Genomic DNA, 144,179 nt, shown 5'->3' with positions numbered 1-144,179 from the left:
GGATGTACCCCATATACAAGCCACACTAGCTATTAGTTCATATAAGCTGACAACTTACCCAAATAAACATTACTTCCTAATTATATATATATATATATATATATATATATATATATATATATATATATATATATATATATATATATATATATATATATATATATATATATATATATATATATATATATATATATATATATATTATGTAAATTATGATGCAGGATAGGATCACTATTAAGAACTTAATTATAAACCACAATATGTTTATATATATATCCTACTCACACTCATCCTAGCACAGTAATTTATTGTGCAACCCATACCCATCCTGTTACCAATAGTTTGTGCAACCCATGCTCATCCTGTTACCTTTAGTTTATTGTGAAACCCATACTCATCCTATGAATGGTAATTTATTATGCACCTCATACTCATCCTGTGAGTCATAGGACATTGTGGAACCCTTTCTCATCGTGTGAATCTTTGTTTACTTTGCTTTCCATACTCTGCTCTCCGATAGTTTCTTGTGCAACCCATACCCATGATGTGAGTGGTAGTTTATTGTGTACCCTATACTCATCCTGTGAGTATAGGGTACAAAATGAGTTCATTTGTACTCCATACTCATCAAGAAGTGTATTTTACCAGCATTGTAATATAAATTAAGAATAAAGGCATAATCTTATTATGTACCCATAATAAAAATAAGAGCCATCACACTATAATTTTCATGACAAACGGCCTAGACTCCACTTCCGCCTTCGACAAGCTGCTGCCGGAGGTGGGTATAGTTTATTGTACACTCCCGCACCCCCAGTCCTGGGAAGAGGGGCATTCGAATGTGGACATATGAACCATTACCCCCAACCCTTCCCTCTTAATAATAATTGAAACACTACACTACACACTATATGTTCATTTAATATTTCAAGTATAAGACTCAAGATATATTTAGGATTTAACGATTTAACATTGTCTCAATCATACCTTTATTGCACTTTATCATCATTATTTACAGAAAGAAATTAACATAAAAATGTAGTTAATTTTAACATACAAAACCGAATTTGAACATTGTTAATTTTGATGCAGGATCACTATTAATAAGAACTTAATTATAAACCACAATATGTTGTATATCATCAGAAATTTGGAAACATAATATATATATATATATATATATATATGTCGTACCTAGTAGCCAGAACTCACTTTTTGGCCTACTATTCAAGGCCCGATTTGCCTAATAAGCCAAGTTTTCCTGAATTAATATATTTTCTCTAATTTTTTTCTTATGAAATGATAAAGCTACCCATTTCATTATGTATAAGGTTAATTTTTTTTTATTTTAGTTAAAATTAACGTAGATATATGACCGAACCTAACCAACCCTACCTAACCTAACCTATCTTTATAGGTTAGGTTAGGTTAGGTAGCCGAAAAAGTTAGGTTAGGTTAGGTTAGGTAGGTTAGGTAGTCGAAAAACAATTAATTCATGAAAACTTGGCTTATTAGGCAAATCGGGCCTTGCATAGTAGGCTGAGAAGTGAGTTCTGGCTATTAGGTACGACATATATATATATATATATATATATATATATATATATATATATATATATATATATATATATATATATATATATATATATATATAAATGTATATATATATATATATATATATATATATACATATATATATATATATATATAAATATATATATATATATATATATATATATATATATATATATATATATATATATATATATATATAAATGGAAATTTAGCACATTTAAATAATGTTATTAAGCTTAAGAATAAATTACATAAAATTAACATAGTAAAATTACTGGGATACAGATGGATCAGTAATCACATTACAAGTCCAATTATTTCCTAACTGAAGTCTGTAACGCACTATCATGTCATATTTCATAATACAAATTAGGTAAGAGATATGCAATATCTCCGGGAGGGAGGCTCCCTGGATATCTGTGGAGGTGCGTGGAGGTCCCCCTGGAGGCCCAAAAGGCCTCCTGGTCGTCCCTAAAGGCCCATGGAGGCCACCCGAATGTTCCTGGAGGAATTACCGTTTGTCCTGGCGCCATCTATGTTTTGACAGCAGTACTACTAATGTTCCCACGTTATATGATGATCTCTATACGGGTGTTACGGTCAGTTGCTCTTCTATGTTTATGGACAACGCAGGTGATTTGAGGCAATTTGCGGAACGAGTGAAATAGTATCGACGCGGTGAGTGATGGAGGAGGATATATACTGCTGTGTACTCGACCAGCGGGTGAGAGGTAAGTTATATCGAACAACTATGGGGAATAGATGGGTTATTTTAAGCGTAGAATGTCAGGTAACCGGTAACTACACAGATGGGGTAGTGTTTTTTTAAGTGTTTATTTACTAAAGTGGAACATTACATTATGCCTTTAGCTGAACAAGTCTACTGGTGGGGGAAGTAGACGGGTTTTATGAAAGTATTTTACCTAAATATTTGTATTTGGTTAACTAGTTCAGCCGTTACCAGGGAGGGTGTTCCTTTAATCTAATCTAAAAATTCTAGCCGGACAAAGTGATTAAATAAAGAAATTGAATAGAACGAAGTGGTTTGCCAAGGTGCTTAACATTTAGTTTAGTTCACTTACTACTTGCTTAAAGAATGCAAGTTTATCATATTGAATTTACCGTAGTTTTACTGCATTTAATATACAGTTTTTACCCTATTTAATTATGTCTGGTAAAGGCCGGTCGTGGAAAGTTCCTAATATAGCAAGTTTTAAAGGAAAAGTTTGAGTTAACTTTAACGCTTAAGTTAGTGACCAATTAGCTTAGTCTATTGTGAGAAAGTTACTAGAATCTAACATGGCAAGTGCCATTTCTCTACTTTTTGAGAAACATGACTAGATACATGAATCGCATAGTTTTATTACTAAATGTTCATGGATTAGGTTGCATAGTTGAGGAAATGGTGATAAGGTTTGTGATTTTGTGTACCTTGACTTCATCAGAGATTTTGATAGTGGCGCAAAATTGATAGGGGCTCGGATCATTGGGAATGCTGACTGAAGTTGATTAGGTCATGGCTATACCAAAGGAAATTAGTATAAATGGGGTTAAGTTGGAGGAAGTGTTGTAAGTAGTGCCTAAAAGCTCTCCTTGGACCTCGGTTATTCGCAAGATTATGGTTTAGACTGCAATAGTTGCCGAATTGGCAAATAAAAAATACCGATGCCCTATATAGTTTTGAAATGGTTAAGACTACCAGATGCAGTTTAATGCTGACAAATGTAAGGTTTGGAGGCTAGGTAAAGATGAGATAGATGTTGTAGATTGTTAAGAGTATTAAATTTTTTGCAGGTGGTAAATTCTCCCCGAGGTGGCACTGCTCTCCAGCCTGGGATGTTGATTGGTTAGTCTTCAACTGCCTCCCAACATGGTAGTGAGGTCCTGAGCTGACATGCAGTGAGGAACGTGGAAAGCTTCCTGAATTGGCACATGGTATGCCTCCCCTACCAGCAGCTGGCACAAATGTTCCAGCTAAGTGGATGAAGCCCACACTAAAATGTAAGTGGTACAGTAAATGGACACCCCCCCCTCCCTTTTGACACTGAACAGTTGGAAAGGGGGGGGGGGAGAAAATTACTAAATTTAGTAAAATCACATTGTCTTGGTAGTATAGTTGGGTTAATTATGAATTTTCAGACTAAAAAGCTTGGTACATAATTCAACAGAATAAATTTGTCCTAGTAGTAAGCAGTGGTTGCAAAAGAATAAATTGTATATATGTTTTGTATTGCTTTTATTCAAATGTTATACATGGTTCTTAAATTAAAGTTTGTTTGCAATGTTCCAGAAAAATGTTCATGACTAAAGTTGTTGGAAAATAAAATTTGTATAGGATGTTGACTTGAAATGACTATAGCTTTGTTTGTAATTAAGATGGGACAAAAAGATACTTAGTGTGCCATTTAAAACAGCAACTGTTAAACTGGTGGTTCAGGTATGAACAAAATAACATCGCTATGCATATAACTTTTTAGTAATATTTACTGTTCACATGACAGGTTGTGGAAGGTCCTGGCAACAAAGAGCTGCAGGAAAATACTTGCAGATCTACAGTAAGTAGTGTTGTGTACATTGGAATTAGAGGGTAGAAGTTAATTGCTAAAAACCTATTAAATATTAGGGTATGGAAGTCTAGGCTTAGGCTAGTGGGTACAATATGTGCAAGTTTAGTCCTTTCAGGAATGTATTTAATAGAATGGTATGTTGAAATTGTGAAAATTGCAATGTGGGGCATTAGATCTTAAACAGCATAGTTGAGGGTGTTTTATTAATAATTTTAATGAAATATAAATCTTGTTTAGTTAACATTAAATGTTTGTTAAATACGCTTTAATCTATAAATGTATAACACTGTTAAGGGTAATCATGAGTCAAAGTTAATGGCAGGAAAAGTTTTGTTCTAAGTGATGGTATTTTTCCCTTGAAAGTAAAAAAAAATATTCAATGTTTACTTTAGCTTGGTTTTAAATTTATATAGTTTTCCAGAATGTGGTTTGGAAAGTCCAGAAGTCCCTCTGTCAGTTGGAAGAGTTAAACAGAATCAGGTGAGTTGTAGTAAAGGTTAATCTGAATAGATTTGCATAAGAACATAAGAACATAAGAACAAAGGTAACTGCAGAAGGCCTATTGGCCCATACGAGGCAGCTCCTATTCTATAACCACCCAATCCCACTCATATACTTGTCCAACCCGTGCTTGAAACAATCGAGGGACCCCACCTCCACAATGTTACGCGGCAATTGGTTCCACAAATCAACAACCCTGTTACTGAACCAGTATTTACCCAAGTCTTTCCTAAATCTAAACTTATCCAATTTATACCCATTGTTTCGTGTTCTGTCCTGTGTTGATACTTTTAATACCCTACTAATATCCCCCCGGTTATGTCCATTCATGCACTTGTAAACCTCTATCATGTCACCCCTAACTCTTCGCCTTTCCAGTGAATGCAACTTAAGCTTTGTTAATCTTTCTTCATATGAAAGATTTCTAATTTGGGGAATTAACTTAGTCATCCTACGCTGGACACGTTCAAGTGAATTTATATCCATTCTATAATATGGCGACCAAAACTGAACTGCATAATCTAAATGGGGCCTAACTAGAGCAAGATATAGCTTGAGAACCACACCAGGTGTCTTGTTACTAACGCTGCGATTAATAAATCAAAGTGTCCGATTTGCCTTATTACGAACATTTATGCATTGATCCTTTTGTTTTAAATTCTTACTAATCATAACTCCCAGATCCCTTTCGCAATCCGACTTCGCAATCACAACACCATCTAGCTCGTATCTTGTAACTCTATCATCATTACCTAACCTCAGAACTTTACATTTATCAGCATTAAACTGCATCTGCCAATCCTTTGACCATTTCAAAACCCTATCTAGATCAACTTGAAGTGATAGTGAGTCCTCCTCCGAATTAATTTCCCTACCGATTTTCGTATCGTCGGCAAATTTGCAAATGTTGCTACTCGAACCTGAATCTAAATCATTTATATAAATTATAAACAACAGAGGTCCCAGGACAGAGCCTTGAGGCACTCCACTTACAACATTTTCCCACTCTGACTTGATTCCATTTATACTAACTCTGTTTCCTCTGTACACCTGTTGATTGACGGTTGAGAGGTGGAACTAAAGAGCCAGAGCTCAACCCCAGCAAGCACAATTAGGCGAGTATATGAATGAATGCACATGTACACTTTCAAATGAATTAAGATACCTTGAGATACACAATGACTTAGTTTAAATAGTTTAAACACATTATGGTACTGATTTTGACATGCTGATGTCTGGAAGGGAGAGGGGGTGTGGGGGGTTATTGTCTGAGGTGGAGGACCAGAGGAGGGGGTCAGTGGAAGGATGGTGGCTGGAGGGATGCCATTGTTCTAATGGTTATGAAAACAATTATTGATGGCAGGAATTCAGTGGGTGTGTACTTCACCCGCACCATCACCATACTGTGCCCTGCTACAACCCCCCCCCCCACTCCACCCATGCTGTGTGCGGCGTATTACACATTATGGGATAACCGACTGTCTGTCCATTCCTGTCTGCTCGTTATGCTGCCCTTCCTTTTGAAAATTGTCTGCTTTATCGACTTCCTTCAAGACCACACATTAGCCTCTTATCACGCCCTCTTACCACTCTCAGGGAGCCGGCTCTTCTATACAATAGTTACCACTCAGTCCCCAAGGTGAAAGTGTGTCCGGGCATATGACTTGTTACGTGTACTTATTTGCGATTCGTTTGGGCTGTCATGTGTGGTGATTAGTGTTGGGTAAGGCTAGGCCAGGTCAGGTCAGACTAGGCCAGGTCAGACTAGGCTAGGTAAGGCTAGGTCAGGTCAGACTAGGCCAGGTCAGACTAGGCTAGGCCAGGTCAGGTCTGGTTAGGCCAGGTCAGGCCAGGCCAGGCTTGGCAGGGTGAGAGAAGTAAAGCGGCAGGTACTTACGTTTCCGAGAAAGTAGCGGCGGTAGTATATTGTTGATTTAGATTCGACGACATCCTGAAGCTAGTTAGTGGCGGCCTCATCGCTCTCGAACTTCTTGTTGTTGTAGGGGATACGAGGCACACCCAATATCCCCCTTACATTGATCACATCGCACACTAATATTTTTACTATTTCCGACACCAGATTTGTCTGTTTCGTATATGTATAATTGTTCAATATTAAAACCACAATAGAATGCTCTAAGTACTTTCGTATATTAATACATCTTCAGAAGGAATGGTTCGCTCTGAAGATGTATTAATATAAGAAAGTACTAAAGGAAATTCCTGTTTCAATTCTTCCTTCGTGGTCTGACACTCTTATTATATATTGTATATACTGAATTATATATACTATGCTTATATAATATATACTGAAATATTGTTCAAGTTCAAGTTCAAGTATGTTTATTGAGATAAGCAATAAATACATCTCAAAGGGATAGAGTAGCTTAGGCTATTTCTACCCCCCTCTACTTCAAGTCCCTCAAGGGGCGCACAAATTCAGTGAGTACAAATAGACATATAACAGTACAAGAATCCCATTTAACATTGCATACAGCAAGTACAGCATATAATTGTTACATTCTTGGGGCAAAATTCTTGTAGCTCCTAAGTATACTGTCTATTATACCATTATCACACATCCAAACAATTTGATGTGGTACACTATTTATTTCCTTATTTCTATATTTTTCAATAAGGTGACACTCTAATACATAATGTTCTAAGGTGTGGGCGTACGGCATACTACATAATTTACACTCCTTATCTTTTTCACTGACATCAACACCGTATTGCCAGATATATTTATATCCTAATCGTAATCTCATGTAAATTGAATCCTTCCAAGTAGACTTTCCTTTACCATAAGTGAAGGACGAATTTGTATTTATTATTGAATAATTCTTAAGTGTGTTACTACTGTCCACCATTGCCATTCTCTTTATCATTTCTTCACCCTCCTGAATCACCTTGAGTCTAGTTTTTATTTGTTTCAAGGTTAACTGACATACAACATCAACAAGAGTTTTTTCAGTGGCTCTCTTCGCTATGTCATCAACTACCTCATTCAACAGTATTCCCACATGTGAAGGGATCCACATGAATCTTACTTTATACCCAGTTTTTTCAAGTCTCTTAACATTCTCTCTACACTCTATCACAATATTCTGGTATACTGGGCGTCTGCTATTTAAAGACTCTAACGCTCCTCTGCTGTCAATAAAGAAGCAAGCATTTTTACCACATTTGACTACTTCCTGTAATCCTGCTAATACTCCTTGGAGTTCAGCCTGCGTTGAAGAGACATTGTCAGTTAAGCGGCGTCCAATAACAGTATCTACAGTGCCGATGTCAGTGTACTCCCTGATCAAGACTCCACATCCTGCCTTCCCATCCCTAGCTACTGACCCATCACAATATACATGTAGAGTGTTTTCCGTAGGCAGTTTCCTAATTATACAATCATATGTTGCCCTCAGCTCTCCTATTTCATACATACTTTTTTTCTTATGCAAGGGAGTAATTACTACATCTACATTACAATCCTCCCATGGTGGTGTAAATTTTCTCTTGGGCACAGCAATACACTCTGTAATAACATCATACTTTATAACATTATGACATAATTTATTCATATATACTCTCTTCTTCATCATACACTGTTCACTACTTCCCACCTTTTGAACCGAGAGGATTAATTCATTAGCTCCCCCACCTCTCATTAATCTAATGGCAGAGGCTACATTTATCTCTGAAATTCTATCCCCAATACTCTGCAGATTCAACTCCATCCTCATTATCTCAATCATAGCATTTCTTGGGCATCCTAAGATAATTCTCATTGCTTCATTTTGTACCTTCTCCAACTTGCCCATCCTACCTTTACCAAAACAAGAAATGACAGGTGCAGCATAATCAATAAGAGATCTTACAGTACTCAAGTATAACATTCGTAGCACAGGGACTCCCACTCCCTTTCCACAGCATGCCAAAGCCTTCAGAGGTTGTAATCTCTTCCGACATTGACCCAACAGTCTATTCATCTCAGCTTCCAAACTCTCATGGGTATATCCAACATATATGCCTAAATATTTATATATATTAACTCTCTCTATATTTTTATCGTTTATTTTCAAAACAATGGGGCTCCGACTTCTACATTCAAACTTAGTTTTGTTTTCATTAACCACCAATCCCATATGGTGACACAGGTTTCCGAAATTGTCCAACACTGTTTGAACCTTTGAAATATCTTTGCCCTGAAACAAAATATCATCGGCATATATGATCGGAGTTACCCCATTTGAGTATCTCTCAGATGCTATCTTATTCATTAGTACATTAAACAGGGTGGGACTCAACACTCCTCCCTGAGGTGTGCCGAGTTCAAAAGACCTCACACCTGACATACAACCTTGATACCACACCTGAGCCTTCCTTTCGTAAAGATAATCCCCTATCCAGCGCAATAATTTCCCTTTAACACCAAGACTAGCTAATTCATATAAAATAACCTCTTTGTTGGCTTTATCAAAAGCTCCCTGTAAATCAATGAAAAGTCTATAATAATCATTTTCATTAGCTAGACATTTAATAATACAATCAGAGGTACTTTTTCCTTTGAGGAACCCGAACAAATTACTAGACAGCTGATCACCTATTATATATAAAAGTCTATTTAAAATGATCCTCTCCATCATTTTACAAAAACACGAGGTTAAAGACACAGGTCTATATTCTCCATTGGCTTTAGGGATAGGGATGATCATAGCTTTTTTCCATTTACTGGGAATACTGCCCTCTTTATAACTAATATTAAAGAGGTCTAAAAGTGGGCTTTTCGTCATAGTGGCAAGTTCATTAAGTATTTCATAAGTTACTCCATCCTCCCCAGGTGCGGTAGATTTCCCAACTTTAATCGCCATTATTAGTTCTTCTCTGGTAATACCTGTGCAAGTGACATCACCACTGTTACCTGCTATAAGTATAAAATCCTTTCTTAGATCTTTCCAAGAATCTAATGACTCTCTCGTTACAGCAGGTAATGAACTAAGTTTGGCAGCTTCCGCCCATTTATTTACGAGCCCATTTGCAATTCCTTGCGGGTCTGGATGTGCAACAAAATTGTGTTTTTTACCCCTTATTTTATTTACGTCTTGCCAGATTTCCTTCAAGTTTCTGTTACTCCCAACTTTCTCTGCAAATTCCTGCCAATACTTGCTCCTAATTTCCTTTCTCTTCTCCCCACACAGCCTAGCAACTGCCAGTAAAGCATTCTTCCCTTCCTCAGTCCTACCATTCCTATTCCAATCCCTGTGAGCTCTCCTCATTGTTAATGTCCACCCCTTAAGCATCTTGTCATGTGTATAATTTTCTTTTCTGGGGGGATGCCTTTTTATACTAGATGGTTTCCGGTTCAATGCTGCATTAAATACATCTACCTCCTTAATTAAATCTTCATAAAATGTTTCTGCCGAAACCGGCTTATAAGTATCATACCAAGACTTAATATGGCCAACAAGACCCCTTAATTCTCCCTCATTAAACTTTAACCTTTTCCTCTGAAGGCAGGCATGCTTTTTATCTAGTTTAAGCTGTATTTGTAATGCAAAATGATCACTTAGCATTTCATCCACAGTAAGACAATTCCCCTCTATGCCCTCAGCATTTATTAAACAAGCATAATCTAATCTCCCTCCCCTCAAATGAGTAGGAGAGGGCTCGCCCAGCAGTTGAACATCTTCATGTTCCTGCAAAAACTGGTACCATCTGCAACCATTCCTATTTGCTTTACCCCTTGATCCTAAAGCTGGATGTCTGGCATTAAAATCCCCTACCACAAGTGTATCTTCAGAAAAGAAGGAATCTGGCAAGTATCGTAAATCAAGGGAGCTATCAGAGATGTATAGATTAATGAAATTTAACTCTCGGTCCTTTAATTGTATCCGCAAGCTAATACTTTCAATACCTCTATATCTCTGAGGGATTCCAGTTATCTCGGCAGGTATGGTACTTTTGACATAACATGAGACCCCCCTAGTTCCTCCATCAGCATATAAATGAAAACCTCTATAGCCATTTAGCCTCAGTATGCTACCATCCCTATCCCCAGTTTCCTGGAGTGCAACTATGTCAATATCCTCTCTAAGAGTATAATAGTGTACATCCGCCGCTCTAGTTTTTAATCCATTAATGTTCCAAGATAATATTCTCAATTTACTTTCATCCATGATTAATAATAAAACTACCTTTGCCCTGTCCGTCACATTCCATGAGATACAAGAGTACCTTAGAAACTTCCTTCCAACACCGTAACATTTTTTCTTTCTCCTCACTTTCACAACTACTACTAACATCGAAGGTAATATTTTTCATATCTATTTTCTTTGTAATTTCTGTAACCCGTTTTACTTTAACCGTTCTTTCACCATTTGTCACAACAGGAGGTTGAACACCGCTAACACTACTAGAAAGTGTATTCTCCTGACTATCCTCTATCATCGTTACCTCATGCACATCATTACTTTCTTCTACGCACGTTTCACTTTCCATTTCACGTCTCGTTTTACTTTCAATTACACGTCCTGTTTCACCACCATCTTCACCCCGTCTACCTTCCATAGCCAATTTTTCCAATGCCTCAATCCTCTTATCTAGTTTTTTTAGATACTCCAATATTTGATTACCAACCTCAGAGGTGACCATATTGTCCTGAACCTTGTCGTCACAAGGTTTCAGTTTTTCCACTGCATGATGTACTTTCCCTAAGCTCGCCTTTACTTTCTCCGTCCCTTTTTCCCACACATTGATCATAGGGGCTGCCGTTGACTTCCAACTGTTTCCTCCATGTTCCTCTTGCACAATTTTTCCTTGCTGCGAGGATACATCTATCCTGCTTGTAGGACCCGTTCTAGTCTCTTTCAGATGAGGCTTCATGGGGCATAGAGAGGAACCAGCATTGTGGCTGCCTCGACAGTTGCAACAAAATGGGATGATTTTTTCACTTCTTTCAATCTTGACTCTACACTCTCGCGAGTCGTGATTTTTCCCACAATACCGACACCTGGGGTCAAACTGGCATTTCCATGCCATATGTCCCCAACGTGAACACTTCATGCACAGTATGGGCTCCTCAACGTATTTTGCAACGTTCCTATAGCCTAGTCCTTGCACAAAAATTTTCTCCGGCGCCTCACCCTTTACCAAGGCAACAACCTGGCTTCGTTTGTCACCACGAACACTGTTTCTCTTCGCCCAGACAACATTATCATTGTTAAGAAGAAGACAGTCAGGATCCAAATAAGTTGGAAACTTGAAAACTATGATCTTTGTGTGCAACATACCTTCTTCTGGAGGAACCATCACTACATTCTCAAAACCAACCGTCGTGAGGCGTTCCACGGCCTGTTCAGTCCCAACTGTTATGTAGGGCCGGTGAAGACCCTCCTTGAAAAGTGGTTCGTATTCCAAACATTGTTTAGCTAGACGTACCGTCCACTCTAGCTTTTGGTGGAAATTCAATTGGCATGATGTAGGGAACAACAGCCTCTTCCTTCTTGTCTTGTCTTGAGTCTTGCTGAGTAGGGTCTCATTCTTTGGTCTCTTTGCAATCTCATCGTCACTCTCACTGTCTCGCTGTCTGTTATTATTTCTCCGTGAAATATTGTTACATTTAACGGATGAAACAAAGTATATATCTGTATTTTTAATAAAATATAAAACATTAATATTTATCAACGTATCTCTGTGAATTACATAATTTATCAGTACTGTACAGCCTGTGATCTCCACCTGGCTGGCCACTGATACTTTATTTATTTATTTATTTATGCATTTACAAGAAGGTACATTGGGATTGTGAGGATACAAATATGGTAATTACAGTCTTGTAAAGCCACTAGCACGCGCAGCGTTTCGGACAGGTCCTTAATCTAAGAAAATTTTATTTATTTATTTATTTATTTATTTATGCATATACAAGAATGTACATAAGGAATGTGAGGATACAATTATGGTAATTACAGTCTTGTAAAGCCACTAGCACGCGCAGCGTTTCGGGCAGGTCCTTAATCTAAGAAAATTTTAAGGAGGTAAATACTTGCAAAATTTATAGACAAAAAAATGATAACAGATTAATTACATGGAATGAAAAAAAAAAGATGAGAGAAAATTATAGGTACAGTATAATATATTAAAGCACATAGGTAGCTAAGATTGATTGCAATGACAGCTTAAAATGGTAGTTGACAAAAATTGGTAGTCACAATACAGCATATGGCTAGCACATAAAAGAAGACAGCAATGAACACAATGATAAGGTTGTTTGATATTACATAAAAATTAGGGGGTCCATAGAATTACCCCAATCATCCCAAATCAGGCCAAAACTACCCAAAACGTATTAGCATTACGTAAGTAATGAAGAAATATGGTATATTTACTTACTATAATGTTGGTGCTACACGTAGAACATGATCAAACCTATTTTTTCTCTGAAATAATCTAATTTCATAACGAAATGAGACGTAAATATGTGAGAGGTGACGCCATAGGAAGTCGACGGTCCAAGCGACAATTGTGTGGAGCGACTTATCCAAGATATATGGTCGCCTGGAGAGTGTTTGCTGCCATAACAGCCTCCTGTACACAGTGATCCAGTCGTCGTATTTCATGGCTCAAATTGTCGCAAATTTAATTGGTAATATTAACAAGTAGAATGTGTATTTATAATAATATTTTTCATAAACAGCCACAAAATATTTAATATTTATTAAAAAAAAGTGTCTGGAAGTTAAATCAATTCCACATGACAATAAATTTGTTATATAGATACTAGCGTTATTCGTTGGTATGCGTTCGCTATTTAAACTACTCCAGTCCTTTTCGTTCATAGAACACCGAACCCTACACGCTCTCTGATATATTGCTTAATTAACAAATATTCACAAATAAAGATTATATTTATATATGTTATCAGAAAGGCAGATATAAAATAGTTTGTGTTAATGCATCACAGAGATTATACCTTATTAGAGAGGAAAAATATTCATATTTTAAACAAGGCTTCTTGGCCGACGCTCTCCCTTTCGATGGGAACTATGACCTTTTGAAAATCAATGTTAATTGAATCTATATATTATAAAAAACGAAGTTTTTTATGTCATCAGAAAGACATATAAGCTGCATGTTAATACTTTGGTATAAATATAACTGAAGTGAAAGTGAAGATATATGCCTTTTTATAGTTACTTGATGGCTCGCTCAGGGAGTGTGAAGCGGTCCATAGAATTACCCAAATCGACCCAAATCAGCCCAAAACTACCCAAATCGTCTTAGCATTACGTAAGTAATGAAGAAATATGGTATATTTACTTACTATAATGTTGGTGCTACACATAGAACATGATCAAACCTATTTTTACTCTGAAATAATCTAATTTCATAACGAAATTAGACGTAAATATGTGAGAGGTGACGCCATAGGAAGTCGACGGTCCAAGCGACAATTGTGTGGAGCGACTTATCCAAGATATATGGTCGCCAGGAGAGTGTTTGCTGCCATATCAGCCTCCTGTACACAGTGATCCAGTCCTTTTCGTTCATTGAACACCGAACCCTACACGCCCTCTGATATATTGCTTAATTAAGAAATATTCACAAATAAAGATTATATTTGTATATGTTATCAGAAAGGCAGATATAAAATAGTTTTTGTGAATCCATCACAGAGATTATACCTTATTAGAGAGGAAAAATATTCATACTTTAAACAAGGCTTCATGGCCGACGCTCTCCTTACCGATATGGGAACTATGACCTTCCGAAGATCAATGTTAATTTAATCTAGATATTGTAATAAACGAAGTTTTCTATGTCATCATAAAGACATAAATATAAGCTGCATGTTAATAATTTGGCATAAATATAACTGAATTGAAAGTTAAGATATATGCCTTTTTATAGTTACTTGATGGCTCGCTCAGGGAGTGTGAAGGCCTCCACACAAGCCAATCAATTTTATAATTACTTTGCATATATGCAAAGTAACGCCATAGGTCTTTATGTCAGAATAAAGCCATGTAGACGATAATGTAACTACATTTCAAGGAAAACATGTCTTAATATAATTATTAAATGAATGCAAAGTTATGGTTAAATAAATAGCCAATACCACACAATCGCCGGTGTTCGGACACATGAATAGTCGCATTAGGTGAAAGGAAATGTACCCAACCATTTCCATTTACCCAACCAGTTTGTGCACCCTATACTCATCCTCTGTGCGGTAATTTATTGTGCACCACATACTCATCTTGTTACCAGTAGTTTGTGCAACCCATACTCATCCTGTGACCCGTAATTTATTGTGCATCCCATACTCATCCTGTTACCGGTAGTTTGTGCAGCCCATACCCATCCTGTGACCTGTAATTTATTGTGCAACCCATACTTATCCTGTGACCTGTAGTTTATTGTGCAGCTAATACTCATTCTGTGAGTCATAGGACATTGCGCAACCCTTTCTCATCGTGTGAATCTTTGTTTACTTTGCTCTCCATATTCATCCTCTGCGCGATAGTTTCTTGTGCAACCCATACCCATGATGTGAGTGGTAGTTTATTGTGTACCCTATATTCATCCTGTGAGTATAGGGTACACAATTCTTGTTTGGATTCTTGTAATGTTATTTGTCTATTTGTAGTCACAGTATTTGTGCACCCCTTGAGGGACTTGAATTAGAGGGGGGTTGAAATAGCCTAAGCTACTCTATCCCTTTGAGATGTATTTATTGCTTATCTCAATAAACACACTTGAACTTGAACTTGGGTACACAATGAGTTCATTTGTACTCCATACTCATCATCAAGAAGTGTATTTTACCAGCATTGTAATATAAATTAAGAATAAAAGCTTAGCTGGATTACGGACCCATAATCAAAATAAGAGTCATCACTAATTATCATGACAAATAGTCTAGGCTACACTTCCGCCTTCGACAAGCTGCCGCCGGATGTGGGTATAGTTTATTGTACACCCCCGCACCCCCAGTCCTGGAAGGGCGGGCATTGGGATGTGGACATGTGTACCATTATACCCCCCCCCCCCCCCACACACACACACACTCCTCTCCTGTTAATAATAATACTAATAATAATAAAAATTCAAAATAATAACGTTAATAAATATTATAATTAAAACACTTACTGTAATACCCTAGTGCTTGAATGAAAGTGAAGGAAAGACCCAATAAATGTGTAAGTGTATTAAAAACCAAATTTTCGTTGGGTGAGCTGGCAGGTGAGCACCACCTGCCAGCTCACCCAGTAATGAACATCACCTGCCAGCTCACCCAGTAATGAACATCACCTGCCAGCTCACCCAGTAATGAACATCACCTGCACACTGCACCGAACCACTTGCCAGCAGGTGCAGAAGTACGATGGAAAGAGCAAAGTATACAATATTTCAAGTATAATATTAAAGATATATTTAGCATTTAATGTTTTCCTATAAAGTTTCAATAATACCTTTATTTGATTTTTTGTATTATTTTCTACCACAGACGTGGCCACACATTAACAATGCTAACCAGCATATATACATTTTCTTCAGTCCGCCATGGACTCTAACCCTTTCCACTACCGCCCACAAGATGGGTATAGGGTGCATAATATAAGAACTAAACTAACTAACTCCATTGATAGGGTTAGAGATTTGTTAAACATATAGGTCAGGGATTTATTGAACAATTAACCACATAAGGTGATTGTAGTGTTTTTAAAATGCTAGGCTAAGCTACATACGTAAATACATAAATACACAGATTTACGTATGCCCTACATAAAGTGTTCGATGTGTCTTTTACATAGTGTCATTAACGTGCATTTACAAAGGTGAAATTGAATTCTGACCAGCTTCCACATATACTTTATACACATACATATACACACACAGACGTATGCGTACATATACATATATATATACATACATATATACACACATACATACACATATATTTGTCTCTTTTACTCTGACAAGGTGAGATAACTGATAGAGAAACTAGTGTGCAATTAAGCACTTAATCACTGAAGGTGATTAAGGTGCTTTCACAAGCTCAGGTTATAGAGTTACATCACATACATTCATTGTATAATTGATACGTTACATGGTCAATCTAGGGTACAAGTTCAATATATCATCAAGTGTTCCAGTACTCAAATAGTAATTACACAGTTCAGCATACCTTAGCCCAGGAGGGCGAAAGTCAGTCAGTATGGGACATTCTACAATATAATGTTCAAGGGAGTGCATATTTTCTCTTTTACAAAGTTGACACATTGTGTACTCGACATTTGGGTTTTGAGAAAGCTGCCAGATACGTCTATATCCCAAGCGTATTATGGCCACTATAACATCACATTGGGTTCTTGTTCCATTAATCCTGTATGTGAATGTCTCCGCACGATATCTATCATAATATTTAATGCTACAATTTTCAGGTCTTTGTGAATTTGTTAGGTCGGTGAGATTTTCATTAGATGTTTGCTTAAGTATTCTCTTTGTCACTGCTAATGAAACACCCATATAAATTTCTACCACTGGTTTTCTACAGGCTGTCTTTGCAAGCATATCAACAGTGTCATGCCTTGAGATGCCAACATGTGATGGTATCCATAGGAATTTAATTTCAAATCTCTTTTCTTTGGCAGCTAAAATATTCATTCGAATATCACTGACTATTTTCTGGGTGTCACTACTATGTGCGTTCAATACCAGGAGTGCACTCTGCGAATCACAGTATATAAGTCGACTGCCTTTGTGTTTTAAAAATTCAGTGGCAAGGTATATGAATGCAAGTTCGGTTTGAGTTGTACTTGCCCAATCATTGACGCGCTTCATTCATGTATGTACGAGAGAAGATTGTTCAAATATATTACATGCACATCCGGTACATCATCCACCTTCTTCTACAGAACCGTCGGTATAGCACTGATACACATCGTTACCCATACTCTGAGTACTTTCAGTGATGCTTCACAGTGTTAACTGTTTTAATAATGTAGAGTGTACATTATCTTTCTTGGGTGCATTTACAAAATCAACTGCTAGATCCAAGTTATCCCATGGAGTAATTGGTTGATTAATCGTTAATTGAGTTGGGTACATATTTAATATTTTGATGGAGTTGGCTACCTTGTAGAACCAAAATGCATTCACGCCGAAAACTGTGCTAATAGACAAAATTATGTTAGAGATATGGGTCTATAATTATCTGAGTGTGCTTTGGGGATGGGAACAATGACACTGTCCAATCATCAGGTAATACTCCTTCACTTAAACTCATTCTGTACAACACTAAAAGTGGATTACCTGGTACTTGTGAGACTAATCTCAGTAAACTGTAAGTAATACCGTCCTCTTCAGGAGCAGTAGACTTATTTTATTGTGCTACACAGCCTTCCCGGCTTGGTGCCTTCTTTGGTAATTACTTATCAAAGGCAGCTCCATACGAGGAGCTGCCTCGTATGGGCCAATAAGTCTTTTGCAGTTACCTTCATTCTTATGTTCTTACTTACATTTATTGAACTTTATCATCATCATCATTTACAGAAATAAATTAACATAAAAAGTAGTCATTTTAATACACAAAACAGAAGTAGATATTATGTAAATTATGATGCAGGATAGGATCACTATTAAGAACTTAATTATAAACCACAATATGTTTAATATCGTCAGAAATTCGGAAACATACCATATATTTTCAAATATTTACAATTAAAGTATTTATTTAGGAAATAAGTATTTTAGTTACCCTAGTTAGCTCTGAGAACACACATTCTTGCAGCAAGAATTTCTTCCCACTAATCTGAGAGATGCTAATGAGACCAGTCTCGACCCACTGGACAGGTCATGAACAACAATCAACTACAGCACCATCTATGTCAGAAGATATTCAAAATATTCTTGATATCATTCAAATTGTCAATACGAGAACAGAATACATAAGTTGAGTGATGTCAAAGGAATCATATTGACTGACCGAGCCCCATTGTAAATATCCGTGGCTTCCTGACCATAAAGGTACCGACGCGGTCGAGGGTAAGAGACCGGATGTACCCATATACCTATGAGGCCATCAAAAATAGTGAGTCACGCCAAACAAAAAGAAGTACTGGTAAACAGGTCAGACACAACCAGTACTATGATGATGCTAAACTGAAAGAGCTTAAATCAATTGCTAGACAGACAGGTAAAGCATATAAGAGCCTTAGAACTCCTCAAATGTTAAAACTGTTTCAGGCCGCGCTTGCAGCGGCAAGGGAGAGAATGACTGAACTGAGACAAAATGAATGGGAGGGTTTTGTTAGTGGACTTAACCTGCATACTCCCCTGGGCAAAGCCTGGAAAGGCATAAACAAAATTATTGGTAAAAATAGTAGACAAGTTTCACACCCAAACCCACTACAGAAAGCCAATCAGTTAATTGCAAAATGGGCTCAGGTTTCCAGCCTTGGAATGCTACCAGCTAGCACTAGGGAGAAATTGCAGGCGAGGTCCACAGACAGAAATTCTCTCATAAATTTCATGTTGAGCAAGCAACATGATGAATGTGATGTTCCATATACAGATTATGAATTGGATGCAGCCCTCTCCAGGGGCAGTAGCACTGCTCCTGGTGAGGACGGTATCACCTATGATATTCTAAGACTCCTACATCGTGTACCCGGTAACCCATTATTAGAATTGTTTAATGCCAGCTATGTCTTTGGGCAGTTGCCTGTATCATGGACCACCAGTCTTACAGTACCTGTACCAAAGCCTGGCCAACCTGATGCTTTCCGTCCCATCTCACTGACCAGTTGCATGTGCAAAACCTTTGAGAGAATGGTGCTTAATAGATTATTGTATAGAGTTAAAGAGCACATGTCACCTGATATCAATGGTTTCACACATGGTAAAAGTGTACACAACTGTATCACAACCTTTCTTACTGTTCATGGAGATAAAAGGCACAAGTACACAACATTTCTTGATTTAAAAAATGCCTTTGATATTGCTAATAGGGAAGTGATTATGTATGAATTAGCGAGAATGGATATAGGGGGACATTTATTACAGTGGATACGAGGCTATCTTACCAACCGGAAGTCCTCTGCGCTGTTCCAAGGCTACAAGAGTGAAACTAAAGTAGTGCAACTAGGCACCCCACATGGAAGAGTACTTAGTCCTACCTTGTTTAATGTTCTAATTAATGCTTTACTAAAATCAATCCCAACTAGTCCGGCAAACATCACTATCAGCTATGCAGATGACATCCTTGTGCATACTAAAACCCACCGCAAAATGCAAACAGTCTTAAATTGTATACATACAGCTTGTGAGAGCCTTGGTCTTGTAATCAACGCTGCTAAAACTAAGGTATTTAACAGACAAATTGGCAACCGCAAAAGTGGACCACGAAAACTTAAGATAGACAACATACCAATAGACTATGTCTCTTTTTTCAAATACCTTGGTGTCTCTGTCCCTTGTACCTCAACTGCAGTCAATAAGTTACATCAACAATGTAGAGACAGACTCAAGGCTTTCAGAACTGTAGTGGGGTACAGCCCGAAATATGGTGTTAATATTAGAATAGCAAGAATGATGTATTTAGCGTATATAAGGTCTCTGATAGACTATCATGCACCAGCTTTGGTCCTGCAGAATGGCAAAAGTATTGATAGACTGGAAAAAATGCAAAATGAAGCACTCAGAATTATACTTGGCTGTCCTATAACTACCAAAGTTCTCAACATGCGGAAAGAATTAAATATACTTAGCATTAGAGATAGAATATTTGAAATTAATCTTATGATGGGACTAAAGCTGCTGCGTGATAACAAAAACAACATTGTGTCAGTTGCACTGTTAGAACACATACGAAATGGAACTAGCGAGTCTAAATGGATTCAAAGAACTGCCACTCATATTAAAATGATGGCACTGCACGATGTATATACAGATGAAAGAGTACAGCACTTCCTTCCACCCTGGTAGATAGTACCTTTTGACATCCCGACCCCTGCATACCACACCAAGAAACTAATCACAAGCAACCCTCATGCTCAGCTTGCTGCTAAATTAAGCACCATAGAACACATTCACAATATACAAGCTGAAAACAACATTGCACAGACCATATACACTGACGGATCACTCAATACAGCTACAGGGAGGGCAGGAAGTGCTGTTATTGCTCATCAGCCCGATGGCAGCACAATTCAAAGAAATATCCGAATTAGTAACTGGACGTCCACAATGCAAGCCGAGTTGGTAGCGATACTGGTAGCACTCGAAATTATTGACAACACTGAAGTAGACAGCTTAATTATTTCTGACTCCCTATCCTCACTACGAGCAATAAACAGTTTGCAATCAAGTAATAACGTGCTTGTCTTGGAAGCTAGACGTAGATATATAAGAATACTTTGCAAGAGGGTAAATATAAAAATGTTGTGGATTCCTTCTCACACTGGCATGCAGGAACATGACAAAGTTGACGCCCTTGCTAAGGCTGCAGTAAATAAAGACAGTATTGAATGGAATCTTGAGTTATCAAATAGGTCCCTTAAAAGTGTCATTAGACGAGAACTCCTGGATGGATTTGAAGAAAGTAGAACAGTGCAAACTGGAACTAGCAGGTCCATCGTTCATCACAATGAAATGTGTGAAATAAAACATGTGTATGGGGCAAGTAACAAAGTCGAGCATGTCTGAGGAAAAACTGTCCTTACTCTGAATACCGCAACGTCTGTGCTTATATGAATATATGTCACATACACATATTTTATAGCACACATTTAATTTGTATCTAGTTCTTTATTGTTAACTTACATAATCAAAGAACCTTGCAACATCTACATTCGAGGAAGGATTCCAGAAGCAGTTAACAACTGCCATTTCTTGTTTCTGGAATTCTTCTTTATGCTGTAGGTAAAGTAGTTAATAGAACTACAGTCTCCTGCTCCTGGGGTTAGTGGTTCGAGACTACTTGTGCCCAGGGTGAATGTGGAGGTCAGTAGTTCGACCTTGGAGGTGGACCTCGATATACACCTAACGAATAGACATGCACAAGCTGCCTGTCCTCAGTGTATATTTTACACACACACACACACACACACACACACACACACACACACACACACACACACACACACACACACACACACACACACACACACACACAAACACACACACGTGAGTGTGTGATTATGCGAGACTGGTTAACATCAGAACAGCCTTCAGGAACCTGTGTAAGGAATCATTCAGAACCTTCTATACCACATATGTAAGACCAATCCTGGAGTATGTGGCCCCAGCATGGAGTCCGTACCTTGTCAAGCACAAGGCGAAGCTTGAAAAAGTTCAGAGATATGGCACTAGGCTAGTCCCAGAACTAAGAGGCATGAGCTACGGAGAAAGGCTGCGAGAAAAGCACCTCACGACACTAGAAGGCAGAAGAGTATGGGAGACATGATCACTACCTACAAAATTCTCAGAGGAATTGACAAGGTAGATAAAGATAAACTGTTTAACACGGGTGGTACGCAAACAAGGGGACACAGGTGGAAACTGAGTACCCAAATGAGCCAGAGGGACGTTAGAAAGAACTTTTTCAGTGTCAAAATAGTTAACAGATGTAATGCATTAGGCAGTAATGTGGTGGAGGCTGACTCCATACACAGTTTCAAATGTAGATATGATAGAGTCCAGTAGGCTCAGGAATCTGTACATCAGTTGATTGACAGTTGAGAGGCGGGACCAAAGAGCCAGAGCTCAACCCCCCAAGCACAATTAGGTGAGTACACACACACTCACTCTCTCCCTCTCATAAGGGAGGTGGTGGCCGAGTGGACAGCGCTCTAGACTCGTGGACCTAGGGAGTAAATGTTACTCCTACTGCTATGTAACAAGATTTTGTTGGTACATTTTCATGTAAATTCACAACTCTTCGCGCCGGAAACAAGTCATGAGAGAGCCACACAATAATTTTCGGATCTAACCTTCATTCTTTCTCAATGTGTTGTATACAATGAAATGATTATACATTGCTCTGTTGTGAACATTGTATACAGTACCTCAAGATATACATCCCACAACAGTTAACTAGCTCCCAGATACCTAATTAATTCTCTACTCTCTGTAAATGTTAATGTGATGTCACCGAGCAGTAAATAGGTACCTGGAAATTAGACAGTTGCTACGGGTTGCTTCCTGGTGTGTGTGTACTCACCTATTTGTGCTTGCGGGGGTTGAGCTTTGGCTTTTTGGTCCCGCCTCTCAACTGTCAATCAACTGGTGTACAGATTCCTGAGCCTACTGGGCTCTATCACATCTACATTTAAAACTGTGTATGGAGTTAGCCTCCACCACATCACTGCCTAATGCATTCTATCCGTTAACTACTCTGACACTGAAAAAGTTCCTTTTAACGTCTCTGTGGCTCATGTGGGTACTCAGTTTCCCACCAGTGTTGAATAGTTTATCCTTGTTTACCCGGTCGATTGTTTGTGTGTGTGTGTGTGTGTGTGTGTGTGTGTGTGTGTGTGTGTGTGTGTGTGTGTGTGTGTGTGTGTGTGCGAGAGAAAAAAAATTAGTTAGTCAGTAATAGTTGATTGACAGTTGAGAGGCGGGCCGAATGAGCAGAGCTCAACCCGCGCCTGCACAACTAGGTGAATACTCTCTCACTCTCTCTCTCTGTCTCTCTCTGTCTCTCTGTCTGTCTCTCTCTCTGTCTGTCTGTCTATCTTTCTCTCTCTCTCTTTCTCTCTCTCTCACCACTCACATATGTGTTGTATGTGGATGCTGAAGTTCAGTCTCTTGTCTATGTATAGGTCAAGGAACTTTCCATAATCATTATTGCTAATGTTAACATTGTGTATCTGAAGTTGAATTTGGTTTCAGGATTTACTTTCGAACAAAAATAGTAGTCGGTCTTTTTTATGTTTGATGTGAGTTTGTTAGTTTACATCCATGAGTGGACTTTTTAAATCTATTATTTTTATTATTATATAGTGCGTTTGGGTTGGGGTCTGAATAGAGGAAGGTAGCATCGTCAGCACTTATGTTTACACTTATTGGAAGTATCTAAGTATCAACTAAAGTATCTTCACACTTGACTTAAACTTTAGTAGCTATTTTCTGGACCATTCCTCAAGTTTCGGAGGTCAACGAAGATGGAATTCACATGAAATGGCTTATGTTACCATCACTAATAATGTTGTGTTTTCTGTCTAGCTTCAGACACGGTCATGTTACAATTGTGTCTTAGAGAGTTGCGCGCAATTAAGCATGATAGAAATCACTTACAATTAATGCAGGATGGTAGAAAATCACTTACAATTAATGCATCAAGTTTGGAGACTTGAATTGAAATTGAAATTGAAATAAGTTTATTGAGGTAAAATACACACAAATGGATGAGGTAGCTCAAGCTATTCTCACCCCGTTCAGTACATCGTGTTAATACATAGACACACACACTTGTACACATTTTAGTGTAACAAGCAAGGCAAATAGTTCTGTCTGATGGGTAGAGGCAACTGCACTTGCAGCTGCACCCGTGTGGCGGTGTAGGAAACCATCAATGTATATGATTTGAGAGAGAGAGAGAATGATCTGTAGACAGAGCATCAATATGGCGTAAGGTATTGGGCTTTGCCTCAAGATGAAGCATAATAAAGAACCCGAATATCAGGAGAAAAAATTACATTAAAAACTGTCCACATGATACATATATATAATCACGTTTTAAACATTTTAATTTTATTATTTGCATATATATATATAATTAGGAAGTAATGTTTATCTGGGTAAGTTGTCAGCTTTTATGAACTAATAGCTAGTGCGGCTTGTATACTGGGTACATCCGGTCTCTTACCCTCGACTGCGGCGGTAACTTTATGGTCAGGAAGCCACAAATATTTACAGTTCAAGTTCAAGTATGTTTATTGAGACAAGAAAAAAATACATCTCAAAGGGATAGAGTAACTTAGGCTATTTCTACCCCCTCTACTTCAAGTCCCTCAAGGGGCGTACAAATTCAGTAAGTACAAATAGACAATTAGCATTACAAGAATCCCATTTAACATTGCAGGTTAATATAGTAAGTACAGCATACAATTGTTACACTCTTGGGGCAAAATTTTTGTAGCTCCTAAGTATACTGTCTATCATACCATTATCACACATACAAACAATTTGATGTGGTACATTACTTATTTCCTTATTTCTATAGTTATCAATAAGTTGACACTCTAATACATAATGTTCTAAGGTGTGGGCGTGCGGCATACTACATAATTTACACTCCTTATCTTTTTCACTGACATCAACTCCGTATTGCCAGATATATTTGTATCCTAATCTTAATCTCATGTAAATTGAATCCTTCCAAGTTGACTTTCCTTTATCATAGGTGAAGGACGAGTTTGTATTTATTACTGAATAATTCTTAAGTGTGTTACTACTATCCACTATTGCCATTCTTTTTATCATTTCTTCATCTTCATTTCCTCTTATTAATGTTATATATACATGTACACATAATCATACATACATGTACATATATATACATATGAGGTAAATCCAGAGAAATGAAATATGGATTTTTCCGCATACAAATGATTATTGTTTCGTGATCGTCAATTGCATATATACATATACATACATATACATTCACATACATATTCAATCACCCACACAAATACACACATCAATAATCTTTGTATCACAAGTGATTCAACAAGAGGCTCACAAGTCACTATACAAGGCACTTTACATCTATGGTGAGTCGTCCAATTACTAGTCTTGCTCTACACCCACCCAACTGGGCGGCAGCTTTACAGTCATGTGCTCCACACCCACCCAACTGGGCGGCAGCTTTACAGTCATGTGCTCCACACCCACCCAACTGGGCGGCAGCTTTACAGTCATGTGCTCCACACCCACCCAACTGGGTGGCAGCTTTACAGTCATGTGCTCCACACCCACCCAACTGGGCGGCAGCTTAACAGTCATGTGCTCCACACCCACCCAACTGGGCGGCAGCTTAACAGTCATGTGCTCCACACCCACCCAACTGGGCGGCAGCTTAACAGTCATGTGCTCCACACCCACCCAACTGGGCGGCAGCTTAACAGTCATGTGCTCCACACCCACCCAACTGGGCGGTAGCTTAACAGTCATGTGCTCCACACCCACCCAACTGGGCGGCAGCTTAACAATCATGTGCTCCACACCCACCCAACTGGGCGGTAGCTTAACAGTCATGTGCTCCACACCCACCCAACTGGGCGGCAGCTTAACAGTCATGTGCTCCACACCCACCCAACTGGGCGGCAGCTTTATAGTCATGTGCTCCACACCCACCCAACTGGGCGGCAGCTTAACAGTCATGTGCTCCACACCCACCCAACTGGGCGGCAGCTTTACAGTCATGTGCTCCACACCCACCCAACTGGGCGGCAGCTTAACAGTTATGTGCTCCACACCCACCCAACTGGGCGGTAGTTTAACAGTCATGTGCTCCACACCCACCCAACTGGGCGGCAGCTTAACAGTCATGTGCTCCACACCCACCCAACTGGGCGGCAGCTTTATAGTCATGTGCTCCACACCCACCCAACTGGGCGGCAGCTTAACAGTCATGTGCTCCACACCCACCCAACTGGGCGGCAGCTTAACAGTCATGTGCTCCACACCCACCCAAATGGGCGGCAGCTTTACAGTCATGTGCTCCACACCCAACCAACTGGGCGGCAGCTTAACAGTCATGTGCTCCACACCCACCCAACTGGGCGACGGCTTTACAATCATTTGCATGAATTACTTACAGTAAGCAAATTTTAGATACTTCGCTAAGATTTCGGGCAGCACATCATTATAAATGAAGTACTTACACTTTTCTTGGACACCAATGATGGTGTTATCTCTGAATTCCGCGATTTTTTTTAAATTCCAGTACTGTATATAATGACGCAAAGTATGCGAATAGTTCTGCAATAGTGATCCTATCCTGCGTCATAATTTACATACATATCTACTTCTGTTTTGTGTATTAAAATTACTACATTTTTATGTTAATTTATTTCTGTAAATGATGATGATGATAAATTTCAATAAATGTAAGTAAGAACATAAGAACGGAAACTGGTCGCGTAAATGGAAATGGTTGGGTACATTTCCTTTCACCTACCTAATGCGAATATTCATGTGTTCGGACACTGGCGATGGTGTGGTATTGCCTATTTATTTGACCATGTCTTTGCTTTCATTTAAGATATGTTTTCCTTGAAATGTATTTACATTATCGTCTACATCTGTCTTTATTCTGAAATAAAAACCTTTGACGTTACTTTGCATATATGTACATTAATTATAAAATTGATTGGCTTGTGTGCAGGCCTTCACACTCCCTGAGCGAGCCATCAAGTAACTATAAAAAGGCATATATCTTCACTTTCACTTCAGTTATATTTATACCAAAGTATTAACATGCAGCTTATATGTCTTTCTGATGACATAAAAAACTTCGTTTTTTACAATATATAGATTCAATTAACATTGATCTTCGGAAGGTCATAGTTCCCATATCGGTAAGGAGAGCGTCGGCCAAGAAGCCTTGTTTAAAATATGAATATTTTTCCTCTCTAATAAGGTATAATCTCTGTGATGCATTAACACAAACTATTTTATATCTGCCTTTCTGATAACATATATAAATATAATCTTTATTTGTGAATATTTGTTAATTAAGCAATATATCAGAGGGCGTGTAGGGTTCGGTGTTCTATGAACGAAAAGGACTGGAGTAGTTTAAATAGCGAACGCATACCAACGAATAACGCTAGTATCTATATAACAAATTTATTGTCATGTGGAATTGATTTAACTTCCAGACACTTTTTTTTAATAAATATTAAATATTTTGTGGCTGTTTATGAAAAATATTATTATAAATACACATTCTACTTGTTAATATTACCAATTAAATTTGCGACAATTTGAGCCATGAAATACGACGACTGGATCACTGTGTACAGGAGGCTGTTATGGCAGCAAACACTCTCCAGGCGACCATATATCTTGGATAAGTCGCTCCACACAATTGTCGCTTGGACCGTCGACTTCCTATGGCGTCACCTCTCACATATTTACGTCTCATTTCGTTATGAAATTAGATTATTTCAGAGTAAAAATAGGTTTGATCATGTTCTACGTGTAGCACCAACATTATAGTAAGTAAATATACCATATTTCTTCATTACTTACGTAATGCTAATACGATTTGGGTAGTTTTGGCCTGATTTGGGTCGATTTGGGTAATTCTATGGACCCGTGTGAAGGCCTGCACACAAGCCAATCAATTTTATAATTAATGTACATATATGCAAAGTAACGTCAAAGGTTTTTATTTCAGAATGAAGACAGATGTAAGAGGAATAATAAGAGGAAATGAAGATGAAGAAATGATAAAAAGAATGGCAATAGTGGATAGTAGTAACACACTTAAGAATTATTCAGTAATAAATACAAACTCGTCCTTCACCTATGATAAAGGAAAGTCAACTTGGAAGGATTCAATTTACATGAGATTAAGATTAGGATACAAATATATCTGGCAATACGGAGTTGATGTCAGTGAAAAAGATAAGGAGTGTAAATTATGTAGTATGCCGCACGCCCACACCTTAGAACATTATGTATTATAGTGTCAACTTATTGATAACTATAGAAATAAGGAAATAAGTAATGTACCACATCAAATTGTTTGTATGTGTGATAATGGTATGATAGACAGTATACTTAGGAGCTACAAAAATTTTGCCCCAAGAGTGTAACAATTGTATGCTGTACTTACTATATTAACCTGCAATGTTAAATGGGATTCTTGTAATGTTAATTGTCTATTTGTACTTACTGAATTTGTGCGCCCCTTGAGGGACTTGAAGTAGAGGGGGTAGAAATAGCCTAAGTTACTCTATCCCTTTGAGATGTATTTTTTTCTTGTCTCAATAAACATACTTGAACTTGAACTATAAATATTTTTGGCTTCCTGACCATAAAGTTTCCGCCGCAGTCGAGGGTAAGAGACCGGATGTACCCCATATACAAGCCGCACTAGCTATTAGTTCATAAAAGCTGACAACTTACCCAGATAAACATTACTTCCTAATTATATATATATATGCAAATAATACAATTAAAATGTTTAAAACATGATTATATATATGTATCATGTGGACAGTTTTTAATGTAATTTTTTCTCCTGATATTCGGGTTCTTTATTATGCTTCATCTTGAGGCAAAGCCCAATACCTTACGCCATATTGATGCTCTGTCCACAGATCATTCTCTCTCTCTCTCTCTCTCAAATCATATACATTGATGGTTTCCTACACCGCCACACGGGTGCAGCTGCAAGTGCAGTTGCCTCTACCCATCAGACAGAACTATTTGCCTTGCTTGTTACACTAAAATGTGTACAAGTGTGTGTGTCTATGTATGTATTAACACGATATACTGAACGGGGTGAGAATAGCTTGAGCTACCTCATCCATTTGTGTGTATTTTACCTCAATAAACTTATTTCAATTTCAATTTCAATTCAAGTCTCCAAACTTGATGCATTAATTGTAAGTGATTTTCTACCATCCTGCATTAATTGTAAGTGATTTCTATCATGCTTAATTGCGCGCAACTCTTTAAGACACAATTGTAACATAACCGTGTCTGAAGCTAGACAGAAAACACAACATTATTAGTGATGGTAACATAAGCCATTTCATGTGAATTCCATCTTCGTTGACCTCCGAAACTTGAGGAATGGTCCAGAAAATAGCTACTAAAGTTTAAGTCAAGTGTGAAGATACTTTAGTTGATACTTAGATACTTCCAATAAGTGTAAACATAAGTGCTGACGATGCTACCTTCCTCTATTCAGACCCCAACCCAAACGCACTATATAATAATGAAAATAATAGATTTAAAAAGTCCACTCATGGATGTAAACTAACAAACGCACATCAAACATAAAAAAGACCAACTACTATTTTTGTTCGAAAGTAAATCCTGAAACCAAATTCAACTTCAGATACACAATGTTAACATTAGCAATAATGATTATGGAAAGTTCCTTGACCTATACATAGACAAGAGACTGAACTTCAGCACCCACATACAACACATATGTGGGTGTATACACACACACACACACACACACACACACACACACACACACACACACACACACACACACACACACACACACACACACACACACACACACACACACGCGCGCACACACACACACGCACACACGCACACACACACACGCACACACACACACACACACACACACACGCACACACACACACACACACACACACACACACACACACACACACACACACACACACACACACACACACACACACACACAATTTGTACAATTAGGTGAGTACACACACCAGGAAGACATTTACAGAGAGTAGGGAATTAATTAGGTATCTGGTAGCTAGTTAAGTGGTTTGGGATTTATATCTTGAGGTACTGTATACAATGTTCACAACATAGCAATGTATAATCATTTCATTGTATACAACACATTTTGGTGAAATCCCACGGTATTCCTAGACCAGAATCATAAACATCTCTGACTTCCCACAGCAAGGCGCCGGGCACCGCGGGCTCCAGGCATGATGATTTATGTTTATTTCTCAGAGCAGTAAACAGCCTGCGGCAAAGCTACCCATATGTGTAGAGCTCAGTACTACAGATGAAGAACAACAACGTAAACATTTTTGACGTTGATTAGCTTGCTCAAACACCACTAATTTCCATAAAATAAATATAGACAAAACATTTCTGCTACAAAAATAAATGAGAGTAAGAATGCTTGTGGTCTCTTGAAGTGCAGGATAATTAAAATAAGTTTTATATTTTATAGATATAGTACTTGTTTACAGACTATATAAATCACCACGTTAATTTCAGTACAACCTAATTGTTCTTTCGGTTATTGAGATTCTGCATTTCTTGGTCCCGCTTCTCAACTCTCCAATAACTGGTATATTACAGTACTGAAATCTGTATCAGTACAGTACTGGTATGTATCATTTATATTTTCGGTTTACATTACGACCGTTAATTTATAACCTTGGCGGAAACTGGGTCAAAGGCTCTTGTTGTTCATGGCTCGTCGCTGAGTCGGAACTTAAGATAAATTGGAATTGGATAAATTGGATAAAAAACCATATCAGCGTAAGCGCCCCCGAAGTGAAAGAGCAGTTTAATGCTATATAATAAATGTGTTTTGGAAATAGTAGCTGACGATTTTGTGTTGATATTGCATATCTCTTACCTAATTTGTATTATGAAATATGACATGATAGTGCGTTACAGACTTCAGTTAGGAAATAATTGGACTTGTAATGTGATTACTGATCCATCTGTATCCCAGTCATTTTACTATGTTAATTTTATGTAATTTATTCTTAAGCTTAATAACATTATTTAAATGTGCTAAATTTCCATTTATATATATATATATATATATATATATATATATATATATATATATATATATATATATATATATATATATATATATATATATATATATATATATATATATATATATATATATATATATATATATATATATATTATGTTTCCAAATTTCTGATGATATACAACATATTGTGGTTTATAATTAAGTTCTTATTAATAGTGATCCTGCATCAAAATTAACAATGTTCAAATTCGGTTTTGTATGTTAAAATTAACTACATTTTTATGTTAATTTCTTTCTGTAAATAATGATGATAAAGTGCAATAAAGGTATGATTGAGACAATGTTAAATCGTTAAATCCTAAATATATCTTGAGTCTTATACTTGAAATATTAAATGAACATATAGTGTGTAGTGTAGTGTTTCAATTATTATTAAGAGGGAAGGGTTGGGGGTAATGGTTCATATGTCCACATTCGAATGCCCCTCTTCCCAGGACTGGGGGTGCGAGAGTGTACAGTAAACTATACCCACCTCCGGCAGCAGCTTGTCGAAGGCGGAAGTGGAGTCTAGGCCGTTTGTCATGAAAATTATAGTGTGATGGCTCTTATTTTTATTATGGGTACATAATAAGATTATGCCTTTATTCTTAATTTATATTACAATGCTGGTAAAATACACTTCTTGATGAGTATGGAGTACAAATGAACTCATTGTGTACCCTATACTCACAGGATGAGTATAGGGTACACAATAAACTACCACTCACATCATGGGTATGGGTTGCACAAGAAACTATCGGAGAGCAGAGTATGGAAAGCAAAGTAAACAAAGATTCACACGATGAGAAAGGGTTCCACAATGTCCTATGACTCACAGGATGAGTATGAGGTGCATAATAAATTACCATTCATAGGATGAGTATGGGTTTCACAATAAACTAAAGGTAACAGGATGAGCATGGGTTGCACAAACTATTGGTAACAGGATGGGTATGGGTTGCACAATAAATTACTGTGCTAGGATGAGTGTGAGTAGGATATATATATAAACATATTGTGGTTTATAATTAAGTTCTTAATAGTGATCCTATCCTGCATCATAATTTACATAATATATATATATATATATATATATATATATATATATATATATATATATATATATATATATATATATATATATATATATATATATATATATATATATATATATATGTCGTACCTAATAGCCAGAACGCACTTCTCAGCCTACTATTCAAGGCCCGATTTGCCTAATAAGCCAAGTTTTCATGAATTAATGTTTTTTCGTCTACCTAACCTACCTAACCTAACCTAACCTAGCTTTTTTTGGCTACCTAACCTAACCTAACCTATAAATATAGGTTAGGTTAGGTTAGGTAGGGTTGGTTAGGTTCGGTCATATATCTACGTTAATTTTAACTCCAATAAAAAAAAATTGACCTCATACATAGAGAAAAGGGTTGCTTTATCATTTCATAAGAAAAAAATTATAGTAAATATATTAATTCAGGAAAACTTGGCTTATTAGCCAAATCGGGCCTTGAATAGTAGGCTGAGAAGTGAGTTCTGGCTACTAGGTACGACATATATATATATATATATATATATATATATATATATATATATATATATATATATATATATATATATATATATATATATATATATAATTAGGAAGTAATGTTTATTTGGGTAAGTTGTCAGCTTATATGAACTAATAGCTAGTGTGGCTTGTATATGGGGTACATCCGGTGTCTTACCCTCGACGGTACCCTCCTTACCCTTATCCGCGGCGGTACCTTTATGGTCAGGAAGCCACGGATATTTACAATGGGGCTCGGTCAGTCAATATGATTCCTTTGACATCACTAAACTAACTCTTATGTATTCTGTTCTCGTATTGACAATTTGAATGACATCAAGAATATTTTGAATATCTTCTGATATAGATGGTGCTGTAGTTGATTGTTGTTCATGACAAGTCCAATGGGTCATTAGCATCGCTCAGATTAGTGGGAAGAAATTCTTGCTGCAACAATGTGTGTTCTCAGAGCTAACTAGGGTAACTAAAATACTTATTTCCTAAATAAATACTTTAATTGTAAATATTTGAAAATATATGGTATGTATCAGAATTTCTGACGATATAAAACATATTGTGGTTTATAATTAAGTTCTTAATAGTGATCCTATCCTGCATCATAATTTACATAATATCTACTTCTGTTTTGTGTATTAAAATGACTACTTTTTATGTTAATTTCTTTCTGTAAATGATGATGATGATGATAAAGATCAGTAAATGTAAGTAAGAACATAAGAATGAAGGTAACTGCAAAAGACTTATTGGCCCATACGAGGCAGCTCCTCGTATGGAGCTGCCTTTGATAAGTAATTACCAAAGAAGGCACCAAGCCGGGAAGGCTGTGTAGCACAATCAAATAAGTCAACTGCTCCTGAAGAGGACGGTATTACTTACAGTTTACTGAGATTAGTCTCACAAGTACCAGGTAATCCACTTTTAGTGTTGTACAGAATGAGTTTAAGTGAAGGAGTATTACCTGATGATTGGACAGTGTCATTGTTCCCATCCCCAAAGCACACTCAGATAATTATAGACCCATATCTCTACCATAATTTTGTCTATTAGCACAGTTTTCGGCGTGAATGCATTTTGGTTCTACAAGGTAGCCAACTCCATCAAAATATTAAATATGTACCCAACTCAATTAACGATTAATCAACCAATTACTCCATGGGATAACTTGGATCTAGCAGTTGATTTTGTAAATGCACCCAAGAAAGATAATGTACACTCTACATTATTAAAACAGTTAACACTGTGAAGCATCACTGAAAGTACTCAGAGTATGGGTAACGATGTGTATCAGTGCTATACCGACGGTTCTGTAGAAGAAGGTGGACGATGTACCGGATGTGCATGTAATATATTTGAACAATCTTCTCTCTTACATACATGAATGAAGCGCTATGCTAAACTGTGTAATTACTATTTGAGTACTGGAACACTTGATGATATATTGAACTTGTACCCTAGATTGACGATGTAACGTATCAATTATACAATGAATGTATGTGATGTAACTCTATAACCTGAGCTTGTGAAAGCACCTTAATCACCTTCAGTGATTAAGTGCTTAATTGCACACTAGTTTCTCTATCAGTTATCTCACCTTGTCAGAGTAAAAGAGACAAATATATGTGTATGTATGTGTTCAGAATTCAATTTCACCTTTGTAAATGCACGTTAATGACACTATGTAAAAGACACATCGAACACTTTATGTAGGGCATACGTAAATCTGTGTATTTATGTATTTACGTATGTAGCTTAGCCTAGCATTTTAAAAACACTACAATCACCTTATGTGGTTGATTGTTCAATAAATCCCTGAACTATATGTTTAACAAATCTCTAACCCTATCAATGGAGTTAGTTTAGTTCTTATATTATGCACCATATACCCATCTTGTGGGCGGTAGTGGAAAGGGTTAGAGTCCATGGCGGACTGAAGAAAATGTATATATGATGGTTAGCATTGTTAATGTGTGGCCACGTCTGTGGTAGAAAATAATACAAAAAAATCAAATAAAGGTATTATTGAAACTTTATACGAAAACATTAAATCCTAAATATATCTTTAATATTATACTTGAAATATGGTATACTTTGCTCTCTCCATCGTACTTCTGCACCTGCTGGCAAGTGGTTCGGTGCAGTGTGCAGGTGATGTTCATTACTGGGTGAGCTGGCAAGTGGTGCTCACCTGCCAGCTCACCCAACGAAAATTTGGTTTTTAATACACTTACACATTTATTGGGTCTTTCCTTCACCTTCATTCAAGCACTAGGGTATTACAGTAAGTGTTTTAATTATAATATTTATTAACGTTATTATTTTTAATTTTTATTATTATTAGTATTATTATTAACAGGAGAGGATCGAGTGTGTGTGTGTGGGGGGGGGGGGGGGGGGAATAATGGTACACATGTCCACATCCCAATGCCCGCCCTTCCAGGACTGGGGGTGCGGGGGTGTACAATAAACTATACCCACATCCGGCGGCAGCTTGTCGAAGGCGGAAGTGTAGCCTAGAGAATTTGTCATGATAATTAGTGATGACTCTTATTTTGATTATGGGTCTGTAATCCAGTTAAGCTTTTATTCTTAATTTATATTACAATGCTGGTAAAATACACTTCTTGATGATGAGTATGGAGTACAAATGAACTCATTGTGTACCCAAGTTCAAGTTCAAGTATGTTTATTGAGATAAGCAATAAATAAATCTCAAAGGGATAGAGTAGCTTAGGCTATTTCAACCCCCCTCTAATTCAAGTCCCTCAAGGGGCGCACAAATACTGTGACTACAAATAGACAAATAACATTACAAGAATCCAAACAAGAATTGTGAACCCTATACTCACAGGATGAATATAGGGTACACAATAAACTACCACTCACATCATGGGTATGGGTTGCACAAGAAACTATCGCGCAGAGGATGAATATGGAGAGCAAAGTAAACAAAGATTCACACGATGAGAAAGGGTTGCGCAATGTCCTATGACTCACAGAATGAGTATTAGCTGCACAATAAACTACAGGTCACAGGATAAGTATGGGTTGCACAATAAATTACAGGTCACAGGATGGGTATGGGCTGCACAAACTACCGGTAACAGGATGAGTATGGGATGCACAATAAATTACGGGTCACAGGATGAGTATGGGTTGCACAAACTACTGGTAACAAGATGAGTATGGGATGCACAATAAATTACCGCACAGAGGATGAGTATAGGGTGCACAAACTGGTTGGGTAAATGGAAATGGTTGGGTACATTTCCTTTCACCTAATGCGACTATTCATGTGTCCGGACTTTCAATTCAGTTATATTTATGCCAAAGTATTAACATGCAGCTTATATTTATGTCTTTATGATGACATAGAAAACTTCGTTTATTACAATATCTAGATTAAATTAACATTGATCTTCGGAAGGTCATAGTTCCCATATCGGTAAGGAGAGCGTCGGCCATGAAGCCTTGTTTAAAGTATGAATATTTTTCCTCTCTAATAAGGTATAATCTCTGTGATGGATTCACAAAAACTATTTTATATCTGCCTTTCTGATAACATATACAAATATAATCTTTATTTGTGAATATTTGTTAATTAAGCAATATATCAGAGGGCGTGTAGGGTTCGGTGTTCAATGAACGAAAAGGACTGGATCACTGTGTACAGGAGGCTGATATGGCAGCAAACACTCTCCTGGCGACCATATTTCTTGGATAAGTCGCTCCACACAATTGTCGCTTGGACCGTCGACTTCCTATGGCGTCACCTCTCACATATTTACGTCTCATTTCGTTATGAAATTAGATTATTTCAGAGAAAAAATAGGTTTGATCATGTTCTACGTGTAGCACCAACATTATAGTAAGTAAATATACCATATTTCTTCATTACTTACGTAATGCTAATACGTTTTGGGTAGTTTTGGCCTGATTTGGGTGATTGGGGTAATTCTATGGACCGCAAGAAACTATCGCGCAGAGGATGAATATGGAGAGCAAAGTAAACAAAGATTCACACGATGAGAAAGGGTTGCGCAATGTCCTATGACTCACAGAATGAGTATTAGCTGCACAATAAACTACAGGTCACAGGATAAGTATGGGTTGCACAATAAATTACAGGTCACAGGATGGGTATGGGCTGCACAAACTACCGGTAACAGGATGAGTATGGGATGCACAATAAATTACGGGTCACAGGATGAGTATGGGTTGCACAAACTACTGGTAACAAGATGAGTATGTGGTGCACAATAAATTACCGCACAGAGGATGAGTATAGGGTGCACAAACTGGTTGGGTAAATGGAAATGGTTGGGTACATTTCCTTTCACCTAATGCGACTATTCATGTGTCCGAACACCGGCGATTGTGTGGTATTGGCTATTTATTTAACCATAACTTTGCATTCATTTAATAATTATATTAAGACATGTTTTCCTTGAAATGTAGTTACATTATCGTCTACATGGCTTTATTCTGACATAAAGACCTATGGCGTTACTTTGCATATATGCAAAGTAATTATAAAATTGATTGGCTTGTGTGGAGGCCTTCACACTCCCTGAGCGAGCCATCAAGTAACTATAAAAAGGCATATATCTTAACTTTCAATTCAGTTATATTTATGCCAAATTATTAACATGCAGCTTATATTTATGTCTTTATGATGACATAGAAAACTTCGTTTATTACAATATCTAGATTAAATTAACATTGATCTTCGGAAGGTCATAGTTCCCATATCGGTAAGGAGAGCGTCGGCCATGAAGCCTTGTTTAAAGTATGAATATTTTTCCTCTCTAATAAGGTATAATCTCTGTGATGGATTCACAAAAACTATTTTATATCTGCCTTTCTGATAACATATACAAATATAATCTTTATTTGTGAATATTTCTTAATTAAGCAATATATCAGAGGGCGTGTAGGGTTCGGTGTTCAATGAACGAAAAGGACTGGATCACTGTGTACAGGAGGCTGATATGGCAGCAAACACTCTCCTGGCGACCATATATCTTGGATAAGTCGCTCCACACAATTGTCGCTTGGACCGTCGACTTCCTATGGCGTCACCTCTCACATATTTACGTCTAATTTCGTTATGAAATTAGATTATTTCAGAGTAAAAATAGGTTTGATCATGTTCTATGTGTAGCACCAACATTATAGTAAGTAAATATACCATATTTCTTCATTACTTACGTAATGCTAAGACGATTTGGGTAGTTTTGGGCTGATTTGGGTCGATTTGGGTAATTCTATGGACCGCTTCACACTCCCTGAGCGAGCCATCAAGTAACTATAAAAAGGCATATATCTTCACTTTCACTTCAGTTATATTTATACCAAAGTATTAACATGCAGCTTATATGTCTTTCTGATGACATAAAAAACTTCGTTTTTTATAATATATAGATTCAATTAACATTGATTTTCAAAAGGTCATAGTTCCCATCGAAAGGGAGAGCGTCGGCCAAGAAGCCTTGTTTAAAATATGAATATTTTTCCTCTCTAATAAGGTATAATCTCTGTGATGCATTAACACAAACTATTTTATATCTGCCTTTCTGATAACATATATAAATATAATCTTTATTTGTGAATATTTGTTAATTAAGCAATATATCAGAGAGCGTGTAGGGTTCGGTGTTCTATGAACGAAAAGGACTGGAGTAGTTTAAATAGCGAACGCATACCAACGAATAACGCTAGTATCTATATAACAAATTTATTGTCATGTGGAATTGATTTAACTTCCAGACACTTTTTTTTAATAAATATTAAATATTTTGTGGCTGTTTATGAAAAATATTATTATAAATACACATTCTACTTGTTAATATTACCAATTAAATTTGCGACAATTTGAGCCATGAAATACGACGACTGGATCACTGTGTACAGGAGGCTGTTATGGCAGCAAACACTCTCCAGGCGACCATATATCTTGGATAAGTCGCTCCACACAATTGTCGCTTGGACCGTCGACTTCCTATGGCGTCACCTCTCACATATTTACGTCTCATTTCGTTATGAAATTAGATTATTTCAGAGAAAAAATAGGTTTGATCATGTTCTACGTGTAGCACCAACATTATAGTAAGTAAATATACCATATTTCTTCATTACTTACGTAATGCTAATACGTTTTGGGTAGTTTTGGCCTGATTTGGGATGATTGGGGTAATTCTATGGACCCCCTAATTTTTATGTAATATCAAACAACCTTATCATTGTGTTCATTGCTGTCTTCTTTTATGTGCTAGCCATATGCTGTATTGTGACTACCAATTTTTGTCAACTACCATTTTAAGCTGTCATTGCAATCAATCTTAGCTACCTATGTGCTTTAATATATTATACTGTACCTATAATTTTCTCTCATCTTTTTTTTTTCATTCCATGTAATTAATCTGTTATCATTTTTTTGTCTATAAATTTTGCAAGTATTTACCTCCTTAAAATTTTCTTAGATTAAGGACCTGCCCGAAACGCTGCGCGTGCTAGTGGCTTTACAAGACTGTAATTACCATAATTGTATCCTCACATTCCTTATGTACATTCTTGTATATGCATAAATAAATAAATAAATAAATAAATAAAATTTTCTTAGATTAAGGACCTGTCCGAAACGCTGCGCGTGCTAGTGGCTTTACAAGACTGTAATTACCATATTTGTATCCTCACAATCCCAATGTACCTTCTTGTAAATGCATAAATAAATAAATAAATAAAGTATCAGTGGCCAGCCAGGTGGAGATCACAGGCTGTACAGTACTGATAAATTATGTAATTCACAGAGATACGTTGATAAATATTAATGTTTTATATTTTATTAAAAATACAGATATATACTTTGTTTCATCCGTTAAATGTAACAATATTTCACGGAGAAATAATAACAGACAGCGAGACAGTGAGAGTGACGATGAGATTGCAAAGAGACCAAAGAATGAGACCCTACTCAGCAAGACTCAAGACAAGACAAGAAGGAAGAGGCTGTTGTTCCCTACATCATGCCAATTGAATTTCCACCAAAAGCTAGAGTGGACGGTACGTCTAGCTAAACAATGTTTGGAATACGAACCACTTTTCAAGGAGGGTCTTCACCGGCCCTACATAACAGTTGGGACTGAACAGGCCGTGGAACGCCTCACGACGGTTGGTTTTGAGAATGTAGTGATGGTTCCTCCAGAAGAAGGTATGTTGCACACAAAGATCATAGTTTTCAAGTTTCCAACTTATTTGGATCCTGACTGTCTTCTTCTTAACAATGATAATGTTGTCTGGGCGAAGAGAAACAGTGTTCGTGGTGACAAACGAAGCCAGGTTGTTGCCTTGGTAAAGGGTGAGGCGCCGGAGAAAATTTTTGTGCAAGGACTAGGCTATAGGAACGTTGCAAAATACGTTGAGGAGCCCATACTGTGCATGAAGTGTTCACGTTGGGGACATATGGCATGGAAATGCCAGTTTGACCCCAGGTGTCGGTATTGTGGGAAAAATCACGACTCGCGAGAGTGTAGAGTCAAGATTGAAAGAAGTGAAAAAATCATCCCATTTTGTTGCAACTGTCGAGGCAGCCACAATGCTGGTTCCTCTCTATGCCCCATGAAGCCTCATCTGAAAGAGACTAGAACGGGTCCTACAAGCAGGATAGATGTATCCTCGCAGCAAGGAAAAATTGTGCAAGAGGAACATGGAGGAAACAGTTGGAAGTCAACGGCAGCCCCTATGATCAATGTGTGGGAAAAAGGGACGGAGAAAGTAAAGGCGAGCTTAGGGAAAGTACATCATGCAGTGGAAAAACTGAAACCTTGTGACGACAAGGTTCAGGACAATATGGTCACCTCTGAGGTTGGTAATCAAATATTGGAGTATCTAAAAAAACTAGATAAGAGGATTGAGGCATTGGAAAAATTGGCTATGGAAGGTAGACGGGGTGAAGATGGTGGTGAAACAGGACGTGTAATTGAAAGTAAAACGAGACGTGAAATGGAAAGTGAAACGTGCGTAGAAGAAAGTAATGATGTGCATGAGGTAACGATGATAGAGGATAGTCAGGAGAATACACTTTCTAGTAGTGTTAGCGGTGTTCAACCTCCTGTTGTGACAAATGGTGAAAGAACGGTTAAAGTAAAACGGGTTACAGAAATTACAAAGAAAATAGATATGAAAAATATTACCTTCGATGTTAGTAGTAGTTGTGAAAGTGAGGAGAAAGAAAAAATGTTACGGTGTTGGAAGGAAGTTTCTAAGGTACTCTTGTATCTCATGGAATGTGACGGACAGGGCAAAGGTAGTTTTATTATTAATCATGGATGAAAGTAAATTGAGAATATTATCTTGGAACATTAATGGATTAAAAACTAGAGCGGCGGATGTACACTATTATACTCTTAGAGAGGATATTGACATAGTTGCACTCCAGGAAACTGGGGATAGGGATGGTAGCATACTGAGGCTAAATGGCTATAGAGGTTTTCATTTATATGCTGATGGAGGAACTAGGGGGGTCTCATGTTATGTCAAAAGTACCATACCTGCCGAGATAACTGGAATCCCTCAGAGATATAGAGGTATTGAAAGTATTAGCTTGCGGATACAATTAAAGGACCGAGAGTTAAATTTCATTAATCTATACATCTCTGATAGCTCCCTTGATTTACGATACTTGCCAGATTCCTTCTTTTCTGAAGATACACTTGTGGTAGGGGATTTTAATGCCAGACATCCAGCTTTAGGATCAAGGGGTAAAGCAAATAGGAATGGTTGCAGATGGTACCAGTTTTTGCAGGAACATGAAGATGTTCAACTGCTGGGCGAGCCCTCTCCTACTCATTTGAGGGGAGGGAGATTAGATTATGCTTGTTTAATAAATGCTGAGGGCATAGAGGGGAATTGTCTTACTGTGGATGAAATGCTAAGTGATCATTTTGCATTACAAATACAGCTTAAACTAGATAAAAAGCATGCCTGCCTTCAGAGGAAAAGGTTAAAGTTTAATGAGGGAGAATTAAGGGGTCTTGTTGGCCATATTAAGTCTTGGTATGATACTTATAAGCCGGTTTCGGCAGAAACATTTTATGAAGATTTAATTAAGGAGGTAGATGTATTTAATGCAGCATTGAACCGGAAACCATCTAGTATAAAAAGGCATCCCCCCAGAAAAGAAAATTATACACATGACAAGATGCTTAAGGGGTGGACATTAACAATGAGGAGAGCTCACAGGGATTGGAATAGGAATGGTAGGACTGAGGAAGGGAAGAATGCTTTACTGGCAGTTGCTAGGCTGTGTGGGGAGAAGAGAAAGGAAATTAGGAGCAAGTATTGGCAGGAATTTGCAGAGAAAGTTGGGAGTAACAGAAACTTGAAGGAAATCTGGCAAGACGTAAATAAAATAAGGGGTAAAAAACACAATTTTGTTGCACATCCAGACCCGCAAGGAATTGCAAATGGGCTCGTAAATAAATGGGCGGAAGCTGCCAAACTTAGTTCATTACCTGCTGTAACGAGAGAGTCATTAGATTCTTGGAAAGATCTAAGAAAGGATTTTATACTTATAGCAGGTAACAGTGGTGATGTCACTTGCACAGGTATTACCAGAGAAGAACTAATAATGGCGATTAAAGTTGGGAAATCTACCGCACCTGGGGAGGATGGAGTAACTTATGAAATACTTAATGAACTTGCCACTATGACGAAAAGCCCACTTTTAGACCTCTTTAATATTAGTTATAAAGAGGGCAGTATTCCCAGTAAATGGAAAAAAGCTATGATCATCCCTATCCCTAAAGCCAATGGAGAATATAGACCTGTGTCTTTAACCTCGTGTTTTTGTAAAATGATGGAGAGGATCATTTTAAATAGACTTTTATATATAATAGGTGATCAGCTGTCTAGTAATTTGTTCGGGTTCCTCAAAGGAAAAAGTACCTCTGATTGTATTATTAAATGTCTAGCTAATGAAAATGATTATTATAGACTTTTCATTGATTTACAGGGAGCTTTTGATAAAGCCAACAAAGAGGTTATTTTATATGAATTAGCTAGTCTTGGTGTTAAAGGGAAATTATTGCGCTGGATAGGGGATTATCTTTACGAAAGGAAGGCTCAGGTGTGGTATCAAGGTTGTATGTCAGGTGTGAGGTCTTTTGAACTCGGCACACCTCAGGGAGGAGTGTTGAGTCCCACCCTGTTTAATGTACTAATGAATAAGATAGCATCTGAGAGATACTCAAATGGGGTAACTCCGATCATATATGCCGATGATATTTTGTTTCAGGGCAAAGATATTTCAAAGGTTCAAACAGTGTTGGACAATTTCGGAAACCTGTGTCACCATATGGGATTGGTGGTTAATGAAAACAAAACTAAGTTTGAATGTAGAAGTCGGAGCCCCATTGTTTTGAAAATAAACGATAAAAATATAGAGAGAGTTAATATATATAAATATTTAGGCATATATGTTGGATATACCCATGAGAGTTTGGAAGCTGAGATGAATAGACTGTTGGGTCAATGTCGGAAGAGATTACAACCTCTGAAGGCTTTGGCATGCTGTGGAAAGGGAGTGGGAGTCCCTGTGCTACGAATGTTATACTTGAGTACTGTAAGATCTCTTATTGATTATGCTGCACCTGTCATTTCTTGTTTTGGTAAAGGTAGGATGGGCAAGTTGGAGAAGGTACAAAATGAAGCAATGAGAATTATCTTAGGATGCCCAAGAAATGCTATGATTGAGATAATGAGGATGGAGTTGAATCTGCAGAGTATTGGGGATAGAATTTCAGAGATAAATGTAGCCTCTGCCATTAGATTAATGAGAGGTGGGGGAGCTAATGAATTAATCCTCTCGGTTCAAAAGGTGGGAAGTAGTGAACAGTGTATGATGAAGAAGAGAGTATATATGAATAAATTATGTCATAATGTTATAAAGTATGATGTTATTACAGAGTGTATTGCTGTGCCCAAGAGAAAATTTACACCACCATGGGAGGATTGTAATGTAGATGTAGTAATTACTCCCTTGCATAAGAAAAAAAGTATGTATGAAATAGGAGAGCTGAGGGCAACATATGATTGTATAATTAGGAAACTGCCTACGGAAAACACTCTACATGTATATTGTGATGGGTCAGTAGCTAGGGATGGGAAGGCAGGATGTGGAGTCTTGATCAGGGAGTACACTGACATCGGCACTGTAGATACTGTTATTGGACGCCGCTTAACTGACAATGTCTCTTCAACGCAGGCTGAACTCCAAGGAGTATTAGCAGGATTACAGGAAGTAGTCAAATGTGGTAAAAATGCTTGCTTCTTTATTGACAGCAGAGGAGCGTTAGAGTCTTTAAATAGCAGACGCCCAGTATACCAGAATATTGTGATAGAGTGTAGAGAGAATGTTAAGAGACTTGAAAAAACTGGGTATAAAGTAAGATTCATGTGGATCCCTTCACATGTGGGAATACTGTTGAATGAGGTAGTTGATGACATAGCGAAGAGAGCCACTGAAAAAACTCTTGTTGATGTTGTATGTCAGTTAACCTTGAAACAAATAAAAACTAGACTCAAGGTGATTCAGGAGGGTGAAGAAATGATAAAGAGAATGGCAATGGTGGACAGTAGTAACACACTTAAGAATTATTCAATAATAAATACAAATTCGTCCTTCACTTATGGTAAAGGAAAGTCTACTTGGAAGGATTCAATTTACATGAGATTACGATTAGGATATAAATATATCTGGCAATACGGTGTTGATGTCAGTGAAAAAGATAAGGAGTGTAAATTATGTAGTATGCCGTACGCCCACACCTTAGAACATTATGTATTAGAGTGTCACCTTATTGAAAAATATAGAAATAAGGAAATAAATAGTGTACCACATCAAATTGTTTGGATGTGTGATAATGGTATAATAGACAGTATACTTAGGAGCTACAAGAATTTTGCCCCAAGAATGTAACAATTATATGCTGTACTTGCTGTATGCAATGTTAAATGGGATTCTTGTACTGTTATATGTCTATTTGTACTCACTGAATTTGTGCGCCCCTTGAGGGACTTGAAGTAGAGGGGGGTAGAAATAGCCTAAGCTACTCTATCCCTTTGAGATGTATTTATTGCTTATCTCAATAAACATACTTGAACTTGAACTTGAACAATATTTCAGTATATATTATATAAGCATAGTATATATAATTCAGTATATACAATTGTTATAAATGATATGAGTGGGGCTTCTATGGGGTACTGGTACTATTAAGGGGTATAGGTAGTTAGAAGACAGGAGTATCAAATATGGGAGAGCTAAAAGGCCCGGCCCCCAAAATAAACTATCCACAGTAGTAATAACTTGCTACAAGACCAAATATGTTCGTCTAAGGGTTGATCACTGCGCTCCCACCTTGGAAGAAGAGATACTCTGTAATTCATGTACTTATTTATTAACCCGTTAACAACCCCCCATATACACTCACACCAATAACAATAATAATAATAACTTTACCACACTATCTTACGTTAAAAGCCTTGGTCCACGTAGGCAGGATACAAGGTTTACACTAATAACAAGCTAGGGTAAAGTACTACTAGATAAGCACTGAAGCTGGATGCAGCTTAGGGTAGTGAAACCACGTGGGACCCTAATACAAAACACAACACTTAGGGGTACCCAAACACTGGCAAAATACTATCCCCAGGTCTCCCCAATCGTTACTACCAGAGTAGGCACACTTACACCATATAATACTTAACTTAAGGGTACAGGAACTTCAGGTAAGGGAAATAAGTAAGAGGAGAAGGAAGGAGAGTAGGGATACAGCCACAGAGTAGGTCTTAACCTCACGCCACCAGCCAAGAGAAGAGCGAGCTCCTCGCGACCACCTGCTGCCTCCCTCATCGTGGTGCCGGGAGGAGCCTAATTGATCGTGCAGCTAAGCACATAAAAGATCTTCCCCTATGCAACGTATTGTTACTTTATGAATGATTAGAAAGTATTAGTAAGCAAAGTTGGTGCCTATGTTATTATTTAATAATCAACCCCCAGCTCAGTCTTTAAATGCTCTTTGAGAAACAATAATAGTCTTACGTCTGGCAGGGAAGATACAAACAATTTCCATTCGAAATGCGCCAACTGTACTACTTAGGAAGTTTAATAGCTCAATTTTGACCTCTGGTTTCCACTGGAGAACCCAGGGTCGTAACACTCCTCCCCCCTTCAGAGAAAAAAAAAAATGTGACTACTAGAATAGTAGTCATATTTTTTTTTTGTAAGAGTATACAGAGAACAAAAAGAAAAACATATGACAAAAACAAAAAATCAATCAAAAGCAATTTCTCTGCAAAAAAAAAAAAATACAAAGGAGTTCTCTGAAAGAAAAAAAAAAACATACACAAAAAAAATAAAAGAACAGGGAAGTAAATAAATTGGACACGGAATATTTAATGTCACAGGAGAACCTAAAAAAAATTAACTAAAGCATGACGGTTGGTAAATGGCTTTCTGTGGCTCCGATGAATGTTATTCAGGCAACCGGGACAGAGCGTCGGCTATCACGTTGAGTCTGCCCGGTAGGTGGGTAATGGAAAGATTGAAGTCCTGTAGGTACAATGCCCACCTGAGGATGCGTTTATTCTTACCCTTCATCTGAGTCAGGAAGACTAGTGGGTTATGGTCCGTGTACACTTCCACTATATTACCTGTGAGGTAAACTTCGAACTTTTTACATGTTAACACTAGCGCCAACGCCTCTTTTTCTACCACTGAATAATTGCGTTGCGCCTTGTCGAATTTCACAGAGTAATAATATACTGGGTGTTCCACCTGATCATCCCCAGTTTGCAACAACACTGCACCAGCACCCGAGTCAGACGCGTCAACATGAATTTTAAACGGTCGGTCGAACCTTGGACTAGCAAGCACTGGGGCGGAAGCTAAGATCAATTTCAAATTTTTAAATGCCTCTGCACAGTCTGATGACCACTTAAATTTAACGGCTTTCCGCAACAAGTCTGTGAGAGGAGTGGCAACACTGGAAAAGTTCTGACAAAAACGTCGATAGTACGCACACATACCGATAAATCTTTGAACGTCCTTTTTAGACTTTAGTACTGGATACTCCAGAATGGCATTGATTTTATCTTGCCGAGGTAACACTTTTCCTTGGCCCACTTCATAACCGAGGTACGTCACGGTGCCTTGGCCAAAATGACACTTTTTAGCATTTAAGGTAAGATTTGCCCTTTTCAAGATGGCAAACAACTGGCGTAACCTAGCTATGTGGTCAGCCCAATTACTGTCAAACAGCACGATATCATCTAAATACGCCCGACAATTTGGCACCTTAGCGAGTAGAGAGTTCATGAGTCTCTGGAACGTGGCAGGGGCATTACGCAAGCCGAACGGTAACACTTGATACTCAAAAACACCCTCGGGTGTCACGAACGCAGTGAGCTGTTTAGCACGTTCAGTGAGTGGGATTTGATAATACCCCCTCGAGAGGTCGAATTTCGAAACGTACTTGGCATTTCCCAACTCGTCAATGCAGTCCTCGAGGAGGGGCAGCGGATAGGCATCCACAATGGTCACCTTGTTGAGCTGCCGATAGTCGGTGCATAATCGCCATGAGCCGTCTGGTTTGGGGACCAAAAGGCAGGGCGAGCACCAAGAGCCCTGGCTCGGCCGGATGAGGCCGTGCTGGAGCAAGAAGTCGACCTCCTTCCGTATGATGGCCTTCTTTTCTGGACTCATCCGATAGGGTTGAAGGCGAATGGGAGTGTAGTCCGTCAACTCGACATCATGGCAAATGGCATCAGTCTGGGTCGGGACCTCCCCGAACAGACTGGAGAATTCATCAACCAACGACTGCACCTCTTCACGTTGGGCCATCTGCAAATGGGACAGTTCCTCCACAGCATTCACAGAACTAGAATTATTGAAAATGAGATTAGTTGGGTCCCCAGAACAATCATCCCCTCTCTCACTGGAAATGGAAACATTGGTTAGTGCAATGGGCCTGGGGCCCTGGAACTTCTTCAGTCGATTTACATGTATGAGCATTACCTGGTTACGTTTGTCAGAGTGCCTCACTTTGTACGTGAGGTCCCCAGTCTTTTCTGTCACAATGTAGGGGCCTTCGTACTTGTGGGACATAGTGTTCCCTAGTCGAGGCTTTAATACCAGGACAGGGTCGCCAGGCTGAAATACCCGTAACTTAGATTTAGCATCGTTACGTTCTTTCATCTTTTCTTGGGCCTTGCCAAGATACTTTAATGCAGCCGCCTTGCAGTCCTTGAGTCTCTGGTGGTGTTGCGCAAAGAAAGCCGAACCTTCGGATAACGTTACGTTCCCTAACAGATTCTCCTGTAACATTTGCAAGGGTCCACGAACTTTATGGCCAAAGACTAACTCAAAAGGAGAACAGCCCAGTGAACTTTGTAATCCCTCTCTAGCCGCAAACAAAACATACGGTAAATTCTCATCCCAGAAGGTGTGGGAACTCTCGCACGATGTCTTCAACATCTGCTTCAGAGTTAGATGGAAACGTTCAATTACCCCCTGACTCTGTGGATGGTATGGGCTGGAAACCTTATGAGTTATTCCATGTTCCTTACAAAATTGCTCGAAAACATCAGACTTAAAATTAGTACCATTGTCAGTTTGCACGACCCGAGGCAGTCCAAAAGTGGAAAAAAATTGCAACATACGAGCAACAACAGTTTTTGCTCGGATGTTCCTTACAGCAAAAGCCTCTGGGTAACGAGTAGTGATACACATCATCGTGATTAGGTAAATATTACCAGACTTAGTTCTAGGTAATGGTCCAACACAGTCCATTACCACATGAGAAAATGGTTCCTCTGGCACGACAATAGGCCTTAGAGGAGCTTTAGGTGGACTCTGGTTTGGTTTCCCAACCAGTTGACAAACAATACACGCATTACAAAATTTTGCCACATCGTTTTTCAGCTTGGGCCAGAAAAAATACTTTAAAATTTTGTGATACGTAATATTAATACCTTGATGTCCCCCCATAGGATCATCATGAGCAGCTGCCAAAACTCTTTCTCTATAGCAGGTCGGCAACATAACCTGGTGGACTACCTCCCACTCATTTGACAAGGGAGCACCCTGTGGTCTCCATTTTCTCATCAAAATCCGATCATTGTAGTAGTACCCAGTTGCTGCGTCTACAATTTCCTCCATAGGGACGGCTGTTTCATGACAATCTGCAAGAGTGGGGTCAGCTTTCTGTAACTCACTCAAGGAGGCATCTAGGCCTTGGTCAGATGCCATTGGCCGAGGCTCAACAGTGTTCTCCACCTCCCCACTACTCTCGGTAGATGGCGGTGGCAGGCTCTCCACAATGTCCTCGGCCACGTCATCGAGTCGGGCCATGAATGTGTCCGCGAGGTCCACTTGGTTTTCACCACTCGGAAAGCTCCTCGTGACCTCGGGATTTACCACCTTGGCAAGCACAGGGCTGCCCTTACATTTAAGTCCCATAGACCTGGTCACCGCGCACGCAGGGTACACAACATTATCCTCTGCGGCGGGTGGATCCAGGCAAACCTTAGGGGTAGGCAACATAATAGGCAGTCTGGAGTCCCCTACCTTATCCCCTGCTAAATCATTACCAACTATTACATCAACATTAGGGAAAGGTAGGTATGGAGTGACTCCGACTGTACAAACACCCTTGTGGAAATCAGATTCCAGGGTAACCTTATGGAGGGGTACTGCCCGAGTATCACTAGTGACACCCTCGACCAGTACCACCTCTCCAGTGTCGAGAGTGTTGGCACCTTGCAACGCACTCTCTAAAATTAAAGTCTGGATGGCACCGGTGTCTCGGAAGATCACCACGTCCTTCCAGGAAGAACCCTCCGACAAAAGTAGTCTCCCTTTCGATAAGAATGGGGTAAGCAAGTCCAACCACTGTGGGTTGGAGGTCTTACTCCCTAACCCTTCTGAAAGCCTCAAGCCCTGTGTCACAACTAGAGCATTGGGTCTTTTTTCAGGGTGCAGTTGCCAACAACGGCTAATAGTGTGGTTTGGACGATTACAGTGACCACAAAAACGTCGGGGAGAAGAGACATTACTAACAGAATTACCCTTCGGTTCACCTTTAGGTGCCGTTGGGCTAGACACTTTAACAGGGTTAGTTATGTCTGAAACAGAAGGTGCATTAGGTAAAGGGTTAGAATGAGCTGGTCTGGACTGGCTGTGGGTATAAGGTTTGCTACTCTGTGGGGTATAATTATTTTTATTGGGCCTTTTGCCCGCCAATTGGTAGTTTTCTGCCAACTTGGCCAAATCCCCTATTTTAGAATTTAACTCTATCCTTCCTTTAATGTATTGTGATACGTTCTCTGGCATAACATCTATAAAATGCTCCATTAAAATTAAGTTCCTGAGAGCCTCGTATGTTTCGGCTTTCGCCGAGCGAATCCATCTATCAAACAATCGAATTTGATCATTCACAAATTCAGTGAGCGGTTGGTTGTGAGTAGGCCTAAGGTTACGATAAACTTGGCGGTGAGCTTCAGGAGTAATTTCATATGCCCGCAAAATACATTCCCTGACTTTATCATATTCGAAACACTCGTCGTCAGGCATGTTTATAAAAATATCTTGTGCTTTACCCCTAAGTCTTCCCTGTAGGATTTTCACCCACTCTTCCTTTGGCCAGTTCATGGACGTGGCCACTCTCTGAAAATGGTTGAAAAACCTTTCAGGGTCAGACTCGGAAAATTCAGGCAAATTATGCTTTTTCTCATAATGCCTGGGGTTTGAATCCCCGGCAGGTGGAGGTCCAGTGGCATTCGCTCTAATTCTAGCCTCCTCGGTTTTGAGTTTTTGCTCCTCTAATTTTATTTTTGCTAACTCTAAAGCTAATTCACTCTCCCTATGAGTTGCACTTTCTGCTTGGCTAGGCTGGCATAAAGGTGTATCACTTGCCAATAGTTCTTCATCAATACAATGTTCTAATATTTCATTTACCAAAGTCCACTTTTTATCTGCGACATTTAATTCTAGGCCAAATTCCTGGCCTAACAATACTAAATTAGACTTTTTAAGTTTCTTTATCTCTACCACTGAAGGCTCCCTTGCCAGTTTCTGCATTTCAGAAGACATCACTAATAATTTTAGCTCCTAGCCAAAGAAAAAATTAAAAAATAAAAATTGGAAAAAAACAAATTTGCACGGCCCCTAACACAAGGCCACACTAACCTTAATCGTGAAGGGATCCAGCTGGGTGTCCAGTCAGTGCAAGAATGTCCTTTGCTAGATGAGCTGGACCCTAGGCTAGCACACAACCGTTCTGCGGAAATAAAAAATTTTAATTTTGGCACTCAAGAATCTAATTTTTTACACTTATAATGTTCCTCCCGGACTGGCCAACCACTTGTTATAAATGATATGAGTGGGGCTTCTATGGGGTACTGGTACTATTAAGGGGTATAGGTAGTTAGAAGACAGGAGTATCAAATATGGGAGAGCTAAAAGGCCCGGCCCCCAAAATAAACTATCCACAGTAGTAATAACTTGCTACAAGACCAAATATGTTCGTCTAAGGGTTGATCACTGCGCTCCCACCTTGGAAGAAGAGATACTCTGTAATTCATGTACTTATTTATTAACCCGTTAACAACCCCCCATATACACTCACACCAATAACAATAATAATAATAACTTTACCACACTATCTTACGTTAAAAGCCTTGGTCCACGTAGGCAGGATACAAGGTTTACACTAATAACAAGCTAGGGTAAAGTACTACTAGATAAGCACTGAAGCTGGATGCAGCTTAGGGTAGTGAAACCACGTGGGACCCTAATACAAAACACAACACTTAGGGGTACCCAAACACTGGCAAAATACTATCCCCAGGTCTCCCCAATCGTTACTACCAGAGTAGGCACACTTACACCATATAATACTTAACTTAAGGGTACAGGAACTTCAGGTAAGGGAAATAAGTAAGAGGAGAAGGAAGGAGAGTAGGGATACAGCCACAGAGTAGGTCTTAACCTCACGCCACCAGCCAAGAGAAGAGCGAGCTCCTCGCGACCACCTGCTGCCTCCCTCATCGTGGTGCCGGGAGGAGCCTAATTGATCGTGCAGCTAAGCACATAAAAGATCTTCCCCTATGCAACGTATTGTTACTTTATGAATGATTAGAAAGTATTAGTAAGCAAAGTTGGTGCCTATGTTATTATTTAATAATCAACCCCCAGCTCAGTCTTTAAATGCTCTTTGAGAAACAATAATAGTCTTACGTCTGGCAGGGAAGATACAAACAATTTCCATTCGAAATGCGCCAACTGTACTACTTAGGAAGTTTAATAGCTCAATTTTGACCTCTGGTTTCCACTGGAGAACCCAGGGTCGTAACAACAATATATAATAAGAGTGTCAGACCACGAAGGAAGAATTGAAACAGGAATTTCCTTTAGTACTTTCTTATATTAATACATCTTCAGAGCGAACCATTCCTTCTGAAGATGTATTAATATACGAAAGTACTTAGAGCATTCTATTGTGGTTTTAATATTGAACAATTATACATATACGAAACAGACAAATCTGGTGTCGGAAATAGTAAAAATATTAGTGTGCGATGTGATCAATGTAAGGGGGATATTGGGTGTGCCTCGTATCCCCTACAACAACAAGAAGTTCGAGAGCGATGAGGCCGCCACTAACTAGCTTCAGGATGTCGTCGAATCTAAATCAACAATATACTACCGCCGCTACTTTCTCGGAAACGTAAGTACCTGCCGCTTTACTTCTCTCACCCTGCCAAGCCTGGCCTGGCCTGACCTGGCCTAACCAGACCTGACCTGGCCTAGCCTAGTCTGACCTGGCCTAGTCTGACCTGACCTAGCCTTACCTAGCCTAGTCTGACCTGGCCTAGTCTGACCTGACCTGGCCTAGCCTTACCCAACACTAATCACCACACATGACAGCCCAAACGAATCGCAAATAAGTACACGTAACAAGTCATATGCCCGGACACACTTTCACCTTGGGGACTGAGTGGTAACTATTGTATAGAAGAGCCGGCTCCCTGAGAGTGGTAAGAGGGCGTGATAAGAGGCTAATGTGTGGTCTTGAAGGAAGTCGATAAAGCAGACAATTTTCAAAAGGAAGGGCAGCATAACGAGCAGACAGGAATGGACAGACAGTCGGTTATCCCATAATGTGTAATACGCCGCACACAGCATGGGTGGAGTGGGGGGGGGGGGTTGTAGCAGGGCACAGTATGGTGATGGTGCGGGTGAAGTACACACCCACTGAATTCCTGCCATCAATAATTGTTTTCATAACCATTAGAACAATGGCATCCCTCCAGCCACCATCCTTCCACTGACCCCCTCCTCTGGTCCTCCACCTCAGACAATAACCCCCCACACCCCCTCTCCCTTCCAGACATCAGCATGTCAAAATCAGTACCATAATGTGTTTAAACTATTTAAACTAAGTCATTGTGTATCTCAAGGTATCTTAATTCATTTGAAAGTGTACATGTGCATTCATTCATATACTCGCCTAATTGTGCTTGCTGGGGTTGAGCTCTGGCTCTTTAGTTCCACCTCTCAACCGTCAATCAACAGGTGTACAGGTTTCTGAGCCTATTGGGCTCTATCATATCTACACTTGAACCTGTGTATGGAGTCAGCCTCCACCACATCACTTACTAATGCATTCCATTAGATATAATCATATATGATTACACATAATCATAATCATTCTATACACATAATCATATATGTGTACGTCAACGTATACATACATGCGTATATATACCTCATATTAAAATACTGATAAACGAATGACCATGAACAAATTAATTTATAATTGTAGCATTATATATAATTTTAATAGACTAATTACGTGTTTATACATTTGAATGGTCCAGACAGGTGGCCAGCCTTGGACATATACGCTTCTGGTAGGCACAATGACCTCATGTTAGACCCTTGATAGATTATGTGAGAGAGAGAGAGCTGGGGCAGGGAGGTGCGTGCCCCAGGGAGATAATCCATGCCCATGCCCCGCCTCGAGGTCAGTTCTCGAGTCACACCAAGAATAACATTCGAGCAAGTTGTCCTGACCAGGATGTGGCATATTAGGGAGGGTTGAGGAATAGGAAGCCTGTCTGATAGGGCTCTTGGCAAGCAGCTCTCCCTCAGTCTACCTATCTATATGGAAGAAATGTATCTAGGCCCTCCTCCCCCCTGCCTATTCTCTCTCCCCCACCTTTCTTCCTTCATTTCCTCCCTCCTTCCCTCCCCCTCACTGGTGAGAGAGTAGGAGTGTGAGAGTAGTTAGAGAACTCGTAGTTCTCACGCTCGTGAAATTGTCTGCGACCCTGGAGGAGTAGAGCGGAGGGGGGGGGTTGAAAGTAGGTGACGATGGAGGAGTAGAGGGGAGCATTATATGCAGTGAACGTTGGTGTCTATGGAAGAGTACATCATAGAGGAGGGTGAAAGGAAGGTGACGATGGAGGAGGAGAAGGGAGGGGGTGTGAAGGTAGGTGATGATGGAGGAGTAGAGGGGAGGAGGGGGGCAAAGGTAGGTGTCTATGGAAGAGTACATCATAGAGGGGGGTGAAGGTAGGTGGCAATGGAGTAGAGCAAACGGGGTGGGGGTTGAAAGTAATCCTGAGTTTAATTTTTTAGTTATATATAGTGACACCTCGACTTACGAATGAATATTTATGAACTTTTCGGGTTACGAGCCTAATTTCTTCGAAAAATTTGAATCGGGTTACAAACTTTGCCTCGGGAAAGGAGTTTGTTGATATACGTATGGGCTGACCTAGCGCGTGGTGGCATGGTGATCGCGCCTCAGTTTACCAGTGTCTCCTGCCTAGTAAGTATCGCGCCTGAATTCTTTGTAAAGCATTACATTTGTTTTGGGATTTTTGGCTATTTGAACATAAAATTTGTTATGATATATCTTGCCATGAGTCCCAAGAAAGCCAGTGGTAAGGTTCAAGCCAAGAAAACACATGTGAGAATGACCATAGAGGAAAAACAAGAGAGCATTCATAAACATCAAAATGGTGCACGGGTTGTTGAACTAGCTAGGCAGTACAACAAATCTATGTCAACAATATGCACTGTACTTGCTAAGAAAAGGACATTATGAACATTAAAGTGGCAAAAGGCATATCAACAATCCCGAAACAAAGAACACAAACACTTGAGGATGTTAAAAAGTTTTTATTAATTTGGATACACAACAAAGAGTTAGCAGGTGATAGCATTTCAGAGGCCATCATTTGTGAGAAACCAAGGCATTTGCATGAAGACCTTTTAAAGAAAACCCCTGGAACGAGGGGGGGGGGGAAAAGATGAATCAAGTTTGAAAATGTGAAAAGTTTGTGTGACAATAGAGCCTCGTGGAAAACTTTTGCTGTGGTCATTACCTGGTGGAATGCACCCAGGATGGAGTATTAGGGCTATACATCTTTTAAATCATAAAAGTAATAAACATTTCCCATCAACCTTACAAACAATATTAACCTATTTTCATGTATTTCCCCCATGTGCATTTTAACAAAGTTGCTAAATTGCCTTTATCATTCTGTAAAATTTCAATTACAGTACTGTATGTATAATTTTGTTAGTATAAATGGACTGAATATTCTGAAATTGCTATTTATTTTACAATTTCAGATTCAAAGGTGGTCTGGACACCCAATTTGGTCAGACAGGTGAAGAGAGCATTTAGGATAGTTCGAAGAGATGAAGATGGTCGCAATTGTGTTCGAAGAGGCAAAGGCCCCCCTTTGCTCCTGACATTATGTTCAACCATTGACCTCTGCACACCTAACACAAGGTAGGTTGAAAACTCCTCCTTCATGTCATTGGTACATTAGCCAGAAACTCAGGGCTCATGTAGGAATATCCCTAAAAAAAAAAAAAGTGGCCCCAACAATGCATCCTCCAAGTCTGGAGGATGAGCAGGAGCATTGTCGAGAAGCAGGACCTTGAGTGTCAAACTTTTCTCTTGCAGATATTTTTTGGTGGCAGGGCAAACCACTCCACATCACAGTTTTTCTGCACATCATATATTTTTTAAAACTCTTGGATTTTCGGAATGATACACGAGCAAGGGTTTAATTTTCAAATCGCCACACAGCACAAGAGTTAGCCTATCCTGACACAAGTTAGCCCAAGTTAGCTTGTGTCCGGGCAGTGACGTCTCCTCTTGGGTAATGTATGTCCTCTTCGGCAATTTTTTCCAGAATAGCCATGTCTCCTCACAATTAAACACTTGTTGTGGAATATATCCATCAATACAGTATCTACAAAATCTTTAAAATCATGAACAAATCTTTCAGCCCCTACTTTGTCTGAGCTGGCACCCTCACCATGCCTCACAACACTATGAATACCACGTCTTTTTTCAAAATTTCTCAAACCATCCCCTACTCACCTTAAACTCTTTCGTATCTACAAAACTCGTTCTAGGGGTTTTCTTTATAAGATCTTGCATGAAGATTTCATTGTTGACCAAACCACACACTGGAAATTGAATAGACGACGACATTTCGATCCGTCCTGGACCATTATAAAGTCGATTGTGATGAGATGAGGGAAGCAAGAGCATTAAGTAGGCAAGAGAGAGAGGTGAGGAGATGGAAGTATGTACGTATGTACATGAATAAAACATGTACATACTTATACATAACGTGTGTAAATAGTGTAATAAACACAATAACAGTATTTTGGGAGGAGGAATGTTGGCGAGTAATGTGTTGGAGGAGGGAGGGAGGACTGGCAGGGTGTGGCAGCTCACTCATGTTTTTTGGGCTCACCATACCAACATAGTGGATCGTTATGGTGAATACATACGTAGATGGGTATATACAATGTGTGTATATAGTGTAATAACAGCAAAAACACTGTTTGATTGTAGAATATGTCGCATATATGAGGCCCATAATTTTGAGCATAGCGATGTTCTATACTTTGAATTATATAAATTCCACAAATTACACACTTTTAAATAATATTACAGCAAAAAAAAAGAAGAAATGAATGAGAAACTTCAAAATAATTGCGCAACATTTTATTCGCAGCAACTGCCGTCGCACGGGGTGGCGGGGCCGACAGACCCCCATCGCTCCAACGCTCAGCGCCCATAATTTGCTCAACTTCCCAGCTCCATCGCAGCTAAAGTAAGTCACATACAATATTTTTTGTTTAGTTTCCCCGTGATCAGACTCTGCATTTTAACAATATAAGAAGAGAAAAAAAATTTTTGGAAAGAATTTATTTCTTGTGCACCAGGGTGTTATTTGGAGACAGAGCAGTTCAGTGGTTAACTACTAAATTTTTTTTTCTCCCACACACGCACCCCCCTAGGAAGCAGCCTGTAACAGCTAACTCCCAGATACCTATTTACTGTTAGGTAACAGGGGTCATCCCCTTTTGTACAAAGAATCTGCTAAAGCTTTTAGGGCTAATCTTTGACACTCGTTTGTCTTTGTCGCCCCATATTTTTTACGTCCGAGTTGAATGCTCTAAGGCCCTTAACTAACTTTAGGTCATGTCCCATACTTCTTGGGGAGCTAATCGACACTGCTCCTCTCTTTACATTCCTCTCTCGTTCTGTCTAAACTCGATTATGGCCCCGTTTACTCGTCTGCTTCTCCTTCTACCCTTCACCATCCGGACACACTGCATCATACTGGGTTACGGCTCGGCTCTGGTACCTTTCCTTCGACACCTACCCTAAGCCTGTATGTTGAAACTGGCGTCCTGTTTCTACAGGATCGCCATGATCGCTACTGTCTTCTCCACCTTGCACGGTCCTTACAGCACCCTCACTCTTGCTTATGTCATGCCTTGACCTTTACCCATCCTGTGGTTCCTGTTCCCCTTCACCACCTATCTCTTTCTGTACGGTTGTCTCTCTTACAAAATGCTCTTTCAGTTTGTGTTACCAATATTTCCCCTCGTGTCATTCCATCTTTGCCCCTATGGAGGGGTCCCCGTTCCTAAATTCTGTAAGCCTTGACCCACATGACTAAAACTTTTACCCCTCCTACAGTTCTAAATCACCTTTTCCTTGAACACTTTTCTTCACACTTCCACTCTATTTCTGTCTTCACCAATGGGTCTTAAGTCTGCAGATGGTGTAGGCTACTCTGTTGTTTTTCCTGACTGCACCTTTGTGTCTCCTGCCTCCGGAGACTAGCATCTTCATGGCAGAACTTTATGCTATTCTCTATGCTCTTCATCAACTCTTTTCTCGCTGTCAATCCTCCTCTGTGTTTGTAGTTGACACTTGCAGTGCCCTCATGGCTCTAGAATCCTTTAATCCAGTCCATCCTTTGGTAGTTGAAATTCAACATTGGCTGTTTCTTATCTCCAATAGATTTAAGACAGTGGAATTTCGCTGGATTCCCACCCATATTGGTGCGTTCTTAAATGAGCGTGCGGACACTGCCGCTAAGGAAGCTATCCGCATCTGTCCCATCTCCCGTAAAGGTATTCCTTATTATGACTTTTACCCAGTTATTCATTTCCCCATTCTTGCCCGTTGTCAGGGTTGTTGGTCTTCGGTTACTGGTAACAAATTGCGTGCTCTTAAGAGTAGTGTGTTCCCGTGGCCTTCCTCCTACCACCGTAGTTGGTGGTGGGAAACGGCTCTGGCGAGGTTGTATATTGGTCATACACGTTTAACTCACAGGCACTTAATGGAGCGCTGCCCTGCTTCTTATTGTCCAAACCGTTGTCTCTGCATGTCCTGACTTCCAGGACTTACGTGTCTTGCTTCCCGACCATTGTCGGGAATTGTTTATCGAGGATCAATTGTCCCTCGATAAAATTCTTGGTAAATTCAATACCTTTGATATTGTTCGCCGTATGCGTTTTTGTTCTTGTATTGGCGACGTTAGTGATATTTAGCGCACTATGATTATCCCACACATTTGATGGTTTGATAATTACTGTACTGTACAGTACTTTGGTTTGGAATGTATCAAATAAAGTTGTTTCATGTATTCAAATGTGTGAGAAAATCCACTGGGGCTGTGAGATGAAGCGAACCTGTAACAAAGGCATTGCCAGTTGCATACTCTACCACCACTGATGGTAAAAGTCTTACAACTGGATATCTTGTGTGACGGGTTATGGTATCACAGCTATACTGAACCAAGATGGTATGGCTCTCCCTCACATAAATGAAAGAAATGCTGGTATTGGCCTTGCAGTGTGTAAGTTGCAGGTGGAAACAAATGAAAATTATCAAATAAATAATTAAACAATTTACTGAAATAGTAATGAACAAAAATAACACATGACAATACTTGACTATCATGTAATGCAAAGGTGAACAAGTTAGTATGACCTTAAATGCAAAAAATAAACTATAAGCAATGAATAAAAGTATGAAGATATACTGGTGTTCTGAAGACAGCTACCATACCACCATGGCATCAGTCACACGACGTTGGCTGGAAGTGGACGACGGGTTAGAGACACCAAGGTGATCCTAGAGCACTAAGGGAGAGATTGCCTCTCCAGGGAGGCAGCGCTCTTTATATAGTCCGGCGGTGATGACTCATCCAGTGTCAACACGAGGTGGACATCCGGTCAACTAGCAAAATGCTCGTTGTGGCTGGCGGTGCCTTTGTGTTGAGCTGTACCACTGTCAGTTGAAGGCGGCTAACTGCTTGTTTGTGGGGACAAACTGCCAGTTAGCAGTGGCGCCCGGCTTGCCTCTGAGTCGTACCAGGCCGTGCCAGGCCCTGGGGGGTATGGAGAGGTGGCAGGACTGATGACTCTTCTGGGCTGGTGTAGATGTATACTTCCAGTGCAGAGGTATTGAAGGTGAAGGGAAAAGGCAGTTCCACTGCTATGCAGGGGATTCACGTGACACTTGTGAAGCCACAGAAATTCTGGAGGCCCTACTGAAGCCAGTCCAAGTATTAAATAAAACCCCTGAAGTACGCCGGTGAAGGGTAAAGTGAAGGGTGAAGCAAGACCGTATGCCCCAACTTCAGGCACACACAGAAAATCACGTTTTGGTCCCGCCTCTCAACTGTGTATTTGAAGTTGGGGCGTATGGTGTTGAACTGCTTCTTCAGCCTTCACCTGAGTGCTTGTAGGTCTTACGTAAGACGTTGACTCAAGGAGGGGCCTCAAAACTTGCTGTGATTTATGGGGAAATCCGGTTGTAAGACTTTTACAAAGTCAGTAATATACTGTGGTAGAGTATGCAGCTGCCAGTGCCTTGGGCAAGGGTTTACGTCGCATCACAGCTCCAGTGGATTTTCTGCTCGGTGTATATCAGGTTGTGATTTTGTGTGTGTACCGTATTGTTATGATCGCCGTGTGATAAGTCCTTTCTGGCCTCAAGAGTCATTTTTACCCACCTAGAAAGATTGCAGATGGCCAAAGCAGTTATTTAAGTTAAGAAGGGACAAGTCTTAAACAGAATTTTGCATAATATTTGACTGTAAAGGGGTAAATTGAGGTAGATTGAAAAACAAAATGGTGAACCGGGCAGGCGGTACTCACAATTAGGCGAGTACACTCGGGAACTTTTAAAGTGCAACCAAACATGCTTTAGGCTCTCACAACAAGAGGCGAGTGGTGGTGGCTCAGGTGCTCAGCCAATCAGAGCACCTAAGGAGGGAGGGCAGGAGTGAGAGGGGGGTGGTATGTGGAAGTTTGGTGACAGTTGTGTGTAGTTTGTTCATCTTCATTGTAAGTTTCATGGCTTGGTGTGCATTTCCCTAGTAAATTTAATTCGGGAAAAATTCAGGTGTTTGATTTTTTAAATCAACTTTTTAAATGTTGAGTTGTTAAAGCCTCAAAGTGCATGGAGTTGGTTTGGGAGTATGGCATCCTCATGCTGTTGCGTGCTCGCGTGAGGTAGCAAAGGTGATGTAAAGTTGTGGGGTGTACATGCTTGGGACGTCCTCTCTCGGGATGGCTGGTGTTAGACCTGTGTGTTTGTCGGTTGTTGAAAAGCCATTGTCATCCTTTGCTGTTGTGGTATTGATTTTACATTGTTCATCTTGTAATTAATACTGTAGTGCGATATCTAGGGCTACCATTTGTAGGTTTAAAATGTCTAATACAAACAGTTGTCCAATGAGTTTTAATAGGAAATATCATCCACCAAGCACCATTGTACAATTATATTAATACCTGCACGGTGAATGCTCAAAGACCCTTTCTTTATTCAGTGTTGTCACATAGCTCATGGGGGTATGGATAGGCAAACACTCATTCGGTTAAACTTGCCTTGTAGTATTTTCAGAGCTCAGTAATTTGGAATCTGGTTAGCACTTTGCAAATAAATTGACCTTTAAAGTGAATTCCTATTTAGGTTTAAAACATCATACCGAATGAGAAACTCGGATTATATAGCCGAACACCAGAAATGTTGTTATTCAATTTGGTTGCCTAAAGCACATTCAAGGACTACACATTACATGGCATTCCAGGATTCCTCTATACCTTGCCTTATGCTGTAAACATTGCCACAACCCTGTGTTTTATTGATTTAAATGGCCACAGGGAGGCATACAACACTGCAGATTATGATGTCATTAGTTATCCACTGTGCTGACAAGTGGGCTGACTGATGTTCGTTGACACCTGTATCGTGCTTCAATTTAATCGCCAGGAGATCACCCTCTCACTAGACTCGTCTGTAGGAAGTACAGTATAGTATGTCAAATTACCTTGGATCATAAATAGCATAAGACTTGGGGGTAGGAGAGGGTTGCAGTGTTTGTCATGGCTCTCAGTTGTTCCTGGTATTAGGCAATTTAGTTCTGGAATCATTTTTGTTGGGCAATGTTAAACTTTTTCGAAAGTAGATGTTTTTCTGAAAGGGAAGGGAGGGGGGGGGAACCTCTATGCTTGGATACAGTTATCTAAGTCAGGGGTCTCCAAACTTTTCAATGTAAGCGCCACATTATATATTTCCCATATTTATGCGGGCCGGAGGAATAAAAAATGAAAAAAAAACAAAAAACAAATCAGTGCCAGTAATTTAATTTCCTCAAATATTAAAGTATAAACATGGAAAAATTCAAACATATCTTTTTGGAAAAAATCAGGGTAAACTAAATAGATTCCTGCCTTTAGTTTTATGCAACCAAATTAGTGTGACGAATGATACTGTTGTTTTGACTTCAAAATTTCATTAAAATCAGGTTCCAGATTAGATGAGCCAATTGTAAGAATTGATTTCAAGTGATCATCAGACAAATTTGCTCGATAGTTAGATTTCACATACTTCATTTTGGAAAAAGTTTGTTCACACAAGTATGTTGAACCAAAAATGGACACAAAACTACAAGCAAACTTTATCGAATTTGGAAACTGATCTGGCTGCAGGCATTTATAAAACTCAATCAGATTTCCTTCTCTATACTTATCTTTCAGTCTGTCATCTGCCTGGAGATCAATAATTTCCATTTGAAATTGAGTTGGAAGATTTTCAGCATTGCAGTCAAATGGATTATGAAAGAGCCTGATTTCATTTGCTTTGGCATCAAGGTCAGCAAATCGCTTCTGAAACTGTTTTTTCAAATCTGAAATTATTTCATTTGCAAATGAAAAAGGAAATTCAACTTTACTTCCTGCATGAAATTTTTCACAACATGGAAAATGAGCAAAATTCTTAACCTTCACCTGGCCTTCAAGTAGTGCAAGTTTTGCTCTGAATGCCTTGACATGAACAAAGTAGTCACTGATCAAATTTGTTTTGCCTTGCAATTTCAGATTCAAGTTATTCATATGACCTGTCATATCTGCAAAAAATGCCAATTTCCAAATCCATTCACATTCTGATAATAATGGCTGAGGGTTATTTTTCTCTGTGAGAAATAAATCAATTTCTAATCTGAGCTCAAAGAAATGCAGCAAAACCTTTCCACAACTAAGCCATCTAACTGCTGTATAATAAGGCAAGTTAACAAACTCCGCATCAATTTCTTTCAAGAAATCACGGAACTGGCGATGGTTGAGTGCATGAGATCTAATGAAATTAACCACAGAAACAACAGGTTTCATGACACAAGACATATCAACATATTTTAGGCACAATGCTTGTTGATGGATAAGGCAATGCAGAAAAATGGGTTTTGAGCCTCCAACCTCACAAGCTGTTGTAATTTGCCCAACCAAACCCTTCTTTGTCCCAGACATATTCTTTCCTCCATCAATTGTCACACACTGCACTTGTTTCCATTCCAGGTTATATTCTGTCATAGTTTTACTTAGTTCATTGAAAATGTCCTCTCCAGTTGTTGTGGTGTGCATGCTGTGAACTGATGCTAATTCTTGGTTCACATTAAATTCACTATCAACACCACGAATGAATACTAAGAGCTGAGAAGTATCACACACATCAGTTGATTCATCCAACGCAAGAGAATACCAACAAAATCTTTTTGTTTTTTTCCTTTATTTGCCGAATTATGTCGCCTCCTAAATCTTCAATTCTACGAGCAACAGTATTTGACCCAAGACTTATCATTTTGAAGAGGTTTACTTTTTCTGGACATACCTCTCCTGCTGCTTCCACTATACACTCTTTTATGATACTACCATCAGTGAAAGGTTTTCCTTTTTTAGCCAACACATAGGCAACTTTGTAACTGGCTCTAGTTGAAGTTTCATTTTCAGATTTTTTCTTACTGAAAACAGCTTGTTGAGAATGCAGACTGTGCTGAAATGATTCAAACTTTTTAGTGCGTTCTGCTCCTGTGATGTGAGAATAACTTGAGCCACGTTTAGATTCATAGTGCCGACGAATATTGTATTCCTTCAGAACAGCAACACTGTCTCTACATATTATGCATAAAGCTTTATCATTTGCTATCACAAAAAAGTACTTTATCTTCCATTCGTCATTGAACCGACGGCACTCAATGTCCACTTTTCTTTTCTTTATCTTTTCCATATCTGAAAACATAAGGGTAAAATAAATGAAATAAATTCTACAGGAAAAAAACAGCTTGTATGTGGTGTTAAAAAGCATAGCATATTATTATAAAGTGGTAAATATTATGGCAACAGCTTTCGTTGATAAACTTAATGGTTATCATTTTAACTATTTTAAACATGCAATATTTTTGGCTACAATAGTATTATTGCTATTTTGTATAACTAAGATAAAGGCATTGTCAAAGTACAGAGAAAAGAATATTGTACAGTGTTTGTGCTCCCTGAAACGGAAGCAGCGAAGCCCCACTCGCCCTCCATCCCCACAATATACAGTACAGTTATACACAACTGATTGGTTGTAATGCACAACACATACCTACCAGTATTAGTATCTGTGCGTCACACTATCGAGAGAGAGGAAAACTGACTCGGGTTGAGCGCCACCAGTCAGCAGCCCCAGCTTTGAATAATTCTGCGATGCCATTCGTACCATAATTATTTTTTCAAGGCCACCACACAGGGATTTGTTTGGAGGGCCGGATGAAATTATGTGGCAGGCCGGATGTGGCCCGCGGGCCATAGTTTGGAGACCCCTGATCTAAGTGAATACTTAGATTTATACAGTAGAATAACTACCTTCTTTTCCTTAGTCAAAATGGTTGCTTGTTTATTTCTAGGGACTTGTATTTTCTTTTATTTTTAACTGCAGCAACTTTCAGTGAATGATAGATTCTTACTGAAAGGACCTTTACTTCATTGTTGTTGCTTTATGGTCATCTCATTGTGTACAGGGATTCCGCGAAGCTTTTGGGGTTAGTGTTTGACACTCGTTTGTCTTGGTCAGCCTTATCTCTTGCCTCCGAGTTGAATGCTCTAAGGCCCTTAACCTCCTTAAGGTTTTGTCCCATACTTCTTGGGGAGCGGATAGAGAATCAACTACAACCACAACCTTTGTGGTTGTAGTTGATTCTCGTAGTGCCCTCATGGCTCTAGGGTCCTTTAATCCTGTCCATCCGGTGGTCATTGAGATTCAACATTGGCTGTTTCTTATTTCTAGTAAATTTAAATCAGTAGAGTTTTGCTGGGTTCCCAGCCATATTGGTGTTTCAATGAGCGTGCGGATGCTGCCGCTAAGGAAGCTATCCGTTCTTGTCCCATCTCCCATAAAGGTATTCCTTATTCCAACTTTTATCCTGTTATTCATTCTTCCCTGTTGGCAGGGTTGTTGGTCCTCTGTGGTTGGTAACAAGCTGCATACTCTCAAACTTAGTGTGTCCCCGTGGCCTTCCTCCTACCACCGTAACCGGCGGTGGGACACTGCTTTGGCACGGCTGTGGGTTGGTCATACCCGCTTAACCCACGGTCACTTAATGGAGCGCCGCCCTGCTGCTTATTGTCCGAATTGCGTTGTCCCTCTAACAGTTGTGCATATCCTTGTTGAATGTACTGACTTCCAGGACGAGCGTGTGTCTTGCTTTCCGACCGTCCCTCGCAGTCACTTGTCCCTCAATAGAATTCTAGGTGAATCGGATACTTTTGATATCGTTCGCCTTGTGCGTTTTTGTTCTCGTATTGGCATTCTTGGTGATATTTAGCGCCCTCTGATTATTTCGCACTTTGGTGCCTTCTTTTGGTAATTACCTTACCTTCATTGTTGTTTCATTTTAATGTGGTAGTTGTGATATGGATTGTTCTGGCTCACGTGCAAGGTCTTGGATTTGTTTGTTTTAAGAAATTGCCAGTCTTGTTACTATTTGTAGAGTTAGAGATCTGCATTAAGGCCTCAATATTATATTCTTTATTTTTTTAATAACATGTTATCAGCAATTTTTGTGGTTGGTAATATTTAGATTAATGTCAGTGATGTAAATGACAAGGGTTAAGACCCCTTGTGGTATGACAGCATTTTTCCCAGTCATTTCTTTCATTTGTTAAAGGGTCCTCGTAACCATTCTTTTGTCCTTTCTACCATGTACCTGTTTGTTGCTTCTTGGTCTTTCATTTGGTACTTTGGCTATTAAAACAATGGTCTTTGGTAATGTTGCAATTACCATTTCTAAAAAAAATGAGCAGGTTCATTAGGCAGGGTTTGTTTTTAGCAAACAGTTTTACAAAAAAAAAAAAATTCCATTCCTTCAGGACCTTGCAAATGTTAGGTCAAACTAATTGACAGTAATCTGTTTTGCCCCTTTCAAACAATGATGGTTTTAATATAGGTAAAATATTTCAGAATATCTGAAGTTTGGCAGACAAATCATTTAAGAGCTTTGATTAAATTTAAGTTACCAAAGACTTTGTGAAAACCATGTTGTATAGATGCTTCAGTGTCACTTTGCTAATGTTTTGTAAATTTAACAATGATCTTTAGTTAATTTAATCATAATTTGTACAAAGCTTAGGTGTTGCATAGCTTTAAATTCTTTCAAATATAAAAACAAAAATATTGACTGAAGTTTCTTCCACTTCAATATTTCAGACTAATTTGCAATATTTGTTAGTTAGTAAATTGAATAGGTAGTCCACTTTTACATCTTTTCAATGCATTTTGCATGCACCTATGTAACAAGTTACAAATAGGTGTAAATTTTACCAAGTATTTATTTTCAAAGTAAAAAAATTTCAGATGTTTAAACATTGCATCAATAGTAGTAAACAATAATTTCCAGCATAATTTCAGGATAAAGTATATAAAGTAGTTTCATTAAAATTGTTTTATTTAATAAGTTTTACATATAGTATTTATAACATCTAATATTTATTACTGTTTCAGGTTGTGGGTCAGATGCTCCTAGATGAACAGAAGATCCAAAAGGCCAAGACAACTCCAGAGACAATCACCTGTAAAAGAACAATAAACATTAAACAGGGACACTACTTTTATTATCACCAATGCTTAATAATAAGTCAAAAAAATCCTAACATCCTATCTTTTAAGATAGGCTCAGCAAGGCCTATCCCTTCCTCTGATTTCAGTGCAGAGCTTGTTCCCTGAATGGGAACATTACATCCACCACTTTAGTGCCCTCAACACATTGTACATATGCTTTACTCAAAGCACTGTACAATGCATGCCAGGCACTAAAGTTTTAGATGCATCCACCCATTCAGCAAACAAGCCCTGTGAGAATTAACAATGTAACCATTGTTAAGGGTCCCTAAACCTAAGCAAATCTAGTCCATCTATTAGATGGGTAGTAGAGCAAAGCTCTGAAAAAGCCATGCCAGGAAAATCTGCAGGACTGCCTGGTCCCCTTTTATGAAATGGGGTAGGATCAGTACAAACTGCATCAATCCCTGTGGGTTGTAACAGTAGGACATGGTTACACACCTATAAATGGACTAGATAAGAGAATTAAGATTAGGTCATTGATATAGCTAAAACATCAAATTCAAACTCGCCCACTTTTGTAGATTTCCTTTTGCAGAGTAAAGGAGCCTCACTCCAAGCCAGTCCATGCATCATAATCACTTTCACCTGAAAAAATATTTCAACAAATTAATTTCAGATTTAAAGCCAATCTTGCTTTACTTTTCAAATTAGCATTCAGTACTTTACAAATTCAGATGGAAAAAATTTCTTTAACGAATTTACCTTTCCTACATATTCTAGTAGCAGTAGTAAAGATCTAATTTAGCAATATAAATATATATGGAATCAATTTGCCAAGTTTCAGTAAATGTCATTTGAGAAACTATCCAAAACTGCACTTCAATGGCAATTTACATTTATCTTTAGCCAATGCTATATTGTTTAAGTTAATACTATTTTTTTTACTTTTATGTTGAGGCAGTTGATAGTGGTAAGGATTGCGATGTTGTATACCTTGACTTTAGCAAAGCTTTTGATACAGTGCCACATGAAAGACTGATTAAAAAGAGAGTCTCATGGTATTGGGGGTGCTATATTAAGCTGGATTAGGGCATGGCTATACCAAAGGAAACAGAGTTAGTATAAATGGAATCAAGTCAGAGTGGGAAAATGTTGTAAGTGGAGTGCCTCAAGGCTCTGTCCTGGGACCTCTGTTGTTTATAATTTATATAAATGATTTAGATTCAGGTTCGAGTAGCAACATTTGCAAATTTGCCGACGATACGAAAATCGGTAGGGAAATTAATTCGGAGGAGGACTCACTATCACTTCAAGTTGATCTAGATAGGGTTTTGAAATGGTCAAAGGATTGGCAGATGCAGTTTAATGCTGATAAATGTAAAGTTCTGAGGTTAGGTAATGATGATAGAGTTACAAGATACGAGCTAGATGGTGTTGTGATTGCGAAGTCGGATTGCGAAAGGGATCTGGGAGTTATGATTAGTAAGAATTTAAAACAAAAGGATCAATGCATAAATGTTCGTAATAAGGCAAATCGGACACTTTGATTTATTAATCGCAGCGTTAGTAACAAGACACCTGGTGTGGTTCTCAAGCTATATCTTGCTCTAGTTAGGCCCCATTTAGATTATGCAGTTCAGTTTTGGTCGCCATATTATAGAATGGATATAAATTCACTTGAACGTGTCCAGCGTAGGATGACTAAGTTAATTCCCCAAATTAGAAATCTTTCATATGAAGAAAGATTAACAAAGCTTAAGTTGCATTCACTGGAAAGGCGAAGAGTTAGGGGTGACATGATAGAGGTTTACAAGTGCATGAATGGACATAACCGGGGGGATATTAGTAGGGTATTAAAAGTATCAACACAGGACAGAACACGAAACAATGGGTATAAATTGGATAAGTTTAGATTTAGGAAAGACTTGGGTAAATACTGGTTCAGTAACAGGGTTGTTGATTTGTGGAACCAATTGCCGCGTAACATTGTGGAGGTGGGGTCCCTCGATTGTTTCAAGCACGGGTTGGACAAGTATATGAGTGGGATTGGGTGGTTATAGAATAGGAGCTGCCTCGTATGGGCCAATAGGCCTTCTGCAGTTACCTTTGTTCTTATGTTCTTATGTTCTTATGCAAATCTATTCAGATTAACCTTTACTACAACTCACCTGATTCTGTTTAACTCTTCCAACTGACAGAGGGACTTCTGGACTTTCCAAACCACATTCTGGAAAACTATATAAATTTAAAACCAAGCTAAAGTAAACATTGAATATTTTTTTTTACTTTCAAGGGAAAAATACCATCACTTAGAACAAAACTTTTCCTGCCATTAACTTTGACTCATGATTACCCTTAACAGTGTTATACATTTATAGATTAAAGCGTATTTAACAAACATTTAATGTTAACTAAACAAGATTTATATTTCATTAAAATTATTAATAAAACACCCTCAACTATGCTGTTTAAGATCTAATGCCCCACATTGCAATTTTCACAATTTCAACATACCATTCTATTAAATACATTCCTGAAAGGACTAAACTTGCACATATTGTACCCACTAGCCTAAGCCTAGACTTCCATACCCTAATATTTAATAGGTTTTTAGCAATTAACTTCTACCCTCTAATTCCAATGTACACAACACTACTTACTGTAGATCTGCAAGTATTTTCCTGCAGCTCTTTGTTGCCAGGACCTTCCACAACCTGTCATGTGAACAGTAAATATTACTAAAAAGTTATATGCATAGCGATGTTATTTTGTTCATACCTGAACCACCAGTTTAACAGTTGCTGTTTTAAATGGCACACTAAGTATCTTGTTGTCCCATCTTAATTACAAACAAAGCTATAGTCATTTCAAGTCAACATCCTATACAAATTTTATTTTCCAACAACTTTAGTCATGAACATTTTTCTGGAACATTGCAAACAAACTTTAATTTAAGAACCATGTATAACATTTGAATAAAAGCAATACAAAACATATATACAATTTATTCTTTTGCAACCACTGCTTACTACTAGGACAAATTTATTCTGTTGAATTATGTACCAAGCTTTTTAGTCTGAAAATTCATAATTAACCCAACTATACTACCAAGACAATGTGATTTTACTAAATTTAGTAATTTTCTCCCCCCCCCCCTTTCCAACTGTTCAGTGTCAAAAGGGAGGGGGGGGGTGTCCATTTACTGTACCACTTACATTTTAGTGTGGGCTTCATCCACTTAGCTGGAACATTTGTGCCAGCTGCTGGTAGGGGAGGCATACCATGTGCCAATTCAGGAAGCTTTCCACGTTCCTCACTGCATGTCAGCTCAGGACCTCACTACCATGTTGGGAGGCAGTTGAAGACTAACCAATCAACATCCCAGGCTGGAGAGCAGTGCCACCTCGGGGAGAATTTACCACCTGCAAAAAATTTAATACTCTTAACAATCTACAACATCTATCTCATCTTTACCTAGCCTCCAAACCTTACATTTGTCAGCATTAAACTGCATCTGGTAGTCTTAACCATTTCAAAACTATATAGGGCATCGGTATTTTTTATTTGCCAATTCGGCAACTATTGCAGTCTAAACCATAATCTTGCGAATAACCGAGGTCCAAGGAGAGCTTTTAGGCACTACTTACAACACTTCCTCCAACTTAACCCCATTTATACTAATTTCCTTTGGTATAGCCATGACCTAATCAACTTCAGTCAGCATTCCCAATGATCCGAGCCCCTATCAATTTTGCGCCACTATCAAAATCTCTGATGAAGTCAAGGTACACAAAATCACAAACCTTATCACCATTTCCTCAACTATGCAACCTAATCCATGAACATTTAGTAATAAAACTATGCGATTCATGTATCTAGTCATGTTTCTCAAAAAGTAGAGAAATGGCACTTGCCATGTTAGATTCTAGTAACTTTCTCACAATAGACTAAGCTAATTGGTCACTAACTTAAGCGTTAAAGTTAACTCAAACTTTTCCTTTAAAACTTGCTATATTAGGAACTTTCCACGACCGGCCTTTACCAGACATAATTAAATAGGGTAAAAACTGTATATTAAATGCAGTAAAACTACGGTAAATTCAATATGATAAACTTGCATTCTTTAAGCAAGTAGTAAGTGAACTAAACTAAATGTTAAGCACCTTGGCAAACCACTTCGTTCTATTCAATTTCTTTATTTAATCACTTTGTCCGGCTAGAATTTTTAGATTAGATTAAAGGAACACCCTCCCTGGTAACGGCTGAACTAGTTAACCAAATACAAATATTTAGGTAAAATACTTTCATAAAACCCGTCTACTTCCCCCACCAGTAGACTTGTTCAGCTAAAGGCATAATGTAATGTTCCACTTTAGTAAATAAACACTTAAAAAAACACTACCCCATCTGTGTAGTTACCGGTTACCTGACATTCTACGCTTAAAATAACCCATCTATTCCCCATAGTTGTTCGATATAACTTACCTCTCACCCGCTGGTCGAGTACACAGCAGTATATATCCTCCTCCATCACTCACCGCGTCGATACTATTTCACTCGTTCCGCAAATTGCCTCAAATCACCTGCGTTGTCCATAAACATAGAAGAGCAACTGACCGTAACACCCGTATAGAGATCATCATATAACGTGGGAACATTAGTAGTACTGCTGTCAAAACATAGATGGCGCCAGGACAAACGGTAATTCCTCCAGGAACATTCGGGTGGCCTCCATGGGCCTTTAGGGACGACCAGGAGGCCTTTTGGGCCTCCAGGGGGACCTCCACGCACCTCCACAGATATCCAGGGAGCCTCCCTCCCGGAGATATTGCATATCTCTTACCTAATTTGTATTATGAAATATGACATGATAGTGCGTTACAGACTTCAGTTAGGAAATAATTGGACTTGTAATGTGATTACTGATCCATCTGTATCCCAGTAATTTTACTATGTTAATTTTATGTAATTTATTCTTAAGCTTAATAACATTATTTAAATGTGCTAAATTTCCATTTATATATATATATATATATATATATATATATATATATATATATATATATATATATATATATATATTTATATATATATATATATATATGTATATATATATATATATATATATATATATACATTTATATATATATATATATATATATATATATATATATATATATATATATATATATATATATATATATATATATATATATATATATATGTCGTACCTAATAGCCAGAACTCACTTCTCAGCCTACTATGCAAGGCCCGATTTGCCTAATAAGCCAAGTTTTCATGAATTAATTGTTTTTCGACTACCTAACCTACCTAACCTAACCTAACCTAACTTTTTCGGCTACCTAACCTAACCTAACCTATAAAGATAGGTTAGGTTAGGTTAGGTAGGGTTGGTTAGGTTCGGTCATATATCTACGTTAATTTTAACTAAAATAAAAAAAAATTAACCTTATACATAATGAAATGGGTAGCTTTATCATTTCATAAGAAAAAAATTAGAGAAAATATATTAATTCAGGAAAACTTGGCTTATTAGGCAAATCGGGCCTTGAATAGTAGGCCAAAAAGTGAGTTCTGGCTACTAGGTACGACATATATATATATATATATATATATTATGTTTCCAAATTTCTGATGATATACAACATATTGTGGTTTATAATTAAGTTCTTATTAATAGTGATCCTGCATCAAAATTAACAATGTTCAAATTCGGTTTTGTATGTTAAAATTAACTACATTTTTATGTTAATTTCTTTCTGTAAATAATGATGATAAAGTGCAATAAAGGTATGATTGAGACAATGTTAAATCGTTAAATCCTAAATATATCTTGAGTCTTATACTTGAAATATTAAATGAACATATAGTGTGTAGTGTAGTGTTTCAATTATTATTAAGAGGGAAGGGTTGGGGGTAATGGTTCATATGTCCACATTCGAATGCCCCTCTTCCCAGGACTGGGGGTGCGGGAGTGTACAATAAACTATACCCACCTCCGGCAGCAGCTTGTCGAAGGCGGAAGTGGAGTCTAGGCCGTTTGTCATGAAAATTATAGTGTGATGGCTCTTATTTTTATTATGGGTACATAATAAGATTATGCCTTTATTCTTAATTTATATTACAATGCTGGTAAAATACACTTCTTGATGAGTATGGAGTACAAATGAACTCATTTTGTACCCTATACTCACAGGATGAGTATAGGGTACACAATAAACTACCACTCACATCATGGGTATGGGTTGCACAAGAAACTATCGGAGAGCAGAGTATGGAAAGCAAAGTAAACAAAGATTCACACGATGAGAAAGGGTTCCACAATGTCCTATGACTCACAGGATGAGTATGAGGTGCATAATAAATTACCATTCATAGGATGAGTATGGGTTTCACAATAAACTAAAGGTAACAGGATGAGCATGGGTTGCACAAACTATTGGTAACAGGATGGGTATGGGTTGCACAATAAATTACTGTGCTAGGATGAGTGTGAGTAGGATATATATATAAACATATTGTGGTTTATAATTAAGTTCTTAATAGTGATCCTATCCTGCATCATAATTTACATAATATATATATATATATATATATATATATATATATATATATATATATATATATATATATATATATATATATATATATATATATATATATATATATATATATATATATATATATATATATATATGTATATATATATAATTAGGAAGTAATGTTTGTTTGGGTAAGTTGTCAGCTTATATGAACTAATAGCTAGTGTGGCTTGTATATGGGGTACATCCGGTGTCTTACCCTCGACGGTACCCTCCTTACCCTTATCCGCGGCGGTACCTTTATGGTCAGGAAGCCACGGATATTTACAATGGGGCTCGGTCAGTCAATATGATTCCTTTGACATCACTAAACTAACTCTTATGTATTCTGTTCTCGTATTGACAATTTGAATGACATCAAGAATATTTTGAATATCTTCTGATATAGATGGTGCTGTAGTTGATTGTTGTTCATGACAAGTCCAATGGGTCATTAGCATCGCTCAGATTAGTGGGAAGAAATTCTTGCTGCAACAATGTGTGTTCTCAGAGCTAACTAGGGTAACTAAAATACTTATTTCCTAAATAAATACTTTAATTGTAAATATTTGAAAATATATGGTATGTATCAGAATTTCTGACGATATAAAACATATTGTGGTTTATAATTAAGTTCTTAATAGTGATCCTATCCTGCATCATAATTTACATAATATCTACTTCTGTTTTGTGTATTAAAATGACTACTTTTTATATTAATTTCTTTCTGTAAATGATGATGATGATGATAAAGTTCAGTAAATGTAAGTAAGAACATAAGAATGAAGGTAACTGCAAAAGACTTATTGGCCCATACGAGGCAGCTCCTCGTATGGAGCTGCCTTTGATAAGTAATTACCAAAGAAGGCACCAAGCCGGGAAGGCTGTGTAGCACAATCAAATAAGTCAACTGCTCCTGAAGAGGACGGTATTACTTACAGTTTACTGAGATTAGTCTCACAAGTACCAGGTAATCCACTTTTAGTGTTGTACAGAATGAGTTTAAGTGAAGGAGTATTACCTGATGATTGGACAGTGTCATTGTTCCCATCCCCAAAGCACACTCAGATAATTATAGACCCATATCTCTAACATAATTTTGTCTATTAGCACAGTTTTCGGCGTGAATGCATTTTGGTTCTACAAGGTAGCCAACTCCATCAAAATATTAAATATGTACCCAACTCAATTAACGATTAATCAACCAATTACTCCATGGGATAACTTGGATCTAGCAGTTGATTTTGTAAATGCACCCAAGAAAGATAATGTACACTCTACATTATTAAAACAGTTAACACTGTGAAGCATCACTGAAAGTACTCAGAATATGGGTAACGATGTGTATCAGTGGTATACCGACGGTTCTGTAGAAGAAGGTGGACGATGTACCGGATGTGCATGTAATATATTTGAACAATCTTCTCTCTTACATACATGAATGAAGCGCTATGCTAAACTGTGTAATTACTATTTGAGTACTGGAACACTTGATGATATATTGAACTTGTACCCTAGATTGACGATGTAACGTATCAATTATACAATGAATGTATGTGATGTAACTCTATAACCTGAGCTTGTGAAAGCACCTTAATCACCTTCAGTGATTAAGTGCTTAATTGCACACTAGTTTCTCTATCAGTTATCTCACCTTGTCAGAGTAAAAGAGACAAATATATGTGTATGTATGTGTTCAGAATTCAATTTCACCTTTGTAAATGCACGTTAATGACACTATGTAAAAGACACATCGAACACTTTATGTAGGGCATACGTAAATCTGTGTATTTATGTATTTACGTATGTAGCTTAGCCTAGCATTTTAAAAACACTACAATCACCTTATGTGGTTGATTGTTCAATAAATCCCTGAACTATATGTTTAACAAATCTCTAACCCTATCAATGGAGTTAGTTTAGTTCTTATATTATGCACCCTATACCCATCTTGTGGGCGGTAGTGGAAAGGGTTAGAGTCCATGGCGGACTGAAGAAAATGTATATATGATGGTTAGCATTGTTAATGTGTGGCCACGTCTGTGGTAGAAAATAATACAAAAAAATCAAATAAAGGTATTATTGAAACTTTATACGAAAACATTAAATCCTAAATATATCTTTAATATTATACTTGAAATATGGTATACTTTGCTCTCTCCATCGTACTTCTGCACCTGCTGGCAAGTGGTTCGGTGCAGTGTGCAGGTGATGTTCATTACTGGGTGAGCTGGCAAGTGGTGCTCACCTGCCAGCTCACCCAACGAAAATTTGGTTTTTAATACACTTACACATTTATTGGGTCTTTCCTTCACCTTCATTCAAGCACTAGGGTATTACAGTAAGTGTTTTAATTATAATATTTATTAACGTTATTATTTTTAATTTTTATTATTATTAGTATTATTATTAACAGGAGAGGATCGAGTGTGTGTGTGTGGGGGGGGGGGGGGGGGAATAATGGTACACATGTCCACATCCCAATGCCCGCCCATTCCAGGACTGGGGGTGCGGGGGTGTACAATAAACTATACCCACATCCGGCGGCAGCTTGTCGAAGGCGGAAGTGTAGCCTAGAGAATTTGTCATGATAATTAGTGATGACTCTTATTTTGATTATGGGTCTGTAATCCAGTTAAGCTTTTATTCTTAATTTATATTACAATGCTGGTAAAATACACTTCTTGATGATGAGTATGGAGTACAAATGAACTCATTGTGTACCCAAGTTCAAGTTCAAGTATGTTTATTGAGATAAGCAATAAATAAATCTCAAAGGGATAGAGTAGCTTAGGCTATTTCAACCCCCCTCTAATTCAAGTCCCTCAAGGGGCGCACAAATACTGTGACTACAAATAGACAAATAACATTACAAGAATCCAAACAAGAATTGTGAACCCTATACTCACAGGATGAATATAGGGTACACAATAAACTACCACTCACATCATGGGTATGGGTTGCACAAGAAACTATCGCGCAGAGGATGAATATGGAGAGCAAAGTAAACAAAGATTCACACGATGAGAAAGGGTTTCGCAATGTCCTATGACTCACAGAATGAGTATTAGCTGCACAATAAACTACAGGTCACAGGATAAGTATGGGTTGCACAATAAATTACAGGTCACAGGATGGGTATGGGCTGCACAAACTACCGGTAACAGGATGAGTATGGGATGCACAATAAATTACGGGTCACAGGATGAGTATGGGTTGCACAAACTACTGGTAACAAGATGAGTATGGGATGCACAATAAATTACCGCACAGAGGATGAGTATAGGGTGCACAAACTGGTTGGGTAAATGGAAATGGTTGGGTACATTTCCTTTCACCTAATGCGACTATTCATGTGTCCGGACACCGGCGATTGTGTGGTATTGGCTATTTATTTAACCATAACTTTGCATTCATTTAATAATTATATTAAGATATGTTTTCCTTGAAATGTAGTTACATTATCGTCTACATGGCTTTATTCTGACATAAAGACCTATGGCGTTACTTTGCATATATGCAAAGTAATTATAAAATTGATTGGCTTGTGTGGAGGCCTTCACACTCCCTGAGCGAGCCATCAAGTAACTATAAAAAGGCATATATCTTAACTTTCAATTCAGTTATATTTATGCCAAAGTATTAACATGCAGCTTATATTTATGTCTTTATGATGACATAGAAAACTTCGTTTATTACAATATCTAGATTAAATTAACATTGATCTTCGGAAGGTCATAGTTCCCATATCGGTAAGGAGAGCGTCGGCCATGAAGCCTTGTTTAAAGTATGAATATTTTTCCTCTCTAATAAGGTATAATCTCTGTGATGGATTCACAAAAACTATTTTATATCTGCCTTTCTGATAACATATACAAATATAATCTTTATTTGTGAATATTTGTTAATTAAGCAATATATCAGAGGGCGTGTAGGGTTCGGTGTTCAATGAACGAAAAGGACTGGATCACTGTGTACAGGAGGCTGATATGGCAGCAAACACTCTCCTGGCGACCATATTTCTTGGATAAGTCGCTCCACACAATTGTCGCTTGGACCGTCGACTTCCTATGGCGTCACCTCTCACATATTTACGTCTCATTTCGTTATGAAATTAGATTATTTCAGAGAAAAAATAGGTTTGATCATGTTCTACGTGTAGCACCAACATTATAGTAAGTAAATATACCATATTTCTTCATTACTTACGTAATGCTAATACGTTTTGGGTAGTTTTGGCCTGATTTGGGATGATTGGGGTAATTCTATGGACCCCCCATAACCATCCAACAGGCGGTAGTGAGCTCCATACCCATCCAGAGGGCGGTAGTTTATTTATTTACTTATATACAAGAGGGGTACATATTAATTACGATTTTACATTCTTGTAAAGCCACTAGCACGCATAACATTTCGAGCAGTCCTTAATCTAACGGATAATTTTAAGTAGGTAATTTCCAGCAAAGTTGGCAAAAAAAATTTACAGGTACATTGTAAGAAAATTGACACAATATGCCCCCCTATTGTGTCTATTGATACCTGTACCCATCCTGCAGGCAGTGGACCCCATACCCATCCAACAGGTGGAAGTGGTCCCCATACCTATCCTTTTGAGTGGGAGTGAACCTCATAAACATAGTTATGAGGTTACCTTACCCCATAAATGTCAACCCTTGTCTTTCTGTTTTCAAACAACACTGTTGACCAACTTGTATAACTGCTGTTTTCTGCCATGTATTTTTCTTTTGCCACATTTTTTTCAACTAAATGTATGCTTTGATCTCAATTAGTATTAAGATCTAGTCTAAGTGTTTTTTTTGCCACACCTTTTGTATTCACTAGTTGTATTCACCTAGTTGTGCTTGCAGGGGTCAAGCTCTGCTCTTTCGGCCCAACTATCAATCAACTGTTACAACTACTTTTTTTCCACACCACACACACACACCCCAAGAAGCAGCCCGTGACAGCTGACTGACTCCCAGGTACCTATTTATTGCTAGATAACAGGGGCATTAGGGTGAAAGAAACTCTGCCCATCGTTTCTCGCCGGTGCTGGGAATTGAATCCAGGCCACAAATTCATGTGTCCAGCGTGCTATCCACACAGCCACCTTGCCCGAATCGTTGTGCGTAATAGTGGCTTTCGACACTGTATGTACTAGCTCTATCTATAAATCCAATATTCTGTTTGTCAAATCACCTTGTATGTACTGTATGTACTTTACCTGAATAAACATTCGGTTTGATTTGTGACTTGTTGTGGACCCTATATCCATCCTGTTTGCAATAGTGTTCCCCCATAGATATTCCAACGTCAAATCATTTTCTGTTCACGTTCCTACAACCCGCTCTCTAAGATTTTCAAAGCCTACACTATTGTATATAATGTTCACTATTATATGTAATAATTTATGAAGTGCTTATTATAATTTACTGAGAAGCACCAAGATTTCTCCCAAGTGCTAACCTTTAACAGGATGTACTGTAGAATATGGGTTTAAATCATGGGTTGAAACATTAGTTAACACAGAATGGAGACAACTTTTTTGGTAACTATTTTCAGTAAAGAGTAAACTATTTTAGTAAAGAGTATTCATCCATCAACAGCTATCATCTTCGCTGATGACGTCACTACAATCTTAATTATTAGGCCTTAAAATCATCCAAAATATTAAAATATGAAGTCATAGGTGGTAACAATGTATACCTGAACATTTTTGGGAGATGAAACCTAGATACTGGTGTTATCCCAGACATACTTAAAACAGCAGAGTTTATACATCACTTTACAAAGGAGGTAGTAAAGCTGATGCAATTATAGACCAATATCTCTAACAGTGCACATGATAAAAAAATCTTTGAAAAAAAAAAAAAAAAGTACCAAGATGTAAGATCACAAAACACATGGAATCACAGTGCCTACATAACCTGGACAACATGGGTTCAGAACAAGGCACTCCTGCCTCTCACAATTGCTAGACCACTATGACATGGCCTTAGATGTCGTAAAAGAAATACACAAGATTTCACAAAAGTTTTTGACAAATGTGACCATGGTGTTATTGCACACAAAATGTGCACAAAAGGAATTACTGGCAAAGTTGGGTGATGTATCTATAACTTCTTAACAAACAAAACCCAGAGCATAAGAGTCAACATAGTACGATAGGTACAGACACTACGACGGTTCCCGATAGAGCAATTCAGAACAGAAGGACAGACTTAATGCAAATTTTATGCAAAGGGCATATGCAGACATAGATATGCTGGTAATAAGAAAGGATTAGAATGCAGTTACCAACATCCCAAAAAATGTTTAAATATGCTTAGGAAAGGTGAGTGTCGATTTGGATCAATATGTAGGTTTTTCCATCCTGACATGTGCCAAACCTCACTGGAGGACAGAAAATGCTATGACCTCAGCTGCCCACACTTTCACGTGAAAGGCACGGAACGCTACATAAAGAGTGGCAAGCAGGATAATGAATTTGGAGAAAACTCTATAAATTTTTTATACCAGACCGGCAGAGAATTCAAAAGGAGCAGCATGGAGAGTGTATGGAACTGGATGCCAGATCCACTTGCATTCCAGAATTACAGATACAATTACCCACCGAAAGGGAACTACAACTACGACAGACAACTGCCCCACAACAATCAGTACTGGTCAGAACAAACTCATTATGTCCACGAATAATGGGCTTGCCGAAAAAGTCTCCCATTCAAACTATCACTAATAGAGTAACCTCATTCATCTTTGCCAACATACAAGGACTGAAAACAAGAACAAACAACAAAGTACAGTTCATAAATGGCCTCCTCACGGAGTCAAATGCAGTATTTGGAGCTTTCACAGAAACCCATGCAGGGGAATTGTTGGACAGTGAGATCTGGATTCCAGGATATAACCTATGCAGGTGTGATAGGAAAATTAGGTCACATGGAGGAGTGGGTCTGTATATTAGGGAAGACTTTGTATGCTCGGAGCTCCTAAACGTTACAAATGAGGTGGTAGAGGTGCTGGGATTAAAAATAGAGAAAATAAATTTAGTGATTATTCTAATATACAAACCGCCAGATGCAACGGCTGAGGAATTCACAGAACAGATAAGCAAAATAGAGAATAGCCTTGATAATTTGGAGAACCCGATACCTGATATTATCTTCCTAGGTGACTTCAACTTGCCTAGTCTCAGGTGGAAAATAGCAAACAATAATATTATACCAGGAAATCTATCAGGACCTAACCAACCACAGATTAGAGAACTACTTAGATTCTGTGACAAATTTTCACTCAATCAGCAGATATCGGAGCCAACGAGAAATGAAAATAGTCTAGATCTGGTCTTTACGAACAATGAAGACATTATCAGGGACATTACGATATCAGATACCACATATTCAGATCACAAGCTCATTGAAGTGCAAACGACCATCAATACTCAGAATAGACCTAAAACGTTGATAAAGCGAGAGGGGCTATTCAGTAAATTCAATTTTAATAATAAAAGGATAGACTGGGAGATAATAAACAGGGAACTTACAAACATTCCATGGGGAACTGTTCTAAGTAATACAAGTCCTACAGAAGGAATAGAAAAACTGACTTCAGAAGCGTATCAAGTCTGTCTGAAACATGTTCCTTTGAGGAAAGCCAGAAAGAGATCTAACGTAGAAAGAGAACGCAGACGACACTATAAACGCAGGAAAAAAATAACGGAACTGCTTATGCAGACACGAATTTCACGTCAAAGAAGGAATAATTTAAATAGGGAGATTGAAGCAATCGAGCGGAAATTGAAACACTCATATGAAACTGAAGAAAGGCAGTTAGAACAGAAAGCCATTCAGGAAATAAAGAAAAATCCAAAATATTTCTTCTCATATGCGAAATCAAACGCAAAAACCACTGCCAGTATTGGACCTATTCGTACAAGTGAAGGTTCATACACGGAGGATGACAAAGAAATTAGTGAAATCCTAAAAAAGCAGTATGAGGACATGTTTAGCACTCCAATAAACAACATGAAGGTGGAAGATCCAGACAATTTCTTTATGCGGGATATTCAAACCCCTGTAAATATAACTGATATAAACACGAGCGCACTAAATTTTGAAAAAGAAATTGAAAACATGCCCATGCACTCGGCCCCAGGTCCAGACTCATGGAATTCAATATTTATAAAGAAATGCAAAGTGCCGGTAGCACAGGCACTCAGTATAGTGTGGAGGAAGAGCTTGGACACGGGGGAGATACCAGATGCACTTAAAGTAGCAGACATAGCCCCTCTACACAAGGGAGGGAGCAAAGCATTGGCAAAAAATTATAGACCAGTTGCACTAACATCGCACATCACAAAAGTATTTGAGAGAGTGATTAGGAGTCAGGTCACCAATTTCATGGAGACCAATGACCTTCACAACCCAGGCCAACATGGATTTCGAGCGGGAAGATCGTGCCTCTCACAGCTACTTGAGCACTACGACAAAGTCACTGAGGCATTAGAAGAGAAACAGAATGCTGATGTGATATACACGGACTTCGCAAAGGCTTTCGATAAATGTGACCATGGCGTGATAGCACACAAAATGAAGTCAATGGGAATAACCGGTAAAGTAGGACGCTGGATACTCAGTTTTCTGTCAAACAGGACTCAGCGAGTAACTGTCAACCATATAAAATCTAGTCCAAGTGCAGTGAAAAGCTCTGTACCTCAGGGTAGTCCTTGCACCGTTGCTTTTCCTTATTCTCATATCAGATATAGACAAAAATACAAGTCACAGCTTCGTATCATCCTTTGCAGATGACACAAAAATCAGTATGAAAATTACCTCGGCTGAGGACATTGAAAAACTTCAAGCTGATATTAATAAAGTTTTCGACTGGGCATCAGAAAATAACATGATGTTTAACAGTGATAAATTCCAGGTACTCAGGTACGGTAAAAATGAGGACCTTAAACATAATACAGAGTACAAAACACAATCAAATGTACCCATAGTAGGAAAACAGCATGTAAAGGATTTGGGAATAATAATGTCTGACGACCTAACGTTTAAGGAGCATAACCAAGCAAATATTGCGACAGCCAGAAAAATGATAGGATGGATTACGAGAACTTTCAAATCCAGGGATCCCATCACAATGGTTGTACTCTTCAAGTCACTTGTGTTGTCCCGTCTTGAGTACTGTTCAGTACTCACTTCCCCCTTCAGAGCAGGAGATATTGCTGAAATAGAGGGAATACAGAGAACATATACGACACGCATAGACGCAATAAAGCACCTAAATTATTGGGATCGTCTCAAAGCCCTCCAAATGTACTCACTAGAAAGAAGACGAGAGAGATATCAAATAATATACACCTGGAAGATACTGGAGGGCCAAGTACCAAATCTACACAGTAAAATAACAACGTACTGGAGTAAACGATTTGGAAGAAAATGTAGAATAGAACCAGTGAAGAGCAGAGATGCCATAGGCACAATCAGAGAACACTGTATAAACATCAGAGGTCCGCGGTTGTTCAACGTCCTCCCAGCAAGCATAAGAAATATTACCGGAACAACCGTGGACATTTTCAAGAGGAAACTAGATTTATTCCTCCAAGGAGTGCCGGACCAACCGGGCTGTGGTGGGTATGTGGGCCTGCGGGCCGCTCCAAGCAACAGCCTTGTGGACCAAACTCTCACAAGTCAAGCCTGGCCTCGGGCCGGGCTTGGGGAGTAGAAGAACTCCCAGAACCCCATCAACCAGGTATCAACCAGTAAAATCCATATTAACAACTGTGAAAAGCTTAGTCCCCCAAGCTACCGTATTTGCTCCAGTACATTTATTTCCTCATCCCCATATCATAGAAAAGGACACAAACTATAGTACTGTATCATCCTTTGCAGATGACATTAGAATTTTCATGAGAGTAGACAATATAGAGGACAGGACACAAACCTCCAATTGGATGTTAATAAAGTCTTTCAATTGGCTACAGAAAATAACATTATTTAAATGATAATAAGTTCCAGTTACTGCACTATGGAAAAAATTAAAACATCAAAACAAAAACCCCATATAAAATGCACTCAACCCATACTATTGAAAGGAAAAATAATGTAAAAGATTTAGGAGTAATCATGTTGAAAGAAATTGTAAAATTGTTAAATTGCTGTGGTCACAAGCTGAACAGCAGTGCTATGAGCTCATGCTGCATGTGCCAGCCTTGATGGCTCACTCAGTGCCGAGGTCCTAACACCCGGGAATGTTGCCCAGGATATTTTTTTTAATGGCGTCTGTTTACAAGAACCCTGATGAAGGTGAGGTGAACCCAGTGTATCCGCAAGCTGATTAAATATTGCGTAGTACTCCAACACATATGATGTAATGTGCAATTTTGGGTAAGCTACTCAACACATACGATGTTTTGTGCAGTTTATGGGTTAAAGAACACAATAAAGAAGCTGTCACAACTGCAAGAAAAAGGACAAGTTGGATAACAAGCACCTTTCAAACTAAAGCTGCCTCACTGATGATGATGCTTTTTAAGACACTAGTGTTCTCTTAGAGTGGAATATTTTTTCACACTAACAGCACCATTCAAATCTGGAGAAATTGCTCCCCTGGAGAGCATGCAAAGAACTTTTACTGTTAGAATCCACTCAATAAAATCTCTAAATTATTGAAACCTCTTAAAATTGTTAAATCTGTACTCCCTAGATCACAGGCATGAGAGATACATAATAATTTATACTTGGAAAATATTAGAAGGACTTGTTCCAAATCTGCACACAGAAATAACTTCACATATGACCAGAAGGCATGGCAGGATGTACAAAATAGACCAATGAAAAGCAAGAGGTGCAATGAGCATTTTGAGAGAGAGCTTATCTATTCAAAGGCCCAAGATTTTACACCACTTTACCACCTACACATACAGGGCTTTACTGGCTGACTACTCAGTGTTCAAAAAGAGAACTTTAGAAACATCTTCTAAGAATATCTGATCAACCAGGCTGTGACTTATACATCAAGCTGCGAGCAGCCACATCGAAGAGATTGGTTCACCAGACCACCAACCAGGAGACCTGACCTCCACGAGGACAATGATCTGAGAACAGTGAATCGACAGGAGACTGAATTTGTAGTATAAACAGCACCTTTACCACAAAGCTAATTTTGTTTTGGAGCAGCTGCATGGTTAGATAAGAAATTTAATTTCCTAAAATAAAAGCTAACCTTAGGTTAGATTATGTCAGGCAGTTTCTATTTGCAGTTGTATGCAGAGCGCAATGAACAGCTCTACACGAGATGTCACTATTGTATACACTGCTTTTTCAATACACAACACGGTATAATTGATCTTCACTGGTTTCAAGTCAAATGCATAGGCTATTAACTGAATCCAAACAGTACTTGTGAACCTGCAACATGGCAAAACTACTACTGTACATATATACGAGTGTGTACACAAGTTGTAATCATCACTGAAAATTAGGGAAGTGTAGAAATGAAGGCCCATATAAAATTCTGGATTATTAAATACAATACTTTATTTTTGCAAATATGTACTGTGTGTGTTTGTTTTGTGTGTGTGTTTGTTTTAATAATTTTTATATTATAATATATTATAATATATATATATATATATATATATATATATATATATATATATATATATATATATATATCTGAGGAGCTGGAGGAACTCGACAACCTATGATAACCATCTTTGTAACCTATATTTAACTCCTTTTTTGTAACAAAGTTCAAATAAAGTAAATATATATGTGTACATACAAAAGAATGGGGGTGGTAGGAGAAGATAATATTAGTGTTCAGTGAGAAACCACAAGGTCTCCTCTGAATACTTTTTATTTTCTTCTCCGAGGCTATGGGTCCCCACATTGGTACCCTCACAAACTTATATTATATATATATATATATATATATATATATATATATATATATATATATATATATATATATATATATTATATATATATATAATATACATACACACACACACACACACACACACACATACATACACACATACATACACACATACATACACACATACATACACACACATACATACACACATACATACATACATACACACATACATACATACATACATACATACATACATACATACATACATACATACATACATACATACACACACACACACACACACAGTATATATAAACACAACCATTCAAAATATTATGAATTAAAAAACATAATGAAATAATTGGTTTATAAAACTAATGATCTTTTGGGGGCATCTTTTGCATGCACTATCCTGGTTTTTCGCAGAAAATTACTTAATACATTGATAGCCAAAATTATAAAAAAAAAAAAAAAAAAAAACAATTGCACCCATCATTCAGACAACAACACTATATGATAATAGCTATAATGTACAATTGTATGAAAATGAAGTATACTATACAAAACTTTCTTTCCTTCATGGTAAAAGTTTATACTACAGTACTGTACACACATTGCATAAAAAGTATATTTGCAGGCAATGGTTCCTACATTCATGGTAGTACACCAGTACTTCTACACCTTTCTTGAGTCTTGTCCATCTGAAGTTGAGATCATTATTTCTTTGTATTCCTTATCAATGAACATCTATATATGCAGTACTGCATACAACCTATCTTTAACACAAAGTTCCCTGTGGACACTAGCATTTCCCGAGAGATCTCAGGTAGAATTCTACATATGTCTTGCATGCTTTCAACTATTGAAGGTGTGAAGGACCACCTGATATATTTACTAAATAAATCCACATGCATGTTAGTAAACCCAGAAGTAAAAGTAGGTAGTACTGAATCATTTCCTTGCACCAAGATAGGGAACTGTGTAAATTAAGGAAACATTACTTGAGAGTACTGTACTGAGAAATAAGATTGGACAGTAAAGCATACATTTCTTGAGTGCTGAGAAATTTTACTTCTTGTTAGACCTAATATAATTTATTTCACACCTACATTACTGCTGCCAAGTCTGAATAAAAGATTTTATTGACTGTGTGCAAACACATACTGCATACTCTTTTTTACTACAGAATATATTTGTAACAATTTACCTTAAACAATTTCCTAAATCCTGTTATCTAGACTAGTAATCTCTATGAAATGAAATATTAAATTCTCACCAAATATTTTTTAGAGAAGATGAAAATAATGATCTCAAATTTCTAGGTTATCTTTATATTAAACATTGACAAATATTGAAAGAAATACTGTAGTCTGAAGACAAGAGCATCAATGCTAATTGCATATCAAATGTAGGATTAAATAGCTATTAAAAGCACTTGGAAGAACTAAAAATGTGACTTACATGTACTCTCATATAAGATACCTAAATGGATGGCACCCGGTTAATCAATAAAATAATTTTTCAGATTAAAAAATACATAGTATCAAGACCCTCTAATGAGCATTATCACATTAGCACAACTGATACAGTTGCCATTATGTTTACTAGTATTTAAACCTCGTATATATACAGACAAGTAACAAATTAACCTGAAAAAGATGCAAAAATTAACACTTAATAGTTTTGACTCCCTTCATGTACCATATTGCTTTAAATTACTGAATTGATTATTTCTTACTATATGGAATATATATTTATGGTCTAAATAATGTTAGTAAATTAGCAATGTAATATTATACTAACATTGTCTCTCTAATAAGGCTTGAAGCATACAACAGGTATGATCATATAATTGTCTAAACTACATTATGCAGTTGAAGACATCAGATTTTCTCACAAGCACCTATTTTCGAATATATTGAGCAAACTTATGCAGGTGTTCCACCACTACAGCTACAACAGCATTAACCGAGTCATCGATGAGTCCCTGCATATAGCTGACTGCCTCTTCATCACTCAAATCTAATCGGAACTTGTCTTCTACTTTTTTCACAGTTTTATCAGGCTCTAAGGCAATGTCTGGCACATTTGCATCCACCATGAGAGAGAACAGATTGAGTATTAGGTTTGCATGCCGGCGAAGTTGGTGAAAAGCAGTATAGCAAAGTTTACGAAATTCGTGATAATGTTCAGACTGTGCTCCTCCCATGCCTTCAACCATTTCTTTGCTAAGCTTCATAGGAGGTGGAAGTGGCTTTGGATCCCTTCCAAGAATGTATCCAAAATCAATATGAAAGAGATTCCCATTCCTTGTCAAAAGTAGATTATCCAAGTGTCGATCACCAATGCCAAGCAAATATGTGATGACACAATAGCCAGCACAAGATTTTATGTACGTGTCCATTACCTCTGGAGCAATACCATATGGACCCGTTTCTGAAGAAGCATGCTTACGGAAGAAGTTCTGGATTCCTCCTTCAGTGCGTAAAACCTAAAAGAAACAGATGTTACCAATACACAAAGAAATTACAAATACTGTACTGTACATAAAAAAAAATCACAATAATGTGATATATCTATGAGAAAATCATTGGGGCCGAACGGGGATCATGATTTCCTTGTACATTTTAAGAGAGTGTCTGGCGGAGAACTCCATTACCTACACAAGAGGATTACAATATATGCAAAACCTGAGTTGGCTACCAGATCAGTGCCTCCAGACTCTAAAGTGGATTTAGTATAATCCCAGGTTGTATAATCTTTACCATGTTGTGGTCCATGGGTAAAGCACGTGGATGGGAGTACTCAGGTCACTGGTTTAATTCCTGTATTGCTCCCATCATTTTCTCACAGATGTTACTAAAATAATCCATGATAATAATGAAGTTTGTTAACAATCAAGCATTGAATATCTTGTTATGGCTGGAAAACAAGTGTACAGTGTTGAACAAAGCAGTAGAAGAGTTAATGTGTTCGGTGGGATGATGAAGTGGCAAGGAATTTAAAAGTATTAACCTGGCATGAAAAAAAGAATGAATAAATGATGAGCTATAAATAAAAGTAAACAAAATTTGTCCTGAAAAATATAAATAGCTTCAGGAAAGAAGAAAAAAGTCCAGCTGTGAAAAAAGCCAGTGGGTATATAAAGCTCTGCAATAGGAAGGGAAACTACAAAAAATTACGATTCCCGTGGAGAGAGTTACTGTATCTCAAAGTCTGATAACTAAAGGATTGAAATAAAAATAACTGAAGGATTGAAAAAAGTGCAAGTTTAAATAAGATTGGTTTTCTTGGTGTGAGAGGAGTACAGAATAAATTACAAGGTATAATATATTTTTTGGAAAAGTGAAACGTGCAGAAACTGAAATGTGCATTTTAAAAGTGTGGATGAGATGTACAGTGGAACCCCAATTATTCAGATCCCCCATTTTCCAGATTCTCAAATTATCTAGACCAAAAAATTGATGTTCTCCATCCTTCATTAACAGAACCTATTTAATTTATAGGGTTAATCCTAATTATCTATAAAATCTCTTTGCAATTCATCATCAGAGGACCCTTTTTTATACTAAAAATCACAAAAATTTAAATGGTTCTTACATACATAATAAGCACAATCCTATTAAAACACCCTTACAGGTATTTTTAAAATAGCATTATATAAATACCAAAATAACCAAAATGGCTGAAAAATTACATTTCAGTCCTTTATTCAATTACAGTACCGGACCTTTGTTATTTGGGCATCAAGAGGTATGAATTAGTTCAGATTATTGAGGTAACACTGTATACAGAAAATATTATATGATGAAGAGATATCATCATCATCACTACTCCATATCCCACTTTCATGGAGGTAAGGAGGTATTAGCTTAAAAGCAATAAGAGAACAGGGACAAAAGATCCACCAGTGTTTGAATCTATTTCTGGAAAAAGTTCCCACACAGAAGAGTAGCTATGGAGTAGGTTGCAAGACCCTGGTACTACTTCCTATGAGTAGTACCAGGAATAACTTTGTGTTAAAGATGTGTGTACATATACAGATGTGTACATAGTGAAGATGTGTTCACTATGACACTGTAGGCCTATATACAGTACACAATTGCTGTTTTGTCAATTATGTGTACATAAATTGAGTTCAACACAAATAATACATTATATAAAGTAATAAGCAAAGCCACAAACATAAAACCCATCCAACTTGAACATAAGCCTCCTTGCCTTCCCTACATGACTAGTCAGCAAACTGCATATATTGTTGGAATCGGTGATGTCCACACCCAGCTCTCTCCTAACATACATAAAACTAGAAAAGACTTAGATATTCTTTGCCTTTGTCTTATCTTTTGCATGCAAATGTATCCTTCTATAAAAATAAAAAACTTTTCTTATTACAAACATGAGGGGACAGTTTTGATGATAGCTGCTCTTTAAAGGGTTAACCCTGGAAACACAAATCATAACTGCCTTTATTTTCAGCTTGTTACAACTTGTAATAAAGTTGTTACATCTTGGCTTAACGTGTTTATGACGTATTAGAACGTTGTTACAACTTGCTATATTAGTTGTTATAACTGGTTAGGAGGTATTGAAACTTTTTCGAACGTTGTACCAACGTCGTAGTTTCGGTGTGTGTTTGGCGGGAAGAACCTTTGATTTATCTGTCTAACTGCTACAATTAACAGCTAGTTTAGAGAATTGTCTGGATCCACATTTATTGGGTCACCATTCCATAAAAGTGAAGTATGATTACCTTTACCTTGACGTTAACTTGAGGTGTTTTCGGGGCTTAGTGTCCCCGCGGCCCGGTCGTCGACCAGGCCTCCTTGTTGCTGGACTGGTCAACCAGGTTGTTGGGCGCGGCCGCTCGCAGCCTGACATATAAATCACAGCCTGGTTGATCAGGTATCCTTTGGAGGTGCTTATCCAGTTCTCTCTTGAACACTGTGAAGGGTCGGCCAGTTATGCCCCTTATGTGTAGTGGAAGCGTGTTGAAAAGTCTCGGGCTTCTGATGTTGATAGAGTTCTCTCTCAGAGAACCTATTGCACCTCTCTTCTTCAATAGGGGTATTCTGCACATCCTGCCATGCCTTTTGGTCTTGTGTGATGTTATTTCTGTGTACAGGTTTGGGACCACCACCTCTACTATTTTCCATGTGTTAATTACTATGTATCTCTCCCACCTGCACTCGAGAGAATACAGATTTAGACTCTTTAGTCGGTCCCAATAGTTTAGATGTTTTACAGAGTGGATTCTTGCAGTAAAGGATCTCTGCACTCTCTCCAGGTCAGCAATTTCTCCAGCTTTGAAAGGGGCTGTCATTGTGCAACAGTATTCCACTCTAGAGAGCACTAGCGTCTTGAAAAGTATCATCATCGGTATAGCATCTTTAGTGTGAAAGGTTCTTGTTATCCAACCTGTCATTTTTCTAGCAGTTGTGATGGCTACTTTATTGTTCTTTAAAGGTAAGGTCTTCTGACATGAGTACACCCAAATCCTTTACATTGCCTTTTTCTATGTTATAATTTGACTGCGGTTTGTCTGTGGTTTCCGTTTTTATATCTTCATTCTTTCTGTAGCATATAGGCTGGAACTTATCTTCGTTAAACACCATATTTTCTGTAGCCCACAGAAAGACCTGATTTACATCTGATTGGAGGTTTGCCACATCCTATATGTTGTCATAAAAACCCTAGCGTCATCTGAAAGCTATTGAATAACATACTGTGTATAGTCATCTGGTTGCTATTCAATATACATACTATACTATACTGACCTCACTGCTCAGTAAACAGGTGGCTGTTAGTTTCATCGAGTTACAGTGGGTGAGGGAATGTACCAGTGTTATGGTACAGTGACTGTGGATATGGGCATATTCCATCGTGTACGTGTGTAGTGGCCACAAGGCATGTCTGGTGGAGCTTGACTAAACACTTGAATCATCATCATTTGGCATTAGAACAATTTTCCTTACTCTTACACAAAGTAGCCCTATTGAAGCTATCAAATTATAAGAAGGAAAATAGGAAAAAGTATAAGGAAAGACAGCAAGCCAGGTGAGCAACTAGTTATTAACAGTCAAGAGCACCAGAACAATACTGGGCAGCCTAGTTTAGTTTCAGGTATTGCTTGAATGTGGTTTTTTGTGTATAAAGAAATGTATTATACTCTTATGACCATTCAGAGATGAATTGAGAATTCTTCAGTGTTTCCCTTCCTCCTGCTATTGCCAGGTGTGGGCATTTAGAAAATATTCCTATTGCATCTGGATATGGAAGCATAGGCTGGAGTTCACAATACAATGGACATGTGCTACTGCCTGAAGGTATGGTGGCTTATGTATAAGTGCATTATACCCAGAAATGATTGACAAAACTAACTTGTCAATAACACACTGTAGCGGCTGACCACCAAGTGTGTGCCATACCTTCACTATGACATTTTTGTTATCTCTGTATATCCTGCATATTTAAACTAGATTTCCATAAATTAATATTTATATTTATTGTAATTTGAATGCCATTAAAGTGACCAATGAAAGATGATTTTACCCTACCACAAATTCACAATTGGCTATCATATTAGTGGCATTCTGATACAGTATAGAATGACTTCCAAACTGTGAAGCAAGAATGCTGTAATGAGAATTTCCATGGTTTAATTCTCAGTTTTGGCAGCTTTATCATTGCTCAGTGCTCAACACCTTCCAGCTTGTATATATTCAGTCATACCAAATTTCTAATGTTATACCAATAAGACTTTAAACCCTATTAGCTTACTCTTTTGGTACATTGTCTGATTGCATAATTTATTTGAATAATAATTACAAGTATATTATAGAAAGCATTGAAAAAGACCTTGTTTCCAACATATCAGAAATGACCACATCTGGAGGGTTGGTAATGTTCATATTTATCCGATTCATATTGTATGCTGGTGAAAAACAATGGAAAAATAATGTGTCCGATTTCATGACAACGTTGGATGAAATGTAACACATACAAGGGGCAACAATCTCAAGCCACAATGTAGAACAGGAAATAGATGCTTTTCCACCAACAGGGTTATAAACCCATGGAACCATCTACCTACCAAAGTCGTACAGTATATCCAAAACATTACTGAAGTTCAAAATTAAGTAGAAAAAATGAGGAGAGAGAGACCTTTGGCTTCCTGTCGCTATCAAAGCCACTATATAGATGGTGACTCAAATTCAGGTAAATAGGTGAGATTGTACAAGGTTATTGTAGTGAATCTATGAGAACATCAAGGAGATGAGGGTATTGACTGACATAAGATGATAAATAAAGATGAAAGTGAGAACTGGTACCTGACAGAAGCTGTAGGTAAGACTTCACTGAGGATGGACTAGATACAGTAAATCAACTAACTTTTCAATAGTCTGTGCATCTAAAAGTCATCATCCCAAGAAAGTAATAGCTTTTATATTTCTATGATTCAAAGTTTACAAATACACCAAGACTTGGCAACTCTCCTACTTCTAAGTATCAACACAAATCATATTTGAAACAAACTACTTTAAATAAAAAAATATTCCCAACTCATCTCACAATAGTGTTTGAATACACTTCTTTAATGTAAGAGGTTAAAGAAATCTAATGAGCAACAAAATTGCCAAAGTACAAATATATAAATAAAAAATACTTTTACACAGTACTGTACTTATACTTACATCTGCGACAGCATGAGACTCAATAAACTGAACAAAGCCATGCTTGCTGCTCGTAGCTAAAACCTTATAAGGGGTGAGTCTAAGGTCCAAGTTCTCTCGACGCAGAAGTCTATCCATCAGTGTTATTATCTGAAAGACAAAGGAGAATATGAGGAGGACTGATAGACATAGACTGATTTGTATGCATACAAATCTCTGCTTATGCCTTTATAATCAAAATATTATCCAATATAAATGTCTACTATTATCTTGGTGTTTCTTTGCATTGTTGTGAAATGTTGTTACTGGCATTATACAAGTCTACAACCTTAGATGCCCTCTCTTAGGAGTGTCCCATTCCTTGAAGGACTCCACCAAGCAAAATCAATTACAGGAAATTCAGTTATCTTTATATAACAAAGAAATAAGAAGCATAACAGAATTTGAAGACAATGATAATGGTCCGGACCGAAACAGTCGTCGTTTCTTCATCTTTTGATGTGTGGTCTGGTCATCATATCTTCAGCCACGATATTGTGACTCTTCATCTGCAATTATGATGCAGGGAATGGATTGTTTTGCCTTTGCCACCAGCTAAGACATAACTTCAGTAACAACAGAGTAGATGCCGGTTCTGCCATTTACAGGTCTCTCCTCAGGCCACCCCCCCACCCCACACACACACACCAAAAGCATTTGTTGATCTAGTATACATTCTAAACCCTGGTGATCTCTTTTTCAATGACTCCTCTCTTCCTATTAGGTTTTCATTATTTACATTTATCATGACTTTCTATTTTCCTTCCTACTTTCCTTCTACTATTATATTTACAATACAATACTTGCTCAGACAGTTCTCAGATTTTCAATACTGTACTACCTTATTTCTCTGTAAGAACAATGGCCGACTACTCCACAAATGAAAGCCAAACTAATACAGTACTGTATGTAAAATTCTTCATCAATGTATATATTCATAGGAAGCCCATGATCCTACCAAACATCCAACACTTAAAACTGACTGAAGTATCCTGAGAAATTCTCAGCAAGACCACCTTCTAAAGAAACTTGAGTCCTCTGAGAGTGAGTGTGCTTCATCAGCAAATGTAGATACAAATTTTTTTAATTTATAAAAAGGACAGTTGTGCCTCAAATAGGACCAGACAGGACTTGGCCAAATGGGATACTTCAGAAAGGTGAGTTTTGTAGGTAACTGGCTGTCTTCCATAATGACCTGGAAGAAATAGGAATGTTTCCAAGAGCTCAGCCAATGCTGTACACCACTGGAAGACCTAAAAATAAATATAGGGACATAGTGACTTGCCTTTACACACACACACAAACATTAAATATTAATACAACACAGCATAATAAAGCACATTAGAGACATGCTATATGTTTCTTCCTGGTCCTAGGACTGCTAACCCTGCCATAGTTTACAATCAGGAAGAATGCAAAGGGTATTATGTTGCGGTCACAACGTTTTCATCCGGTGGTCACCATGAGCATTGGGTTACCGAGCAGATAGTTGGCTGTTAGGCGGAGAACTCCATTGGTGGTCACATGTGATTAGAAGGGGAAATACCTTACATGACTTGAATTTATATTGAATGCACCTTTCTCAGTCATTCTGGACCGAAGTGTGTTCATCTCCAGTGATCTCCTAGCTTCATTAATCACCTTACACAGAGTTTGAAAAGTTCCCTGTGGTGCTGGTGCCTAAAGTATCTCCTGCTTCAATTACCATAATCCATTTCCAGAGGACAAAGGGGATTTAACCTAACAAGGAATCAAAATCTTAAAGCTCAGAAAACTTTATCATAATATATTATTATTATTATAATATATAATATATAATATATATATATATATATATATATATATATATATATATATATATATATATATATATGTATGTATGTATATGTATGTTGCACTGTATATATAAACAAATTATTATTTTAAATGTGTTTTTAAAGAGTGAAGGCTTTTAATGGCTCAATGGTTTGTGACACCACAATTTAGTCACCTGAATAATAAGTTGATCCTGACGTAAGTCGTCTCCATGTTTGAAAATTGCAACATATTCCTCTCCTGATACCGTGTTGAATGTTAGTCGAGATGGCTCCAAGGCCGATTTGAATAGAGTAGCTCGTTCCGTCATAATTCCAGTAACTATTACCTGAAGATAGTAAACAAATTATACAATAACTTAGTATGGATTCTCAACACTCTTTGCTTCAGTACTGTACATTTTGTTTTTTGCCATAAAATTTACTAGAATACATTCCAATTATAATTCACTATGTAAAACCTGTTTAATCAATTGAAGATAAGAAAGCTTGACTTGCAATCTCTAGAAAGATGAAGAGTAAAAGGAATGGATGCATGACTGAAGTATACAAATAGAGAAAAGGCATATAAATAGTGGAACCTCGGTCTATGAATGCCCAAGAAAACAAATTTTTGGGTGTAGGACGTCAACTGCATCGCAAAATTTGACCCAGTGTAAGACGTCTGCTTCAGAGTACGAGTCATTTGTTGATACTTGTATGGGTCAGGCACGTGGGTTCTGCTGGGCGCAGGGTGAGACACACTCAGTTTACCGATGTATCTCGCCTCGTGACGACCACGCTTGAATTCTTTGTGAAGAATTTCATTGTGTTTTGCTTTTTTTGTTTCTGAACAGAAAAGTCCTTATATATCATGCCATGGGTCCCAAAGAAGTCAGTGGTAAAGTTCAACCTTATAAAATAGTTGTGAGGATGATGAAAGAGGAAAAAAAAGATAACTTGAAAACATGAACACAGCTCATGCGTGTGGTTGATCTGGCTAAGGAAAATGGGTTCAGTATGGGAAGACTTGCAAAGTTTTGCTAAAAAAAAACTCGCCCAGATAGAGCTGTATCAAACCGTTGTGTTGACCATTTTAATGAGAATGTAATATCTTACTACAGACAGGTATTAAAATGTAGGGAAAAAACAAGTGCCTTTAGACAGATTCTTAGTGAGACAAACAAGCAGTGAGCCACAACCAGGTCCTAGTGGTATGTCTACAAAATATAGGAGAAATGTCATCACTGCCTGATGTTATAATGTTAGGGGGACTCCCCTTTCTAATACTAACACTTCCCCCCTCCTCCTCACCTTCTTCCATATGCCAACAAGAGTCCTCTATACATAAAGGTAAGGTACAGTAAAAACTATGAGATGTACTCTGTATAAAATGTATTTCTAAGTTAATAGTTTTGGGTATGTAGAACGGATTAATTCAATTTACATTATTTCTCATGGAAAAATTTGTTTCTGTGTATGAATTTTTGGTGTACGATCCGTCTCTTGGAACGGATTAAACTCATAGACTGAGGTTCCACTGTACTACTAAAATATACCAGACTCACAAGAGAGAACACAAAACACGGATATAAACTAAATAAATTTAGATTTAGAAAGGAACCGAGTTAAATCTGGTTTGGAAATACCTGTACTGTAATGTAGATTTTTGTATTTAGAGAACAGAGTACCAACATAATTAATGTGAGGTTGCTGGACTGTTTCAGCCAAAAGTTAGACAGACATACTTATTCAGTAAAAAAGTGGATGTGGAAGGATATATAGCAAGACTCAAATTGGCCATTAGGCCTTTTTCAGTTCCCTCTATTCTTATTCAATTCTATTCTAATGGTCTTAAAACATTCTTATATGTATATCTGTTGCAAACTGATTATAAAAATATTATTTTGTAAATAAAGATTTCTTTTTTAATTACGTACTGCATACAATAGACATAAAAGTGAATACTTACCATGTAAGCTTACACACAGTATGAATGTAACCATCAGTTTATTAATTTTCAGGAATTTATTACTTGCAACAGGGTTGTACTACTTTCACAGCATGCATCTCAAGGAGGCTTTATTCAATAAGGCTGCACACACATAATACTGATTTTTTTACATTTACTGATGAGCTGTATAAATTCATGCTACAACCCTGTGGCACTGAACTAATGACAGATGTGAGAAATGTGCCTGACAAAAGCAAAGCTTTGTTGCTACAGTAATGCGGGACAGATCTTACCTCAGGGTCTAAGGGGAGAGCTAAAGGTTCAAAATTAGCAAAGTTAATTTTCAAGTTTTCAGAATCAGCTAACATTGTCTGTAGCTTTTCTATTTTGCGCATACGATTACCACTGTCGCGTGCTACGGTCTGGAAAAAATATTTAAGTTTTTATTAAATGCAAATTTTCTATTTTCTATACACTATAATGGTCAGTAAATTTTCTTAAAAACACTGCACAGTAGTGCACATATCCAAATTACCCAAAGTGAAATATGAATATCTCACTGAAAATCAACAGAAGTGATGTAAAAGTATAGGTAGACAGATCTTGTATCATTCTCCTTCAAAAGTACAGTACACTGTACAATGTTAGCTTCTAATATGGTTGATGTTTCTTCCCAAAGCTTAACCATATCTTCTTAGGCCTGTCATACACTCTCAACAGATTAACAAATATGAGAAAAATATGCATTCCTATCTTTGAAAGTGAAATTAAGTGACAAGGCATACCTGTTTCCATGTGAGGCATTTGGTTTGTGATCGTGACAATAGAGCCACAAAAACAAACATGCATTCATTGTAAGTACTGTAATTTGAGCACATTTGTCTGTTAAAATACACGAATATGTGCAGTATCAAAATTAGTGTTGCATCATAAGGGTTCTGGTAGTACAATCAGGTTCATTCTCAATTCACAAATCAGAATTCTGGGTTCGAATCCCAGCCAGGGCAGAAATGGTTGGACACTTTTCATGTCACCTAATGCAGTAAATAGCTATCCAGGAACTACTCAGCTTGTGGGGTTGCATCCTGGGGAGGGGGGGGGGGAGAGGAATTAATAGTTCAACCTTGGGGGAGGGGACCTCAATATAAGCCTAATATGTTTATATACACAGGCTGCCTGTTCCCTGACAAAATTAATTAGTATTATTATTATTACAATAATAATCCAAAATATGACATAGCATGACTTTACTTCAATAATCTGGGATTTCAGTTTTATTGACACCCAGAAGTACCAATCAATCTGGATAATACTGTATTACAAGGCATTACTTTTGTGTGTAAATGAATTAAAATGAATTGCACTTGAATATTGTAGATTAAGCTAATTATAAATGTTCCTGTACAATCTTTCTACAATGTACAAAATTTTAATTTTAACAATTTTTTCTTTACCTTTACAAGAGCTACAAGCTGGTCCATGAAGTGGTGTTGTCCTTGTCAGCAAGAGTCGAGATGATCGTGCTTCTCGGCTCCCTTGCTGCAGAGCTAACTTAAAGCGCCGCAACACCCACAAGTACATTTCACGAACCTAATAAAAAAATTATTAATTTCCATAATATATCTTAGAATTTGTCAATTACCTATAATCTCTCTCCTTTCCATTTTCTTTCAAAACAAAAAGAAATGTGTGAAACATTAAATGAAAAGTACCAAGGTGTGTTTGTACAAAATGAAATCTTCAGGGAACCAGACACAATAAGAATTCCAGAGAACAACATAGAGCACATGGAGGTGTTTAGAGACAGAGTGGAAAAAATGCTCAAGGAGCCAAGTAAGAACAAAGCAGTTGACCCAGATGGAGTTTCACCATGGGTTCTGAGACTGTGCACCCGAACTCAGCATTCCACTTCAACCGATTTTTCAGGCATCCCTGTGTACAGGAGTTGTAGCAGATGTGTGGAAAAAGGCTAACATAGTTCCAATCTACAAAAGTGGTGTCAGAGAAGACACCCTCAATTACAGACCTGTATCGTTGACAAGTGTATCAGTCAAAATTTTGGAAAAAATAATTGAAACTAAATGGGTAGAACACCTGGAGAAAAACTATATAATATCAGACAGTCAATATGGTTTTCGATCTGGAAGATCCTGTGTAACAAATTTACTCGGTTTCTATGATCAAAGCTACAGAGATTTTACAGGAAAGAGATGGTTGGGTTGACTGCATCTATTTGGACCTAAAAAGACTTTCGACGGAGTTCCACATAAAAGGTTGGTCTGGAAACTAAAACATATTGGAGGGGTGACAGGTAAGCTTCTAACATGGATTAAAAATTTTCTGACTGATAGAAAAATGAGGGCAGTAATCAGAGGAAGTGTACCAGACTGGAGAAATGTCACAAGTGGAGTACCACAGGGTTCAGTTCTTGCACCGGTAATGTTTTTTGTCTACATAAACGATCTACCAGATGGAATACAGAATTATATAAGCATGCTTGCTGATGATGCTAAGATAAATAGGGAAGATAAGTAACTTTGATGATTGTCATGTCCTTCAAGAAGACCTGGACAAAATAAGAATATGGAGCCCTACTTAGAAAATGGAATTTAATGTAAATACAGTAAATGCCATGTTATGGAATGTGGAATAGGAGGTTATCTTCTTGAGGTTATCTTGAGATGATTCCGGGGCTTTTAGTGTCCCCGTGGCCCGGTCTTCGACCAGGCCTCCACCCCCAGGAAGCAGCCTGTGACAGCTGACTAACACCCAGGTACCTATTTTACTGCTAGGTAACAGGGGCATAGGGTGAAAGAAACTCTGCCCATTGTTTCTCGCCGGCGCCTGGGATCGAACCCAGGACCACAGGATCACAAGTCCAGCGTGTTGTTTGCTCGGCCGACCGGCTCCCTATTCACCAACATATTATTCTATGTTCTCCCTAGGAGAAGATAGATCCCACACATCCTATAAATTATGTGAGAAATCTTTAAAGAATTTTGATAAAGAAAGATCAAGGGGTGGTTCTAGATCAAAAACTATCACCTGAGGATCACATAAGGAACATTGTGCGAGGGGCCTATGCTACACTTTCTAACTTCAGAATTGCTTTTAAATACATGAATGGCAAAATACTAAAGAAATTGTTCATGACTTTTGTTAGACCAAAGCTGGAATATGCAGTGGTTGTATAGTGCCCATATCTGAAGAAGCACATCAACAAATTGGAAAAGATGCAAAGACATGCCACTAAGTGGCTCCCAGAACTGAAGGACAAGAGCTACGAGGAGAGGTTAGAGGCATTAAATATACCAAAACCAGAAAATAGAAGAAAAAGAGGCAATATGATCACTACATGCAAAATAGTAACAGAAATTGATAAAATTGATAGGGAAGAATTCCTGAGACCTGGAACTTCAAGAACAAGAAATAATAAATTTAAACTAACTAAACAAAGATGCCAAAGAAATATAAGAAAATTCACTTTTGCAAATAGAGTGGTAGATGGTTGGAACAAGTTAGGTGAGAAGGTGGTGGAGGCCAAAACCGTCAGCAATTTCAAAGTGTTATATGACGGGACACCACGAGCATGGCTCTCATCCTGTAACTACACTTATGTAACTACATAAGGCCCATCATGATGTACAGTCTAAGCTCTATAGAAACTGCCACAAGCAACCACTCAGCCTTTTACATATACTGTACATACCATATTACTGCTGTGTGCTGTATTAACAGGAGGATGAGTAACAGCATGCCTAAAGTACAACTGTGTTGGATGTCATTATCCACAAGAACACTGAGGTTGAAAAAAAAAAGAAAAAACAAGAGAAATTGATGTGTCGCCATCATTAACTATGATGTTCCTCAGCTCCTGGCATGACTTCCGTAATACAGTAGTTTCCATAATTCTATCACAATCACGATCTGCTAGCGAGAGTTGGAAAATTTATCGAAAAGGAGTAGGCTTTATTACAGGCATACACACCTGCGAAAGCCCGAGAAGGCTGAGGCATGCCTGTATGGCTGTGTGAAATGTTGAGAGACTAAATGATGAACAAACTAATGTGTTAGTTTCATGCAAGACGAAGCTGAAACGAAGTGGGAAAAGATGATTTGAATGGAGTAAATATTATAAGAGCAGGAGAATAAGAAAATGTCATGGGTAAAGAAGGAGAATGTATTTTAACAAATAAAAGAATTTTATGGAGCAAAAATTATTGATTGTTTCATAGTTGAAGGTGGTTTTGTGTGAAATTCAAGTCTGTGAGGGTGTAACCTGTGACTGCATATGCTCCATGTAATGGTGTCATATGAATAAAGATTGGACAAAGCATTCCCACATGATAGATTTGTTTACCAAAAAAAAATCAGATACAGTAATAAAACAAAAGACAAATAATTCAATGCTTCCCTTGTTCAATAACTAGGAGAGAGTATAAACAATCTTTAACTTTCTCATTTCTAGTTACCTTAGTATCATGTTTGAGTCCTGCCTCTTGGTCCTCACACTCTACGAGTAGGTACCAGTACAGGTAGTTAGCCAATGTTGGGTTTCTTGTGGCACGGTGAATAAGGAAGGATGCAAGGTCTAGCTCTGAATCCATTTCTGCCAATTCAGGAAGCAAACCAGAATCAGGAGCTGTGGCTGAAGGATCTGAACTGTCTGGCTCCGCTAAGAGTGATGATGACGGGGATCTCTGGATGGTTGCCGCTTCACTCTCTTCAAGAGATGATGATGTAGACTGTGTAAGGTCACCACCTGTGGAGCTAGTAGATTCACACAATTTTTCTTGCATAGAATCCCCTGGAGTCCTCTCTTCAGTCTGACATGTGTCAACACTTGTGTCGCTTGCTGATGAATAATGAGATACATCACAAAGGCTCATATCAACATTATCTAATGCCTCATACTTTAAAGCCTGCACAAGTTGCAATAGGTAGAGTAGAAGATCTTCATCAGAAGCAATACTCAGACGCTCAACAGCATAACGGCGGACATCAGGATGAGTAAAGCCTGGACCTAGTAATTCGAGTGCATCATCCACATCTGGAGGCACCCAGCGACCCAGCAACTCAATGGCCTGCTTTGCTTCTCCCAAGAGTTTCCAGTTGACACATTTGAGGAACTTTGTCAAAGCTTTCTTTTGTGTACTTAAATAGAAACGATATTTCCACACCATGTCTTGTTCATCACTAGTCAGCTGTTTAGTTGATGGGTACTCCATAATTGTGTGAAGGCTGTCCCTAATGGCAGAATTTGGCTTCAAGTCCTTGTCGGTTACACCAGAACGCAGAGATCTCGCTAATCTGTGGTGCTTTGCTTCTTGCAGGTTCTCTAATGCAATCTCAGGGTCTGGCATGCGAACCATATTCCCACATGTTCGATGCTCATATTCTACATTACCCCCACGTTCCCACCACACTATAGAATAGATAACTCCTTCATGTTCCACTCGTGGAAATTCAACTATCAAGTACATCGAGTTGGACGAGCGTTTCTCTTGCTCATTAATTAATTCAATTTCACGGAAAGTTAAACGGTCCAACCAATCCACTTTTGTCATTTGCCCATTACGATGTTTCTTGGCAAGTTTTGCAAGACGTTGCATCTGGTCCTTTCCATGGTCCTGACCTTTTCCTGGTGTAAGAACATGGTCAGCAATCCGATTTGGCCAAACTTTTAAGTCGTGAAGCCCCTGCCGAAATACTCCATGTTTGCCAAAGAAGGATATGGTTGTGCCTCCGATAGGCTCATTTCTACGAGGGCCATATGTATCATAAATAGTGAGTGCCAGAACGGAATTCCGTGGCAAATCACTAAAGCGAAGGGGCAAGGTTAACCACTCGTTCCAGTTCCACCGATGAGAAAACGATTTGTACGAGGTTCGCACAGGGAGGGTAAGTTCCCGGCCATCAGAAAATACCTGACAGGAAACATACAGATCCGAGCACGAAGACCCATAGAGTCCAGAGTACTTGAGCAGTGGATCTTTCAGGAGAGCTTCATAATTGGGCATCTCCCTCTTCCCATCTAGCGTACCAATTTTCACTTGAATATCTACATCTAAGTCACAGCTGTGCACATACCAAAACTTGTCACTATCGGGTTCCATTTTGTACTCAAACGTTACTCAAAGACGAAATCATAGTTTTGTAAATGTTCACCAAGAGCGAGCAGACCACTTCTACCAGCTCCCACAGCAGTTCCTATCTTGCCATCATCTGTTACCTGGACGTAAACACCACCTGGGCTGCGGGGCCAAATATTTCAAAATTGGGTTAAATCACAATTTTTCTCCTTTATTATAAACGATAAATTTCGCATAACTATTTGAGAATTTTTAAGCATGTAATATATAAATATGTCATATCTGCATCTACAATAAAGTAATAAAAACAATTCTCCGCGTCCCAAGGACAACGAGAACGTACGTATGACGTAATTCTCAAAAACTTGTTGGAGTTCATTAAACATAAAGGAAATGTAAATGTTTATCTCTCAGAATGTTTGGTAATATGTTTATTGTTTGTGATGTGTTTATATGTATATATTAACACGATGTACTGAACGGGGTGAGAATAGCTTGAGCTACCTCATCCCTTTGTGTGTATTTTACCTCAATAAACTTATTTCAATTTAAATTTCAATTAAACATAATGTTTTATGATAATTAAGTACAGCATCGCGCGGCTCCTCAAACTTTAAGGAGAATGTCAGTGTAGGATAAAGATTATCTATATGTACAACAAAGGCTCCCATCTTGCGAGAGTAAGTACTCACCTAGTTGTGCTTGCGAGGCTTGCGAGGTATAAATAAGAACATAAGAACAAAGGTAACTGCAGAAGGCCTATTGACCCATCAAAATCAAAATGTTTATTCAGGTAAAAGTACATACATAGAAATTGAGTTACAAACATAATGTTGGATTTATAGATAGAGCTAATACATACAATACCTAACGCCACTAATACGCACAGCGTTTCGGGCAAGATGTGGGGAAAAACACTTAGACTAAAGCTTAATATTAATTGAGATTAAAGTATAAATTGTGTAGGAAAAGGAAAAAAAAAGGGGGGGAAGAACATGGCAGAAATCAGCAATTATATAACTTGGTCAACAAACAGCATTGTTTGAAAATAGCAAGATATGGGTTGATATTTAGGGGGTAAGGTAGGTTACATGGAGTTTATTAGGTAGAACTCAATTTTCCCTTTAAACTGGTTGAGAGAGGTACAGTCTTTGCCATGATTGGGAAGGTCATTCCACATTCTGGGTACCTTGATTTGTAGAGCATTTCTAGTTTGGTCAAGACGCACTCTTGAAATATCGAATAGGTATTTGTTTCTGGTGTGATTTTTTTTTTTTTCAGGGCTATTCCTGCGCGGGCCCTAAGCCTCTGGCTTCTGGTGTGCTGCCCATGGGTTCTGTTAGAACCTTCTAAGAAGGTTGTAAGGTCAGGATTGATATCACAGTTCAGAGTTTTAAATATATAGAGTACACATGAGAGGATGTGCAGTGACTTAATATCTAACATATTAAAAGATTTAAGGGTACCGAGTGCTGTCTGAGGCCAGAGTTTGATATGGTTCTAATAGCAGCTTTGTGTAGAGTAATTAGAGGACGTAAATGATTTTGGGTAGTAGAACCCCAAGCACAAATACCATAATTGAGATAAGGATAGATGAGAGAGTAATAGAGCGTCATCAGGGCAGGGCGAGGTACATAATATCTGATCTTAGAAAGAATGCCAACAGTTTTAGAAACTTTTTTTGCTATAATTAGAATGTGACCCTGGAAATTCAGCTTGTTATCGATGAGTACACCAAGGACTTTACTATCTACTTTGTTACTAATTTGGATATTGTTAATTCTTAGATTAATTTGATCTGAGGATTTATTACCAAACAAAATATAGCAGGTTTTGTCACTGTTAAGGGCGAGTTTGTTAGCAGGTAGCCAAAGATGGACTTTATTGTGTTCAGTATTCATTGTATCATTCAGAATAAGAGGGTTAGGACTGGAGAAAATGAGGGTTGTGTCATCAGCAAATAAAATTGGCTTGAGGTGTTGAGAGGCATTTGGAAAGTCATTAATGTAGATGAGAAAGAGGAGAGGGTATACGTATAGTATAGTATCCACCAAGTATACTTGTCCTGTGGAACACCAATGTTGATGAGTAGGGTGGGAGAAATGGAATCGTTCACAGAAACATGCTGGAACCTGTCACTAGGGTAAGACTGAAGGTACTGGAGTGATCTTTGACTCCATAATGATGTAATTTAAGAAGAAGATTGTGGTTGTTGACTGTCAAAAGCCTTACCTAATTCCACGAATAACGCAACAGGGAACTCATTTTTATCAAGAGCTGCATGTATCAAGTTAATCATACTAATCAGTGCATCGTTAGTGAATTTTTTTGGGTCTGAAGCCATATTGGCAAGAGCTAAGTATATTGTGTTTGGCTAGATAAGAGTAAAGCTGCTTGTAGATTAGCTTTTCAAATATTTTTGTCAAGGTTGGCAGAATTGATATAGGTCTGAAATTGTTGACATCAGTGAGATCACCACATTTATGGACTGGGGTTACTCTCGATTTTTTAGAATATCCGGAAAGGTTTGGAGTTCAAGTGATTTGTTGTAGAGCAATGCAATGGCTGGATCTAGAAATCTAGAGACTTTTTTGTATATTAGAGTTGGTATCTCAGCAAGGGAACTTGACTGTTTTAAGAGAAAGGATTATCTCATTATCATCAAAGGAATTAGTGGGAGTTAGGTATAGAGACTCTGGATAGTTTCCTGTAAGGTAATCCTTTACATTAGTTAGGGAGGATTGGATATCATTTGCAAAGGATGTGCCAATGTATGAGAAAAACTATTGAATTTAATAGCAGTGCCAGAGGCTGAAAGCACATAATCGTCAGTGGATAGGAGTATTGGTTTCTTATTCAAGATCTTCTTTGATCCCAATATTTGTGAAATAGTGCTCCATGTTTTCTTAATGTTGCTCTTAATTTGTTCAAATTTATTTTCATAGTATTTTGTTTTGGCTCTCCTAATTATTTTGGACGGCATTGCTGAGTATCTCCTTCAAACTTTTTTGGAGATGACCCCTAACCTATACCTCTTCTCATGGTCATGTTTTTTATTAATAGATTTAAGTATACCCTTAGTAAGCCATGGATTATTTAACCTTTTAGGTGTGACTTATTTCGTTAGCATTGGACAGCGGGTATTATAGAGATATAATTGATTTACACATCATGCACCACACACCCATCGGGTGGGCGGTGGCGGAAAGCTTACCCCCACATGTTTATTATTAACATCTTTACTGACAAAATGAATTACAATTTTGCCTTATCTGAGTGATTCAATTAGGTCTAATTAAAGTGAGAATAATGCTGTTATTCACTGTCACACAGGACAGAGGATCATAGACAAGACAATAGGTCTAAACCGTAGGCTTTACGCACATATATCATGGTTACAATCAACTACATTAGACAGTACAGTATACATGATTCAACTTACGAATTTGAAAATCCAACTTTCTATTGTGCACGGCCACACAAGGGCAGGGATGGGATCATAAGAGATGAAGCTTCAAAGTACAATCACTAATATTGTTCTTCGTTCTTTAAAACCCCATGTATGCACTACCTACGGTACTACGGTAAGCAAACTTGGGATTTTTATCTAAGATATCTGGAAGTACCAGTATATAATTTTTAATGAAATATACACATTTTTTAAATCTTGTGACAGAATTACTGTATCTCTAAATTCTACGATTTTTTCCTTTAAATTGCATAGTAACGTAAGGTATGCGAACAGTTCTGCTGGCAGTTTACATTTGGTCAGATTTGCTTTAGCAAATGATGTAAACTCCCAAAGGTACTCGTAGCCGAGTCTAAACCTGGCAATATAACGCCTGTAGAAGTCTGCTGACTTTATTGGATGATCCAGGTCGACTTAATTTTGTTGCAGTTTTCGAAAATTACTGCCCTCAGCTGCTGTTCAAAGGTAATCCAAGGTAGTAATTAATTCCCTCTTTCAGAGCACATACCTTATCTAACTTATCATTTCTGTCTTCCATTCGAAGACCAGTAAGAGATGGGATCCATAGAACACACTCTGATACCTTCATTGATTATTTTGTTGTACCTGTGTTTAGCCTCAGGCACAAGTACGTTAGTTATGCCTTAAATAGTTGAAGTTCAATCAGTGATGAGAGGTGATAAGCAAGCTTCATGGCCGCCCCCGTGGGAAACCAGTTACTCCTGCCAGACTGTTATATTAAGGGTGTGCGGGGGAGGCCTCATATCTCCTCCTCGACCAGCAGACACGATGCTTCCCCTGCTCCCGACGACAGCCCTGGTTGTGGTCGCTCTCCTCACAGGTGCGTCGCTGAACATATATATATATATATATATATATATATATATATATATATATTGAGATATATACAAGAGTTGTTACATTCTTGTACAGCCACTAATACGCGTAGCGTTTCGGGCAGGTCCCTGGAATACGATCCCCGCCGCGAAGAATCGTTGTTACCAACCGAGTTACTGTTGCGTTAAACAGAGGCTGCAGTTAAGGATTTGCGCCCAGTAAATCCTCCCCGACCAGGATACGAACCCATGACAAAGCGCTCGCGGAATGCCAGGCGAGTGTCTTACCACTACACCACGGAGACTGTTATCATATATCATATAGCACCCGAATTTTCTCGTTGGTGCCACACTGTTTTACGTTGTCAGGAACGGGAAGTTTGCTAGACTTATCGAGGTCTCGCCCTAATCAACACCTGACTGTCCCCCAGAAAACGGTCTACAACTTCCAGGTATATATTTATACCTAGAAGTTCCCGTGGTGCAGTGGTAGGACACTCGACTGGCGCTTCGCGAGCGCTTTGTCCTGGGTTCGTATCCTGGCCGGGGAGGATTTACTGGGCGTCAATTCTTAACTGTAGCCTCTGTTTACCCAACAGTAAAATGGGTACCTTGATGTTAAACGATTTGGCGGGTCGTATTCCGGGGAATATTAGGATTAAGGACTTGCCCGAACGCTATGCGTGCTAGTGGCTGAACAAGAATGTAAGAACTTGAAATATATATATATATATATATATATATATATATATATATATATATATATATATATATATATATATATATATATATTATATATATATAAAATACTGCTAGGTGAACAGGTTCATTAAATGTACGGAAACGCGCCCAAATATCTCGTTTTGCCAGAGATTCGAACCCAGGAACAATTTCTCATGAGCAGACTACTTTAACCACTGAGCTACCAGCGAGTAACGTTCATGGGAGACATCTCCCGTCACGCAGGGTGCAGTTGCACCTCCGCATATCTCCAGTATCAGCTCTTGATACTGGTAATGGCTCAAAACGGCCACCACTTACGGCTCAAAACGGCCACCACTTACGGGTTATTCATGCCCGTGCCACCTTTTGAGTGCCTTAATCTTCATCAATCAATCAATCAGAGTAACGTTAATGGTTATATACCACCGCCATGGGAAAATGTAGCTTACTGACTTATTACAGCAGATACCTCTAATACTATTCAGAACTCTTCATGTATTATAATAATAAAGCATTAGGTTATAGTTACAGTCTAAATCATTAAGACGGATAACGTATTTTTTGTTACACGATTGTATTCTGTTTTCTTTTAAACTTCGGCTATACACAGTGTTTACTCTTATATGTGCGACCACCTGCATTGCCCTTCCATTGCCCTTGCGAGCCGCCCGCGCAATTATCCGCTGAGTGCAGAAATAAATGCAGTGCCTAGGTACACATAATAACCATACTGCTGGATGATGAAACTTGAATAAGTGAGTGCCCTGCTGCCACCCCAACAGGAGCGAACGGCTGTTCTGTTGGCTTCGTCGAGATCAACGGAGAGTGCTTCTACTTCAGGTCGGAGGTGGGGACGTGGGAGGCCGCTCACGACCTCTGCCTCAACCTCACCGACTCCCGCGGCCTGGCAGAGGTCAAGTCTGCCAACACACTGAGAGCCATCTATGAGTACATCAGGACCTACGGTAAGTGAGTCAGTGAGGCAGGAGAGAAAAAAACCGCAGGGAAAGAGACGGAAACAGAGGTGGTAACATAGTGAATGAATGGGAGAGAGAGAGATTGAAAGGAAAGGTAGTAAGAGAAAAAGACGGAAAGATGGTAAGAGAGAAAGAGAGTGGGGGTAGTGTGAATGGTTGTGTCTCCAGAAAAAGGTTTGTGATGTTAATCCAAAGGTCTTTTTCCCTGCCCATCCCCAAGCATTTATTAGAGTTGAATTCTAGCAGCTATTTGTCAAGCCATTTTTGCAGTTTGCACAGTAAATTCTGCAGTTTTGATTCCGTGTTATCATCCTCCCCATTTCTTGCATCATCTGCTAACATCATTAAGAAAGAATTAATTGTATTCCTTCTGGAATATTATTAACATAAATTAGGAATAAGATGCACCAAGAGGGACTCGACTACTTCTCTATTACTACAACTTATATGTCGTATGAGGCACTATCGTATGCGGTGTGTGTGTGTGCACTGTCGTATGAGACACTATCCCAAGGCTTTCTGGTAGGCCAAAAAAATACGTAGATTGCTTATCCTTCTGGCCTATATAATCTACATCGTCTTGTAGAATTTTATCAGGTTTAGGAGGTAAGATTTATTGTCCCTAAACCCATACTGGCCCTGATTAACTAATGACTTTCTCTTCAGATGTCCGACTGTTTTTATTCTATTATATATTATCCTTTTGTGATATTGCATGTAAGCGACATAGGTTTTTAATTACCAGCCTATTTCCTTTTCAATGGTATTAATTTGGATGTTTTCTTGCTTTCTGGATGTTCCCATATTGCCGGTTATTTGTTCTGTCTTTGTGCCCGGCCAGAGTAGGGCTTCAGCCTCCTCTTTTAACATTGAAAGTGATTTTTATCTTGTCTCAAATCCGTCGATTTGAGTTAAAATTATCCGTCGATTTGAGTAATTTCCTATTTCCAGCAAGAGCATTCCTTTATGCGTGTCTGATAACCTACAGGTTCTCCAGTGTGTCTTAATGCGAAAACCACTGTACTTCTCATCTCTCTGTTTCGGCAGGTCCTTTTGTTACTATGTTCTCTTGAAGCGTATATTTCCTCATGCACTTTACAATACTTTTTTTTTTAATGTGTCTGCATCTGTTCCTCAGTCTGATTACTTGAGCTGCTTCGTTAGTGTCTGATGTGGCCCAGGGCCGGTGGACGTTCCATACACATTAGCTTCAGTCTTATTTTGAATTGATTTTCTGTCTATTCTAAGAAAGTCGGTATACTTGACCGTCCGTAGCCTCTCCACACACACTGTCGACTTTGGGAAAGGTTTCCTATAGTCTTAACTTGCTCTCATTCTTGTAAGATTTAGTTCACTGTGTAGTTTGTTTAACTTTTGGGTTATTCCTTTGATTAAATGTTTTCTCTATGAAGAGAACATTTTTTTTTATTTTTTTTATATCTGAGAGTTTATAATTTCTTGTGAGATCTTCCTGTTAAGTTATAAATGTGTTTGTGTGTGTCTACCTATTTATTTTGAGATGTTAGTGCTTATTAGTAGCACTTACGGGGTAGGGATAAATAGCTTTTGGTCCCACCTCTTCATAATCGAGGTTCAACTCTCGTGTGTGTGTGTGTGTGTGTGTGTGTGTGTGTGTGTGTGTGTGTGTGTGTGTGTGTGTGTGTGTGTGTGTGTGTGTGTGTGTACTCGCCTATTTGTACTCACCTATTTGTGCTTGCGGGGGTTGAGCTTTGGCTCTTTGGTCCCGCCTCTCAGCTGTCAATCAACTGGCGTACAGATTCCTGAGCCTACTGGGCTCTATCATATCTACATTTAAAACTGTGTATGGAGTCTGCCTCCACCACATCACTGCCTAATGCATTCCATCCGTTAACTACTCTGACACTGAAAAAGTTCCTTTGTGTGTGTGTGTGTGTGTGTGTGTGTGTGTGTGTGTGTGTGTATTTGCTATTTGTGTCTGCAGATTCTAGCTATGAACTCTTGAACCCTGCCTTTCTAACCAATCTATTTTTCCTCTGTTATATCTACTACACATATTTCCCTCTAACACACGCACACATTCCCTGGAAGCAGCCCGTAGCAGTTGTCTAACTACCAGGTGAACAGGGGCATCAGGGTGAAAGAAACTGTGCCCATTTGTTTCCGCCTCCACCGGGAATCAAACCCGGGCCATTAGGACTACAACCCCCAAACGCTGTCCACTCAGCCGCGAGGCCCCATGTGTGTATTTACTCACCTAGTTGTACTTACCTAGTTGTGCTTGCGGGGGTTGAGCTTCGGCTCTTTGATCCCGCCTCTCACCTCTCAATCAACTAATGTACAGGTTTCTGAGCCTTCTGGGCTCTATCATATCTACACTTGAAACTGTGTATGGAGTCAGCCTCCGCCACATCACTTCCTAATGCATTCCATTTGTTAACTACTGTGACACTAAACAAATTCTTTTTAATCTTTAAATGACTTAATTGGGCATTCAATTTTCATCTGTATCCCCTGGTGCGTGTGCCCCTTGAGTTAAATAATCTTTGTCTGCCCAATCAATTCCTATGAGAATCTTGTACGTCATGTGTATACTATATACAACGTGTACACCGCCAGTGGAGCGCTACTAATTGTTGTCTGTGATGTGTGTGGTCGTGGGCAGACCTGGGCGGGTCCTTCTGGCTGGGGGCCACCGACCAAGCCTACGAGGGTGACTGGCTGTGGACTGACGGCAGCAGGGTGGCCCGGGGCACGCCCTTCTGGGCCCTCCACTACAGTGTCTTAGGTGCGTGTCTCCTGGTCTTCTCTCGCCCACGTTATTGTGACATTATCTGCACCTTGTGCTGGTTGCTAACAAAGTCTCCGTTATATATTTGATTTACTTTTTGTCTATAAAGTATTTTGTTTATATTTTATTAAAATATGCAATTCAAATTTTGTCAGCCTTAATTAAAATCAATCTTAAACACCCAATTGACTTGATACCAACCCGTCGACAGTCTTATTCAGTGAAGACTACAACCCAAATTTGCTCTATACATCTCAAATGTCTCAAATTCATAACAACAACAAATGATTTACCAATAAGAGTGTTAAATAACAACCACCTCGTCCTCTGCCAGGCTGGAGCCAGGAGCCTTCTGGCGGCAGCGATGAGAACTGCCTGTCGCTGGACAAAGACCGTTACTATTACTTTAACGACGCCAACTGCGACAACGGGTACTACCCCATCTGCCAGGGGCTGTAGCCTCGCCACTCCTGAGGGCGAGGCTTCGGCACCAGCTGTTACTGGCCACGATGATGCAGAAATTATCGTACGGAAAGAGTTGAGACTACGCGAGAATGTATTATTTACACACCAAGATCTGTGACAAATAATTCATTGTACGTTTACATAAATAAATAAATACAATAAATAACTTACATACTACCTTGGGGTAACTATACAATACTTACTGTATTTTTCAGTGAATAGGATGGATGTTTTTGCCGCACTACCAAGCCATTATATACTGTATCTACATGCACAAAATGCAGCCCGTCCTCCTAAAATAAAAGTACTTATAGTAATTATTTGGTGGAAAGTACCGATATGTAGTGATAGTCCTCCAGAAAGTTGACTTTGTATCATTGAATTTGGTCAAATGGAAACATTTTTTTGTTAACTGCAACATATAGAACCTAACCTAGCAACCATAGGCCTAATTTTATAGTATCTTAGTTATTTTAGACCTAATATAGCACATATATGTGTTATACAAAGCCTAGGAATATATAAGTTTTTTATTAGCTTTATTTTTTGCACTATAAAGTGAATAGTGCCAAATTCAATTATCTAATTGTCTTTTACACCAATGTTTGTACTATGAAGCACAGTATTACAAAAAGTATTATCTAAACAGGAGGATGGGTTGCATATTGCTACTTTCCACCAAATAGTTACTATAAATACTATCATTTCAGGAGGACAAATTGACAAAATCATATGTTTTCCACTACAAAACCACGTAAAGATCAATTCCAATAAATGTACGATGAAACATAGTACAATTTTGTATTTTTCATAACATATCTTTGCAAATTAGATACGTCCTATACGCCGGTAAATACGGTAATGAATTGAGGGACTATTGTCTCATCTTGGAGGTGAACATGATCCTCGTGAAGGTGAGGTGACATGGGTGCCACTGGAATTATTGTAGGCATATAAGGCATATAAGACCTGAGTCCACAGGTAACCCCCACTCCAGAGTCCTCGGGTAACACCCCTCCTCCTCACCCACTCAAGAGTCCTTAGGTATTCGACAAACAAGAATTATTACTGTGTGAATGTTGGCAGTAATGTACCACTGTACGTTACACTTCCCCGTTATCGAGGGCATGAAGTTTGTTGAGTTTATCGAGGTTCCCCAAGGCCAACGACAGAACATCTCCAAAGTTGCAACCTTCAAAAGTCGATTAACTCTCTTTTACCAATTTACTGCTGAGTGAATAGAGGCGTCATGTATAAGAGTAGTGCCTAAACGTTTCGCCCTGCCTAGGAGTCGAACTCAGGACAACAGCAATGACACCCATTTAAATTCCAGCCAGATACCAATCATGACCTAGTGAAACGGGAGGGAATGACTGCCAGGTACCATGTACTCTCCCTCCCTCCCCCATCTCAGATACAAAACAAGAAAATATAAAGCTACAGAAAACCAGTTCTGCAGGAGTAATGAGCAGGGTAAAGTTAATTCCAAACAATGCAGACTGAATCATGAATAGAGTAGGGCATCTCCAAAAAAGGATATTGGAACAGCTGCCACAAATTATTGCAATCACAGAAACGAAACTGACAAGTGAAATATGGAATATTAGCTCCCCCAATTAATACAAAAATAGATGAAACAACACAAAAAGATGGGGAGAGGTGCTGATATTTCAAATACATTGAATTTATAAATTGTTTACCTGGAGCTGTAACAAGTAACATATCTGTGATGAAGGTGGCCGAACAGCAGTACTACATAATTTTTATGATAAATGTAGTGAATCAGAATATGATCGTTATGGGTACAAACAGCCTCCTATAAACCAACATGACCTGAAAAATAGTATAAAGACAACAAAACTGCCTAAAAGAGAAACAATAGTGGCAATAACTGCAATTGGAGCAAGAAGAAAGTTCCTCGTGCAAGGTGACTTCAACCACAGGAAAATTAACTGAGCATCAAATCCTATCATGGCAATATGTGGAGCAGCGTAGACTTATTGGATACTAGCACAGAGGTAATTATTGTTGGTACAGATGATAGAATTTCTGATTTCTGATGATAGAATTCTGATAGAATTTACCTACTTAAAATTATCTGTTAGATTAAGGACCTGCCCGAAACGCTGCGCGTACTAGTGACTTTACAAGAGTGTAAATACTGTACTATGCTATGTATTCTCACAAACCCAATGTACCTTCTTGTATATAAATAAATAAAATAAAATAAAAATAAAATAGATGGTGGGTTGGTAACACTGGTAAAGGTCTGGGAAGTAAGATGGGTTGGTAACTCTAGTGTAGATATAAGAAGTGAGATTGGTTGGCAACTGATGGAGGTCTGGGAAATGAGGTGGGTTGGTAATATTGATGGAGTTACAGGAAGTGAGATGGGTTGGTATCACTGGAGGTCTGGGAAATGAGATGGATTGTTTTAACACTTGCTAGAATATAAGAAAAACAGCAGAAACTCAGCATTTCTGTATTTTGACGAGGCCAAGTCGTTAGTCAGACAGCTGCTACTGTCTTGGCTCACGAACGTCCAGATATTAAACCTTTTGATACAAAAATAAAGTTTATTATCAGTGTCAAAAGTGTGATTCACGTGTTACCTTTCTCACCAACCTTATCTGTAGATATGCTGTCCGAGGTGATGGTGGTGCCGGGGGAAGAGGAGGGATGGTGGTGTATCATTACGAGAGATATGAAATGTTCCACTGTACGGAGCTTGACGACACAATTGAGTGTGTGCGCATCGAATACTTCTCCAAGGACATGTTAGGCTGCGTGAGGGAGAGCACGAGAGCCATAGCTGGTCGTTTGGTATTTTTCTCTTCTCTGGAATCAACCCGTCCTCGATTCAAGTCCATTACATCCAGCGGTCGACCCCACAGATGCATTCATAAATTTTTACATGCTGTTCATTCAAAACGGGAATGTTCTCAAATATAAATTTATATTATAATATATTAGCATGTTGTGCATATATAGCATAGGTTAGGTTAGGTATTTAGGTTCTGTTGGCGATTATTGTATTTGTAATATGTGGGTGAAGCATTTACAGCGTTGTGGTTCGAACAAAACTCGCCAGAGAAGCAATTGTTCCGATAGTGTTCGAATGAAATCAGTTGTGAGTCGTGTGTAAACTGTTTTTCATTCAAAAACAGGGGGTTTGGCGGGTGCATGGAATCACTTTTGGGTCTTTGTTTGGAGGACTGGCTGTAGTTCGAACAAAAGTCGTCAGCGAAGCACTTGTTCCGGAAGTGTTCGGACGTCATCAGTTGTAAGTCGTGTGTAAACCGTTTTTCATTCGTAAACAGGGGGTTTGACGGGTGCATGGAAAGGACTCTGGGTATTTGTTTAGAAAACGGGCTGCTGGAATAGTCATTGAATGAATACATACACCGGAGTACCCGCTTATAGGTGTATATGTATTGAGAGTTAACGTTGGTTGTAAACTATACTGAGCACCAAAGTACATCGCCAGGTTGGTCAGTACGCAAGTATCAAGGCCTAAATAACCTTCTAAGGGTTGACAGGCATTAAAGCCAACACAGAGACGGAATCAATAAATATATAATTAATTATTCATATATGAGATTTATGCCTCAAATTGTTTACGATAACTTATGCATTAAATAAAAAAATATATAGAGTGTATACTGCTCTAAACCGTATTCGAGTTATAATAAGCATATTCCAGGACGGATGGAATGCATGATAATTGTAACAGAGGAAATATAATTCAAATTCGAAGTGCCCCTATAGCCGAAACGAACTGTGATGACTGCAATTATCGTGAATCATACAGTCGGGTCGCAACGGAATGGCTCCGGGTTCTATTCCCGGGCTGGGCAAGACGTTTAGTCACGTTTCTTTACATCTGATGCCTCTGTTGAGGTAGCAGTAAATACGTACCCGGCAGTTAGAGAGCTGTTGTGGGTTGCACTCTGGGGAAGGCCAACCGTTGGCCTAGGTTCCTAACAGGGCGTTCATGCGGCGAATACTATGTATTATATTGTGCTCAAACAGAATAAGATCCACTTTAGGTGTGTGTGTTGAGTTGAATGCCAAGTGTTATCACTTACATGCAGTTTTAAATAAGAATAATAGTGCAGGGCTTATATATAAACACTGAAAACACATACCAAAACATCTGCGTCAATGGGAGTCCCAGGCGCAAAATACCTGGCCTCTCCCGCTGATAAAAGGACAATGAGTAAGGTATATAACGAGCAGAGGCACCTGGCGGAGCTCTCACTCACTCACTCACTCACCAGGAGACACACTAGGTCCTGAACGGAGGCACACAAGCCCCTCAGTAATAAGGGAAATAATCACCTGAACACCGACATGAAACGACTGGTTTACCTTTTCGCGATCATCTTAGCTGCTGGTAAGGTCATGAAGGCACTTTTTATGTTGGGATTTAAGCATAGAGAAATATACCTGAAACCCCTTAGGAGATTCAGTGTATTCGCCAGAACATAATCCGTCACACTTATTATATCCAGGTCTCAAATTTGTGCAGGAACTGAGCAAAGTTTATCTTACACGTAATTATTGAATATTTAAACAATTAAATTTGTTTAAAGTAAAACGAGGGATTAATATTAAACTGCTGTAACATTGATACTCGAAGCTCTTGAATAACTCGTCGAAGTTAAACAGCTATATAACAGATTTTACAATAATGAAAAATTATTAGCATTCTTGTATATTTGCATTTAGTTTCTCATGCCAGTATCCACAGTTCTTTATGGACGATGCTGCAATTTGTTTTTACTATCTTACCAAATTTTTCCAGAGATGAAAGGTAAATGTTGTTTGGTACTTGTCATCCATATTGTTATAATTAGTTTTCTCAGCATTTAAGAAAGCACTGGATTGTGTGTTCAAGGTTCAGGTGTCCACGGCTGTGACGACGGATGGGAGGACATCGAGGGGTCGTGTTTCAAGTTCGATATTTCTATGTCGTTACCGTGGGACGATGCTCGCGTCTTCTGCCAGAGTAACGGGGGTGACCTGGCCAAAGTTATCGACGGCAACACCCACAGGGGCATATGGCTGTACATCCAGACCTACGGTAAGCAAGCACTTGTACATATAGAGACATGTAATGTTGATTGCAAATAATATTGTTCCAAATTTTCTTAAAGGCTCCTGTGTACACAAAATACATATTCAATAATCTGTTGGTTTGTGTGGAGGGCAGGACTGAGCGGGTCGTTCTGGTTGGGGGCGTCTGATGTGGCGGCGGAGGGTGACTGGATCTGGGCGAAGGATGAGACCAGGGTGTCCAAAGGGACTCCAGTACTGGGCTCTACGTAGCACAGTCCTCGGTAGGTGCTGCTTCTTCCCGAGTACTTTCCACTTTCTTACCTCCCCCCTCTCACACTTTCTCACATGATGCGATTGAGCGTTTCTCAACCTTTGTACCCTTGAAATAATTCCGGGTCGTACTTTGGATAAACACAAATGGATTTCATTGTAAACTGATAGGAGACGATTTCTGTCTTTGCACTTGATACTAGTTAAATGACAAAAATGAAACAAAAAATGTCTCAAATACATTGGCATTTAAATTAAAACAATGAAAGTCCTTGAAAATCACGTTTAGATTTTCAAATTCCTTTATTCTATCATATAAATCAAGGAACATATATAACAGTTTCTTTGATGTCCGTCTCACAAGCTCCACGGCATTAGACTCGCAAGAAATAATTCACTAGGATAAGCTTTTGGCGGAAAATATTTGCGTTTAAAATAGTCTCACGACCGTATTTCCACGCAGCTGATATACCATATATATTTCGCATCATTCCCTAGATACTAAATTTACATTTTGTATATTTTTATTTGTATAATTGGAGACCGAGGATAGCACATTGTCGAGTTTTTTTATAATAATGTGAGGAGATTAGAAATAGCCTAAGCTACTCTAGCCCTTTGAGATGTATTTTATTGTCTCAATACGTACTTGAACTTGAATAATGTGTGTGTGTGTGTGTGTTTGCTGCCATAACAGGATACCAGCAGGAGCCTTCTGGCGGGGCCAAAGAGAACTGTCTGGCCCTAGATGAAGACAGGAAGTACTTCTTCAACGACGACGCCTGTGATCTCGGCCACCACCCCATCTGCATGAAGTAGCGTCATTGACACGAGGCTCCTCACCATGTTGATTGTACGGAGAAGCACCACGAAATGCAACGCCTTTCATTATAAATTTCATTACCTTTCATTATAATGTAATAACCTATACTATAGTATGAAACTTCACTGTAATGTGATGAATGCTCTTGTAATGCCCTTCACTACTATGTAATATTTTTTAATATAATGTAATGATCTTTACTAAAATCTATTAATATAATACTCTTCACTACAATGTAACATCCGTCGGCTGTATAATGGATGAGTTACGCTATATACCTGAATTTACCCGAGTGGCCACTAATACTAGTGGCCCCGATGAAGACAGGAAGCCGGCAGCTTGTCAAAGGTCCCCCCTATTTGCCCTGATGATCGTTTCCACCAGAATTTTAAAACCCAGCAGTTTTTGGCGTTTACGGCTTAGGCGGGTAGGCGGTTCCACGGGTTTACAACCCTATGGGTGAAAAAAACATCTCCTGTTTTCTGTCCAACAATGTGGTTTGTTAAGCTTGAACCCGTTGCTCCTTGAAGAAATTGATCGGATAGACACCCTCCAAATGGTTCATTATTTTAAAGGTTTCGATGAGATCCGCCCTGTCATGCCTGGTTGCAGTGTTGTTAGCCCAGTGATCTTCGTTTTTTCTGTATTAAATAATATACAATATAAAGATCATAATTATATCAATTTACAAGGCAAAATACTACATTTATATATTTTATATAATTCTCGGTATTATATATAATTCTGATATGGAAAAAACAATTTTCCATATCATCACCGAGCATGAGCCGTAAACCCCAAATGATCCTGCCTCGCAAGAACTTCAATATTTTGTCTACCGAATAACCTTCCTGCCTGCCTATCCACACACACAAAATGTAATCAGAAAGCATAATTATTGTATTTTTAATTTTCTTGCATTTTATATCAATATGAAACATTAAAAACCTCATTAAATCCACTCTAATGCTTGGTCCACATAAAGCTTTAAGAATGTCTGCAATCCAGTTTACAAGAACAGCTTTCTCCTTACCGAAATAAAATATATGCATATTATTTTCAATTTTAGAACATTCGACAGGTTCTACATCAATAAACACTGATTTAAATTTAGATTATATGCAGCGAGGCGCTGGTTCAGTGCTTAACATGTAATGACAAATAATCAAGAGCAGCAATACTCGTGTACTCTGTCCTAGCGTATTAGCATAAAGAATTTATTTAGAATAAATAAAATATTTTAGATCTTTATCAAGATATTGTGGAACATAAATAATTTGGTAATAAATTCACCACGTACATGGCTTGGGGTTAAAACCCCATAGTGTAACTGGTACTCTGTTAAAGAAACGGTTAATTTACCTGAGGGCCACTAACTCTAGTGGTCTCGACGAGGACAGGAAGCCGGCGGCTTGTCGAAGATGCCTCCCCCCCTCATTTGCCTTGATGAACATCAAGGCAAACTTAATGCCTTGATTAAGGTATTAAGTATACCATAATGGAATACACAATATTATTAACCTGACATCAAGCTAATACAAACATGAAAAGTCGCACACTTTCCCTTGTTAAGTTGGTAGAGTCCGGATGACCAAGTTAACGTTGCTTCTAGTCGACTCAAGTGTCCATCTGTAGGGTCGAGCACAATTATTTTAATGTGTAGCCATGTGGATCATGTGTCGTCGTAGCCGGCTACTAGTGGATCCTTTCCCATCACTCGTCTCTGATGGTTATCCAACACTTTTTAAACGCCTAAGTATAATTTAAAGTCCTTATAACAGCACTAAATAGTTGGTAGACCAGCATAGCGTATGAAGGTCCATCATTCTGGGAGTGTGTAGCTCTGCACCGTGGCGAAGGACCCCAACTTTAGCTCGCAAGCCTCGTCCTGCCGACTATCATTCTACCAGCGTGGCAAGGTCTAGTTCCTTCATCTGGTCACTGTAGGCTACCTCATTGCCCACAAAATCTTGTAGCTTTTTTTTTTTTACACAGATGGGTACATGAGCAGACGACTTCTGACTCCTGTTAGCAGGCTCAGAGCTTTCCTTCCGCATAGCTCATGGTAAACCTTACCCACTGTCTCATTATTATTTATTTTTTTGTTTTGCTTTTTCGTGTCAAAGCTCCAAGTCAGGGCTCACCTAAACGTACTCGCCTAGATATGCTTGCAGGTTTGAACTAGTTCTCTAGTTCAAACTAATTGAACTAGAACAGAAGGCTCCTAGTTCCGCCTTCTGAACATTTCGTAGTTTAATGCAATGACTGTATCCACCTTTCTCTTATCATACTTACATTTAAATTTGTGTGCACAGTTAGCTTCAACTACTACGACTAATCCATTACAATTATTTACAACTCTGAATCTGAATAAATTGATTCTGGCATTTCTCACATTCTATTATCTAATTCCAGCTACGTCCCAAGGTGAAGTACAAGTTCAAGTATGTTCATTGAGACAAGAAAATTCATCCCAAAGGGATAGAGTAGTTTCGGCTATTTCAACCCTCCCACTACTTTCCTTCGTTCTGTTGTTCCTAGCATTAAAAATTTCCCCTCGCTCTATTTCTTTCACGTTAAAGACGTACTCGCCTTTATCTGCCGGGAACAGGTGCAGGTTTCTTGGGCAGTTGACAGGTGACCCTCACACTCCCGCCTACAGCAGTGTTATGTAAGAGAGGCGAGTGATAAGGTACAGATACAAACGAATAATTTGCAGGTGTGGGAAAAAAGAGAGGGGGAATGCGGGTGTCTTGGTCCCCCCCTAACATCTCGGCGCGTCTTCCCGTTGACGAGCCTAAACTTTACTGCCCCGTGGCCAAAATACCATGATTTCTACTTTATATAGAGAGATTTCGAATTATTTAAAATAATAATAATAATATTAAAAAAATACAAAGGATGCAAATTCATATTTTTCCATTATATATAACGATATTTTTTATTATTATATGCATGTTCTTGTGACAATACCTGTGCCCCAACTCCCAGTGGGGCCGGAAATGGGATATGTTGAATCTGAAGTCAACGCCATTAAGTAAATCGTACAAGAATGCAGATATATCTGCAGCTTCTTAAGGTTTTAACAGAAGAACTCTTAAGGTTTCCCAACGTCAAGAAACCGGCCAATTTAAAGTGTCCTCTCCTAACCTACCAAAGAACCCAAAACAGAAAACCGGACAGTACGTCACTTTCGCGAGCCGCTACAATTTTCTAATACAATTTTTTTGGGCCTTATTGTAACGCATACGATCGAAATGCGACGTTCTTTGTACGAGAACAGGTTGGGGCGTGACCCAACCTGGAACCTTGGAACATTATGGGTGTTCTCTCTTGGGATAGTGGACAACCAACACTCACAACCCGAGGCAACGTACACAAAGTTATCGTGTGAGAACGACCCGTCTGGCTCACTCTCACCAGCAACAGTGGCGGCCTGGCAGCCTAGTGACGTGCACTCATCACACCAGAGAGGGGGCGACCAGAGAGGGGAGCGAGATGAGGCGACCAGAGAGGGGAACAAGAGGGGGCAGGATCGAAAAGTAGAGACGAGAGTGTGGTTCTTTACGGGACAAGAGGAGAACTCGTAATATATTATGTATATCAAATGGTTCATTAAAATACATCTGCCGCTAACAATAATATCATTGTTACCAAACAAGATATTTTGGTAAAAAAAAAATGCACAACAAAATATAAGCAACAACAAATTCTTGATAAAGTATATAACAATATCATGATTTTGTTTTTAATTATGCATTGGAATTGTTATTAGTCATGCGTCTAGTTTTAATCAAGAATGGATGAGAGGCTTAAACAATATATGTTTAAAACTTTTTAATTGGAATGTCAATGTGATGCTGAAGTATTTTCACGTCCCAGCTCCGCCTCATATGAAGAGAGCTTCCGTAGTCTCCCGTCCAGGCTGGGCTGTGGGACGTCGCCCGTGACCAAGGGGCGAACCGTCGGGACTAGTGGCCAACGGAGACAGGCAGCTCACAACAGAACATGATCACGTTGTTGAGGGCGGTGTCGTCCGTGGCATGAATCAGCCTCGACTTTTGTCTGGATACCACATATGGCCCACCCTGTGAAGATAACAGATCCTTTACTTGTGCCGTTATCACGCACGAGTGACCCTCATCATCTCAGTGTACTATGGGTCACGCCACGGTCATTCCACCAGTTCCCGCTTAACATTATAATCCTTCTCTAGAAGTAATAATTATTCATACCATGTTTTCAACACAAGATATAAAATTGACATATATTTACAGGGTTACATGTATCCATCAACAGGGTCTGCTTATATCCTGTTGCGGACCACACAAGTCCAAGTTTATTGAGATAAAATGCATTGCTTAAGGATAGAGTAGCTTAGGCTGCGTCTACCTTCCTTCACACGAGCACTCGTAGACAAATAAGAAACAAAAAGCAGAGACTGAGATGTACATCACGCCTAAGGTTCACTAGCAGGTGTTACATAGGAACCAGTGGCGTCAATCCTACTTGACTTTGGTGAATTACCTCCCACGTGGGACAGACTTCTTTCTGTCAACGTTTGTAGATGAAATAATTATGAACAAACACGCGGAGAATGACTGCAAGAAGCTATAGGAAGGCTTGACACAAATTCATAAAAGTGGGCACTAAAGTTCAGCAAGAGAAAAGTAGTAAAGAAGAGCAGTCGAGGGAACCGGTAGTTGTCCAGCCGAGAGATAATAGTCTATACTATTGTGATCAACGTATCGTGACAACATGCAAAGGAGTCTTCATTTAATATAGCCAATAAGAACTGTTTCATATCAACTAATGCAGTGCTAAGAGACGCAAAACTTTCGATAATTTACGTCTTACTGAATAATAAACTAACTGTAAGAGTGAAAGTTAGTGCGACACTATTTTGTAACAATTGTGATTAAATCTGAAAATATATCAAATCGTTCAATTAACACCAGTGGAACTCTTAAATTAAGTAACTAGGTCACTTTTCTCTACTAAAAACGCTTGTCTCTGTCTTCAAAGTATAAAGCATAAAGATCATGTTTCCTTTTCATTCACTGGGACCATGAGCAGATTAGAACACTGACATCAAAAGTGAGAGCCGGTTGCTCTACCAACCGCACCAATGAGTGCTCACAATAAGGAAGGATCTCAGACGCAAAATCTGGACAAGTAATGTGGGAGGAGCAACTGACCGTCAGGACAGGTAGCAAAGTCACTCCAGTCGCCCCATTCATTACCACCGCCACTCAAAGTGAAGGTGGACCAGTCACACTGCATCTCCAGGTCGTTGGCGGCGGTGTCGTCTTCCAGGATACCCTGGTACGCCTCGCTCTTCATCTTGAGCCCCGTCAGCAGACCCTCAGGGCACGCCTGCCTACCTGAAATTGAAATTGAAATAAGTTTATTGAGGTAAAATACACACAAAGGGATGAGGTAGCTCAAGCTATTCTCACCCCGTTCAGTACATCGTGTTAATACATACATATAAACACATCACAAACAATAAACATATTACTAAACATTCTGAGAGATAAACATCTACATTTCCACGCCTGCCTACCTGATCCTCGGAGAAAACATTTTCATTGTAATGAAAGCTTAGCAAGTGGAATATTGAAGCTTTTGATGGATTATTGAACTATGTGGAGTAGCACATCTTCTAGGAACATTGTGCATCTAAGTTATGTCTGCCAGGCAACAGAGATTTAACTGTTTGAATTGTAAATTCCATTATTTTATGATTGCTTACGTCACCGAGATGTGTCCCTGCCTCTTACAAATTATGTCTGAATTTGGTCGTTTGTCCGTATGGCAGAAAATGGACATAATTTGAAAATGCTAAAAATTGAAAATAAATAGTGGATTTTTTTTCCAAAACAGTAAGTTAAGGGTCCTCTGCTAAGTTAGAAGGGCAGGAAATTCTCCTACAGCTTCAAAAGTCATGAAAAACGTTAAGTGAAAGTTTCCTTTCCTAACCTTACCGAGTAAGCCTTAGGACTCAAACAGAAAACGGGACAGTACATCACTTTTGTGAGCCGATTTCATTTCAAATTACTTACCTTTTTGCCCATAGAGCGCATACAAGTGAAAAGCTACATAATTTTTAAGAGGACGGGTTGAGTATACAGCGATCATGCCATACTCCGCTCACAAGCCTCTACCAACGTTTTGGGAAGCTGCTGAATTGTCATAAATGAAATGCATTGTCATATAATTTGTTCAGATTTTGATGTATTTAAACATAAAACAATACATAGTTGTATATATGTGTGGGAAGGGGGGGGGGTGGATGAGTGTGTGAGAGGTGCAGGGGAGTGTGTGTGAGGTGCAGGGGAGTGTGTGTGTGAGAGGTGCAGGGGAGTGTGTGTGTGAGAGGTGCAGGGGAGTGTGTGTGTGAGAGGTGCAGGGGAGTGTGTGTGTGAGAGGTGCAGGGGAGTGTGTGTGTGAGAGGTGCAGGGGAGTGTGTGTGTGAGAGGTGCAGGGGAGTGTGTGTGTGAGAGGTGCAGGGGAGTGTGTGTGTGAGAGGTGCAGGGGAGTGTGTGTGTGAGAGGTGCAGGGGAGTGTGTGTGTGAGAGGTGCAGGGGAGTGTGTGTGTGAGAGGTGCAGGGGAATGTGTGTGTGTGTGTGAGGTGCAGGGGAGTGTGTGTGTGAGAGGTGCAGGGGAGTGTGTGTGTGAGAGGTGCAGGGGAGTGTGTGAGAGGTGCAGGGGAGTGTGTGTGTGTGAGAGGTGCAGGGGAGTCTGTGAGAGGTGCAGGGGAGTGTGTGTGTGTGAGAGGTGCAGGGGAGTGTGTGAGAGGTGCAGGGGAGTGTGTGTGTGTGTGAGAGGTGCAGGGGAGTGTGTGAGAGGGGCAGGGGAGTGTGTGTGTGTGAGAGGTGCAGGGGAGTGTGTGAGAGGTGCAGGGGAGTGTGTGTGTGAGAGGTGCAGGGGAGTGTGTGTGAGAGGTGCAGGGGAGTGTGTGTGTGAGAGGTGCAGGGGAGTGTGTGTGTGAGAGGTGCAGGGGAGTGTGTGTGAGAGGTGCAGGGGAGTGTGTGTGTGAGAGGTGCAGGGGAGTGTGTGAGAGGTGCAGGGGAGTGTGTGGGCGGAAGTCTTACCCCGCCAGTCGCCCCATCTCTGGACGGTGGAGGTGATGGAGAACTCCTTCGCGTCCTTTTTGGGCGGTACTCCGTCATGGCCGACATCAGCCAGGGCGCGACAGTACAACGTGATGCCATTCATGGAGGTGTCGTCAGCGCTCCCCTCCGTCTCTACCTGCCCGAAAACAGATGAGTTAGAAGTGAAGCAAACTTGACTGTCCATCATTTCCTTATACACGTGTCTCTTGTAGTGTAGCTAAAAATTACGAAGAAAATCTGTATATGTTAAAGTGTCCACAACTGTATTTGTAATTTATGAAGCAATTTTAGTGGAATAAAAAACTAATTTAAATTAATTTACCAACCTATATATTTAGGTGTAATAAGCTTCTTATCAAAGTTGTTTATTCTTAAACTGAGGACTGTTAATGGTATAGATAGCCGCTGATAATATGAAGCAAGAGGTTCTCTTGCTTCATATTATATAATATGAAGAGGTTCTCTAATATGAAGAGAGAGTATAATATAAAATATTATATATGATTGGTAGCCTATTGTGTGTACACACTCAGTATTTATTCACACCTCATCAACAAAGAATACCAACGTCAGAATAGTTACCCACACACCCAGCACTGCACACCCACAACACTGCACACCCACACACCCATCCACACCCAACACTGCACACCCACACACCCAACACTGCACACCCACACACCCATCCACACCCAACACTGCACACCCACACACCCAACACTGCACACCCACACACCCATCCACACCCAACACTGCACAACCTCACACACACAGCACTGCACACCCACACACCCAACACTGCACACCCATCCACACCCAACACTGCACACCCACACACCCAACACTGCACACCCATCCACACCCAACACTGCACACCCACACACCCAGCACTGCACACCCACAACACTGCACACCCACACACCCAGCACTGCACACCCACAACACTGCACACCCACACACCCAGCACTGCACACCCACAACACTGCACACCCACACACCCAGCACTGCACACCCACAACACTGCACACCCAGCACTGCACACCCACAACACTGCACACCCACACACCCAACACTGCACACCCACACACCCAACACTGCACACCCACACACCCAACACTGCACACCCACACACCCAACACTGCACACCCACACACCCATCACTGCACACCCACAACACTGCACACCCACACACCCAACACTGCACACCCACACACCCAACACTGCACACCCACAACACTGCACACCCACACACCCAACACTGCACACCCACACACCCAACACTGCACAACCTCACACACACAGCACTGCACACCCACACACCCAGCACTGCACACCCATCCACACCCAACACTGCACACCCACACACCCAGCACTGCACACCCATCCACACCCAACACTGCACACCCACACACCCAACACTGCACACCCACACACCCAACACTGCACAACCTCACACACACAACACTGCACACCCACACACCCAACACTGCACACCCACACACCCAACACTGCACACCCACACACCCAGCACTGCACACCCACACACCCAGCACTGCACACCCACAACACTGCACACCCACACACCCAGCACTGCACACCCACAACACTGCACACCCACACACCCAACACTGCACACCCACACACCCAGCACTGCACACCCATCCACACCCAACACTGCACACCCACACACCCAGCACTGCACACCCACAACACTGCACACCCACACACCCAACACTGCACACCCACACACCCAGCACTGCACACCCATCCACACCCAACACTGCACACCCACACACCCAACACTGCACACCCACACACCCAACACTGCACACCCACACACCCAACACTGCACACCCACACACCCAACACTGCACACCTACACACCCATCACTGCATACCCACACACCCAGCACTGCACACCCACACACCCATCCACACCCACACAACCCTCCCATGCCCCGTTAGGGCAGAAGCCACCCCTGGAAAAGCTATCATTATAAACTATGGTGGACATATTATAAACAAAACTATTCTTGTTGAATGTTTTCGATCCTTTACCAGTTTTTAATCGACACGACATACACATAATTACTTCTGTTGTCAGTTGATATCTTTAAACTATATCCCATTAGAGAGCTACGTGCATAATAACTAATTCTGTTCCTTACCTTGATGTCGAAGGCGTAGGCGAAGGTGCCATCGGGGCAGAAGGCCTCAGGGCCCCACTCCCCCCAGTTCATGGCCCAGTCCAGGTTGAGAGCGATGTGGAGGTCGTCATGTAGGACTTGCCGCCCCCCACCAACCACACCTGGCCCACCAACACCGATAATCACACTATAAACTGCCTGGGGCTAGATTCACGAAGCAGTTACGCAAGCACTTACGAACCTGTACAACTTTTCTCAATCTTTGGCGGCTTTGTTTACAATTGTTAAACAGTTAAGGAGCACCGAAGTGCCTGGAGGCTGTTTATAACAATAATAACAGTTGATTGGGAAGTTTTCATGCTTGGAAAATGTTTAATAAATGTAACCAAAGCCGTCAAAGATTGAGGAAAGATGTACACGTTCGTAAGTACTTGCGTAACTGCTTCGTGAATCTGGCCCCGTAATTTAGTATCACGAGTTGAAACCCGTTTAACCCAGCGCCCTCCTGAGCAAACAACAACGTCTCGGAAGTCCTATATGCGGGTAAACAAAGAAGATATAGCAGTAACAAGTATATTAAATTCCGCATGACCGTTTACTTATAAATAAGGAAGAAAACTACAATATAGGACGATGTGAGTAATGTGAGTTAAAAGTAAGTACGAAAAAGGAAATGCTTAGTTAGTATAACTGTACAGAACTGACACCAAAAATTAAAACCTTTACTGATATGATCCAGAAAATCAATACGGAAGTAGAAAAAAACACACCTTTACCATATTCTCTGCCGAGATAATCTGATTTACTGAGTATTGTATCAAAACACATTTAGCTTAGAGAAACAGTTGGGAAGCAAACTTTCAGATCACCAAGACAATCAGAACATTCAACCAGGCGATAGATAAACAAGTTAAAATGCATCTTAGACAATAAGGGACAGATTTGTGTGAGGTTTGCAATCTTGGTTCAACTCTCCAGCAGGAGATGAAACAGGACATGACGAAAGTTGTGTGTTCCAGAGAGAGGTACTATACTGCTAGGTGGCGTTGTCCTACAGCTACATCTCGGCCCCGTGTAAGCACAGCTAAAAAAGTAGAGTCAGGAAAGCACAGCTCGGTAAGCACAACTAGACAATCACAGCTAGGCAAGCACAGCTAGTGAAGTGCACGCATTAAATCACGTTATCTCCTTAAACATTGAAACAATAACTTACCCAAAATGCAGAGAAGCACAGCTGGACGCTGGAAGGTTCCCATGGCGACGAGGACAGCTGTTCCTACACGAGTGAGTCGGCGGCTATACTCTATACACTGGGTATAGACACACTGGGATACACTGGGATACACACCCTGGGTAAATAGTCTCGCTATCAACTGTCCTCAAGTTTTTATACCACCACCTGGCTTTGTTCTCAGACCAACCTGTCCTCTCAACTAGTGTATCTCATTGTGCACGTTATGGTCCACAACGTACAAAATGTAAGGTACTATGGTAAAGGTACCAAGGTAAGTGATGAAACGACGACGTCTGTCTGTCCCGGACCATTATCGAGTCGTGTGTTAGAAGAGATGAAGGGACGGACAAGTAAACATGGTAAGTGAGATGTGAGGAGCAACAGAAGTGAGGATAACAAGGTAAAAACAAGAATAAGAGGAAGGTAAAGGTAATAAGATAAAATGAAAGGTAAGAGTAGGAAATAGGGTATGAAAAAAAGGGGGTACGAAGAAGAGAAGGGGTATGAAAAAGAAGAAGAAAAGAGAAACAGGGCAAAGCTTAAGTCAGATCACGTTTGTTAAGAAGGTTGGAGCATTCAAATATATGCTGTTAAAGGGTCAAGTATAAACTGTGAAAGGGAACTGTCAATAACAACAAAGGCAGGACTAAGGTTCATGTTGGGTATGTTGTGTATCAGAGCCGATTCAACAAGACGGCGTCTGTGAAGAGTAGAGGCAGGAAAGATTATCTTAGAAGACGAACCAAGCTATAGAATGATTAGAGTCCCTGACACTGTTACCATCCAGAGCTCCTCCTCACCGCCTTCGTGCACTGTTCGCAGCTTTAGCAGTGATGATGATGCTCTCATCACCTGGCTGATCAGAGCATCATCATGATGATTCCATGACCTGAATGATGATTCAGCTGGCCACTGAAACACCACCCCTTCTCCTGCGTGCTCGTCATCCAGCCCTAAGAGACGTTACTTCTAGCTTCTAGACCAGCACAGTTGTCCTAATTCTAGACCAGCACAGTTGTCCTAATTCTAGACCAGCACAGTTGTCCTAATTCTAGACCATCATTCATATCCTGTTACAGACCAACTTCCAAACCTGCTCTTAACACCCCGGGATGTTCTCATGCCATCTGATAACCTTAAAGCCACTTCAGTATTTCCTGAAACACAATCCTCCCCTGGCATGATTTATTGCTAAAATCCCCGAAGCTTCGCCTCAGTGTTCGAAGTCCATAATTTCAGAATTCAAGAACACGAGTAAAATGAACAACAATGCCGTAACCCGCAGCCGTCACCACAAAACTAATGGAACAATCAGTCGGTTCTATATTCTTCGTCAGGAGGAAAGTTGTATTAATATTATTCAGCTTAAGCTTAACACAATCAATTAATTGCGTCAGATTTCAGACCTGATCTTAAATCATAAAACTTTCAAGAAGGCTGAGAAAATGTAATAATCTAATAACAGTTTTAGGGTTTAATTTGTTATGTGTAGATTATGAACATATTGGAACAACAAAACCATTCAATCTGGTTACAACTTTGTGCCGGTGTAGGAATAACTATTCACTAAACGTTATGTCTATATTTATACTGTTATATAAACATTATTATATATTTTTATTCATACGCATTTTATATTTATACATACACACTGTGCCCGCTATAATATATATATATATATATATATATATATATATATATATATATATATATATATATATATATATATATATATATATATACAAAGGGAAGGGAGTACCACCTCTGGCTGGAAGAAGGGGGACCCTTAGCCTCGAAGGGAACCACACATAACGCATTAGAGGGAATGTTTGTTTATATATATATATATATATATATATATATATATATATATATATATATATATATATATATATATATATATATATATATATATAACACACACACACACACACACACACACACACACACACACACACACACACACACACAGACGTACACACTCTTGGTTAAGTACAGGAAGTTACAACAATATTCACTACTGTAATCTCTGAAGGAATACAAATTGCCAACAGAAACGCAGCAGGTGTTTGAGAATAAGATTTATGCAAGTTAAAACTTAGAGGACAAATACAGCCTTGAAGGTGGGAATGACGAAGGATGAAAAACTTTGAAATTTGTGTTCGATTCGTATATTATAATTTCCGTTGTCGGTAAGAGGAAGCCTGTTTGGCTTATTGAGGTCCCCCGTTAAGCCAACTACTGACTTCCCCTGGATGCAATCCACAACAGTTGCCTAACTTCCGGATACTTATTATGCTGCTAAGTGAACAGAGGCATCAGGCGAAAGAAAACACGCCTGACGGTTTCTGTCCTGCCCAAGGATGGGACTCGGGTCCCTCGATTGTGAGCTAATGACGTAGACCACTGTGCTCGCATAATACACACGCTAGATATACAGTAACGGTTGATTGGTGATTTAAGAATAAGACGCGATATTTCCCAGTTCGTAGGCGACTGTCTAGTGTTTGGTAAGCTTTTGTTATTAGCACATTTAGGTACATGTGCATTTGTGCAGCTACCCTAGGCTATATGAAGGGGAGTACAGTGTGTGTCAAAAAAACTAGCTACGTGATGATAAAATCCCCGCCACACAGGATGGTTAGTCATAGAGAGGCATGTGATGAGTAGTCTGCACTGGCAGACTCTGAGGTGCATTATGAGGATATCATCATCAACACAAGAAGCTGCCCAATAATGATTCCTTCGAAAATTGTGACGTGAAAACCTGTACGTGGTATCGAGAATAATTCTTAGCGTAACTAACCCAGCATAAAGTTGCATATAAGATGTGATCCAGAAAATCTAACATCAATTGCATCAGGTTAATGAAAAATGATTTATTCAATTGTGTATAGGTGAAGAATGAAGTGATGTTGTGCGTGACAGCAACTAACAATGCTCTCAGAACTCCTTCCTGGCTAAAATAACCCACAAACTTGAAAAATAATTTTAACATTTGAATTATATATGAATTTTCCATTGTCGGATACGTAAGTACCTTGACGATGACACCATGTTTGGACATTTCAAATAGCCTTATGACTTTAGTCAGTCTAAACATTCGTAATTCTCATTTCTTCTTACACAACAAGCAACTATGTTCGTTATTTACGGCCGAGTTCAAACAATCCTATTCATCACTCCTCTCTTGGCTCCCTCGGACGGAGATGCCGACATATACGATGATGAGAATGAAGAGAAGGATGGGAATGATGACCCGGCAGAAGTAATTTATCTTGCGGCTTCGTTCTGGTGTCTGGTACATCGTTTTCTTCTTGGAGAAGGGAACTACAATGTTATCACTCTCGTGTATCTTTAGGTAATTGATCACGACCAGCAAAATGACTATAGAGAAGTTGACGAGGATGCACGCCACAAACCATATGTCGAGGAGCTTGAGGTAGGAAGTCTTGGGTGTTGTGGTAGTGATCTGAGTGAAGAGTGTGGCCAGGACCAGCAGGGCGGTCAGCGACACCATGATGCGGTCGTTGAAGTCGTCCAACTCGAAGTAAAATGTCGAGTAACAGATAAGAACCATTAGGAAAGTCGGAACGAAAGTGCTGCTTACATAGAACCCAGACAGGTTATCTATACGAAAAATTACCTCCTGGCCGCTGTGGTTGTTCCAGGTTGATTGCATCATTTCGACAGACCTCATTTCGTATTCTCTTAAGTTCCTGGCGCCACGATATTCGACCACGGTCTCTCGAGAGCTCAGAGCCACCAGGTCTTTGGTGAAGTACTGCATCCTTATCATGAACACGCAGAGCTGACTATCAAAGGGGTAGTGCTCAAGCTTCATCAGGCACGACACCTTCACCCAGTACGTCTGCGTCAGCTTCAGAGAGTTCAGCTCCCCGGGATACACCTCGTCTGGTGGGGTCAAACAAAACGACAATTATTCTATGCTATTTCTAGCTGGTAGCGTAGCTAATTGTGTCATCTTGTGTGTAGCTAGAGTCTACTAGTCTAATTATCACAACGCTTATTTACATCCGGTCGCCGCCTCTAGTGGCCTAGTTTAGGACAGGAAGTCTGGCAAGTGTGACGGGTCTTTCACGTGTTGTCAGTTATCTACATGTTGATATTACTGTGTAAGTCCTTGATACGACGACTACTGCGGGAACACTTACGCATCTACCTTAGTCTGTAGAACAATGTCCCGACTGATATACACTACATGGTGGCAAGCTTGAGACTTGACCCTTATGTTTGTCACGATAGATACAGTAATTTAGTATTCGAGGTTTATGTTATAAAACATAGGCATCTTAAGCGTCTATAAGCCCCGCCATTGCTTTATTTGAAGTGCTGATCTATGTTAAATAATGGAACAAAAGTCCTCACTCGTTATCGTGACATTCTCTGAAGCTAATGTTTCTGCAGGCGACACTACCTGCTTAAACACAATTTTCAAGTTGGAGTTGTGAATGGATTAGGTATAAATTAAATTATTAATTTCTTGTCTTAGTATTTAAAGGTGCCTTTGATTATTCCAAGAGTTCGGCTGACCTTTTATCATACCTGTTCTTGCTTGCTGAGCTATTATATACGCGTATGAACCATCACATCAAGGTCCTTCCCCTCTTTCTGTAAGTTGCAGGATACAATTATTTTATCAGACATTTGTTGACCAAACCATATACTAGAAAGTGAAGAGACGGCGACGTTTCGACTTGATAATGATCCAGGACGGACCGAAACGTCGTCGTCTTTTCACTTTCTAGTGTGTGGTCTGGTGAACATTTTTCAGCCACGTTATTGTGACTCCTCGTCTGCTTATTAAGACATTTATCTATAGTGAAAGTCTTTGCCATCCATCTGGCTATTTGTTGAGTGCGTGTGAGGGAAGGGGAGGAGGGGGGGGTTAATCTTATATGTATATTTAACGATATATTGTGAACATATTTTGATGGCATAGTTTCAGATATTCTCATCAATGTTGTATTTATAGTGCCAACAGGGTTGGTCCCAAGATAGGCTCCTTGAGGCATTAACTCAGAAAGTAGTTCCATTAAGATTTCATTCCTATAAGAACGACTGATTTCTCCTTCACGAATATTGTTTTATCCATTCCAGTATTTTGCCATTAATTCCTCATAAATACAATCATATGCCAGCAGGCTGGGGCAATAAACCGAAATGGCCCCAGCCTGCTGGCATATGATTGTATTTTATGAACCTCGTCTTTCATATGGCAGTTGGTCGAATACTTTAGGAAGTTCATGTGTGGTATATAACCTGGAAATTATTGTCTGTGAATTTCTTACCAATTTCAAGAAATTTTGAAGGATTAGGCTCAACAGTAATTAAACTCTTAGCTTGTCACTAATAAAGAAATTAAGATTGTTTTGCTTTGGATTGGATGGTGTGATATAGGCATATATTAATCACTAAAGTCTGGAGGCAATACAGTGCTAAATTTTAACGTTTTTTTTATATGATTAAATATTTTGACAAAGTATTAAATAAATGAAATCATTTAGCTCATTTAGAAATTGAAACCCGCATTATACTTCTGAATCATTACCTAGTATAGCAACCCATGTTTACCTTGCAAGCTTCCCTTCGTGTGGGCTGTCTTCTCGTCTCGCTAACACTGGCAAACACTGTATACACTGTATGAAGTTTACACGTATGGAAGAGTGTTCGTAGAGCATCAATCACAGGCATCCTGGTGTATTCTCAAGCAGCTTAATAGTACACAAAATTCGGACTATTCGTAACCTTTGCATGGATGATTGTTATTTGTATACTAAGTATCTACTGACTAGTTCCTTTATGTCTATCGGGGAACTGAACGATTTACATTATTTTATTACTATTTATTGCGCGCGTAATATATGGAAACTAACATGTATTTAACTGTGCTCATTTTTCTAGTTCTACAACTGATTACACGATTCTTCAGTCAAAATTCTAACTCGAGTACATTAATTAATGTTCACGTATGCAAAAGGTGAGATTCGACAATATTATTTGGGTGGAATACACATTCTCTCCCTTGAAATGCCATAACTCACCCCTAGCAGACGAACAGGACTTTCCTTCAACCCTGAGATAATGCTTTTGTAGGCGTTGACTAGCATTGACCTCTTAATCCAAGTTCCACCCTATCACACTGACCTTCTCTGACCCTAGTGATGTCGTCAGGCTCCGCTCCGGACTCCATGACGACTACGAAGGTCTCCCACTGAAGTCTGGTCTCCGCCTCAGTCCACGTGACATCCTGGAACAGCAGTTCCGGTCTCCAGATGTTCTCCTCGTCGTAGATGACGTTGAGAGTCTCCGCCAAGTTGAGAGACTCCATTTTAAGCCTCGGGTCACGCCACATGAGCTCAATGCTCAGGTCAAGGGTCAGCTTCATATTGGCCGTGTCGATGGGCTGCAGGGACAAGATGGTCAACTTCATGTGGATACGGGCCGGCTCGGTACCTTTTCTTGCCGGAGGAACCTGTTGAGGCAGGAGCAAGGGTTGTGTTGACATGATGCAGATCCGTGGCGTCGACCCGGTGGACACAATATCCAAGAGTCCCTGGGCTATACCCCACCTTCCCTGATGTAGTCCCCTGAGCTATACTCCTCAACCTTCCCTGATGTAGTCTAGTGGGCTACCCACCTCCTTGATGTAGTCCCCGGGGACAACAACAGCGTTGCAGAGCCTCTCATCACTCTGGTCCGGGCAGTTGACCTCCAGGTCACATCGCTGCATCTTGGTGATGCAAGTACCATCGTTGCAAGTGTACTGGTCGGCCCGGCAGGCGGTCAGAAGCAGGTCCTGGTACGGAGTGGGGCACAGGTCACCTGCGGAGTACACCACAGTTGCCCGAGAGAACAATGTATCTGTGTGCCAGCTCTGGGTTGCACACCAATAAAGATTTTCATAGCAATATGGATGGTAGGCAAAAACAAAGTTAAGACAGGTTCGATTTAAAAGAAATAGTACTTCCGTTACCCAAGCCACCATCCCCCACTGAAGCTGTACTGCCCCACACAGAGAGAGAGAGAGACTGAGCTAGAGAACACTGTTGCGCATGCATCAGGAGAAGGTATGCGCATGCATCAGGTGTGCGCACGCAACCGGTGATGCGCGCATGCATCTGCAGGAGATACGTGCACACAACATGTGCTTCACGAGAGGAAGCACAGCAGGAGACAACTGAAGTATATGTTAAGCCATATCGTAGGTTGTGGATGAGTGTGTGTCCAGCATTATCCTCTCTAGCGCCTCAATTCTTAAGATCTTTTTCATATTTGGTAAAATACATCTTCTCGAGACTGTCTAGACTAGAGTATGCAGCATGCGAGCCACTACAGTGGAAGCAGTGAAGACTACCACGACAGATAGTTATGATGGCAGACTAAACAAGACATAGAGTTCCCTGTTTCCCCACTTACTTTTCTCTGACACAATTGGGTGACAAGAACAACTTTCTGTAATGACAGCAACTGTGAGGACTGGGAATGCATGGCTTTTCTGAAACCTAAACCAATTTACCTTTTAAGAACCTGCAGGTTGAGGCAGTCTGAACTTGTAAGGAATGACTGTTGGGATTCTTTTCCTGTCATATGCGTCACGAGTCAATCAACGCTCACAACCTGCAAACTATCTAATTCTTTTTCTAAATGTCTCGTCTAAGTACCGCATCAGTTTGCATGAGAGCCACGCGTCAACTTGAGACAAATGTGGCAGGTTTATTGGAAGAGACGAGCCAAGAGGACAACATCTACCACTTATACAACAAGAACAACCAAGAGTAGAACTAGAACTAAAAACAACAACCTATAGATCTTCTACCCTCACTAGATTGGAACTACCACCACTAAAGTAGAACAACACCTAATAGATAAACCATAAGAAAAAATAAGAAAATCTAAATTTGAATAACGAGAAGAGGAAGTGGATCATTACCTGTAATATTCCACTTGTGGAGGCCAAGCGGGTACTGCATTCTGTTCATCATCTCCATGGTTCCAGACACCTGGTGGTGCATCTGGTCCCTCAGCACCCAGGTGGTGTTGTCCCAGTATATCTGCGTGTGACCGGTGCCGTCGAAGAGCGGCTTGTCGTTGAGCATGCCGTTAATGGTATAGAGACGGTCGAGCACAGTATCGTCACAGAGCCCACGGAGCCTGAGAGCGGTGACCCTGGTGAAACTACAGACAGTGCAAGTCTTGAGAGAGCACGGGTACACCACCCACTTGCCTTCCTCCAAAGAGTCCATGAAGACGCAGCGGAAGGAGGCCACCGGTGCGGTGTAGCCCTGCCGGAAAGTTCGTGTACTTGAGGGTTGCGTTAGTCTCTAGGTTTATATAGTGTTCAGAGCCATTCTCATTACTGACGCCTACCCCTAGCCACAGGTACACTCCCCAGCCCTTAGTGCACTTCTCAGAACGGGTTCTGGTCTCCGCTACGACTTCTTTGTTCTCAGTCTCACTCTCCGGGACTGTGATGTTTCCCTTCAGCATGTGGCACAACACCCGAGACTCTTCCAGGGTTCGGTGCTCGGGGAACATAGCATGAACTTTGGGAGCTTTTCCACAGATATTAGTTTTCGTAAAATAAACGAATTCAACATCTCCCGAAGCTTTCCAGTCTGTTGTTATCGAGGAGAAGGAAACAACGGCCGTATCGATTGCCTTCATGTTGCATGAGACGAACTCCCGCATATGTTTTTCCCCCAGATATTCTGGATATATCACCAGCGTAGCAATATAAGCTTCCAGGGTCTGTTCCAGGCTGAAGCCATCTCCATGAAGATCCTGTTCCTGACCGAGGAGGAGTATTCCACCACCCCGCATTATCATTTCCTTGGCCGAGATGGTGATAATCTTTCCAGAGAAGAGTTGCGAGTCCAGGACTAGCGTGTAACGCCAGGCCTGGAGGTCCATGGCGATGCACATATGGACCCAGACGTGAAGGACGGAGAAGGTGATGAGGCCCCGGTGCTCCACGCGGCCGTTGCCGTTACAGCACACCACCACCACAGCCTCAGAGTCCCAGTTGACATCTGCAACGACAATATACTCAAGCGTCATCTGGTACCTGCAGGTGACGAGAGTTCACGCTGTATACACTATACTCTACTCTAATGTTTAACAGCACGACTTGTTTTGGTACGGGTGTACATTCCTTTAACAAGAGCCTTGGCAGGGAAACTAAAGTGGCGACTTATAAACGTATTAGGCATTAATAGAATATAAGTAAACTGTTCTGAAGCAAGGTATCTTCTAGCTAGTTTTCAAGCACTTTAATTTTTGGTTTCAATTAATAGTGAATGATATTGCTATTTGAATGAAAAGGATAACAAAGTCTTCCTTTGTTATGTCACTCTCTTTATAATACTTTGAATATAAAACTCACTCCACGCCCCAGCAGTCGTCCACCGCTTCATAAAACCAGGTGTACAATACTCATCGTCAGATGGCAAAAAATAAAATAAAAATAAAACACTCATTCCATCTTGCTAGGGAGGGAATGAACCTGCTAGCATGCACCCTTGTCTACCATATCTCGGTGTTGTTCATAATGTGAATATGATTGCTACATGTTTGGGGTTTCTGTTCATGTGCTACTTCATCACTTCCGCCAAGCAGCTTCCCTCATTTGTCTGTCAGTTTGTGCAGTACAGCACACATATGCTTGCAGTATTACCTGTAGTGTGTTTCGAGAGTTGTTATACTCTCCAGCTCGGCCTGGAGCAAAGACGGGAATTATTTCCTAAATATTCCGTGTATATTTCCATTCATGTCTCTTTTTTTTTAATTTGTATATTAATTTATTTGAAGACCTCAATAATCATCTTTTCATAAACAGTCGAGTCTCTCAACCTTTTATTCTTTTGTTACTTGGATCCTCATGACGCGCCTCGTTTACAGCTTCTTACACAGATTCAGGTACAACCACATAACTTTAGACATTGATCTGATTTCTATAATTTATTTTAATGTCATCCCCCAAGGCAGCGAATATATGTTTTTTGGTTTAAATAGGCAATTGATCAACTCCATACAGACACTATGAATTTTTATTGTAGGTACCACACACACACACACACACACACACACACACACACACACACACACACACACACACACACACACACACACACACACACACACACACACACACACACACACACACACACACACACACACACACCCACACACACACACACACACACACACACACTACTTCTGCAACCTTTCCCACTACCACTCACAGCATGGGTATAAGATGCGTCATAAATGAACTACACCAAGATGAAACAAAGGGTTGCCACTCAACAGTGCCAAATGTAGATCTTCCAACACCTTAATTGACCCATCTCACTCTCTTTCCCCTTCCCCTTAATCAGTACTCACATACTAGCAGCTCGTCGGGAAATTCCGGGACGGAGTAACTGAGGAGAGGCATAAGTATGGAGCGGGAGTGGAGGAGGCGCAGGTGGAAGCACACGGTGAGGGTGGAGAGTGTTGGAACTGGCTTTACCCAGCGCACGAAGGAGTCGGTGCTGGGGACGCCCTGGGACTGCAGGTACACGGCCGGGTACAGACCCTCTGCCCCCGTATCTCTTCCCTCTGGAGGATGTTGTTAACCTAACTTTAGCAGGGGGCCAGATTTACGAAGCAGTTACGCAAGTACTTACGAACGCGTACATCTTTACTCAATCTTTGGTTATATTTATTAAACAGTTTACACGCATGAAAACTTCCCAATCAACTGTTGTTTTGGCTATAAACAGCCTCCTGGGGCTTCGGATCTCATTAACTGTTTAATAATTGTAAACCAAGCCGCCAAAGATTGAGAAAAGATGCACAGGTTCGTAAGTGCTGGTGTAACTGCCTCGTGAATCTGGCCCCTCAGTTCTCGTGACGCGGCATGAAGCATAGTTCAAAGATTTAACTTCACAACCACTTGCTGTGTACTTTATCGTTTTATTATTAATAAAAATAGAGAAAATCAAAGTTCTCAACAATTATTTAAGAAATCGTTAATAAAGATTAAAACCTTGACCTGTATCACAGTAGCTAAATAAAAATTTATCAACTCTCACAGTGGGCACAGAACACGCTCGTTAGGGGGACCAAGTAATAAATTGCTCAGAACTACTGTAGTTAGCTAATTAGTTAGCTAACTGCTGTAGTTGGTTAATTACCGTAGTTAGCTAAAACATCTTAATGCCACGGCTGAAGGTTTATCATCTAAGCTTATGGCCAGGTTCTACCAATTATACTAATTAAAATTTAGAAGATAATCTGAGATTTAATAAAATAAACTGATGCAATGAGGTCTACAGTTAATGTTGAAGGTTGGTAATCATCATTCTACATTTGCCCCTAAATGGTTCTGTAACCCACTAATTGGGCGATTTTCCTGCTTATCTGAACGAATAAAACTAATCATAGGGAAGGGTGCTAATCATAGCCTTCCCGGCTTGGTGCCTTCTTTCATAATTACTCATTAATCATGGGAGGCTGGTGATAAATTACGGATTATGTCACAATCATATACACTACTAAATGACTAAATTTTCTTGGCATACTGCAAAATTTCAAATCCGAAAACACATGTATTCGGTTTTGCATTATATATTATCCTTCCGCAGTACCTGGATGGACGTCCTCGTGTCAGTCCTGAAGCACCATTGTTGTTGTTACAGATTCAGCTACTCGGAACAAGTTCCAAGTAGCACGTGCTATGGTGAGCCCGTAATGGACTTACCTGGCACAGTAGCGGTGCTGTGTCCGGGGGTGAAGCACCAGTCTGGTATGTGGTTACGAAGGCAATGGTATAGAATCTAAATATTTACCACCTCTCCTTAACTATTGTCCTACAATATAAATGCTGATATTCATATCAGTATATTTGTATTTACAAAGTACTTCAACAACGCCATTGGTCGCTAGAGAACCTACCGGGCTGAGCGCGCGTGTCCCAGGGGAGGATGAGCGCCAGCATGAGATTTGCTGGGAGTACCAAGGCCATGGTCCACCTCTTTTGTCGCGCCCTGGTGTCTGCGCGGGAAGACCTGGTGCCTGCTGGGGAGGGCCTGGTGTCTGCAGGGAAAGGCCTGGTGCCTCCAGGAGGGGAAGACCGCCCTGGTCTTATTAGGTGCCTCTGGAACTCTCACCAGCACCTCCTGTAGGTCTGCTGATCTCTGTCTCAGAGATCCCTGTGGTCCCGTACCTGTTTATCCTCACTTGACCATCTGTCTCAACGTTACTCCTCTTGGTTTTGTCACTGCCATTTCTATTTAGTTTCTGTGTTCTTTAAATTTTTTGGCTTTAAACGTTTATTGCTACGCCGAATAAGTGTTACACCTCATTTTTTTTACCTTTGTTAACTTTTAAAGTTAACATCGGTTACCAAAGGTAAGTCATCGAAAGGTAATCCTAATGGTTTCTGATTTTACAGTTGTATTTCCAGATCTCCAAGGCTCCTTCAGGCCTGTCTCAGACCTCGCAGCGTCTCCTGCAGCATGTGAGTGTTCCTCAACACTCTGTCTGGCGGTCTGGGAACATGGAGTGGTCCCCAGGTGGAGGCAGCCAGTGACTGACCCGTCCACCGCCTCCACAGCTCAATATGCCTGCTCCGGAGTGAGTGAGCCAGCTAATAGCATCAATCAGGCCATGAGTAATGACGTACCAAGGACAGTTATGTGTAGGGGCTATGTCCAAGGCACTGGACAGGTCATTGGTTTTATGCAGATTACTACAAGGGAAATAAATTAAAAGTTAATACGTACCCACTTTCACCAGCAGAGGAAATGATAAAACGGTTTCAATACCAAAAAATCTGTCACTACCCTAAACGGTAAGCCAGTTCATTAGATGATCCCTGTTGCAGAGCAGGATAGAGAAATAAACTTTTTTATAATGGATGAAGCTCTATAAATTTAATAGAGGTGCATTGTCTGTTAGCTAATTGGGAGATCTGTTCACAAACTCTTTGCACCATTGCTGGTACAAATAGGTTGTGGAATCACTAACATGGCTCGTCACTGGGCATAGTCCCCACAGGCGGAAGATTGTACACGTTTTCCTGCAGATAGGTCACAACAGCATACTCGGCCACCTCCTTATAAAAGGAATTATCCACCACCTTCATCTGATGATTATGGAGTGTGCGAGAGGGCTGCCCTTGCTGGTCGAGCCCACCAGCCTGCTAGGGCTGTAGTACACGAGCCTCGAAATCACACTGGAGACTAATGGTACTTCTGTCTTCCTGACGTGGAATGTTTTCATTTATTGAGACTGCGAAATGAAATTTTAACTTTTTACATATATTAAATCGTTTTATAAAAGTCATTTTATTAAGATTCATTATAAATTGTATTTTATTAGTTTATCGCGTTCTATCTTTATCTAGGTTCAGTGATTAAGTCGTTATAATTTCAAGTATTTTATAACTATTCCACGACTTCTATTGCAGGGTGTAAATAGTCCTTTAACGGATGCCTGGGCTTTTGTATAGCGAATGCGTTAAAGTCTCGAGGCAATTTGTTTAAGTTACGGGCCCCACTGAAGTTGAGAGAGGCGTGTCGAATCGCATAGCAGGAGACGCTCTCCATCACTGTATTTTCCTTGCTCTAACTAAAGTTTACCAGCTGCCGTCGTCTTATACACCTGAGAAGTTCACACGAGAGCACCATTTATCACAAAATGACACAGCCAGAACAACAAAGACAACGTCGATAACCAACACAAACACACACGTGAGACAGAGTGACTGCCAGCCATTTACAACACACTTTGATGCTTCAGGGTCAGTGGCTTCCATGTAGCAAGAACTTCTTCTTGTGCTCAAGCCTCGTTGTTTGGTGGTTAGCTTAAGGCCTAACAACCGCGGGAGGGTTAGTGAGGCCTAACCTAACCTAACCTTCACATTGCCAGCATATTAATCCTTCTACCTTTACAAATAAATAAACCAAACTACACTGAATATATATAATTTGACGACGTTTAAGTCCCCTCAGCCTCTACCTTTACCAATATATTTGTGTATATAAATGACTCGTACAGTTATCTCTCAGTTAGTTGTTGTATTTACACTATTTTTCATAACAAGAGGAAGTCATATGCAAAGAGATAAAGGATACCAAGATAAGGGATATGTTATCTTGATCAACATGAACGCTTCCGTGACCATAGGCGCCCCCCCCCACGCTGGAAGACGCGTCGTAAGTCACGCTATCTCATGCTCTCTTGCTCACAAATACTTTCAATAAGATAACTAAAGAAATTTGAAGGAAGTAAAGGCGATAAAATAGAGATTACCAGCGTAGGGGAAAACCCGGAGAACACTGGAGGCGAAGCCCGAGTGTATCAACACCTCTGTCAAGTCTCCTCCTATGCATTAAGGTAAGTGTGTCCGTTATACATTAAGGTAAGAGTGTCTATTATACATTAAGGTAAGAGTGTTTATTATACATTAAGGTAAGAGTATCTGTTATACATTAACGTAAGAGTGTTTATTATACATTAAGGTAAGAGTGTCTGTTATACATTAAGGTAAGAGTGTTTATTATACATTAAGGTAAGAGTGTCTGTTATACATTAAGGTAAGAGTGTTTATTATACATTAAGGTAAGAGTGTCTGTTATACATTAAGGTAAGAGTGTCTGTTATACATTAAGGTAAGAGTGTTTATTATACATTAAGGTAAGTGTCTGTTATACATTAAGGTAAGAGTGTTTATTATACATTAAGGTAAGAGTGTCTGTTATACATTAAGATAAAAGTGTCTGTTATACATTTAGGTAAGAGTGTCTGTTATACATTTAGGTAAGAGTGTCTGTTATACATTAAGGTAAGAGTGTCCGTTATACATTAAGGTAAGTGTGTATGTTATACATTAAGGTAACTGTCCGTTAAACATTAAAGCAAGAGTGTCTGTTATACATTAAGGTAAGAGTGTCCGTTATACATTAAGGTAAGAGTGTCCGTTATACATTAAGGTAAGTGTGTCCGTTACACATTAAGGTAAGAGTGTCTGTTATACATTAAGGTAAGAGTGTCCGTTATACATTAAGGCAAGAGTGTCCGTTATACATTAAGGTAAGAGTGTTCGTTATACATTAAGGCAAGAGTGTCTGTTATACATTAAGGTAAGAGTGTTCGTTATACATTAAGGTAAGAGTGTCTGTTATACATTAAGGCAAGAGTGTCCGTTATACATTAAGGTAAGAGTGTTCGTTATACATTAAGGTAAGAGTGTCTGTTATGCATTAAGGTAAGAGTGTCCGTTATACATTAAGGCAAGAGTGTCTGTTATGCATTAAGGTAAGAGTGTCCGTTATACATTAAGGCAAGAGTGTCTGTTATGCATTAAGGTAAGAGTGTCCGTTATACATTAAGGCAAGAGTGTCTGTTATGCATTAAGGTAAGAGTGTCCGTTATACATTAAGGCAAGAGTGTTAGACATTAAGGTAAGAGTGTCCGTTATACATTAAGGTAAGAGTGTTCGTTATACATTAAGGTAAGAGTGTTCGTTATACATTTAGGTAAGAGTGTCTGTCATACATTAAGGCAAGAGTGTCTGTTATACATTGCTTCCGTTTTTAGAAGCTGCAGGTGTGCCCTCAACTCATTTATGCAAGCGTAAGTTAGATGTTCACATGAATGAGTTTGGTTGGGTGTAGAGCGGCCT

The 144,179-nt window shown here is 39.2% G+C and overlaps 5 protein-coding genes and 3 long non-coding RNA genes across 15 annotated transcripts in view; 5 read left to right on the top strand and 3 right to left on the bottom strand.

The window, feature by feature from the left end:
• LOC138362698 (uncharacterized) overlaps window positions 1-4,708 on the top strand; it is an 8,527-nt gene extending 3,819 nt beyond the window's left edge. For 2 of the 7 annotated variants that reach the window (XR_011227900.1, XR_011227896.1), the window contains exons 2-4: window positions 3,370-3,576; window positions 4,077-4,130; window positions 4,564-4,708. This is a non-coding gene — a long non-coding RNA (uncharacterized lncRNA). The other 5 variants (XR_011227898.1, XR_011227894.1, XR_011227899.1 and 2 more) reach the window with 5 other exon arrangements.
• Window positions 4,709-12,672: 7,964 nt separating this feature from the next.
• On the top strand, window positions 12,673-28,666 carry LOC138362697 (uncharacterized). The gene is made up of 2 exons (XR_011227893.1): window positions 12,673-12,994; window positions 28,051-28,666. It is a non-coding gene; the product is annotated as an uncharacterized lncRNA (long non-coding RNA).
• Window positions 28,667-52,196: 23,530 nt separating this feature from the next.
• Window positions 52,197-66,588, top strand: LOC138362696 (uncharacterized). 2 transcript variants are annotated; one of them, XR_011227891.1, is made up of 4 exons: window positions 52,197-52,554; window positions 55,473-55,635; window positions 56,882-56,980; window positions 66,490-66,588. It is a non-coding gene; the product is annotated as an uncharacterized lncRNA (long non-coding RNA). The 2 variants fall into 2 exon arrangements; XR_011227892.1 differs by lacking the exon at window positions 66,490-66,588 and adding an exon at window positions 58,183-58,202.
• Window positions 66,416-102,752, bottom strand: Pi3K59F (phosphatidylinositol 3-kinase 59F). The gene is given in 13 exon segments (XM_069321151.1): window positions 66,416-66,557; window positions 67,119-67,194; window positions 68,718-68,776; window positions 69,210-69,263; window positions 69,765-69,971; window positions 71,035-71,392; window positions 77,361-87,531; window positions 92,735-92,863; window positions 94,743-94,895; window positions 96,793-96,921; window positions 97,954-97,995; window positions 97,997-98,089; window positions 100,972-102,752. Coding segments are annotated over 7 exon segments (2,778 nt in total). The 5' UTR covers window positions 102,616-102,752; the 3' UTR covers window positions 66,416-66,557; window positions 67,119-67,194; window positions 68,718-68,776; window positions 69,210-69,263; window positions 69,765-69,971; window positions 71,035-71,392; window positions 77,361-86,943.
• A 3,962-nt stretch (window positions 102,753-106,714) lies between these two features.
• LOC123766228 (perlucin) lies at window positions 106,715-112,622 on the top strand. Its single transcript, XM_045755242.2, has 4 exons — window positions 106,715-106,901; window positions 108,402-108,584; window positions 111,241-111,363; window positions 111,701-112,622. Exons 1-4 carry the CDS (start codon window positions 106,730-106,732, stop codon window positions 111,823-111,825), a joined length of 603 nt encoding a protein of 200 aa, XP_045611198.1. The 5' UTR covers window positions 106,715-106,729; the 3' UTR covers window positions 111,826-112,622.
• Window positions 112,623-116,068: 3,446 nt separating this feature from the next.
• LOC123766230 (perlucin-like protein) lies at window positions 116,069-119,041 on the top strand. The gene is given in 5 exon segments (XM_045755243.2): window positions 116,069-116,227; window positions 116,732-116,917; window positions 117,047-117,144; window positions 117,146-117,173; window positions 117,860-119,041. Coding segments are annotated over 5 exon segments (477 nt in total). The 5' UTR covers window positions 116,069-116,184; the 3' UTR covers window positions 117,982-119,041.
• A 2,768-nt stretch (window positions 119,042-121,809) lies between these two features.
• Window positions 121,810-128,620, bottom strand: LOC123766231 (vitelline membrane outer layer protein 1). Its single transcript, XM_045755244.2, is given in 6 exon segments — window positions 121,810-122,028; window positions 122,030-122,073; window positions 123,184-123,369; window positions 125,084-125,240; window positions 127,273-127,412; window positions 128,465-128,620. Coding segments are annotated over 6 exon segments (642 nt in total). The 5' UTR covers window positions 128,508-128,620; the 3' UTR covers window positions 121,810-121,956.
• A 2,520-nt stretch (window positions 128,621-131,140) lies between these two features.
• Window positions 131,141-142,667, bottom strand: LOC123766232 (uncharacterized). Its single transcript, XM_045755245.2, is given in 7 exon segments — window positions 131,141-132,400; window positions 134,654-134,981; window positions 135,147-135,331; window positions 136,440-136,800; window positions 136,802-137,538; window positions 138,893-139,108; window positions 140,447-142,667. Coding segments are annotated over 7 exon segments (2,640 nt in total). The 5' UTR covers window positions 140,517-142,667; the 3' UTR covers window positions 131,141-131,657.
• Window positions 142,668-144,179: the final 1,512 nt, after the last annotated feature.

This window comes from Procambarus clarkii, chromosome 9 (assembly GCF_040958095.1).
Source record: "Procambarus clarkii isolate CNS0578487 chromosome 9, FALCON_Pclarkii_2.0, whole genome shotgun sequence".
Classification (NCBI taxonomy): domain Eukaryota; kingdom Metazoa; phylum Arthropoda; class Malacostraca; order Decapoda; family Cambaridae; genus Procambarus; species Procambarus clarkii.
This window is presented reverse-complemented; position numbering and strand designations above follow the sequence as displayed.

Coding starts and splice junctions, on each gene's coding strand:
- LOC123766228 (XM_045755242.2), top strand. CDS start 106,730: ATGAGAGGTGATAAGCAAGCTTCATGGCCGCCCCCGTGGGAAACCAGT. Junction 106,902..108,401: donor TGTGGTCGCTCTCCTCACAG/GTGCGTCGCTGA, acceptor CCACCCCAACAG/GAGCGAACGGCTGTTCTGTT. Junction 111,364..111,700: donor CCTCCACTACAGTGTCTTAG/GTGCGTGTCTCC, acceptor GTCCTCTGCCAG/GCTGGAGCCAGGAGCCTTCT.